The sequence below is a fragment of the Lycium barbarum genome, chromosome 7 (genome assembly GCF_019175385.1).
Source record: "Lycium barbarum isolate Lr01 chromosome 7, ASM1917538v2, whole genome shotgun sequence".
NCBI lineage: Eukaryota > Viridiplantae > Streptophyta > Magnoliopsida > Solanales > Solanaceae > Lycium > Lycium barbarum.
The window spans coordinates 71,116,605-71,260,783 of NC_083343.1; the positions used below are offsets into that span (position 1 = coordinate 71,116,605).

At 40.0% G+C, this 144,179-nt stretch overlaps 1 long non-coding RNA gene and 1 pseudogene across 9 annotated transcripts; one reads left to right on the plus strand and one right to left on the minus strand.

Annotated features, from left to right (window-relative positions):
- Positions 1-70,204: 70,204 nt before the first annotated feature.
- Positions 70,205-92,311, plus strand: LOC132601523 (uncharacterized; annotated as a pseudogene).
- Positions 92,312-92,367: 56 nt separating this feature from the next.
- Positions 92,368-97,714, minus strand: LOC132603472 (uncharacterized). Of its 9 annotated transcripts, none has more exons than XR_009568334.1 (12): positions 97,451-97,714; positions 97,218-97,314; positions 96,747-97,102; positions 96,545-96,673; positions 96,071-96,256; positions 95,292-95,383; positions 95,019-95,094; positions 94,520-94,932; positions 93,917-93,998; positions 93,604-93,722; positions 93,398-93,478; positions 92,368-92,615 (listed from the first exon to the last, which is right to left on the minus strand). It is a non-coding gene; the product is annotated as an uncharacterized LOC132603472 (long non-coding RNA). The 9 variants fall into 9 exon arrangements; XR_009568335.1 differs by having other exon boundaries at positions 94,520-94,711; positions 94,834-94,932; positions 95,292-96,256; XR_009568332.1 differs by having other exon boundaries at positions 95,292-96,256.
- Between the last annotated feature and the right edge of the window lie 46,465 nt (positions 97,715-144,179).

Sequence of the window (144,179 nt, forward strand, 5' to 3'; positions counted from 1 at the left end):
CTCTGTTAGAGTGTTAAACATAGAGACAGGACAGGACCCCGTCGTGCTCAAAATATACATATATACACAAGAATAATCACGGCACCTCCGGAACAATGGAGTGCTCTAAAGTCATCTAATAACTCCTACAATTCTGGATCAAGATCACCTCCCTGTTTACCTGTGGGTATGAACACAACGTCTAAAGGAAACGGACGTCAGTACGAACATTGTACTGAGTGTGAGAGGCATAACTAATAACAATACGTCAATGAGATAAATGAAGCATCAAATAAGGAGCAACTGTAACTGACTGTCAATTGTAAAAGAAATAATGCATGCTGGCTTACTTCATAATTGTCGTCATATCATGTATGCATAAATGTATAAGCTGCCCGTCCATGTAGGTACGGTGTGATAATCATTAACCTACCCGCCCATATAGGTACGGTGTGATAATCAATAGCCTGCGTCCAGGCCTCCCAAGTCCGGGGTACCATCTCATGCCGTCCACTAGTGGCGCTGCCCGTGCCATATAGGCACGATGTAATATCATCAACATGTACTCATCATAATGCATGTATAATAACTCAAAGATAGCAATACTTTATCGAGGTGACATAATGTTACACCTCGGAAAATTTTCCGTTGGTACGCAAGTAAACGAACTAGTGATGTGTGCAAGGAGTGCGAGTGTTTAATGTTTCATGAGCAATGTGCGTATATGGATGAGAATGATTAGAATGAAAAGTCAAGAAATGTGAAAAGTTGAAAGTTGCCAAAACTGCCCAGTGGTCGTAAAGTGCAAAATACGGACCGTAAAAATGAATACGGTCCGTAAACTGGCAGTCGTAAATTGCCATGCAAGGTTTCAACTTTCTGCCCAGTTGAGAAGTGGTAAAATGCGACCTGGTGGATGGACCGTAAAGTGATTTACGGCCCGTAAACCATGGTCGTAAATCACCATGCATGCAACCAAAGTTTCTGGTTCTGCTTAAGGTTAAAGACGACCACGAGGGATGGTCCGTAAACTGGAATACGGACCGTAAACCTCTATGGACGACCACTGTACACCTTAGCACAGATTTTCAATTCATTAAATATGAGGACCAAGACTTGCTTTATTTCATTTCTATATTACACCACTTCTCTCTAGAATCATCTCTCTACATTTATTTCATAAGTTTTCAAGGATTATAAGTCACCAACAACATAAACAAGTGAAGCAAGTGTAAGAAAGCCATTAAATACCATTCAAGTCAAGAAATGCAAATGGAGAAAAACTAGGGTTTTGCTCAAAGTGGAGTATTATTAACCAAAGCTTGTTCCTACAACTTCTAAGGTAAGATTCATGATTTTTACATGATGTTTAAGGTATTGAAGAGTTGAAATACATGGATTGTAGAAAATATGGTCAAGTAGGTCATGAATGATGAATAGTGGCATTTTGAGGAATAGTTTGAATTGAATCATGAATGTTGTTGTGTTGTGATATGAATGCATTATAAATGGTACTAAGATCATGAACTAGACACTTAGACGAATGGACGAAGTTGGATGTTATGACCATGAAAATGGGTGAATTAGAGGCAAATTAAGGAATCTAAATAATGTGGATAACGTGAATGACTAATGGCCATTGTTATGATATCAATGAAGGTATAGACGCTAGCATTGGAAGGAAGCGTGCAAGTGTAGAATAGTCTGACGAAAAGGTATGTAAGGCTAACCCTTCTTTCATAAGGCATGGTTACTTGGCCAAACTCTTAAATCCTCTATATGAGTATGTTGTATTCAAGTGATTGACACTCCGAGCTTATAAGCTGACGATCCTCGATACGTGCTACGATTGTATTATGCACCCCATTTGACGAGTAAGCATAAGATAGGGATGTAGCGGAAATGATGATAATAATAATGATGCTAAAGGTGCCTACGGGCTATTATATTTACATGTGCCTACGAAGGGCTATAATGACACCCCGAGCTTATAATGCCGGGTAGGATATATGTATATGAATATGTATAAAGTATGTATACGATTACGAAACGCGCGCACACATCTGCAGATGGTACGGGTAACCCTGAAGCCTTGGTAGGGCCAGGTAGAAATAACATTGAGCCTTGGTTGGCCAAGTATGTATGAAACACCGAACCTTATGGTCGGGTACGCTACGTATGTATATAAGTGTATGGCTATGTATATAATATGAGTATGAATGTGAAAAGACTATGTATATGAATGCGAATAGGAGCATGTATACGAATACGAGCACTATTATGAAATACGCATGAAAAATGGAAAGTTCCTATGAAAGGCAGGTAAGTGCCATGATGATGATATTATTGTCTTCCCTCCTATGCCACTTCATATATTGTCTATGATGCTTCTATATTGATGTTAATCATGCTTTACATACTCAGTACATTCTTCGTACTGACGTCCTTTTGTTTGTGGACGCTGCGTCATGCCCGCAGGTGCACAGGGAGACAGACTTGATCCATAGCTGCTTATTCAGAGATTACATAGCGGAGCTCCATTTCCTTCGGAGCCATAGCTTTTGGGTACTTATTCTTTTGTGTATATAAATATGGGCATAGCGGTGTCCTGTCCCGCTCATGTGATATGTTATACTATTCCTAGAGGCTCGCAGTCATGTGTATATGGTTAGACATGTCCGGCCTTGTCGGCCTATGTTTTGTGCATCATTTTGTCGGCCACGTTGGCCTATGTACATTAATGTGGCATAGATACCTATGGTGATATAAATGTACTGTTGTCCAATTGGGACTAGTTGACGAATGAATGGAAATGTATGTATAATTATGTGGCTCACCTAGATGTAAGTTTAAGAGTAAGCTATGAGGGTGCTCGGGTGGGCTAGCACCGGGTGTTCGTCGCGGCCCCGAGTCGGGTCGTGACACATAAGGTCGTGAACCCCCGATTCCATTATGGAACATTTATAAGTATTATGCCTCACCTTGAAGGAAATAGTATATAAGTTCAGTGTATACAATAAACAACATCATTAACTTTATAGGAACATCATATCGTGAACTCTAGAATCTTTATACTTAACTCATCATCATTCTTATTGGGCTCGTAATGTATCTCTTATCTCATATGGCTATTCATGAACTTAGACTATTAGTTTTCCGGGATATAGAGGATTCATAGAGAAGAAGGAAAAATCATACCATAGGATTCATGCCATAGAAAGAAAGGACTAGCCTCACATACCTTTCATGTTTAACTAATCTATCGCTTGCTTGTTCTCCTTCGATGCCCACGTTTCTACCTTCAAGAGAAGTCGCATGAACATTAGTTAATTGATTACTTAAACGTGCCTACTAAAGCTAAAGAAAATTGGGCAGCATTTCCTTTGTTTATACAAATTTTTCCATATTCTATATCAACTCCCAAACATTCATAACAACATTCACAATATCGTAAACAACAATCATCATTCGTCTATATTACCCACATTTCGTAATTTCATTCCAATTTCTCCATAATCATGGTCAGAATTCATTATTGCATTCTCTCACATATAATACTTATTCCATGTTCTAAATGTCGTTCACAACATACTTACAATCACAACATACCAATATTCGTAATTCACCCCAAACTACTACTCAACAATGACACTATTCACACATTCATGACCCATTTTCTATAGCTTTCTACAATTCAAGTGTCTTAGCCTTCCAATACCTTAAACAACATGGAATGATCATAAAAATCACCTTAGATGATGGGAGAATAAGCCTTGAGTGGAACTTCTCTTCTTGCACCAAAACCCTAGCTTACTTCCTTTTGGATTTCTTAGCGTAGATGAACTTTGATAAGTTTCATACACTTGATTTTGTGGGTTTGATGTAGTTTATCATGGTTTTCTCTTGGATTCTGGTAGTTGAAGAGTGGAGAGAATTCTAGAGTGTTCTAGAGAGAAGGGGAGTGAAATGGGAAATGAAATGAAATGAACTTGGGTCCCTTATTAATACACAAAAATCTTACCCGTCAAGGATATACGGACCAACATACGATCCGTATCTTTCATACGGGCCGTATGTTTGGTCCAGTGAACGTTTCCCCTCTTGGCTAAATATACAGCCTAACATATGGTCAATATAATTTATACGGCCAGTATGTTGGGCCGTATAATGCCCAGCTGTTCCGATTTCGTTCTCGTCGACTTGTTTGATCTCCAATCCTTATGGAACCTTCTTAACACTTGTTTAACACTTCAATACCAATCTAAGGGACGTTATTACTCTTATCCAAAGCATCTTTAAATTATCATTGACTCGTTACTCATAATTCTTTCCGATACACAATGTATGCGTTGCCTTCCTTGACAACTTTCTTCTCTCACCTCCAATATCTTTAAAATTTTGATTAAGATCGTCAAACGCTATTTCTTACTTATCAAAAACATCGCATAAGTCGTACTCTTCGTCAGTCTATTCGCTGTGCATGAACGAAAAAATTTTCAAGGTGTAACAACAGTAAACTCATAACTTATGGCCACATTTTTCTTTCCAACTTATTCCTTTATATACTTTACTCGTTCTGCCTTAGTATAGGATATTCGTAGGAGATGCATCTTCCTTTTCTCACCATACGACTACTTCTTAAGCGCGCGTGCTTCGCATATTTCCTTTTTTTTTCTATACCCATACTTATTCCTTTACATTCTTTCCTCCTCAATTTATCTTATTACCTCCCATTTTATAATCAATCCTTTATTCCTTGCATAAGGAACCCTATTCTTAACTCAGTACCATTTTGTCCTTTAGAATATATTACTTCTATACAATCCATTTTTTGCTTCCAAAACTTATTATGTTTGTTCTAATCATCCCCTCTCATCCTTATTATGCTAATCCTTTTCCTAACAATCATTCTATTTCATTATTCATCATTCTGTAGTCTTGATCTTTTACATCAAGCAAAAGACATCACTCGTGATCTCGATTATACAGATCACAAACTGTTACTGCTTTGCCATATCACTTTTCTCTGATTTCTTTTTCAAGTTGACTTTCTTTTTCCTTTTGCTTGCTATTATTCCTGTCATTGCGAAACCTCTATGCTGGACTTTCCCTTAATAAGGTCTTATAAGCTTTCTTATCTACTGCCCCATGGCTCGCTTATTGGTTTCACACTTGCATTCACTTTTTATTCATATAGACATGTCACATCTTTAGTCGTTTCCTCGCTATACTTTACTTACTTTTTATTACAGTTCTTTCTACGTTCTCATTATATCCTGATCATAATTAGCTCTATAGAGTGCCACTTCTTGATCTCATTCGCAAGTTTGCTTATAAAATAGAATGAACCTCGTAAAGTAAGCATACTTAACCTGTTACTCTTTCTGATCAGCCCTATTACACTTACCACATAAGTTGTCTCACCAATGTGTTCACATTCATTATAACCCTTGTATTTCGTACCCCTGTCTCAGTCATGCTGTTACTTTATTTTGCTAATAGACTTGTCCTATTTTACTTGTGCTTATTCATCCAATCAATAATTCAGTATCACACTCTATTGGAGATACCCTTTCTCTTCTATGTCATGTTTTAGCACTACTAGTCTCTTTAATTGACTCTAGTATTTCTCCTTATCATATCAATGTCGATCTTATAATTACCGTTACTATCAATTCAACAACATTTAACTTATCTCTTGTAGTTTTCAACGATACTCCAAACTTAACTCCATCCTGCCATTACTTTTTACATAACATCTTTTCCTGTTAGGACATATTACAAGCTTATATCTTATCTCCTTTAAATTCTAGAAAAATTTCGGCTGAGTTTCCTCTATATTTCTTACTATCCAAAACCTGCACGCAGCAAATACTAGCAATGCCACATAGGCCTAATATATATATTACATATCTCAGCCACACAGGGCTCCCAATTTTAAGTAAAAGTACAAAGATGTTGAAACTTACCTCATATATCACACCTTGAGATGTACCTGATCCTTTAGCGATCTGCCCTGTTATATCTTCCTATTTACTTTCCCTTTCATTCTTCAGCTTTACATTTCAATCATACCTCAATATTCTTACCTTACCCGACATACATCTTTCGTACCGTTGCTTACCTTTGTACTGATTCATTCAATTTGTTTAGTTTACAAACTTATAACTGAACTTATCATCATGAGATACATTTAATCAATTCCTCTGTTGTACGAACACTGACCTCCATGACATACAACCCATTATCATATATATATATATATATATATATATATATATATATATATATATATATATATATATATATATATATATATATATATATATATATATATATATATATATATACATATTCTGATAACATAGCCTCAACGAAGTGACTTACCTCTTTAACTTCCAATATCATCACTCACTTTCTTCTGTCGATATCATTTTTCTACTGAAATCAAGGGTTAGTGTAAGGAAGATCATTTCCTATGGCTTGGCTATATCGCACGATCTTAGATATGAAAGAAGAGTAACCATCCTAAATGCCCTGTAGCCTCCTTTTTATGAATGTGGCGTGCAACACACCATAAACAAGACTCTACTAGACACGACTTTGCAGACAACCCCTAGGACGAACTGCTCTGATACCACTTTTGTCACACCCCAATCCCATCAGGGCATAATGGGCACCCAACTCCTACTTAGAGCTGAGCGAACCCTCTGGCATTCACGTAATGAAACTGGACATATAATTTTTTTTTTTTTGGAATGATAATAAAGTACCTACAGTCAAACTATAGAAATTTGCGAACTATACTCAATTAATCAAAAACCGAGTAAGTCAAACTGACATATTGGCCTACATGGTCGCTTTACTCAACACATGACATCTCAACATACAAACCACAGGACACTGTCTGCAAAGTCTCTAAGAGTAACCACCTAAATCATATGAGCCGGGACAGGGCCCCGACATACCCATACACACATATGATAACCATAATGACTTGGCACTGCTCCAGGAAGAAAATGGAGTTTGCCAATCCCAGCTGATAGACAACCATCCTAGCTGAATACTTTTACCTGCAGAATAATATGGGACTGTGTGGCATGAACACAACGCCCCCAGGAAAAGGGACGTCAGTATGAACAATGTACCGAGTATGTAAGGCATAAGAACATCAAGTACAGATGAATCATGAAAACAAGTCTCAATATTTGAATGCATCTGTGGCTGACATCTGAGAATATCTGCGTAACTCTATATGAATGAAACTGACTCTATGGCGTATGATAGGCGTAGGTTATAATATAACTGATAGTGCTGTGGAACGTACAACCCGATCCATATATAATATAATAGTGCCGAGGAACGTACGGCCCGATCCATATATAATATAATAGTGAAGAGGAACGTACGGCCCGATCCATATTTATTATAATAGTGCTGAGGAACGTACGGCCCGATGCATATATAATATAATATTTATAAATGCATGTAAGACTCGGAAAAAGGGTACTCTGAACTCTTCTGTTGACATAAGAATCTAGTATGATAAGTCTCTGGGAGTTATGGACATAAAAACATAGGAGGCCAAGGATACAAATATCTCTACACTATCTGAGAATAGAGTCTTTGAAACTTGCTTGCTCACTGTGTTCATTCATATGATAAGTATCATGCCAAAATAAAAGAAAGGGATAGCCTTAACTTACATGACAATCTACCTAATCACCCAACGTCCACTCCTTGAGTCCGTATGTCTACAATCACGATGATAATATCACAATTAGACCATTTACACCACTTACTATCTAATTTGTATACGAACGGAACTTAATGAAATTCGGGCAGCATTTCCTCTATAAACGGGACAATCTCGAAAATCCAATTCAATTGAATCATCAACAACATCAACAACATTACCAACCGTTATTATCCATCATAACTCAGCTGATTCCATCCATTTAATCCAACTAAAACAGCCCCCGATCCATAAATCTCAACAAAACAACAAATGAGTTTATAATGCTATTTTCTCCGTATTATGTTAAAACCCTAATTAAACTTATTAACAATGAAAACGGGACCTTAATCTTACCTTAAGTATGCAGCAACCACGTCAACACTCCTCTTTTTGGCTGACTTTTAGTGCAAACTGAATGCAACGCGACGCACAACGCTTTTCTCTTCATGAGCTTCGGGATTCGGGGCTCGAATTTTGATCAAAATGGCTTTCTTAGCCTAGAAGTTCTCTCCCTATCTCTCTAATATTTTTGGAAGCTCCTAGATGAAAATGACCAGCCCTCAAACGAAATTTCCATATATATTAGGGTTAATGGGCATGGGCCGAAATATACTCATGGGCAGAAATATAAATGCTTGGGTCGGGTCTCAACTTGCTGCCCTGCCAGCCCAACTTGCATCATCCATAACTCCTTATCCCGATATCATTTTGATGAGAGGTTTGTTGCGTTGGAAACTAGACTCGGTGAAATTAATTTTAGGCTTTTGAAACACCTTAAACATCCTCATATACTAGGACATATGCCTCCAACAATTTGGGCTAAAAATCTGGTCCAAGATTTTACTGAAGTTATTCCGATTAATTTCGTTTAGATTCGTTTAACTTCTAATCCTCTTCCAACACTCATGTAACCTCTTATACATACATATGCATACTCATATACATCCATAACAATCCATACATGCGTCTTGAAGGGTCTGGAGAATCACAATAACCTTAAACATAATTAGAGAACTCACAAAGCTTCTACGAAACTCCAATCGCAAAAGTATATTCATATCTTTTGTCCATCTTCTATACCATTACTAATAATCTCAAATAATTTAAAAGGGCTCTAACATTACCTCGTATACGTACTCATAACACGATTTCAAATCCTTTAGGTTACCATGTTACCTCGGGATACTTAAGGCAACCATATATATAACGATATTCCTACTAACTCGATTAACTTTCCTGGAACTTTCTTAACTCATTCATTCTTGTCTTAAGTCATGTAGCACGGACTCTTACGGGGTGTAATAGTTCCTTGTCCATCTTGGGCCGTGTTCGGTTCAAATAAATGTCGAACCTCAACGAAACTTATTTTCTTCGATTGGTTTAACTTCAAATCCTTACGATACATCTGTATCATCACTCTAATCACATATAAGCTTGAGGGGTAACCTCGCTTCCATTACTAATGTCATTTAACTCGCATGCTTTCCAACGCATGAAAATATGAGATGTAACACATAACCCATGGGGGACCCGCGAAGTCCACATACCACTAGTCTCGACAACAACCTCGATGATGAGCACTCTCTCAATCCTAGCAAGAGACCTTAGGCATCGAGCACTCATTCGTTCCCGGCAAGAGACCTCGGGCAACACACACTCATTTCACTTCGGTAAATGACCTCGAATCTCGGACTCTCATCTCTATTTTACGCTCTCTGGCAAAGTCCTCGGAGGCTACACTCTCTCACTTATCTTCATCAGTACCATAACCGTGCAATATTAATGTATCATGGAAATGAATACGAATACGATGCAATGTAATATCAACAACCAAATCAATCTCAAACAGTACCACATATGGCACACAAGTGATATAAATAATAAGGCTAAATAATAAGCCACAATAGAATCACAATTCTCATCTCAATGTCAATCAAGTAAAGTACTGTCATATCCCGTATTTTGTACGTTTGGATATTTCAAAGTCGTCGTGGAAAGTTAAGGGCGAGACCATTTTCAAAAATTATTTTAACGTACAAGTTGTTATGAATATTATTTATGACTATTTTTGGTATGGAAATATTGTGAGAGGTTAAGGGAAAAAAGGGAAATTCGCAAAATGGCTCATGGTAATATTATGGAAGCCTAGGGGTAAAATGGTAATTTCACAAATATTCAAGAAAATTCTTGAAACCTCCAAGGTGGCCGTGTGGCATGGGTGCCATGTGCTCACATTTGTGTTAAATGGGGGGCCAATTGCAAATTATAAAGATGTATGGACCCAAAGCTTCCATAAGAAGACACTTAGTCTTCTTTGGTTGAATTTTAAGAAATTTCAAGAAAAGAGAAGAAAACTCTAGAAAAGAAAGAAGGGGACATGTGACCATATTTGAGGGACCTAAGCATAAATATATAGAAGTGGTGGAAGATATATATATGAGAAGTCATCTTTTAATTCAACAAACTTGGAGAAAGAAAGAAAACAAAGAAGAAGAAAAATTTGGAGGGCCATTCGGCCAAGGCTATGGAAAATTATCTCCTTGAATTCTTGATCAAAAAAATATTTTCTTCTAGTATTTCCACTAAATGGAAGGTGCTAAACAACATGGAGTAATTGTTGTAGCAAGCAAACCATTCATCCTTACAATTCTCAACTCAAGTCATGTTGAAGAACTAAGTGAAGAAGGTAAGTTTTAATCCTCTTCTCATGCGTTATAGATGGTTCATGTGTGTTGTAGTGTGTGAGAATGAATGAAAAACATGAAAACATGCATGTTGAAGTTGTGGCCATGTATATGTTATGTTGTCCGAATATAGTGGGGTTGTGTAGGACAAACGAATTGATTTTATTTGGTACTTTGGTTGTTGTGGTTGTGAATATCTTGTACATATTGTAATGTGTAGAAATGAATAAAACTCATGAATATGATGCTTGTTGATGTGTGGCCGAGAATGGGCTGTTTTGGTGTGGAAGGAATGAATTAGTTTTACCTAGTAATTTGGTTATTGTTGTGATGGTTTATGTGATGAAAATGAAGGCATTGGATGATTAAAGTTGGAGACTTGTTTTAGAAGCTTATGTATATTGAATGTAATGTTCTTGCATGCACGAAAGGTAATGTTGTTAGTGTGGTGTTGTTAATATAATGTTGTTAGTGTGTAGTTCATGAATTTGGAAGGAAAGGAAATGTGTTGTTATTGTTTTTATTGGAGTTGGAAGGTGTTGGATGGAGTAGTATGTTGATTGAATCGTTTTGAAAGTTATGTGAATTGAATTGAATGATGAAGTGTTGCTAGAATAATTGTTGGTATTGTTGTTGATAGTTTGGCCGGGTTGAATTCCCAGATTGTTGTTGATTAAAACTTTAGCTGAGTTAGAATCTCGGGGATGGTGTATTTACAGGGGAGGTGCTGCCGAAATTTCGGCAGACCATAAGTGAATGAACTTGAAAGGTTAAGACAAGTATATGTCGACGAATCTAACGATAGTGTCGATTTTCTTAAATGTAGACTAACAAGTTGGACGAATAAGCGTAGCTAGTAAGGCGCGGCACAGGTATGTAAGGCTCGTCCCTTTTCTTCCAAAGGCATGATCCCCAAGTTGTAATGTCTCAAATGTTTTTTTATATATATATCTTCTTTACTTGCAAAAGCTATAAGTCTATGACTCCAAGGTATAAGTTTTTTCCTAATAGTTCATAATTGTTTTTTTTTAAATGTCCATATTTTCCGAAAACCAAGTTTTAAGAGATGGGAAGCTCTTATGACTAAGATGATGAATATGATCTTATAATGACAACGATGAAGTCAAATATGAGAAAATGTCTATGATAGATATGTTGACGATATGTTCCTACCATGAATATGACAACATGAAAATGTTAAACTATTTCTTGATATCTCAACTCTATTATGGATAATGACTACTTTAAAGGTTCCAAGTATATGAAACGATGCCTTATGATACTGTCTTATGTTTTCTCATGATGACACTCTTCATTGATAGTCTCGCCTTATAATACTAGTTCCTTCAAGGTGGGACACGGCGCCCATGACTATTCCATAATATAATCGGAGGTTACCGACCTTACGTCACTCCGATATATGTATATGTACATGGGGGGAGGGAGGGAGATATGGAGGGGAAGGGACATATGTTGCGCTATAGATGCATTGCCACCTGGTCAGCTGGCGTTATATCATCCCGGACGCGAGATATATGGGCGAGCCGACGTATTTCGGCGCTATGTGGGCGAGCCGACGTTGTTCGGCGCTATGATATGATATGATATGACCAGATAAGCATGCATGGCATCCGCCCTCTGGGGCACTCACATATACAGGTTACTTCTGTCACGACCCGGCTAGGGGCCGCGACGGGTACCCGGGGCTAACCACCGAGCACCGCTCGTACTATCATTTACCTAACCCATTTAAAAATCATTCATCTATTTCCGGTTAACTTTAAAAAAGAGGACTTGCTTTTCATTACAAAAATATAACGCGTTAATACAAAAACATATTTCAATATACTTATACACATGCGTACTACCTACATTGTGGAACCACACAACCCACATCGAGCATCTATGAGCCTCTATTGAGTGGCATACAAATATATACACAAAAGGAACAACTAATTAGCACCTCCGGAAGATGGAGTGCTCTTCAGCTCGGCTAGTGACTCCTATCAGTCGGGACCGCTTTCCCATCTACCTGTTGGCATGAACACAGCATCCAAAGAAAAGGATGTCAGTACGAGCATTGTACTGAGTATGTAAGGCATACATCAAGAAATAAAGTAAGAATAAGAAAGTAAAGTAAGTACAAGGAGATAATCGATAACTGCTTGCCTCTTAAGGCGGATCCATGCATGCATACTCATAAAGCATCATATAGTAAATTGTTGCGGAACGCGCAGCCCGATCCATATGTCATCATATGTTAGTGCCGAGGAACGTACGGCCCGATCCATAAATAAAAATCGAGGAGTCAATAGATGGCTCAACATTCTCATAAAAGCATTGATCTCATAACTTAAGACTTTTAGTCATAAAATCGTCATCATCATAATCATCATAAAAACATGCTCATCGCTATTATCGTAAGAGATCACAGAATCATAAACCTCTGGTTTGGAAAATACAGCATTTTGGGAAAAACAACTATGAGCTACTAGGAAAAAGGACTTATGTCTTGGAGTCGTAAATATTCATCCTTTGAAACCGAGGAAAAGTATGAAAACATTTATGAAGCCATAGCATCGGAATCATGCCTTCAGAAACTCAATAACATTATAAGGATCATGAAATTCGTGAGCTTCGAACATTTATGGATTCAATCACATTATGAGCATGACGCAAAGATTTATAACGGAAGGATCATGCCTTTAGAAAGAAGGGGACTAGCCTTAACATACCTTTGACGTTTACTATTCTTATCGCTTGCTCGTACTTCCTTTATTGTGTGTGCATATACCTTCAAGAGAATTCATGTCGTCGTTAGCTAAGAAATTATAAGGACGGACTACTATTTCTAGGGAAAATTGGGCAGCACTACCTTTGTTTATACTGCGTTTCCCATATCCTATTTTAGCTCCCAAACATTCGCGACAATATCCACAATATAGAAATCAGCAATCATCATTTATATACGTTTAGCAAAATCCACCAATTTCCTCCAATTTCTCCACATTTAGTGGTTTTAGCTAATCGTCACTTTTACTCATGCGTCGCACTTATTCCATGATCAAAACTTCATTTATAACGTATTTATAATCATAGCATATCAACTTCCATGATTCCATTCAACCATCACTCCACAGTGACACTATTCACTAAATAATGTTGCACTTCCTATGTCTTAGTCTTCTAATACTTTAAACCACATGCTAAAGTCATAAAACTCACCTTGGATGGTGGTGGAACAAGCTTAGAGTAGAATCCTTCCTTGTGCACCAAAACCCTCCTTTACCTCTTTTGTGATTTCTTGGAGAAGATGACTTTAACTAGGTTTCATTCACTTGTTTCATAAGTTTAGTGTTGATGATCCTAGTTTCTTCCTTTGATTCCCTTGAATTTCTATGGATGAAGTATTGAGAGAGTTCTAGAGCTTTCTCGAGTTGTATAGATGAGTAATGAAATAAAATGAGGCTTCGGTCCCTTTTTAATAATCACATAACTTGATTTTTAATGAACAACCGTCGGGTGAACAGTGGTCGTAAACCACAATTTACGGACCGTATTGTAGTTTACGGTCCGTCCTCCATGATCGTTTTTAATCATCCCAGAAACTGAAAGGTTTGGCTGGAAATATGGCAGTTTACGACCGAGGTTTATGGTCCGTAAACCAGTTTACGGGCTGTCCTCCAAGTCGTATTTAACCATTTCAACATTAACAGAAAGTTGAAGTTGGAAAGCTGGAGGACGATGGTGGTTTACGGTCCATAAATCACTTTACGGGCCGTATAACTTTTCACGACCACTGTGCTGAATAAAATTCCACAACTTTTTCATTTCCAAAAATTCACGAATCATCACCCCTTGCTTAGTAAAACACCCCTCGCCCATATCCTTCGTTGGTCTATTCCTTGTACATGTACGGGGACTTTTCCGAGGTGTAACATTCTTCCCCCCTCGAATGTTCAACACTCGGAAATTCTAGAAAAAAAATTCCAGAGTTTCCCCTGTAACATGGCACTACCAACCTGTCATAACAACCCATAATGACACTGCCTCACAGGGCTATAACACAATACCAACATGTCCATGGTCACACACATCCCAAAAGTCAAAAGTAAGCATACATATCATCATGAACTTTTCCTGGAGATTCGACTAGGTGCGGATACTTGGCTTCCGCATTCACTTTGGCTTCCCTAGTATTTCTTCCCGATTATTGTTTTTGCCACCAAACTCTGATTTAAGCCACCGCCTTATTTCAAAGTCCTCGCACTTACCTATCTAATGTGGCAAAGGGTACTTTCTCATACATCAACTTTCTTGTCATCTGTGCATCATTTTATTGACATGCTCCTAGTGGGAGTTCTAACATATTTGTAAGCTACCTTGCTTGTTGCATACGATCTTGTAGGATCTAATGCATCGGAACCTAACTCCCCCCTTTATTCCGTGATTCTATCGCTCTCTTAGGTTGTCATATCCTCGGGCTTCTATGGTGAGTATGTAACATGTACTTATACTATGCCCCAAGCAATTATTCCATTTGTCTCTCATAGCAATTCCAACTAGACATTTCAGTTTTGTTTACCATATACCCTTCTTCAACTTACCCCGGGCATCATGACTCTCTCACCCTTACTTTACCTCCTACTCCTCTCCTAAGTGTTCACTTGGTCTCATTGGCGACGCGTAAACATCTACGAATTACATACTCTTTTTGCGCAATTCGCATTAGTACCCCTCCATCCGTATACCTGTATCCATGTCTGTCTTCGCATCCATAGTCATATTCATCGGTATGCCGTATCCATGGTCATATTCATCTAAGTGTCAATATCCTTCTCAATGACCTTTTCGCTAACGCCCTTACCTCGAGAACGGGGTAACTTTACAATAAGACCCATGTTAATATCATGAATTATTCTGTGTCTCAGGCCTGCATGCCTTCCTCTTGGGGCTACCGTCACCCACTATATTCACAACATTCTCCGGGGTTATATTTTCATTTGGGCTGAAAGAGTATTCAACCCCGGAAGTCATTAAATCAATAAAAGGGCAGAGAAACGAGAGTTTCCATTCTGCTGGAAGAGTAATAGTAACTAATCAGTACTCCCTAAACTGATTCCAACTCTCCTCCAACCGTGTCACGCAATCAGAGTTTCGCAATTTTATTCCTCGTTTTGCGCCACTTGGGACCTTATGGGACACAACGTCTCACAGATCGGCCTTATACTTCGTTACAAATTCATCTGAGATTTATAATTTAGAGGGACGATGAGGTGGTATAATCTTAGAGAATTGTGGGTCCACCTCTGCCCGTCACTAGTGTTTAGTAATCTTTGCCGACTTACGGCTCTTCTTCTTCCCCCTTCTTCTTGCTTTTGTGTGTCCTTACTCTACCGCTTTTAGTCAATACACTCCCGTAGGGTTCATCATTTCAACCTTCACACTGGTGTCCTCTCTATTTGCTTCCCCCCTTTTAAGGGTTTTACGCGTACCTTTAAATCTCGAATCCACGTACTCCTGGCTACGCTATGCCTTACTTATTCCGTCCCCTATAGTCTATGGCTATAACAATTCATACGTGGAGTCGTGGAGTCTTAGTGTACTCGCGTTACAGTCTTATAACCAAAAAATGCACCTGATATAACACTCCGAGCAAAACGTACATTACTTAACTCATCCAGTAGCTATGTGTCTTTATCTTAATCTACTCCGATTAACAACTTCCTGCCCATAGGGATTCTTACATTAATAGTGGGTCTAGCTATCCATGCCACCCATCTAATGTCACTTGCCCTCTTCTTCGGTGCTCAACATTTGCTTGTAACGCCATCTTCGTTTCCCTAGGGCTTAGGTCTCTCTTACGCCGCTAATGCGCCCCATGCCTCCTTATTCTCTTACTCTTGTTTGCGCTTGGAACCGATTTCATATCCGCATTGTACCACTATTATTATTAGTTATAACTCTACTTCATCGCTTTATCATCGTACAGTAGACCCATAACTCATGATCATCTTTTCCTCTTCAACTCTTTTCCTCATTCACTTCGCTCGTTCTAACTTGGTATGGGATATTTGTAGGAGATATGTTCTCCTTTAACTACCACGCCACTATTCTTTAGGCACTCGTGCTTCGTACATTTCCCCTTTTCTATCTTATCTCCTCCCACTTAATAGTCGATCCTTGACTCTTCGCATGAGGAACCATATTCTTAACTTAGTACCGCTTTGTTCTTTAGGATACACCACCTGTGTCAATCTGTCCCTTGCTGCCTAAAACTAATTCTATCCGTCCTGATCATCCCCCATCTCGCTCCTATCGCGTTGACCTTCCTCCTACTAATTATCCTACTTTCATTATTTATCTTTATCATAGTCTCGGCCTTATACGTCCAACTAAAGATATCATCTATGCCCTTAGGCGTCTTCTCGCTATACTTTACATAACAATTCTTGTTACGGCTCATTGTACCCAGATCATAATCCACCCTATAGAGTGACACTTCTTGATCTCGTTTGAAAACCTGCTCATAACATAGGGTAGCCTCGTGAAGCAGGCATACTAAACCTGTTATCCTTTTTAATCAGTCACATTACATTTACCATATGGCTTATTTGCACACGTATTCGCATTAATCATAAAAGGGTGCCAGTAATAGACCTGGAGTAATATCAGGGGAAGACTCAGGATCCTGTCGTTCAGCTAATGCCTGGGTATGATGCTGGGATCCGCTTGGACTAGGCGTTCTTCGGTCTCTACCACTGCTTACTAGCCCCTGTGGCCCTGACCTTGGAGGGCGTGTCGATGATGAAGAGCCTGTTACCATTCCCGTAGTCCGAACCTCACTTTTACCACGTAGCGATGGACAGTTTCGCTTTAAATGGCCTGGCCTAGCACAGGCATAACAAACATCCGAGCCCCAGCGACACGGTCCCCAATGTAACATGCGACACTGAATACATCGTGGTACTGGTGACCTCTTCTGACCGGAATCACTCTGTACCCGAGAACGAGAAACTCTGAGACTCTGGGATGACCTTGAATAAGCAGGTCCATCAAATCTGGGTCTGGGAAAATGTGGAGGTGCATCTCTAATCTCACGGTAAGACCCAAAGGAATTAACTCCCTTTCTCCAACCCCTGTCATCGTGACTCGCATTCTGCCGCTGAGTCTGAGCGGCTACCAATTGAGTCAGTAAAAGAATGGCCTGTCTCATCTCCTGGCCCGCGGTATCTTGCGAAGGAACGGGGGGTACTGGAGCTAAGATCGAGGCTTCCCTCTGATCCTTAAAAGTGGGCGAGGTATGGGAAAATCGAAGTGGGGCGTTATTCTGGGGTTCGCCCTCCTCCATATCCGTAGACGGCTCTCGATCAAGCCCTTCTTCAACCACCATCTTGCCCTTCTGGGCCGTCGTAGCTTTTCCCTTCATCGGTTTTGCTGAAATGACAACGCACCGTTAGGGGACAGATAGTCTTATAACACAGCTCTATCGCACGATCTATTAAGAAGAAAGATGGTCATGTTTCCTAAATGCCCGGTAGCCTCCTGTTTATAGATGTGGTGCACAACACACCGATAAACAAGACTCTACTAGACACGGTTCGTAGACACTTCCTAGGACGAACTGCTCTGATACAACTTCTGTCACGACTCGGCTAGGGGCCGCGACGGGTACCCGGGGCTAATCACCGAGCACCGCTCGTACTATCATTTACCTAACCCATTTAACAATCATTCATCTATTTCCGGTTAACTTTAAAAAAGCGGATTTGCTTTTCATTACAAAAATATAACGCGTTAATACAAAAACATATTTCAATATACTTATACACATGCGTACTACCTACGTTGTGGAACCACACAACCCACATCGAGCATCTATGAGCCTCTATTGAGTGGCATACAAATATATACACAAAAGGAACAACTAATTAGCACCTCCGGAAGATGGAGTGCTCTTCAGTTCGGCTAGTGACTCCTATCAGTCGGGACCGCTTTCCCGTCTACCTGTGGTCATGAACACAGCATCCAAAGAAAAGGATGTCAGTACGAGCATTGTACTGAGTATGTAAGGCATACATCAAGAAATAAAGTAAGAATAAGAAAGTAAAGTAAGTACAAGGAGATAATCGATAACTGCTTGCCTCTTAAGGCGGATCCATGCATGCATACTCATAAAGCATCATATAGTAAATTGCTGCGGAACGCGCAGCCCGATCCATATGTCATCATATGTTAGTGCCGAGGAACGTATGGCCTGATCCATAAATATAATAAGTTAGTGCCGAGGAACGTACGGCCCGATCCATAACCCATATATCCCGCGTCCGGGCATCCCGCGTCCGGGATGAGAAAATGATATGCCAGCTGACCAGGTGGCTATGCGTCTATAGCGCCTCACCTTTCCCCATTTCCCCTGAAAACATTTTCATATCATATATATACATACATAATATACATAGCATGCTGGAGAGCCCAAGGAAAAGTTATAACTCCATCGGAGTGACGTAAGCTTGATCACCTCCGATTATATATTATGAATTAATCATGGTCATCATGTCTCGCCTTGAAGGAGCAATCATTATAGAGCGAGACTGTCAACGAAGGCTAATAAAAAAAAAAGGAAACAGAAAATAGGGTCATAATCTTGTAAGAAGTCAATCCATATATTTTTGGAAATCTTTAAAGGGAATGTAGTCGTCATCCATGAATAAAAATCGAGGAGTTAATAGATGGCTCAACATTCTCATAAAAGCATTGATCTCATAACTTAAGACTTTTAGTCATAAAATCGTCATGATCATAATCATCATAAAAACATGCTCATCGCTATTATCGTAAGAGATCACAGAATCATAAACCTCTGGTTTGGAAAATACAGCATTTTGGGAAAAACAACTATGAGCTACTAGGAAAAAGGACTTATGTCTTGGAGTCGTAAATATTCATCCTTTGAACCCGAGGAAAAGTATGAAAACATTTATGAAGCCATAGCATCGGAATCATGCCTTCAGAAACTCAATAACATTATAAGGATCATGAAATTCGTGAGCTTCGAACATTTATGGATTCAATCACATTATGAGCATGACGTAAAGATTTATAACGGAAGGATCAAGCCTTTAGAAAGAAGGGGACTAGCCTTAACATACCTTTGATGTTTACTATTCTTATCGCTTGCTCGTACTTCCTTTATTGCGCGTGCATATACCTTCAAGAGAATTCATGTCGTCGTTAGCTAAGAAATTATAAGGACGGACTACTATTTCTAGGGAAAATTGGGCAGCACTACCTTTGTTTATACTGCGTTTCCCATATCCTATTTTAGCTCCCAAACATTCGCGACAATATCCACAATATAGAAATCAGCAATCATCATTTATATACGTTTAGCAAAATCCACCAATTTCCTCCAATTTCTCCACATTTAGTGGTTTTAGCTAATCGTCACTTTTACTCATGCGTCGCACTTATTCCATGATCAAAACGTCATTTATAACGTATTTATAATCATAGCATATCAACTTCCATGATTCCATTCAACCATCACTCCACAGTGACACTATTCACTAAATAATGGTGCACTTCCTATGTCTTAGTCTTCTAATACTTTAAACCACAAGCTAAAGTCATAAAACTCACCTTGGATGGTGGTGGAACAAGCTTAGAGTAGAATCCTCCCTTGTGTTGATGACTTCCAACTAGGTTTCATAAGTTTAGTGTTGATGATCCTAGTTTCTTCCCTTGATTCCCTTGAATTTCTATGGATGAAGTATTGAGAGAGTTCTAGAGCTTTCTTGAGTTGTATAGATGAGTAATGAAATAAAATGAGGCTTTGGTCCCTTTTTAATAATCACATAACTTGATTTTTAATGAACAACCGTCGGGTGAACAGTGGTCGTAAACCACAATTTACGGACCGTATTGTGGTTTACGGTCCGTCCTCCATGATCATTTTTAATCATCCTAGAAACAGAAAGGTTTGGCTGGAAATATGGCAGTTTACGACCGAGGTTTACGGGCCGTCCTCCAAGTCGTATTTAACCATTTCAACATTAACAGAAAGTTGAAGTTGGAAAGCTGGAGGACGATGGTGGTTTACGGTCCGTAAATCACTTTACGGGCCGTATACCACTTCACGACCACTGTGCTGAATAAAATTCCACAACTTTTTCATTTCCAAAAATTCACAAATCATCACCCCTTGCTTAGTAAAACACCCCTCGCCCATATCCTTCGTTGGTCTATTCCTTGTACATGTACGGGGACTTTTCCGAGGCGTAACAACTTCTCTACCTTATGGTATATTCTATATTTCCATACAGTTAATATTCGTATGTTCATCTCTTACTATGTTACTATTCGTGTCTTACATACTCAGTACATTGTTTGTAACGACCCCTCTTCTTCGGGGGCTGCGTTTCATGCCGCGCAGGTACACCCAGATGAGCTGAAGCTAGCATAGAAGATGTTTCAGCGGAGTTGGTAGGCTCCACTTGTCCTGGAGAGCTGCCGAGTCAGAGTATATATGCTATGACGCTTTTTTCGAAGTTAGAGACTTTGTAGACAGAGTCGTGGGTATTGGGAGTCAGTTCTGTAAGCGGCTCCACCGGCCGATGTGTCATATGTATTATGATATAAGTTTCATATAATTACAGATTTTGTTTAAATTAAGCACAATAAAATTTTGAAGATCTTACTACGCTTTCATTTATTATTAATGTAAGAGTCTAAGGAAATTAAGTACGTAATAAGAGTCAGCGGGTTCGCCCGGCTCTGAGTATGGGGTCGGGTGCCCATCACACCCTACTAGAGTCGGGGTGTGACAAAGTGGTATTAGAGCAGGTCGGTCTAAGGGTTGTCTGCAAAGTCGTGTCCAGTAGAGTCCTGTTTATGGGTGTGAAGCCGGCCACGTTTATAAACAGGAGGCTGCAGGGCATCTAGGGATTGTTGACCTTCTTTCTGTCTTAGATCGTGCGATAGAGCCAAGTCATAGGAAATAAGATTCCTTATACTAACCGTCAATTTCCGCAGACGCCTAGTGGTGACGGAAGAAGGCAAGTGACGATATGGCAAGTCACAGAGGTAAGCCTGGATATTTGTTCTGTTACTTGGAACTAGAAGTTCTGATGGCTGGAATATGTCATATAGCCATATGTTTTGCGAAGTATTGTCGATATTTGCTACGTACAGATTTTGAATAGTAGGAGTGGTAGAGGAGGTTCTACTAGAATGAATACGCTTAATAGAAGGAGACGCGGAAAGGGAATGCCGTAAACAGACAATAAATGGGATGTGTTGTCCTAGAGGACCTATGGGTCTGGCGTGGCGATGAAGATGCGATCACTACTATCGGGAATCTAGAAGTCCAGGATAGGAGGTAGTCATACACACAGGCGGAAGGTGAACATTGGAAATCGAGAAGGGCAAAATAGTAATTATGAAAGAAAGGACGTGTTACGAAAATGTTTCGGAATCTGTAAGACTTCGACTTGCTCCATAACATGTAATAAAGGTCATGTAAGGAAGCGGACGCGAAAATATCAGCATTAAGACACCGAATTTCAGTGAAGTTTTTGGGTTAAGCGTGCTCAGGCGGGAGCAATTCTATGATGGGTGACCCCCTGGGAAGTTGGCAGAAATTCTATAGATTGAGACATAAGAGACAAATGAAAAGCTAGGGTAGTCTTAGGAAAACTAGGGTATACGGGATGGTTAGAGACCATAGGAAGACGCGTAGGACGAGGCAAACTAGATCGGTGAAGAGACAGAAGGTGCATCATAGCCCTAGAATTAGGATAGGCTTGAACAGTGGTTGGAGGTATTTTGTGGGCTAATTGATAGTAAATATATATATATATATATATATATATATATATATATATATATATATATATATATAGGAATATGTAGGATATTCCACGTATGATTGGATCGGGGGATATATGAGCCCCAACAACCGAAGCTATGGTATAAAAGGCATCAACCGAGTAAGGGTACCGAAGATCGAGTAACAGCAAGGATAAATGGTGCAAGTGTTGCAAAGTAAGTTGTTATTATTTTACTATAGGTTAAGTTTGGAAATTCTAGTATGACGATCTTAGGAAAAGAAAGAGAGTGAGTAGACGGAAAACGAAGAGGTCAAAGTGTCGGAAGGAGGTGAAAGGTAAGAAACCTCAATAAGTGAAGCTCTCGAGAGGAACTACCGGTAAAGCATGAGACTATTTGGGGAAGACCTCGAGGTAGACATGTGAAAAGAGGTAGAGTATGGTAAAGGAAGACAGTGAGAGGAGTGTATGAATTTTGAGAGCTGATTTCGATAAGTAGGGCTAAAGGAATAGTGACTAGGATAGGGGAAATGTGGAGTGAGAGAAAGAAAGCTTAGGTTTGTGATGATGTTGAGGTGAGAGATCTATGAAGGAATAGATATGTGGCTATGTTAATATAGTTAAAGGTTCGACGAGCAAGCATAGGGAGAGTGAAAATTGTAAGGACTTTGTACTGAGAACAAAAGTAGCAAAACGCTTGAGAGAATTGGACGCACAACTACAACACAAACATGTAGTTAAGGAAGAATTACGAGCAAGTGAGCTAAGCAAGTGAAAGGACGAATAGTAGATGGAAGGGTGTGGAAATGTGGACAAGTGAGGATATAGATGGAAAGCAAAAGGAAAACTTAGGATATGAAGTTTTCGATGTGTTAGGCACAGAGTTGGGAGGAAGATAAGGAATAAGGTATAAACGAAGATTTCATAAAGGACTGTTGGCATATAAGGAGCCTCTTAAAGGGGGGGGAGACCATATTATATTAAGCCAAAAAGGGGTCACAACATTTTCAAGTACCTGAAAGGGAAACCTATGACATGGAATGAAGACTTGTGTAAGGACCAGGAGTTCGATTATGAGGAAAATGGGATAAAAGATAAGAAATGGGCATGGAGAAAAGGACAACTATAGAAGGGACCCTCCTGGAGTATTATGACACCCCATAAGATCAATTGAACATTCGAGGACAAATGGTCTAAAGGGGGGGGGGGGATGTTATATCCCGTATTTTGTACGTTTGGATATTTCAAAGTCGTCGTGGAAAGTTAAGGGCGAGACCATTTTCAAAAATTATTTTAACGTACAAGTTGTTATGAATATTATTTATGACTATTATTGGTATGGAAATATTGTGAGAGGTTAAGGGCAAAAAGCGAAATTCGCAAAATGGTTCATGGTAATATTATGGAAGCCTAGGGGTAAAATGGTAATTTCACAAATATTCAAGAAAATTCTTGAAACCTCCAAGGTGGCCGTGTGGCATGGGTGCCATGTGCTCACATTTGTGTTAAATGGGGGGCCAATTGCAAATTATAAAGATGTATGGACCCAAAGCTTCCATAAGAAGACACTTAGTCTTCTTTGGTTGAATTTTAAGAAATTTCAAGAAAAGAGAAGAAAACTCTAGAAAAGAAAGAAGGGGACATGTGACCATATTTGAGGGACCTAAGCATAAATATATAGAAGTGGTGGAAGATATATATATGAGAAGTCATCTTTTAATTCAACAAACTTAGAAAAGAAAGAAAACAAAGAAGAAGAAAAATTTGGAGGGCCATTCGGCCAAGGCTATGGAAAATTAGCTCCTTGAATTCTTGATCAAAAAAATATTTTCTTCTAGTATTTCCACTAAATGGAAGGTGCTAAACAACATGGAGTAATTGTTGTAGCAAGCAAACCATTCATCCTTACAATTCTCAACTCAAGTCATGTTGAAGAACTAAGTGAAGAAGGTAAGTTTTAATCCTCTTCTCATGTGTTATAGATGGTTCATGTGTGTTGTAGTGTGTGAGAATGAATGAAAAACATGAAAACATGCATGTTGAAGTTGTGACCATGTATGTGTTATGGTGGCCGAATATAGTGGGGTTGTGTAGGACAAATGAATTGATTTTATTTGGTACTTTGGTTGTTGTGGTTGTGAATATCTTGTACATATTGTAATGTGTAGAAATGAATAAAACTCATGAATATGATGCTTGTTGATGTGTGGCCGAGAATGGGCTGTTTCGGTGTGGAAGGAATGAATTAGTTTTACCTAGTAATTTGGTTATTGTTGTGATGGTTTATGTGATGAAAATGAAGGCATTGGAAGGTGTTGGATGGAGTAGTATGTTGATTGAATCGTTTTGAAAGTTATGTGCATTGAATTGAATTGAATGATGAAGTGTTGCTAGAATAATTATTGGTATTGTTGTTGATAGTTTGGCCGGGTTGAATTCCCGGATTGTTGTGGATTAAAATTTTAGCCGAGTTAGAATCTCGGGGATGGTGTATTTACAGGGGAGGTGCTGCCAAAATTTCGGCAGACCATAAGTGAATGAACTTGAAAGGTTAAGACAAGTATATGTCGACGAATCTAACGATAGTGTCGATTTTCTGAAATGTAGACTAACAAGTTGGATGAATAAGCGTAGCTAGTAAGGCGCGACACAGGTATGTAAGGCTCGTCCCTTTTCTTCCAAAGGCATGATCCCCAAGTTGTAATGTCTCAAATGTTTTTTTATTTATATCTTCTTTACTTGCAAAAGCTATAAGTCTATGACTCAAAGGTATAAGTCTTTTCCTAATAGTTCATAATTGTTTTTTTTAAATGTCCATATTTTCGAAAACCAAGTTTTAAGAGATAGGAAGCTCTTATGACTAAGATGATGAATATGATCTTATAATGACAACGATGAAGTCAATTATGAGAAAATGTCTATGATAGATATGTTGACGATATGTTCCTACCATGAATATGACAATATGAAAATGTTAAACTATTTCTTGATATCTCAACTCTATTATGGATAATGACTACTTCAAAGGTTCCAAGTATATGAAACGATGCCTTATGATACTGTCTTATGTTTTCTCATGATGACACTCTTCATTGATAGTCTCGCCTTATAATACTAGTTCCTTCAAGGTGGGACACGGCGCCCATGGCTATTCCATAATATAATTGGAGGTTACCGACCTTACGTCACTCCGATGGATACATGATTTTCTTTGGGCTCTCATGCATGCTATATATGTATATGTATATGTACATGGGGGGAGGGAGGGAGATATGGAGGGGAAGGGACATATGTTGCGCTATAGACGCATTGCCACCTGGTCAGCTGGCGTTATATCATCCCGGACGCGGGATATATGGGCGAGCCGACGTATTTCGGCGCTATGTGGGCGAGCCAACGTTGTTCGGCACTATGATATGATATGATATGATATGATATGATATGATATGATATGACCAGATAAGCATGCATGGCATCCGCCCTCTGGGGCACTCACATGTACAGGTTACTTCTCTACCTTATGGTATATTCTATATTTCCATACAGTTAATATTCGTATGTTCATCTCTTACTATGTTACTATTCATGCCTTACATACTCAGTACATTGTTCGTACTGACCCCTCTTCTTCGGGGGCTGCGTTTCATGCCGCGCAGGTACACCCAGATGAGCTGAAGCTAGCATAGAAGATGTTCCAGCGGAGTTGGTAGGCTCCACTTGTCCTGGAGTGCTGCCGAGTCAGAGTATATATGCTATGACGCTTTGTTCGAAGTTAGAGACTTTGCAGACAGAGTCGTGGGTATTGGGAGTCAGTTCTGTAAGCGGCTCCATCGCCCGATGTGTCATATGTATTATGATATAAGTTTCATATAATTAGAGATTTTTTTTAAATTAAGCACAATAAAATTTTAAAGATCTTACTACGCTTTCATTTATTATTAATGTAAGAGTCTAAGGAAATTAAGTACGTAATGAGAGTCAGCGGGTTCGCCCGGCTCCGAGTATGGGGTCGGGTGCCCATCACACCCTAGTAGAGTCGGGGTGTGACAAGTACCACAATTTCATAGCCATGATGTATCACTAATCACCAATATCTGATGTCTCAACGTGGCAACGAGACAATAATTAAATAGAACAAGATAAGTCAACAACGTAACAGGGTGGCTAGCCCCCCAATCACACAACAAGGCCCAACCTAAGATAATATCCAACTTGACATCATATCCGCAGGTTTACATGCATTCTCCGACAATATCATCTAAACATACGCTTCGCTAATCGAAGTCTCACCTTAACGTAAACCGTAACCTACCTGGAGAGCTGAGCAGCAAAGTCTCCAATAGTCAAACCTTAGTATTTCCCTTTCGTTGAGCCTCAAGATAATGGAAGTCTAATCATATTCGAATCGAGAAATTAATATCAAGAAGAAACATCATTCAAACCTACTACTATTCAAGACCCAAATCCCAATCTATAGAATGGAGTTTATGAACTAAAAGATGAAATTAGGAACCTATAGGTCTCAACATGAAATTAATACTCTAGGTGGTCAAATCCCATCAATTAGATGCCACAAGAACCCATAAATTACTCAAATTCGGATTCTAGGTGAATCCTCCAATTTTGGGTATAAACCCTAACTTTAAATCTCATAAATTCAACACATACAATGGAAGATATAAGATTATTAACAATGATTTCATCCAATCTTATGGTTACATTAGCCAACTTCGTTATCAATTTGTACTTGAGAATTCTAGAACCCATTTAAAGAATTATCATTAAACTCATCTTCCCTCTTTAATTCATCAACAAGTAATGGGTGATTCAAGTCTACTAATCATTATCTCAACAACTTTCATGCTTAAAGAAGCTAAACCCACAATGATTCTCACTTTGGAAGACTAAAATCCATTCAGAGAAGAAACCATTAAAACCCCATTTTATCCTTCAAGTTCTAAAGATTTCCTACCATGGATTCTTACTTAGGGAAGGTAAATGAAAAAGATTAAGATTAGGGAACCTACACTTATGAGAAATCTGCCCAAACCCTCCTCAAATCGCCTCCAAGATACTAAGCAAATGTAATTTAGGAATGGGAGGAAAAAGGCTTTTCATAAGGCATTTAAATAAAAATTTGGTCTGTCGGCCGCTTCCGCGGTCAGGCCACCGCTTCCACTGATAGGACACCGCTTTAGCGGTCAGGCCACCATTTTTTCTCACAACTTCCGCACCTCAGCTTCCACACCAAAGCGGTCACCAGACAACAGAAAATTCTGGAGTCTTCCAAACTTGAAATTGACCCCCAGAACCATCGCGAAACCTCCCGGACAAGATCCAAATATGCAGATATACATAAAAATATGCTACTAACAGACTCGTGGCCATGTAATTCCCATAAGATGTCTCGTTGACTGAGTCAACGCCCGATACCTCAAAGCTAACTTTCCAACCAATGTCCCAAAACGCACCCGAGTGCATTGGGAATCAAATCGAATATACACACAAGTTCTAAATGACCATCCAGACCTCTCGAAATTGATGAATTTCTTAAAATAGTCCGTTTACCAAAAGGTCAATTTTGAGTCAACTATTTTTCACTTTAAGCCAAATTTCCAACAAAATCACCCAAATCATATCCAAGGACCTTGAAAAGCGTGTTGATAGTCCCCTCAAGTCAAATGTGAGCTAAACAAACTCGAGAAAGGGTCAAACACAATGAAAAAGCAATAGCGACCAAACGTGTCGTTACAGTTGAACTTATTAAACGTTTTGACCGAGGCAGTAGTGTTACCAGCCGCTTTAGCTGGCCAGGGTGTGAGATTAGGTGATTCAGCTCTAGATACAGTCCGTGCTCTAGGGGCACAGCATGCCACAGTTGTGGCCCCACGTTTAGATAAGGCTCCAGGACCTGAGGTATTTCCTAGACTAGTGGCCGGGCCGGTGAGGAAGATGATTTGTTTTGGAGGTTTACTAAGACGAAGCCTTTAGTTTTATATGGCACTGAGTCTGAGGAAGCTTATGAGTTTATTATTGATTGTCATGAGAGGCTCCATTACTGGGGGGTAGCTGATAAGCATGGGATTGAGTTTGTGACCTTTCAGCTCTTGTGTGATGCCAAGTTATGCTGGAGGGCTTATGATTGAATGTACACCAGCTGGGTTGCCTTCGCTGACTTGGAATCAGTTCTATTCGATATTCTTAGAGAATTACATTCTGCGTACTTTGAGGGATAGGAGACGTGATGAGCTCAGTAACATTGAGCAGGGTAATTCTTCAGTAGCTGCTTATGAGGCCTTATTCCATTCCTTGTCCCGTTATGCTCTCCAGCTATTACCTACTGAGGAGGAGAGAGTTAGGCGGTTTGTGAAAGGGATGAACACTGCTATTTAGTTGTCAGCTCTTCAGCTTGTAGCTGCAGTATCTTCTTTCCACGAGGTGGTGGATTATGTCAGGACCGTTGAGGTGTTAGACAGGATGGTTACAACAAGCACGTAGAGAAGAAGGCCCGCAAGGGTGGTAACTTCCGTAGTTCTTTCTCCCGAGGATAGAGTTCCCAGGTTTATTCGGGACGTCTGATTCAGTCAACCATTTAGGTTTCTGCTGAAGGCCCATCAGAGGCTGGTCATTACTCTTCTAGCTAGCCAAGGGGTTCACAACCCCGATTTTCAGACCATAGTGGTTATTCAGCTTCATCGATTTTTGTTCAGCAACCTACGCTAGACCGTGGGTGTTTTGAGTGTGGTGAGCAAGGGCATTTCAAGAGGAACTATCCAGACTTAGATAGGGTGGCCAGGGTACTTAGTATCAGCCTCTCAGGGCGCCAGTTTCATCAACTAGAAAGGGAGGATCGTATGGAAGGGACTTTGCTCATACTGTGTGGTGGCTACACAGCTGGTAGAGGTTGTACCCAACCCAGCAGAGGTGGATCCCAGTCAGGTAGAGGTGGATATCATCCTGGTAGGGGCGGAGCTCAGACAGTATTGGGTGATCGTGAAGGTTCGTAGGCTAGTGGCGGACGGGTTCATTGCTATGCCTTTCCTGGCAGATCAGAGGCTGATGGTTCAGATGCAGTCATTACAGGTAACCTCTCAGTCTGTTATTGGACGGCTTCTTTGTTGTTTGATCTGGGTTCAACATTCTCTTATGTGTCTACATATTTCTCTATGGGTCTTGATATGGTCTGTGATTTGCTTGATGCCCTATTCATTTATCCACTCCAGTTGGAGACTCTGTGGTTGTACATAGTGTATACCGGTCTTGTACAGTCACATTTATAGGGTATAGCACATGGGAGGATTTAGTGATTCTTGACATGGTAGATTTTGATGTTATATTTAGTATGAGTTAGCTAGCTCCTTACCATGCCATTCTGGACTGTCATGCCAAGACAGTCACTTTAGCTATGCCGGGTATGTCTAGACTTGAGTGGAAGGGTACCTCTAGCCCCTACCTAAAGAAGATCATAACTTTCCTTCACGCCAAAGAAGTAGTTAATAGATGGTGCTTGGCTTATTTGGCACATATTCGTGATACTAGTGCTGACGTTCCATCTCTTGAGTCGGTTCCTGTGGTGTGTGAGTTTGCGGAGGTGTTTCCCGCGGACTTTCCTGGTATGCCACCCAACCGTGTTATTGACTTTTGTATTAACTTAGAGCTAGCGACTCGCCTTATTTCTATTCTACCATATCGGATAGCATCAGTAGAGTTAAGGGAGTTAAAAGAGCAGTTTTAGGATCTTTTGAGTAAGGGATATCAAACCAAGCGTCTCCCCTTGGGGCGCTCCTATGATATTTGTGAAGAAGAAGGATGGGACTATGCGTATATGCATTGATTATCGCTAGCTAAATAAAGTCACCATTTAGAACAAGTACCTCATTCCTCGTATTGATGATCTATTTGACCAGCTTCAGGGGGCTTCTGTGTTTTCTAAGATTGACTTCAGATAGAGTTACCATCAGTTGAAGATTTGAGCCAAAGATATTCCTAAGACAACTTTTAGAACTCAATATGGGCACTATGAGTTCCTTATTATGTCATTTGGGCTTACTAATGCCCCAGCTGCTTTAATGGATTTGATGAATGGCATTTTTAAGCCATACTTGGATTCTTTTGTGATAGTGTTCATTGATGACATTCTGATTTACTCGCAGAGTACGGAGGATCATGAGAAACACTTGAGGATTGTCCTTAGGTTGCTGAGAGACAGGAAGTTGTATGCTAAGTTTTCCAAGTGTGAGTTTTGGCTTAAGTCTATATCTTTTCTAGTTCATGCGGTTTTGAAGGAGGGGATTATGGTGGATCCTAAGAAGATTGAGGCTGTGAGAGATTGGGCTAGGCCTACTTCAGTGAAAGAGGTTCGCAGCTTCGTGGGGTTGGCTAGTTACTACCACCGGTTTATGAAGGAGTTTGCTTCTATAGCTTCGCATTTGACTTGTTTGACTCAGAAAGAAGTACCTTGTTAGTGATCCGACGAGTGTGAGAAGAACTTCCAAAAGCTCAAGACTTTATAGACTACAACTCGGATTCTAGCATTGCCCATGGAGGGCAAGGACTTTGTGGTTTATTGTGACACTTCTTGTTTTGGTTTGGGTGTTGTGTTAATGCAGGAAAAGAAAGTTATTTCCTATTTTTCCAGACAACTGAAGATTCATGAAATGAACTACCCTACACATGATTTGGAGTTGGCAGTGGTGGTATTTGCTTTGAAGATTAGGAGGCACTATCTCTGTGGTTTCCAAATTGAGGTATTCACCGATCATCATGGTCTTCAACATGTGTTTACTCAGCTAGATCTTAATTCTAGGCATCAAAAATGGATGGAGTTGCTTAAGGATTACGACATTATAATTTTATATCATCCTGGTAAGGCAAATGTGGTAGCAGATGCCTTGAGCAAGAAGTCAGCTAGTATAGGTAGTTTGGCTCGCTTGATAGCTTCAGAGCATCCGTTAGCCATGGAGGTTCAGATTCTGGCTACCAGTTCTGTGAGGCTTGATATGTCTGATTCAGGTAGGGTGTTGGCTTGTGTTGAGGCGAGATCATCGCTTCTGGACCAAATTAAAGCAAAGCAGTTCGAGGATGTAAGATTGTGCAAGATTCGTGATAAGGTTTTTTGTAGTGAGGCCAAGGAGGCCATGATTGATAGTGAGGGGGTCTTAAGGATCAAGGGACATGTTTGCATTCGTTGTGTTGATGACTTGATTCGGACGATTCAGGAGGAGTCCCACAGTTCCAGATATTCTATTCATCTTGGTGCTATCAAGATGTATCATGATCTGAGGCAGCATTATTGGTGAGCTAGGATGAAGCATGATGTTGTTGAGTTTCTTTCTCAGTGTCTGAATTGTCAGCAGGTTAAGTACGAGCACCAGAGACCCGAGGGTACGCTTATGAGGATGCTCATTCCTGACTGAAAGTGGGAGAGGATTGCCATGGATTTTGTCATTGGTCTTCCGAAGACCTTGGGAAAGTTTGATTCGATTTAGGTCATTGTTGATAGGTTGACTAAGTCTGCTCATTTCATACCATTTTAGATTACCTACACTGCTCAGAAGTTGGCCCAGATTTATATCTGTGAGATTGTTTGGCCGCATAGGGTCCCTATTTCCATCATATCTGATAGAGGCCCGCAGTTTAAGTCCCAGTTTTGGAGGAATTTACAGGCCGAGTTAGGTACCCGATTAGATCTCAGTACAACTTTTCACCCTCAGACAGATGGTTAGTCTGAGAGGACGATTCAGGTTCTCGAGGATATGCTTCGAGCTTGTGTGATTGACTTTGGTGGTCATTAGGACCAGTTCTTACTGTTAGCAGAGTTTGCTTATAGTAATAGTTACCACTCGAGCATTGATATGGCTCCGTTTGAGGCTCTTTATGGGCGGAGATACAAGCCTCCTATTGGATGGTTTGATGCATTTGAGGTAAGGCCATGGGGTACTGACCTTTTGAGGGAGTCATTAGATAAGGTTAAGGTGATTCAGGATAAGCTCTTAGCAGCTCAGGTAGACAGAAGGAGTATGTGGACCGAAAGGTACGAGATCTTGAGTTAATGGTTGGGGAACAGGTCTTGTGGAAGGTCTCACCCATGTAGGGTGTGATGAGGTTTGGGAAGAAGGGCAAGCTCAGTCCTAGGTTCATCAGTCCATTTGAGATTCTTAGCTGTGTGGGAGGTAGCCTATGAGTTGGCTTTGCCTCCAGGTTTGTCGGGGGTTCTCCTGGTGTTTCATGTCTCTATGTTGAAGAAATATCACGGTGACGGTTCTTACCTTGTTCATTGGGATTCAGTCTTGTTGGATGAGAACTTTTCCTATGAGGAGGAGCCTATTGCTATCTTAGATAGAGAGGTTCATAAGTTGAGGTCTAAGGAGATAGCGTCGGTGAAGGTCCAGTGGAAGAATTGTGTCACGAACCAACCCCGTAGGCCATGACTAGTGCCCGAGCTGGACACTCATATACGTACCTGTTAGATATAGTCAGACTGAAACTAAAGACAATATGGAAACTTGCAAAAATATTAAAGGTTCACAACGTTATATATATCAAGATACCCTGTCTCCTGAGGAGTCACAACTAATCAAAACGTAATATGATACGCAAGCTGACAAGGCTGCCACTACAAACCAATATGATACGCAAGCCGACAAGGCTGCCACTACAGACGGGAATATCCTTAGCAAATCATATAGGCACAGCTGAACAAACTTATAAACAACCCACACATATGTCTACCGACCTCTAAGAGTATCAATAGTGAAATGTGACGGGACAGGGCCCCGCCGTACCCCTGGATAAACATAAGTCTACATCAAAAGATCTGTACCAAAATAAGATAGGCTCCGGAACAATGGGGCTCTCCAAACAGCTGAGTAGAAATCCTAGGCTAGGGGATCACCAAATCGAGTATCTGTACCTGCGGGCATGAAACGCAGCCCCCGGAAGAAAGGGGGTCAGTACGGAATATGTACTGAGTATATAAAGCATGTAATACAATAAGGAAAATCACAACTGGATAAATGATTACAGAAGGCAAGTATGATAATCAAAGATACCAACGCATCTGTGCCTTACAATATGAAAATCATGCATGTCTATATCATGTACCATATCCAGCCCATTATGGGTCTCGGTGAAAGTTATCATATACCATCCTCGGTGCCATAATCAGATCATCATCATCATATCATATATATATATATACCGTACCCGGCCCTCTAGTGAGGAACTCGGTGAACAATGCAGTGAAACTGTGCACGAAAACATACCCGGACCGGGACTCGGTGAAAGATATATTGAGGCATGCATGAGCAGAGTAGTAAGAAACCATATGCAAACTAAGTCATATCTGAGACTCGATAGATTAATCAAAATGAACTATCATTTGAAAATCAAGACAATAGTCATATCAAGTATCCTTCGAATGTCACTATGGATTATATCAAAATAGAACTTCGGGAATCATAGACACGTATCAAGACATAATGAAGTAAGGTCTGGGAATCTAGAACATTAGCCATCCTAGTGGCTCTAAGAATAGGAGTTTCTTTATAGTTACATGCTCGTCGTCCATTTGTTTATAAAGATCATGCCAAAAAGAAAGAAGGGTTAGCTTCACATACCTCGCCGCTTACTAACTCATCCCATGTCTCATTTCTTGAACCTGCAAGTCTATATCCCAAAGCGATATGGTCAACTCAATCCGTAGGAATTAGCTTTAAACTCATATTAACTTAACAAAATGATTTAATGAATCCCCTGTATAATTCGTTCTAACCAAAATTCATATCATTTCCAAATCACAAACAAAGACTTCAACAACGTCAACACATAAATTCCATGGAAACAGAATAATAACTCACTTCATAACTCTATAGAATTCGGCCCACGTCTCACTAATCTCATACAGTCTACAAATAATACCAAATATGTCAATAATTAAATAAGGATACTCTTTCAAACCAATCCTTAATTACTTTAGAAATCTAACGATATTCGGGCAGCATCTTCCCTAAAAACATAATAATCCTCGTGATTCCAACTTAGCCAAAATATCAATCACTATACCAACAACAACAATACCAATAATTTCATATCAAACTAAAAGTAAATCCATTCTTAAATTACTTCCAAAACAGCCCAATATACACAATATACCATTATGTCGTATAACTTCTCTTTCTTCATAAATATGTAAAACACCAACCAAAACAATATCAACAATACAATAAAATATGTTCCAGCAATTCTAGCCATAATTAGCTCAAGAACACGTTCAAAACAGTCCACAATTCTACTCAGTTCTTAAAATAAATTCAAACCTTTCCTTTCACACTTGCTTCACCAAATAACTAGCTAGGACTCGTTAAAACTCGAATACATGAAGATGAATTATATTCTTACCTTATGTGCCAAGAACCATTCTTCTTCCACCTTACTACACTTTGAAGAAAGCCTAAACTTAACAACACGACAAAACACAACTGCATAAATGATTATAGCAAAATGATTTAATGAATCCCCTGTATAATTCGTTCTAACCAAAGTTCATATTATTTCCAAATCACAAACAAAGACTTCAACAACGTCATCACATAAATTCCATGGAAACAGAACAATAACTCACTTCATAACTCTAAGGATACTCTTTCAAACCAATCCTTAATTACTTTAGGAATCTAACGATATTCGGGCAGCATTTTCCCTAAAAACATAATAATCCTCGTGATTCCAACTTAGCCAAAATATCAATCACTATACCAACAACAACAATACCAATAATTTCATATCAAACTAAAAGTAAATCCATTCTTAAATTACTTCCAAAACAGCCCAATATACCCAATATACCATTATGCCGTATAACTTCTATTTCTTCATAAATATGTAAAACACCAACCAAAACAACATCAACAATACAATAAAATATGTTCCAGCAATTCTAGCCATAATTAGCTCAAGAACACGTTCAAAACAGTCCACAATTCTACTCAGTTCTTAAAATAGATTCAAACCTTTCCTTTCACACTTGCTTCACCAAATAACTAGCTAGGACTTGTTCAAACTCGAATACATGAAGATGAATTATATTCTTACCTTATGTGCCAAGAACCATTCTTCTTCCACCTTACTACACTTTGAAGAAAGCCCGAATTTAACAACACGACAAAACAAAATGACGAGATCGAAGCGGTGAGCGAAACCCGTAACCCAATTTAGTAACGTTGCTGCTCAACATTTTGCTCTCAAATATATGGGTTATGTTGCTGCCCAAATTTCAAGAAATGGAAATATTAAATATAGTTGTTTTCTCAAGTTGTAAGAACTTAATTAAAGCAAAAATGGAGCTTCACAAGCTGCTGGTATGCGTTTGGACAAGATGAAGTATTTACAAAGTGAATTAAGTGTAGAGTATCCTTTATCTATGAATTATAAAGACATGGCTCCAAATTAGCCACAACTAAATACATACACGTACACACAAATAAGTCATATGGTGGCCTATTATAAGAGTTACATGTGGAAGATTTCATGATGGATGTTATCCACTAATTAGTTATTTAGTCTCCCACTAAAATCCAATATTTAATCCGTACACACATAATTAATTCTTGATCACGATTCACTTAAATAGTAATCATTTTTAATACACTCCATATTCATTGTCATGATCATGTGACATAGCGGTAGTCCATAGCCCCTTTTGGTACACACAAAATATTATTTCCAATCACCTTCATTCCACTTTCGAGTCCTAAATAATTTCGGGACGTCATTCTTTTTACACATTGATCTCTTGATTCCCATACTTGAATATGACCAAATCCTCGAGGCACAGATAAATTTTCTCATATTGGACGGTCAAATTTCCTGGTCCATTAGACGGGATATTATAGCTTGGACCGTATTACGTTCAAATAGATTTCGAACCTCGACGAATCTTGTTTTCTTTGGTTTGTTTAACTTCTAATCCTTACGATACATCTGTACCATCATTTTAACCACCTATAAGCTTGGGGGATAACCTCGTTTCCGTTACTAGCGTCATTTATCGCGCACGCTTTCCAATGCATAAAAATACGGGATGTAACAAATCGTCCAGGTGGGGAAGCCATTTCGGAGACCGAGTTTGATATGCGTAATAAGTATCCCTAACTTTTTACCCAGTTAGGTACCTTTCCTCTTATTTCTTCCGTTGTTCGTTCGAGGATGAACGGTTGTTTAATTGGTATCTGATATAATGTGCCTTTTGACCATTGTACCCTGCCGGTTCAATTTCGAGACGAAGAGTGAGTCTAGTGAATTCCTACACATTTAGAATTCTAAAACGCAGGCATTTAATTGTATTTTGTGCACTTGTTTGATAACTTGTTTTATTTCATTGGGGGGGGGGGGGGGAGGGCTTGACTTAGTAATTTAGACATGCGTTGGAAATTTCAAGGCCATGGGTGAGTTCGTAGCATGTTTTCACTTATGTGTGCATATCTGTTTTGTGTATGTGGGGCCTCGGATTGATGTTGCGATTTTGGGACAACCTTAGTGAAAAATCAGAGGATAAGGGTTCTAATACGACCATCGCAGCGGGCATGGGGCTGCTGCAGCGGAGCCACCACCATGGAAATTGGGATTTAGAGGGGAGTCCGACATAGCGGGTGCTGGACCGCTATAGCGAGACCGCTACAGCACGGTCTCGATCGCTATGGCGAGTAGTGGAAATTAATGAACTTCACCATAGCGGAGGTTCTGGCAACTACAACGGGACCGCTGCAGCAATCGACTGGAGGCAGAAACCCACTTTTATATTGCTAAGTACGAGCCATTAGTCGCATAACTCCAAAACCAGTTTCCAAGATAGAAAAGGGCGATTATTCTAAAGCTTTGGTTGATTCTTCTTTTAGGGTAAGTTCTAACTATCATTTTGTTCACTTCCATTCCTCCTATAAGCTCCATGACTATTTTAAGGTTCTTTAATGGTGGATGAAAGTCTTAGAACACTAGAATCAGTAAACCTTTAAATAAATTGTGGATTGTTGATTTTATTACTTCTCTATCATCTAGAAGTGTAGGTTACCACTTTCTAGGATGGGAATTGCTTAATTATTGTGAGAATTATATATTGACACATAGGGTTCCACCCAAAATGGAGATTTTTTTCCTAAAATCTGATTTGAAAGGTTTAAATTGATTAGGAACCTATAAATTGGAGGATTATGATTGTTGGGACTGAGGGTAGGATTAATTCACCCTTAAATGTTGGTTTCGCCTATTCGAATTGTTATGGGTGGTTTGGGGTATTCTTTACCAATGTTGATTTCTATGTTTCTTAGATGTTCTATTGCTTAGGTAGAGTTATATTGCTAGACTTTGAGTGTTCCGAGGCGTTACAAAAGAGGAAAGCTCTAGCGGAGTAGCTTGCATTGTTCCAGTTCTGCATCTGAGGTAGGTTATGGTTTACTTGAGTTAGACTTTGAATAGTTGATTGTATATGTAATAGACTTGACAGGAGAAAGCATGATTAGGTCTTCGTACACGACGTCTAGTTGGATATTACTTAGGTTGGTATACTTGTTAATTATGTGGGCTTGTCGCCATTACTTTATGTATTGAAACCTGAGGTGTATTTGTTGTGATACTGGAAGGAAGGAGTTGGCATATATACTATTCTTGTTGATTGAGATAACTTATGCATTTAAGTTGTTGAGTTGATTTATCTAAGTCATGTTGTGAGTTGTGGCGTGGTGCCCTGTATTCCTTGACATTGATATTATTGACTGGTCATGTTTAATACTAAGTGTTGAACTGGAAGTACATTGAGATTCATCTTGTGATCAGATACAGAAATATATATATATATATATATATATATATATATATAAGACACATTTGACAGGGGGTGGGGATGTGGCCTAGTTAAAGGCACATTTGACGGGGAGTAAGGATGTGGCCTAGTTATGGGCTCGTGATCCGAGGTTAGTTCCGGCGCGAGTGGTACATGGACACTATAGGTCCCCTGCAAGTCATGACTATTGTGCGAAAAATTCCTTTAGCATGTGTGTACGGTTGAGATACTATCATTGGTTGCATTTCATTGCATTGGGTCTTACCTTATTTTTGTGATTGGCAGATGATTTGTTGTTGATACTATTTGATTGTTGTGTTGTTGTGCCTATCTCCCTATTTTGTTGATTTTATGAACGTATGCCTGATACTAATCTTAGTGGACCTATGATATCAACCGGTACATAGTGTTTGTACTGATAGTACCTTGTTGTACCCTTTTTTAGTGCAGATTGTGTGTCAGAGACTTCGTCCAGACCTCACCTTTAGTCTAAGGCCATTTCCCATTCAGATCAGAGGGTGAGCTCCTATCCATGCCATGCTGCCTGAAGATCTTTCCTTATTGATGTCTGTCACATTTCTAGATACTTATGCTATTTCAGACAGTTATTTATTCTTTATACAGCTTTATGTTTTAGAGTCCTTGTACGAAAGACTTTCGGATCTTTGGGGTTCTCAAAGTTTAGAATTCCGCGCTTTTATTTTATTATGGCATGACTAGAAAGCTTTATGATTATGTTCTTATTATTCATTTATAAATAGGTTGAATGAACGAGAATTTGGTTAAGGGGATGGTTCACCCACCAGGGGGGTTAGTGTGGGTGTCATCACGATGGGTTGGGTCGTGACAACGTAGTTGAAGAAGCCATCGAGTTCAAAATTGAAGAAGAATGTCTTGGGGAAGCACCAGTGGATATCTTGGAAAATTTTGATGGTGATGACCTGGAGGGGTATATTGAGACCGTAAACTCACTTAAAGGGTTGGGCCACTACACTTACCAACCAAAGAAACTTTCTCTTGATCTAGAGTATCGGGCTACTCCTCCGGCCAAACCATCAATTATTAAGCCACCGAAACTCAAGCTCAAGCATGTTCCATCACACTTGAGGTATGAGTTTCTAGGCTCAACAATACTGTTCCCGTAATTTTCTTCTCTTTGTTGGGTGGTGATCAAGTGAAGCAATTGTTGGCCGTTTTGAGAAAGTATCGAAGGGCTCTTAGTTAGACAAAAGTGGATATTCAGGGGATACCTTCCGAAATTTGTGAGAATAAAATCCAACTTGAAGAAGATAGTTCGCCAAGTATGGAACACCAACGAAGATTGGATCGACCAATGCAAGAGGTGATAAAAAAAGCTATCATCAAGTGGTTAGATATCGGGGTTGTCTACCCCATTACGGATAGCCCATAGGTTAGTCTAGTCCAATGTGTTTCGAAGAAGGGTGGTATGACGGAGGTGCCAAATGAGAACAACGAGCTTATCCCAATGAGAACAGTCATCGGGTGGAGAGTATGTATAGATTATCGGAAGCTCAACACCGCAACTTGCAAGGACCATTTCTCTATGCCTTTTATTGATCAAATGCTTGATCGGTGAGCGGGAAGGTCTCATTATTTCTTCTTGGATGGGTATTCCGGCTATAGTCAAATCAATATTTCTCTGGAGGACAAAGAGAAGACAACTATCACTTGTCCTTATGGGACCTTTGCGTTTAGCCGAATGTCTGATGTCTATTTTCTCCGACATGGTTGGGGACTTCTTGGATGATTTTTCAATTATGGGTGATTCTTTTGATGATTGTCTTGACCATCTTGATCAAGGGCTCTGTCACGACCCGACTAAGGGCCATGACGGGTACCCGGAGCCACCCTACCGAGCACCTCCTATCATATATGCCATCAAACTCAACCTGAATACACATTATTCCCAACATGAAACTTATCATAATATGGTCATCTAAATTTACAAAACATAAATATATATATATATACTCATCAGCCCACGAGGCTACCAAAATAATATACAAAATATACACTGGTGTATTCATGAGACATTTATTACCCACGCATACGTATCTACGAGCCTCTACTGGAGTACTGAGACACAAGGACGGGACAGAACCCCGTCATACCCAAATATGAACACAAAAGAATGCATCAACAAACTGCACCTCCGGAGTAGTGGGGTGCTCCTGTGTAAGCTAGTATAACTCCTAAGAATCTAGGCCGCCTCCCTGTCTTCTTGTGGGCATGAACACAACGTGCATAAAAAGAAGAACGTCAGTACGAACAATGTACTGAGTATGTAAGGCATACACAATAACATGATAAAGAGATGCAAGAATATAAGATAAGGGGATAACCTGTAACTGATTGCCTCTTAAGGCAGAATCATGCATGTTATCTTTCATAATAAATAACATCTCATCATGTATGTATGTATATATATATATATATATATATATATATATATATATATATATATATATATATATAAGATGCCTGACCATATAGATACAGTGTGATCATCATTAGCTCGCGTCCGGGCCTCCCACGTCCGGGGTAAACATCTCAAGCCGCCCACGAGTGGTGTTTACCCATGCCGCATAGACATGGTTTAATCATTATCATAGCTGCCCACTACGCCTGTTGTAGTGGTGACTGCCCGGCCATATAGGCATGGTGTAATCATACGTCTACATAACATAATGTATGCATGAGAGCTCAAGAAATGCTATCACCCTATCGGAGTGACGTAAGGTCGGTAACCTCTGATTACATTATAGTATGATCCTCATCGCTATGTCCCACCTTGAAGGAACTAATATCATGAGGTGAGGTATCAAAAAGAATTCACCTCAATGAAATCACAAGGATAAGAATATCAAGCTCATCATAGCATCACTATCATCATGGTTGTCATAAAACATGTCTCATCTCTAGTTCATAAGAAGCTCTTGAGAATCTCTAACTTTTATCTTTTAGGATGTACAAAGATCATGGGAATATAGGAAAGGAATCACAAAATAAGAGTCATGCCTTTGAAAGAGAGGGACTAGCCTTACATACGTTTACGTCTCTCTAACTTTGCTGACTAAATGCTTCCTCCCAAGTTCACGATTCTACATCCAAAAGAATTCGTGCTAAGATTAGACAACCGGAAACATACTTGGAGCTAAGCTAAGGCGACTAAGGGCTAACGAAAATTGGGAAGCACCTTCTTTGTTTCTACCACTTTCCCCATATAATATAACAACTCCCAAACATCAATAATAACATTCAAAATGTCATAATCAATAACTTCATCAAGCTAGACATTATTCAATCCTCAATATTCCCTATCAAAATCATCCATAACCATAGTTATCACCCAACGTCGTACTCATTCGCATATAATGCTTCTTCAACATCCTAAATATCATTAATAACAAGATCATACCCATAACATGTCAAGAACTATCATTCAAGTCAAGTCACTATTCAAGAATACCACTATTTTCATATTTGAACTCCATATTCTACTTTCTTTCTCAATACAAGTTATTCCACCATTCAATACTCTTAATAACATGAAATCAATATAAAAATCACCTTTAATGGTGTAGGAATGAGCTTTAGATGGCAATACTTTACTTGGAGAGAAACCCAACTTCAATTCCAAAGAGATGCTTCGCTCCTAGCAACCCTAAGGAACATCTGAACACTTGATTTCCTTGATTATTGGTGTTTGATCTTTAATTCCGCCTGAATTTATGTTGGTATGGTGTATGGAATGTTCCAGAGCTCTTTAGAGGTGTGGAGAATGGATGAAATGAAAAATGAGGACTTGGGAGTCTCTTTTTATAAAAATTAAAAGCTACCCGATGAGGATTATACGGACCCTTATACGGACCATATAACTTACACAGTCCGTACATCTTATACGGTCTGTATAAGTTACCATATAATACCTCCAGTGAACAACCCCTCTCTGGATAGGTTATACGGTTCCTTATACGGGCTGTATAAGTGGTCGTATAACTCACAAATTCCGAAATTTCTCCCGTTACCAGCTAAGGGGCATTATATCTTCTCCTCGAGACATTACTAAATTAACATTACCTCGGTACTTTGCAAAACCTTTCCAAAATGCGACTTAGGCTTCGCTTTCCTCAATGAACTTTCTTCTCTTGCCTCGAACGTCTTTGGAATACTAATTAGAATCGTTAAGTACCCCTTCTTACTTGTAGGAACATCATATGCATCATACCCTGCGTTAGTCTATTTACCGCACAACGACATGAAATTTTCCGCGGTGTAACAGGCTCAAGCGGTGTGAAGACACCAATCCTGTACTTAACTAGGAAAGATGTCATTTCATGGTGAAGGAAAGGAGTGTCCTTGGTCATAAAATTTTCGAAAAGGGAATTGAGGTCAATAAAGAAAACTTCAAAATTATTGCCAACCTTTCTCTACCTATTTCCATCAAGGGCGTTTAGAGCTTTTGGGGCATGCCGGGTTTTATCGGCTATCCATCAAGGACTTCTCGAAAGTTTCTAATCCTTTGTGCTGGCTTCTTGACAATGATGCTTAATTTGTGTTTGATGAGAAGTACCTAAATGCGTTTGAAGAGTTGAAAGAAAGTCTTACATCGGCTCCCATCATTATTTCTCCCGATTGGTCAATACCTTTTGAGCTCATGTGTGATGCTAGTGGGTTTGTTATTGGTGCGGTGCTTGGTCAAAGGCACAACAAGATCATGCATCCAATTTATTATTCTAGCAAGATGCTCAATAGAGTCCAAATGAACTACACAGTGAGCGAGCAAGAGTTACTTGCGATTGTGCATGCCTTTGAAAAATTCCTTTTATTGGGATCCAAAGTGGTGGTGTACACCGATCTTGCCGTGTTGTGATATTTGATGGCATAGAAGGATGCAAAGCCAAGATTGATTAGATGGATTCTCTTGTTGAAAGAATTTGACTTTGAACTCAAAGATCGAAAGGGTTTGGAGAATCAAGTTCCGGATCGTCTTTCTAGGCTTAAGGAAGCCGAGAGATCGATGGGATATCTTTAAATTGATGATGCCTTTCCAGATAAAATACTCTAGCCTTATCGTGTAAGATAGTGCCGTGGTATACGAATATTGCAAACTTCATTGTTACAGATCTTATTCCCGGTGAGGTGAAATCGTAACAAAAGAAGATGTTTTTGTGAGATTGTCGATAATACTGTTGGGATGAGCCTTACTTGCTCTGAACATGCGCCGACAACATCATTTGGCATTGTGTCCCCGAAGATGCAGTGATGTCTATCTTAAAGGCTTGTCATGACTCTTTGATTGGGGGCAGCAGGGTGGTAATCGAACAGCAACCAAGGTGCTTGAGTGTGACTATTATTGGCCCACCATTTATCATGATACAAATTTGACGGCAAGATCTTGTGACCAATGCCAAAGGCGAGGGTCAATTGCAAAATGGCATGAGATGCCTCTAAACTTTGTGATTGAGGTATAGCTCATTGATGTATCGGGTGTTGATTTCATAGGTCCCTTCATGAGTTCTTCCAGCATAAAGTGTATCTTGGTGGTCATTGACTATGTTTCCAAATGGGTAGAAGCAATGGCTTTTCCTAACAATGAGGCAAAAAGTGTCACGGGTTTCTTGAAGCGGGATTTCAAAGATGGAGATTTCGTCTTATTGTTCAATTTAAGGTTGAAGCTCTTTTCGGGAAAACATAAGTCCAAATGGTCCGGGCCTTTCAAGGTAGTGAGTATCTTACCCTATGGTGCAATTGAATTGGAGTCCGGAGATGGGACTCGAACTTTTAAAGTGAATGGCCAAAGGGTAAAGCATTACTTTGGTGCTATTGATGGAGACCAAGTGGTTGATAGACAATGTCTAAAGGACAGGCTCACGTAGACTCCAAGTGAAATGGTAAAGCCATTGTGCCACGATGTTAAATTAAGTGCTTCTTGGGAGGCAACCCAAGAGGTTTTATTCTCTTTAGTTTTAACGTTTGTTAGTGTTTAGGAATGCAAAAAGTGCAGAAACATTGAACGCAAGACGTTGAATTGGAAGAATGGGGTAACAGAGACAAATGCCATCAGATGAGCATGATATGCGCCGCATTTTCCTGTATACGAGCAAAGAACCAAACACATATCATAACAATAGACTTGGCACTTTCATTCGTAAAAATGGGTAAGAAAATGTTGGGATATGCGACGCATAGTGACTTATGCGTTCATGTCCGCGTCACATTTCAAGGATATTAAAAAAAAAACCCCAGTCGGGTTAAAACCCCACCCGCTTCCAATTTTCCCTCTTTCCCTTAAAACAAAAGGGCACGATTGGTCCCCATTTTAAATCACAACCAAACGTACCCTTTTGACAATCACATAACCGTCAATCAATTTCTCACTCGCATTCTCAACACCGATCGTAATAGGAATTTCTCTATAGTTGTGATTCTCAAGTTTATCTCTTAACATCTATGATTTTAGTCGAACAATAAGTAACAAGCAATCCCTCTGTCTTTCTCTTTGTATCTCCTTATCATTCTTCTTTCCATATTTCTCAAGAACTAGGGTTCATTTTGGGGAAGCTTTTAGTACAAAATTGCTAGAATTGGGTTAAAACCTTATGGTAAATAGTGTGAATTGAGAGTGTGATAGCTTGTGAAAATGGGGTGAACAAAGTCGGGCTTTTAAAGTGTTTGATAAAAGGCCTAAACGAAATTCTTGGCCGAATCTTTGAACATTCTATGATTTATAGATGGGTATGAGATATATTGTTGGTTAGTAGTCTTAAAATTTCTTGGAAATTCTATTATGTTGCCTTTTTTTCATGAATGTTTGATGTACGTGGTCCATGTGGGTATCCCGGATTGATTGGGAGGGCATTTCAATCATCGACTTTGCAAATGAAAGTCTTAGGCTGTTATGCCAGCCAAATGTTTGATAAAATGCTTCATAGGAGTTCATATGATTTAAGTGAAGTCTGAGTAGCCTTAATTTATGTGATTGCTATATGTTTGAGCGGATGGGATAAGGCCTTGATGAACAAAGGGTGTAGTGTATGTTATACCTGCCTCTTGGTCTGTAAAATGTGAAGGTGCAATGCTAGGGTGAAGTCTGAGGAGATTTAGGAATGATTTATTATTGTGATTATGTATATTACCCATTGGGGGCTGAGTGATTTGAGCAACGAGGGTGAAATATGTATGCTTCTGATAATTAAAATATGAAATATGAGTTGTGTTTGCTAGAAAATATAGTGCAAAGTGAAAAAGTTGGTCTGGGCTAGGATATGTGCCGCATATCGCTATACGTGGCAGTGTATCTCAATGCATACCAAAACAGTGAAGTGGGTATGGAAACTGTTGATATGTTGTTGACACCTAATATTTGACCTCTCGTAATTTATTTTAAGTGCTCGGAGTCCTTGGACAATAAATAAAATCAGTTGCGCACCCTAAAGGGTCTAGATAATTGTTCATGAAACTATTTGGGGTAACGTTTCACCCCTTTTAAGTTAATAAAGAAATCTCCATGATAGTTTAAATTTTGTGGAAGTTAATTAGGGTTCTTATGACATTCAGGGAATATTTTTTTATTCGAATTAATCAAAGGCAAAACCATTTTGAATAATTATTTACTTAATTGATTTAATCAAGGAAAATTATAGAACCCCATTTGTTCAAACGAAAAAAGGTTGGAAACCAAGAAAGGCTTAAAAATTACAATTTTTCTATGTTTTAAAGTTTCCATCAGACAAAGAATTAAGCTTAGCCGAAAGGCTTCAGTTTTTTTTAGTTATAAAGTTTTTGTCTTTTATTTGTTTGTGGTATTGGTGGTTTGAGTTTGGCATAGGAAGTATAGAAGCATCCAAATCCATCGCTTGCCCCGGTTGCACTTGCAAAAGGTAAAATCCTTTTTAGATTTATGCCTATTTTATGCTTATTTAATGTGTTTATGTGTGGGGCTTAGAATATAGTTTAAGCTGACATGCTAGTTTTGATTTAGATTTTGTCACGACCCAACCGGAGGGTCATGACGGGTACCCGGTGCTAACCGACCCGGGCACCTCTTATCGTACATTCACATTTACATCTGGGTGAGCCACATAGCCATATCGTACTTTCAATCCATCATTCATACTAATGTCATTGGGCAACAATACATTTATATCATCATCAACAACTACGCCCATATCAATGTACATAAGCCGACAAGGCTATCAAAATGATATACAAAAGATAACCCGAAAAGGCTAAAGACATCTAACCATATATACATGTGTACGAGCCTCTAAGAAGAGTATGTCACATCATATAGGCGGGACAAGGCCCCGCCATGCCCATAAGTATGTACACAAATGAATAGATACCCAAAACCTGTGGCTCCGAATGAAATGGAGCTCCGCTACGTAGTCCCTGAGTAATAAAGCTATGGATCAAGCCTGTCTCCCTGGCCACCTGCGGGCATGACGCAGCATCCACAAACAAATGGACGCCAGTACGAAGAATGTACTGAGTATGTAAAGCATAATCAACATCATTATAGTAGCACAAGAGACCACATAAGAAATATCATAAGATGGGGGGTAGTAGAACCATCGTCATAAACACTTACTTTTCTTTCACAGGGACCTTCCATTTCTAATGCGTGTTTGTGTACATACACGTGTACATATCCATACATCCATATCCATATCCGTATTCGTATCCGTATTTATATACATTTTCATATCCATAATCGTATTTACATTCGTATTCATAGCATACCTGACCATGAAGGTTCGGTGTTTCACATACCCGGCCATGGCAAGGCTCGGTGATTATACATACCTAGCCCTACCAAGCCTCAGGGTTATTTGTACCCAACTGCGGTGTTGTGCGCGTAATACTTGTCATACCCGGCCACATAAGCTCGGTGTTACATGATAGTCATACATAGACACATATACATAAGAGCTCATAAGCGTCTTCGTCATCATTACTATCATTGTCTCATTACATCTATCCTTAGAGGATCACCCATCATATAAGGAATTTAGTAGCATCGTAAGTATAACGAGAATCATGAGCTTTAGTAGCTTTAAAGGTAGAATCATTTGGAGGTCAATATAGACTCATGAAAGAATAGTTATATAGCCAAGGAACCATTCCTTATTGACAGAAGGGTTAGCCTTACATACCTTTTTGTTTAGCTATTCTATCGCTTGAACGTTCTCCTTCAATGCTCACGTTTCTACCTTCATTAGAGTTTATACTAACATTAGATAATCGATAGCTTAGCATACCTAACTAAAGCTAGAGATAATTGGACAGCATCTCCTTTGCTTATACAACCTCCTCCATATCATATATAAACTCCCAAACATCTATAATAATATTCACAACATCATAAGCAATAGTCTTTATTCACCTACATTATCCATATTTCCTAATTCACTTCAAATCATTCATATCCATGGTCATAGCACACTATTATATTCACTCATATACAATGTCTATCCCATGTTCTTAATGTCATTTATAACATAATTATTATCACAACATCTCAAGAATCATGACTCATTCCAAGCTACTACTCAAAAATGATACTATTCTCACATTCATGACCCATTTTCTATCTCCTTCAACAATCCGAGTCTTTCGACCCCTCAATACTTTAAATAACATGGAAAGACCATAAAACTTACCGTAGATAGTGTAGGAATGGACTTTGGGTGGAAACACTTCACTTGAGGAAAAACCCTAGCTTAAATCCATAAAGTTTTCTTGACTCTAGCAACCCCTAAGAGCTTCCTTATGCTTGATTCCCTAAGATTAATGTATGAGCCTTGGATTTCCTTTGGATTCTTGTATGAGAAATGTTTGGAATGATCTAGAGACTTGGAGAGAAGTGGAGAAGTGTTAAAATGAAAATAATGAAGTTGGATCACATTTATGCACTTGAGAATAACTTAGCCCGTAGGGTGTTATACGGACACTTATACGGTCCGTATAAGATTGTACGGTCCGTATAATTGACTGTGGTTCACCATCAGGGAAATCACCTTCCTGCTGGGAGTTATACGGACCGTATAAAGTTATATGGACTGTATAAGTGGTCGTATAAGAGATAAGTGATAAGCGTACCATTCAGACTGATGGACAAGCTGAGTGGTAGAATAAAAACTGAATGGTACGCTCAGCTTGTCTATCAGTCTGTGGGTGAAATGCCGTTCTAAGGCTCACATGAGTCCCCAAACCCTCTTAGAAGGATTTTCAAGAATTAGCTGTAAACTGAGTTCCTCTATCAGAGGTAATAGATACTGGAACACCGTGAAGTCGCACTATTTCTTTAACATAAAGCTTTGCACAATCTTCTGCCACATATGTAATTCTGATAGGTAAGAAATGAGCAGACTTCGTGAGTCTATCCACAATCACCCATATATAATCATACTTACGTCGAGAATGGGGTAAGCCTGTAATGAAGTCCATGTTAATTACTTCCCATTTCCACGTTGGAATTTCTATAGCTTGCAATAATCCGCCCGGCTTTTGGTGCTCGATTTTTACTTGATGGACAGGCTTGCAAATTCCGCTATATCCTTGTTACACCCTGAAAAATTCCGCGCTACAAGATCGTAGACGGCGTGGTACGAGCTCGGAAAAGAGTAAAGTCATAAAAGGACTAGGGATGAAGATTAGGTGATCTAAGTCTATGAATATATACATATATGAGATTTGGAGACCATATGGTGTGAATTGGTTCATATGTTACTTGATGAAAAGCCCTCGTTACTGTAGGCTAAGTGGGGCCCACACGCCGGGACTTTTATAAAGGACATATGAAACATTATATGAGTAGTACATGTGAAGTTGAGAAAGTCTTAAGAAGGACCCTTAAGCCAAATATGGGCATAAGCCCTCCAAAAGGACGATTTAAGGAAACATTTTTGGATGATCTAACTTGGAGGGGACAAAACGACATTATATGTTTGAAGCTTGGAAAAACACGAAGAATGAAAGTTGTAGATAATTGAAAGAGCTTTCCAACCATAGGTCGTGGGCCCTCGCACGATATCCGGATCAAAAGTTATGACCTTTTTACTAAACGAAGGCGCAGGCAGAAAAACTAAGCCAGCGCGATCGTGCTGAAGGAATTTTAAGTCGATCCTGGCAGAACCTGGACCGTTATATAAAGGGGTTTCCCCCTCATTTTTTCACACCAAAAACCCCTCAAATTTTCCAGAAATTTCCCCAACATTCCAAAGCTCAACTTTTTAGCCCGAAACCAGGTATAATTCCCAAATTTTGCTCCAGACGGCGTATAGTTGCAACTACAAAATTGTGTATTATCGCGTTGTGGCTTAAGCTCAAGGTGGGGTAGTGAAGATATAGCATTCTTATCGAAAGAAAGGTATGAATCTCTTGCTATTAACGTTAATCTTGATTTATTTACGGAGAAGGAGTTGTAAAATTGTTATAAAATGGTTCTGTGATGGAAATATGGGACAAACACCCTATGGGATGTTTATGAAGTATTTTGGAGTTCGAAATATTAGGGTTAATGTTGGTATTGCTGTGATTGTTGTTGGTTGTTGAATTGAGAATTCGGGCTAGGCATATAAACAGGGGAGATGCTGCTCGATTTTCGGCAGAATATAGAATTATTTGATTTGAAACTTGGAATAAGTGTGCGATAAAGAGGCTAACGTTAGTGTAAATCCTTTTAAATGTAGACTTGCGAAATCGGACACATAAGCGTAGCCAATAGGAGGTTGAACAGGTATGTTAAGGCTCGTCCCTTTCTTTCAAAGGCATGATTCCTATGTTACATTTTCATAAATGCTTCCATAACTTGTTTGTTTTTAAAAGTTAGAAGTCTATGATTCCAAGGCATGATTCCTTCCCCCTATAACCCATAAATGTTTTCCAAAATGTCTGTATTCTTCCAAAACAAAGGTTTATGACTCCGTAAGCTTTTATGACAACAACGATTGATATGTTTTACAATGACAACGATGATGTCAAAGATGAGAATATTCTCCTATGATGATTATGATGATGATGATTCCGTGTTTAAAAGTTCCAAGTTTACGATTTCAATGACGATATAAGAATGTTGAGTTACTTCTTGATTTCTCAATTTTATTCATGGAAGATGATTATTTTTAAAGATTCCAAAGTATATGAATTGACGCCTTATGAGATTTATGATCTTATTCTATGTTTTCTCTTAATGTTATTCTTCATTGATAGTCTCACCTTATAATAATTGTTCTTTCAAGGTGAGAAAAAGCAATGATGATTATTCCATAATATAATCGGAGGTTACCGACCTTACGTCACTCTGATAGATACATGACTTTCGTTGCACTCTCATGCATGCTGCTTATATGATATATGTATATGGTATATGTATATGTATATGGGGAATATGGGGAAAAGGTTGTGGCACAATAGACGCATGACTACCTGATCAGTTGGTGTAACTTATCATCCCAGACGCGGGATGCCCGGACGCGGGACATATGTGGTTAAATGGATCGGGCCGACGTTCCTCGGTATATTTTATGTATACATGAACAAGAAATGTTTTTCAAAGAACTCTAACCATGCATGGCATCCTTCCTAAGAGGCACTTATATGTACAGGTTACTCTTTTATCTTACGATATGCTCTATATTTCTGCTATGTTATTATTCATGCTTTACATCCCTTACTATGTTATTGCTCATGCCTTACATACTCGGTACATTACTCGTACTGACGTCCTTTCTTGTGGACGCTGCGTTCATGCCCGCAGGATCAGATAGCAAGCCAGACGATCCACCGCAGTAGGACCTCCCCTCAGCAGCAGTCAGTACGCTCCATTGATCAGGAGCTGCAGCCCTTTTGCTATGTTATTCTGTTATGTACATATATGGGTATGGCAGGGCCTTGTCCTGTCCTTTCCATAGTCTTTATTCTATAGAGGTCTATAGACAGTGATATGTAGCCATGATGTTATGCAGCCTCGTCGGTGCTCATTTTGTTGTACAATATATATGTAGCGGCCAAAGCGGCCTGCGTTGTTACTCTCAGTACTTATGCCTATGTGTATGCATTGGCCGTGAGTTCTCGATGTAGTGTCTCTTGTGTTGGTTGTTCAGGAGACGGTATAGCTCAGTTACAGATTGGGTGTGGGCCCAGGATAGTCAGTGAAGAGTAAATGTCAACATGGGAGTGCTCGGCCAGCAGTGGTCTGGTACTTGTCATGGCTCATCGGTTTGCGTCGTGACAATCCTTCTTCTTGCCATTCCACCAATATATAGATTTAAGATCATGATACATTTTCGTTGCTCCAGGGTGAACAGAATAACGAGAACAACGGACTTCTCTCAATATTTGGTGGCATAATCCTGCCACATCAGGAACACATAATCTGCCTCGGCATCAGAGAACTCCATCTCCTGAGATCTCAAATGATGACTTCTTCTTATGAGGGAGCGTATCTCTGTAATGAATTAGCATGGGATCTTCATATTGCTGCTCCTTCACTTTCACTACTAACGACGAGACTGCTGAATTCTGAACGGTAGCTCCCTTGCTACCTGAGTCCACCACTCGAACTCCTAGGCTAGCTAACTGCTGGAGCTCACGAGCCATTTCTCTTTTCTCTGGACGAACATCACACAAACTTCCCACAGATCTATGGCTAAGAGCATCAGCCACAACATTTGCCTTTCCGGGGTGATACAGGATATCAACATCATAGTCTTTTAGCAATTCCAACCACCGTCGTTGCCGTAAGTTCAACTCTTTTTGCTTGAAGATATAGTGAAGGCTCTTATAATCGGTGTAAATATCCACGTGGACACCATATAAATAATTTCTCCACATCTTTAATGCATGAATCACTGCAGCCAATTCAAGGTCATGGGTTGGATAATTTTTCTCATGTTTCCGTAATTTCCTTGAAGCATACGCAATCACCTTACCATGTTGCATCAACACACAACCTAGCCCAACGCCCGAAGCGTCGCAATAAACAACATAACCTTCCAATCCCTCTGGAAGTGTTAGGACTGGGGTAGAAGTTAATCTATCCTTTAGCTCTTGGAAACTACGTTCACAAGCATCGGTCCATTGAAACTTTGCTAATTTTTAGGTCAGCATTGTGAGTGGTGCAGAAATAGAAGAAAAGCCTCCACCAAATCTCCTGTAATAACCTGCTAAACCCAGAAAACTACGAACCTCCATAGGAGTTGTGGGCCTTGGCAAAGTCTTCACGGCCTCAATCTTTTGGCTATCTACCCGAATACCATCGGATGAAACAAGGTGTCCCAAAAATGTCACTGAGTCCAACCAAAACTCACACTTAGAAAATTTGGCACATAACTCTCGAGTTTGAAGAACTCTAAGGACAGTACGCAAATGATCCGCATGTTCTGCCTCGGATCTAGAATACACCAAGATATCGTCGATGAATACAATCATAAATAAATCTAGGAAGGGCCTAAACACATCGTTCATCAAATCCATAAATACTGCTAGTGCATTAGTTAGCCCGAATGACATCACCCAAAACTCAAAATGGCCATATCTTGTTCTGAAGGCTGTCTTAGGGATATCTTTCTCCCTAATTCTCACTTGATGATACCCGGATCTCAAATCTATCTTTGAAAACTACTTGGCACCTTGTAATTGGTCAAACAAGTCATCAGTCCTCGGAAGAGGATATTTATTCTTAATCGTCACCTTATTTAGTTGCCGATAGTCAATGCACATTCGCAAGGAGCCATCTTTCTTTTGGACAAACAACACGGGTGTTCCCCACGAGGAAGAACTAGGCCTAATAAAGCCTTTCTCAAGCAAGATCTTCAATTGCTCCTTCAATTCTTTCAACTTTGCGGGAGCCATTCTATAAGGTGGAATAGATATAGGCTTGGTGTCTGGCAACACATCAATAGCAAAATCAATCTCTGTTTCCGGAGGAAGGCCTGGAAGTTCATCTGGAAATACATCCGGAAATTCATTCACCACGGGGACTGACTGAAGAGTCGGCAGTTCAGTTTCCACATCTTGAACCCGAACTAGATGATAAATGCAACCATTGTTGATCATTTTCCTTGCCATTAGATAGGAAATAAACCTACCTTTTGGTGATGCAGTATTTCCTTTCCATTCTAATACTGGTTCTCCCGGAAACTGGAAGCGAACCATTTTCATTCTACAATCAACATTTGCATAGCAAGAAGCCAACCAATCCATACCCATGATAACATCAAAGTCCACCATTTTTAACTCATGCAAGTCAACTGTAGTACGATGGTCACAAATCACAACTATGCAATGTCTACATACTCGACTAGCTATTACTGATTCGCCCACGGGTGTAGATACCTGGAAAGGTTTGATCGATTCCGGTTTGACTCCAAACCGACCCGCAATATATGGAGTAACATATGAAAATGTGGAGCCCGAGTCTATCAAAGCATATACATCATGAGAAAATATCGATAATATACTTGTGAAAACATCAGGAGAAGACTCAAGATCTTGGCGTCCAGCCAAAGCATAAATACGGTGCTGAGGACCGCTAGAACTGGGGACTCTCCCTCTACCTCTACCATGGCCGACTGGCGCATGTGAACCTGGCCCCATAGGGCGTATAAATGATGAAGATCCGGCTACCGACCCGAAAGGCTGGGTCCTAACTCTACCACCAACTGAGGGGCAATCACGCATAATATGGCCTGGCCGACCACTGCATATCAAACCTATGAGCCTAATCGGCACTGGCCCCAATGTAACTTCCCACACTGGGAGCATCGTGGCACGGGTGGCCTCGCCCGACCCGAATCACCTCTTAACTATGATCCGAAAAAACTCTGACTCGGCCGAGAATGAGTAGATCTATCAAACCTCTGGCCTGAAAACCGTGGAGGCGGACTAGTCATAGAATGTCCTGAATACCTAGACAACTGTTGTCTATGCCCGCCTCTAAACTCACTCATCAGACCCAAAGATCTAGCCCTCTTGTTATACCCTCTATCATGCTCACGCTCACTTCTTTGTTGTTGTTAGCTTTCCTCTAAATTTTGGGCATGGGCTTGAATGCGTGAAATATCCATGTTGTCCTGAAGGGACTCAGTTAAGAACCTATCCATCAAATGTGGCCCTAGGCCTCTCACAAATCGGTGCACTCAGTCACCCATAGCCGCTACCATGGCTGAAGCTTACCTAGCCAAAGAATTGAAGCGGAGACTATACTCTGAAGCACTCATACTTCCTTGCCTCACATTCAAGAACTTATTGGCTCTAGCTCGCCGAACCTTTGGAGGCAGGTAATATCGGAGGAAGGCATCTACAAATTCTTGCCATACTGGGGGAGGCGCATTGGCTCCCCGTGAAGCCATCCAAACCGTGTACCAATGAACCGCAACATCCCTCAATCTATAAGATGCTAACTCTACCGATTCGATGTCCAAAGAATGTATTAACCGAAGTGTCCTCAACATCACGTCAATAAAATTTTGAGAGTCCTCATCCGGCTTTGACCCGAAGAATTCCGGAGGGTTCAAGCTAATAAAATCACGGGCCCTTGCACTAATAGCCCTATCACCTTGCACTGTACCTTGTCGCTGAGTCTGGGCAACAACCAATTGAGTAAGCAAATGAATGGCCTCTTTTACATCATGGCCTGAAGCATCCGGTAGAGGAGCTGGAGGTGTTGGAGCTGGGGCTGAGGCTCCCTCATGCTCCTAAGAAATAGGCACTGAGTGGGAGGACTGAGATTGAGCCGCATTCTAGGACTCATTTTCCTCTACAACCGTTGGCAATGCTCTTTCAGCGTGCTTTCCTACCACTATCTTGCCCTTTTGGGCTGCCGTAGCATTTTTATTCACAGGCATCTCTGAAATACACAATAAACAGTTAAGGAAAAGAGAAATCCTTATATTATGGCTCTATCGTACGATCTTATGAAGAAAGAAGGTCATTTATTCATAAAATGCCCGCAGCCTCCTGTTTATAAGCATTGCCCGCAACACACCCATAAACAAGACTCTGTTGAACATGGCTGGTAGACATTCCCTAGGACAGAACTGCTCTGATACCACTTCTATCACGACCCGACCGAAGGGCCATGACGGGTACCCGGTGCTAACCCACCCGGGCACCTCTTATCGTACATTCACATTTACATCTGGGTGAGCCACATAGCCATATCGTACTTTCTATCCATCATTCATACTAATGTCATTGAGCAACAATACATTTATATCATCATCAACAACTACGCCCATATCAATGTACATAAGCCGACAAGGCTATCAAAATGATATAAAAAATATAAGCCGACAAGGCTAAAGATATCTAACCATATATACATGTCTACGAGCCTCTAAGGAGAGTATATCACATCATATAGGCGGGACAGGACCCCGCCATGCCCATAAGTATGTACACAAAAGAATAGATACCAAAAAGTTGTGGCTCCGAATGAAATGGAGCTCCGCTACGTAGTCCCTGAGTAATAAAGCTATGGATCAAGCCTGTCTCCCTGGCCACCTGCGAATATGACGCAGCGTCCACAAACAAAAGTACGTCAGTACAAAAAATATACTTAGTATGTAAAGCATAATCAACATCATTATAGTAGCAAAAGAGACCACATAAGAAATAGCATACGATGAGGTGTAGTAGAACTATCGTCATAAACACTTACTTGTGTTTCATAGGGACCTTCCATTTCTAATGCGTGTTTGTGTACATACACGTGTACATATCCATACATCCGTATCCGTCTCGGTATTCGTATCTGTATTTATATACATTTTCATATCCATAATCGTATTTACATTCGTATTCATAGCATACCCAACCATGAAGGTTAGCTGTTTCACATACTCGGCCATGGCAAGGCTCGGTGATTATACATACCTGGCCCTACCAAGGCTCAGGGTTATCCGTACCTAACTGCAGGGGTGTGCGCGCAATACATGTCATACCCGGCCACATAGGCTCGGTGTTACATAATAGTCATACATAGACACATATACATAAGAGCTCATAAGCGTCTTCATCATCATTACTATCGTCGTCTCATTACATCTATCCTTAGAGGATCACCCATCATATAAGGAATTTAGTAGCATCGTAAGTATAACGAGAATCATGAGCTTTAGTAGCTTTAAAGGTAGAATCATTTGGAGGTCAATATAGACTCATGAAAGAATAGATATATAGCCAAGGAACCATGCTTTATTGAAAGAAGGGTTAGCCTTACATACCTGTTTGTTTAGCTATTCTATCGCTTGAACGTTCTCCTTCAATGCTCACGTTTCTACCTTCATTAGAGTTTATACTAACATTAGATAATCAATAGCTTAGCATACTTGACTAAAGCTAGAGAAAATTGGGCAGCATCTCCTTTGCTTATACAACTTCCTCAATATCATATATCAACTCCCAAACATCAATAATAATATTCACAACATCATAAGCAGTAGTCTTTATTCACCTACATTATCCATATTTCCCAATTCACTTCAAATCATCCATACCCATGGTCATAGCACACTATTACATTCACTCATGTACAATGTCTATCCCATGTTCTTAATGTCATTTATAACATAATTATTATCACAACATATCAAGAATCATGACTCACTCCAAGCTACTACCTAAAAATGATACTATTCTCACATTCATGACCCATTTTCTATCTCCTTCTACAATCCGAGTCTTTTGATCCCTTAATACTTTAAACAACATGGAAAGACCATAAAACTTACCTTAGATGGTGTAGGAATGGACTTTGGGTGGAAACACTTCACTTGAGGAAAAAACCTAGCTTCAATCCATAAAATTTTCTTGACTCTAGAAAACCCTAAGAGCTTTCTTATGCTTGATTCCCTTAGATTATTGATATGAGCCTTGGATCTCCTTTGGATTCTAGTATGAGAAATGTATGGAATGTTCTAGAGACTTGGAGAGAAGTGGAGAAGTGTTAAAATGAAAATAATGAAGTTGGATCACATTTATACACTTGAGAATAACGTAGCTTCTCGGTTGTTATACAGACACTTATACGGTTCGTATAACATTGTACGGTCCGTATAAGTGGCCGTAGTTCACCATCAGGGAAATCACCTTCCTGCTGGGGGTTATACGGACCATATAAAGTTATACGGACCATATAAGTGGTTGTATAACTCCACTTTCTTGAAAAGGTTTCCGTCGTTTCGTTCGATCTCCAATCCTTATGGAACCTTCTTAACACTTGTTCAACACCTCATTAACAATCTAAGGGATGCTATAACTCTTCTCCCAGACATCATTAACCCATCATTAACTTGTTACTCGTAAATCCTTCCCAATACATAACGTATACCTTGCCTTTCTTGGAAAGATTTCTTCTTTAACCTCGAATGTCTTTGAAATCTCAATTAGGGTCATCAAATGCTATTTCTTACTTATTGAAATACCGTATACCTCGTGCCCTTCTTTAGTCTATTCATTGTGCATCAACGGAAAATTTTCCGAGGTGTAACAGATTTCCATTTAGAATTTCTGTCTATAACATGTTTGTTTCATGTGATGAATAGTACTATATGTGGTTTGGAATAAAGTCTGAGCTGCTATGCTTGTTTGATTTGGCATTTCCATTTAGATTTTCTGTCTAGGACATGCTTGTTTAATTGGGATTAAGAGTAATAAGTGTGGTTTAGACTGAAGTTTAAGCTGATGATGTTTGTTGGATTTGGATTTCCATTTAATTTTATATCTTATCATGCTTGTTTAAATATAACTAAGTGCTTTATGTGGGTCTAGAGTGTAGTTTAAGTTAATATGATTGTCTGATGTGTGTTATAAGTCTTGTGCTTTGAATTGGAGTCAAAAGGGTTTGTCAAGTGTCATGATGGGTTTAGTCCTATGTGTTCCATGTAGTAGGCTTGGTCCAGGGGTTGGTTTGAAGTAAAGGGCCTTTTGAGTAATTTATTTGGATTACATTCTTGGTTGTGTCTATTTAGAAGTGTGTTTGGTTTGCAGGTTAGTTCAAAAAGGGGTCAAAAGGCCTATTAAAGGGAGGTGTCTGATCTGGTGCTAAAAACTTTATTTGATAATGTTTTTTGTTCAGAAATTGAAGGTCTGACATGAATTGGACCCAGTCTAATCTTTGTTTGTCCAGTTTAACCATGTGTTTGTTGCGAAATTGAAGTTTTGTTATGAAAGGATCCAGTCTAATCATGTGTTTGTTTAGAAGTTGAAGGCTTGATGTGCTTTGGACCTAGTCTGATCATGTTTGTCGTATTTGATAATGTGTTTTGGTTTTAAAGATTGAAGGTATACTATGTGCTTTTTGTGGGATTCTATTTGTTCTACTTGGTGATAGTTTGGCCTTAAGGGTGTTGGTGGCTATAGGTGGGTTAAGTGCCTTGGTTGGTTGATCTCTGTTTGCTTCATTTAAGTAATATCTATTTGGTTGAAAACTTGGCACTTTAGATCACATTAATACATGTTGAGACAAAAGTTTCTAGATAACGATTCTAGGGGTGGAAGGGATTTAAACTTGATCAAAAGTTATTCATTTGGCTTACACTTGTCTGATTGTTTTGCTTGGGGTAAATATGGGAACTTGCTGAACCTACATTGAAGTAGAACCTGTGGAATATGTAAGTGCTTGTGTTGAGTCCAAAAGGTCTTTAATGTTGCTATAATGAACTGAGTTTAAAGCAGTCATAAGATGGTCTATGTTTGGTTAAAATGGACAATCATTTAGTTAAATAGGTCTGCCAAGGAGATAATTGTCATGTTTTTCCTTAACCTAATAATGAGATGTATCCACTTTGAAAAATGGCATTAAAAGAAGGGGCACAAGGATTGGTATTTTTTACAAGGAATATGTGTATATGTGTGAGTCTGTTTTGGTCCATCATGTGTAGAAATGTCCATGAATATGTTGTGTGAAGAAAAACCTTATTTTTGAGGACAGATCACCTAGTTATGATAACTGTAAAGATAAGGAACAAAAGAAGGAAGGCTAATGGGAGCCTTGACATAAGTTTGTTATTTTGTCTTTGTGTGGCGATCCTTGATGCTTCGTATTCCATTCTTGATGTTGTGAGCTATGTTCTTTAAGGAGTAATAATAACGCAAAGAAAAGGGTGTGGATAATGTCTCAGAATTTTGCTAAGGCTAGAACATTGGTGATTGAAGTATGTTGTTGTTTCTCTCTGTGTGATTTGATCCTGATGGAATAGCGAATGTGTGTTTCTTTTAAAATGCAATATGGTTAAGAGCAAAGATCCTTTCAGGATTATAATTTTGGCTTGGAGTGGCTTAGGAACACTAGCTTGTTATTGTTGCTACATGTTTGTGGTAGGTCTACTCCTAGTGTATCATGTTTTGAAACTTGGCAACAAAATTCTTTTAGGAGTTAAGTATAGTCTCATGAGTTAACTGTGGCAGTCATGTGATAGGGTTAAGATGGTCTAAACCTTCCCCTGGTCCTTAGTGGTGTCACTGGGGTATGAAGAGGAGTTCATAAGGGAAAGGAAAGGGGTCTTGGGAGAGTAGAAGGTGATCCTGGGCATGAACTCGAGGTGATGACCAGTGGAACCCTGGATCCCTTTTGCTGCAAAGAGATTCAGGAAAAGGAAATGGGGAGGTGATGACCCCATCCTTATCCTGCTTCTCTTACCTGACCCTGAGACTTCATCCTTCTCCTTTAGAACTTCCCTTCATTGTCCTGGGACACACAATGATCTCGGACGGATTAGACAAACTTAACCATACCTGGGAAAAGGATATGCCTATAGTTAAATGAACTATTGTCACTATTTTTAAAAGTACCAGTGTTGTATGATTTTCACCATTTCTCTTGAAAGCTTTCTATTTATCTGAGAAGTTTGCTTGTTTTAAGTTTTATTGTTTAAACCAGTTGTGTTCAAGAGAGGATGGAGCTGATTAGTGTATTCCATTTATATGAGTCCACAACATGAGAAACTAAGTGTAAACTAGTTACTTTCGATTTGCTTTTGTTATTGGCCATATGTCTTTTCTCCCTATTTGCTTAGCTTGTTTATCCATGACTGGTGTCTGAGACAGTGCCACTTTGGTTTATTGATTGAAAATTCCTCACTATGTGATGATTGAATCCCTTTGTTTACCAAAACTATGATCATGCCATAAATCTATTTCCTGCTTTCTTGTCCTTTCCTTTTGTTCCTTGAGAAAAGCTTCTGATTTAGTTCAAGTATATTGAAAGGTCATTTCTAAGAGTGAAAACTATTTTAAGACTTTCTGACTAAATGCCACAAAACTTTCCCATTGAGAATCTCTTTTCTTTACCAAAGGTTTTCAAAGCTCAGTTATTTTTCAACAAGTAATCTTGGCTAGTTAACATGTCTATTACATGCTGGGTAATAAAAGAGCGGTAAGGTTTAAAAGCTGCCAGTTTTAAATATGTGCTCCAAAGTCCTAAATATTGTCAAACTTTCTTTTACTTGGAACAAGTAACACCGCCATGAGCCTTGATTGTTTGTAAGACTTTCCCTAGGCCCCCTTTGGTGTGAATGTTGTGCTTATCTTGTTATTAGTTTCACCATGTGTACCCTTGGTGTTAGTTGGGAGTGGACTTATGCCATAACTGGAATCTGTGAAGAATGTAGACCTATCTGGGATGAGGTTGGGAAGCTAAGGGAGTTTGAATGGCATGTATTGATTGAATTTGATCATGCCACCACTTGAATTAACTTAACCTGTCCTGTTTTCTCTAGGAAATGGCTTTGACCTTAGTGAAATGGATAGGTCTGTTTGTTCTGATTATGTGCATTTAGAATCCTTTTATACTAGGTCCTAGAATAGGTAACCTTGAAAGATACAACCTCCATATGATCATAGAGAAGGCAGGAAATGATCCAAGCTACATGACTTAAGAAAGACCTTTTAAAGGGGCCGCAGGGAAAGGAGAAGAAGAAAGCCAGGCCCAGTCTGGTTCACAACAGCCTCCTTCAAATAAGAGGCCCCATGGCACTTCTGTGGTCTGTGGGGCTGAGGTTCATTGCCATGAATTCTGGAAACCACCTAGATCCTACCCCCTAGGCTTAGTGAGGCTCCCCTCTCCAGCTTAATGTTAGCATTGATCTAGTAAGTCTGATTTAAGCTTTGACCAAAGTATATAATTATTGTGCCCATGAGTTCAGTCTAAAGAGACAAAGATGGGAGGTTAGGTAGAGGTGCAGATTTTGCCTGCTTATTTTCCCTTATCTAGTTTTATTTACCTGTCCTTGAGAGTGCATCAGTTGTCCCCCTTTCCCTGCCATGGCCATATCATTGTTTGGTTCTGTATACTCTTCCTATTGGCAGAAGCCAAGATGTTCTAGTTCATCTTATGGTAGTGTGATTGGTATTGATTTGTCCCTTTGTATGTCACGGCTTGTGTGCCCTTGTCCTGATCATGTGTGATTTTGACTTATCTTCCCAAATCCTTCAATCTTTGGTATCATAGTTGTGTTATCTTTCTCTATGACCATGTTGTTTTGAACCTATCCCATTTATAAGCCTCTAGGCTGCAGTTGTGTCACCTTATGACTGTGAGCTGGGTTTTGTATTTCTTTGACTCATTTAGCCTATTTTGGGGCCTTTCTCATAAGTGTGTGTATGGTCATATTTTGCTACTGCAAGTCCATGAGTTTATTTGTTTTATGGAAGTACATTGGGGGTGAATCTGAGCAGATGTGCAGTGTCTTATCCTGGGTTCTGGTTTATCCGGGGTTCTGGTTATGTTTGTATGGCTGAATTGGTATGGGACAAGAAAATTTGGGGTGAGGTCTAGTCTTAGCCTTCCCCGGTGACGCCTGGGGTTCGTAAAAACCCTTGGAACTTGTACGGCATCGGGAATACAGGGGCAACGACTTACCCTTCATTCTCAATACCAAAGACCAGCCAATAGACCTGGTGGTGTTCACATATAAGCCTTGGCACAGCTGCCTAGCTTGGCCTGTAGAATCTGTTGTGATATTCTTGTATTTGTTTGATGTATATGGCCTTTCTTTTAGTATAATTGTGATGGTTGATCCTGCCTTGATATACATGTTTTGACGTATATTCCTTTTTTTATTAGTATAATAGTGATAAATTCAAAAATTATAACTACCCGGTTTTCCTTTTTCTTTCCCCTCGCACCACATGGCCATTAGGGTCAAGTCAGCCTGCCTATTGGGGTTCAGGCCCAATAAGGAAAATTCCTTCCTCGGATATATTGAGTCCGCAAAGACGAAGTGAAAGCTTAGTGCACAGAAGGCCTAGCCAAGGGTGAAAAGGGTGGGCTAGGGGCTTGGTACGCCCCTAGTCTTTACATTATTTGCTTGTTGTTATCTTTTTTTTTGTTTCTATGTATTTGCAAAACTTGTACAAACTCATGTTGTAGTCTTATCTTTATTGTGCGAACTAGTAATCTGAGGACCAACGGTGCTCATGCCGTCTAAATAGACTTTAAGTCCCCAAACGATTTCTTTCAAAAACCCAGATTTAGCGTAACGATTTTGATAACTAAAAATTGGATTAATTAAACTACTTGACATGGTTTTAAACCTTTCAAACATGAAAATGAAAAGTGCATTTCAAAAAATGCTTTGAGTGTTGCAAATGTTTAAACGAGCTGTTCTCCCAAAAAATCAAAATGAAGTTTTGTCTTCTAGAACTAAGGGATAAAAATAGGCAAGTATTTTATGACTAACTTGGAACAATTTGATGCTAAACCCAACTTATTTTTGAGAAGAAATGGACAAGGCCAAGAATGGCAAAAAAACAAGAGGATTGTTTCGGGCCAAAGCCCATTTACAAGAAAACAAAAAGGGGAGTATTTGAACACTCCTAAAGCCCCTTTAACAAATTCATTTGGGTCCAAAATAAGTAGATCTCTTTCAAAATCAAATGTTGACTATAAAAGTCCAAATGCGCAAACCAATTTCATAAATTGTTTTAAACAAAGCATATCCTAAAAAATAAACACTTTCGTACACATACGAGTTCTCGGATAAGTTGTTCCAAACGTGCTATATGGATCAAACCAAATAAAGTATTAGTTAAGCATGAATTAAAAACGGGATATTTCAAAATACATAATAAGTTCATAGTCCTGAAAAGAACATGTAGAAAGATGACAACTTTATACTTACTTTCAAACAAAATACATCATCTCTTACATTCAAAAAAGGGGAGATTATTTTACCCGGATATTATGAATCTGAACCTATGTACCTTATATATAAAAGGAACATCTTCCAAAATCCCTTTTCAAAATGATATGCAAATTTGTGAGAATAAACACTAAATAGACAGTTCATGCAAATACTCATACTTTGGAATTCGAAGGTCAACCGTATAGTATGAATCCTTAATACTGGGGTGCCTAACACCTTCCCTAGGGGATCATCAGAACCCTTAACTAGAACTCTAGATTACGAAGGAATTTTCACGGTATTTGAATAAACCCTTCACCCCTGGTTTTCCTAATTTCCTAAAAATTAGGTGGCAACTCTTTTCAAAAATAATTCTGAAAGAGCACCAACGAGTTTGTAGTAGTATTTTATGCCTTAACATTGTGTAAAAAGCGAACCGTTACAGATGGCGACTCCGTTGGGGACTTAAAGGTTCTAACCATAACGATTCCAAAATAATATGAGTCATATTTGTCTTAACTGTCTATGTGTTTACTTTCTCGCAATCATTAACTGTCATTGCATGCATATCATAACTACGCCACTCCTGGCATTTATTTTACACTTTTTTTCAAAGGCGACTTCACGGAGCACGCGGTCGTTCCTTCACTATAAAACCAAAAATTTCTTTTGGAACCGTTATAACGCGGGTTGGTACGTGGTCGTCCAATAGCCCTAACGGTTCAGCCTCTGTTGTCTGCTCGGGTTCCCGGTCTTTCATGAAAAACCACTCTAGTAAAACTAATATAGAGCTAAACCAAATCCCTACTGAACTAGAGCCTTTATACTTAGACAGGCCTTGGGTATCTCAGACCTACCTAAGGCTCATTAAGAGAGAGTAACCTGTGTTCAGACGGTCTATGACCTGAAAAAACACTGCATCTCATTTATGTGCTATGTGCAAACATTTTCATGTCTATGTGATGAACCATTGATCCTACGGGGACGGGGGAATCTTAACCGTGTTCTGTTTTGTAGATGGAACGAAGAATCCGTTTTGACATCGTCACTGAGGCTCCTGAGTTGCTAAGGGCTTGGTATGAATGGTTGGGTAATACTCACCAAAGAACGATCTATTGCACTTTGGGACACTAGCCTTCTATTATGACAATGAAGGGTCGCCCGGAGTTGATAGAGGTATTGGCGAAGAATTGGGATGACAAAGAAATGTTATTCCGTTTCGGTGATAATGAAATGACTCCTACCCAAGAAGATATTAGAGATGCCATAGATAGCAATGTAACCTATCTAAGGAGGCGACACAAGCCGGATCATAATCTGTTATTTCCGCAAAGGCCCACCGTCGGCCAAATCATGAAGTTTCTTACTTTAACTGAAGCACCTTGGGCGCAAAGGCCCACTGTAGCCTTCAGAGATCTATATCGAAGATTCGAGGATGTCACCAGGTACACTCTATATCAAAGAGAATTCAGGAGCCGAGAAGAGTGGGAGACCACTAGACCTTTAGCCTTCGCCATAACCTTGTTAGGCACTATGGTGTTTCCACAGGACGAGTCATTGGCAATAGACACTCGAGTGATCTACCTGGCGCATGCGATCTTCCACGACATAACCAAAGATCAAGAAACAAGGTATTTCGACCTGGCACCCATCATATTAACCAAAATCTTCCGGGCTCTGGAAAAATGTCAAAATTGTTTCCGATACTTCCAGGGATGCAATATGTCGCTACAATGGTGGATTATCAAACACTTTAACATGGCCAAAGAGGTTTAGGGTTGGAGTCGACAAAATCGGATATATCGCCTGGTGAATTATAGTCCATGTCTTAGGTTCATGTCCAAAAATGCTTGGGTTGAGTTCTTCACCGACTTGACTGAATATTGGATCCATTGGATGTTTCCTGACTTTATATCCGAAAAAGTGATGGTCCGAGGCAAGAATTACCTATTTGTGCCTCTGGCTATGGTTCGAAGGATCCGTCCTCACTATCCATCCAGGGTTTTAAGACAATTCGGTAGGTGGCCAGTGATACCTTAGGTAGGAAACTCTGAGCAGTTCATCATCGAGCACACCGAACATAAAATCAAGCACGCTAGGGTGATCCTCAGGGAATAGAATGGTCGTGTAAGCTGAGGCCCAGATACTCTAGTTCCAAACAGGGTCAAAGCGGGGTGTGACCCGGGGTATCGCGCATGGCTAAAAAGACACTAGGCTCTCACATCTAACCAGAGCCCGCACCTCCCTAGGAGGCCCAAGAAGAGGAACATATGAAAGAATGCTTGGAAGGTACAGGCGGGCATTGGCTAGGATCTTGGAATAAACAGGCCCCGTGATTGTCAGAATGGATCTATCCAGACCACCCTTCTAAGGGTCAAGAAGTCTAGGACGACCCAAGCCTCGACATCAGCCACCAAAGGACCTCCTTGATTACTGATTTTCTTTTCTTTTTTATATAAGCGTTAAGTCGGCTTTGTCATCACTTTTGTAATCCCTTTGAGAAAGATATTACTATTATTAATTATGATGACCTTTTCAGGGCAATGGTTCACCTTCACAAATGGCACCTACATGTTTCAAACGACAAGGAAACCCTTGACTTAAGAAGCCTTAGGGACGCAAGTAGTATAAATACTATTAAATTACGTGCTTATTTGCTACATGTTTCGCATGCTTACCTGCTATATGTATGATCGCATATTAAGCTTGAGTACAATTGGTCTGATAATCTAAGGTACGTACCCAAAAGCAAAACCATGAGGCTTAAAACTTACCTGAGCTTATCTCCACTAAAGGTTGACTTACAATAATGAACCAAGGAGGGCAGGAAGCGCGTACTCTAGGGGAGACAGCTGAGATGCTGCGAGGCAAGGTGCTGCAAATGGAAAAACACCTCCAAGAAATAGGAAGGAAGATAAAGGAGGTAGACGGATTACTGGATATGGTTGAGAACCCATCGGAATACAAACCCCAAGAACAATACTATGAAAATATCCCTGAGCGGTGAGGGAATTGATGCTAAACTACATACCGCTAGAGTGAAGGCCGGAAACACCCAGAGAAGGAACCCCAGAGGGAACCAACGAAGAATAAGGAGCCGATTCAGATCCATGGGTGTTCGCATCGAACCCGCCAGGGGGAACAGAGCCCCAAGAAAAGGATCCTAAGCTCTTTGAGGAAGAAGAGATGGAGGAAGAAGAAGAACAGGCAGAAGAGAAAGAAGAAGAGCCAGAAGAAGAGGAGGAAGAGCCTCAGAACATGAAAAAAACAGAGCCTGTCGACATAAGGGTTGAAGGAGGGGAGAACCCAGTTGATATGTTCCCCAAATTTCAAGAAATCGATGCAAATAACGAATCTGGTTATTATGCCTCCACTGAGGAGGGAATGGATTTCTACACACCTTCACCCATGCTAATGCCTGCCGCCTCTACTGTGGCTTCGGAGAACTTTGGAAGGGCAAACCTTCCCACGCCAGCTCCATGGAGCATAGCTATAAGAGCCCGAGCTTCCCCATTCAGAGTAGCTCAGTTGCCCGTCACTTGCAAGGAAGTGTTCAAGAAGATGATGGCCGCTGGTATGGATTGCGCCACTAAGGCTAGACTACCGGTCACCGACTCGGTATACGCTCACAAAAGATGCCAATTTCACCTCAATCAGGCGGGCCGCACCTTGAATGAATGTTTGGCATTGAGAAGGAGGATTGTATTTTAATTAACGACAAGGTCATCGAAATTTAATGGGGGTCGCATACCTTGCTGGTCCACGACCTCATCAACCCAGGAGCGGGAGTTACCCCCGAGAACCAAGTGTGACAGTACGATTTCACAGTTTTTGAGGAGTCACATGCTCACCTTTTCTCGACTTTGGCTTCACTAAACAAAGTCAGGCCTGTGGAACCTGTTTACGATCCCGCACCGTTAGGGCCAAACATAAACAAGTTCTGCCTGTACCATACTGGAGCCAGAGGGCATGATATTGAAAGATGCCATGCTTTCAAAGTTGAGCTCAAAAATATGATCAGGACTAGGCAGATCTTAGTCCTACTCCCACCATGGTTCTAAGGGAAAGAAAGATTCGACATGAGAAAGCAAGCTCGTAAGGACAGCGGCTTGCAAGAGCTATACTTTTGGTTAGATATTAGGTGTTCTCTCTTTTGCACAAATATTACCCCCACCCTCATAAAAATTAAAGGAACCGCTCCGACCTGATGTCCCAATGGAGGGATACGCGGGAAGCCCTAGTCGAGCCTGGTCTGGGATGTCTATAGCTAGGATTAGCCAAAGGATATTTAGGAAGAAATGTATATCCTTCTTTTGTAATCGAACTACGTAGGGCCTGATTTCCCACGGCGGGATATGTAGGCAGTCTACGTAAGACTCGGTCCCTTCGTGGTTAAAATTATAATTCCCCCGTTTGCTTAAATTTTATGACAAATCAAAAAAGTTCGCCGTGGTAAGTCAACCACGAGACCACCAAACCAAGATCCACCCGAACATAAAAACTCGTAATATCCAAGACATTAGAACATCGGATCGAGAGTACTCAAGCTGCAATATACGACTTTGTGTGCTACTTGCGCTTTAAACACCTATATGTGATTTTTTGCCTTCATATTTGTTGTCCAGAAACTAACTTTTTTTTACCGTTGAGTTATTCTTATCTTATAGAAAGGGGCCAATTATTGTGAAATCGAAAGCTGGCATACTTCACGAGATCCAAGACCGCGTTAGCATTCCTCCCCGACAAAGGAAAAGAAAAAATAACCGGTACCCTCGAAGAGACAAGAAATGAACTTTCTCTCCTCAACGGAGACACCCAGGACTCGCAAGAGGCAGCATCCCAGGATGTAATTGAAACGTTGTTAACTACCGTCGCCACTCTCTAAGAAAAGGTGGCCAGAAGGGAGGTGGCCGATGCCGAAAAGAATAACTCCAATAAAATTCGAAATGTTCAATGGGACAGGAAATGCCAAGGCGCACCTCCGTTCATATTGCGAACAGTTAGTCGGAGTAAAGAGGAATGAACCCTTAATCATACGACTGTTCAGTCGTAGCCTGACCGATGAGGCGGCCGAATGGTTCGCCACACAAGACATGCACCAATGGCTCTGCTGGGAAGACGTGGCGGAATCCTTCATGGAAAGATTTTGTTTCAATATCAAGACTGTACCAGATCGTTACTACCTCGAGAAGGTCAAGCAAAAGTCGACGGAAAACTATAGAGAATTCGCCAGCAGATGGAGGGCTGAAGCAGCTTGTTTGCAGCCGCCGATATGCGAGGGAGAGTCAGCCTCCGTATTCATCAAGTCACAGGAGCCAAATTTTTATGATAGGATGTTGTCCATGGCCGGGAGGCCATTCTCCGAGTTGGTAAAAATGGGAGAGGCCATAGAAGATGGTCTCAAATTTGGAAAGATCATCAGTATCTTCAACAAAGCGTCTGGGCAGGCCGCTGCGGGAATCTTCCGCAAAAAGGAAGAGGACGTGGCAAGCATATCCCACATTCATAACCCAAACCTAAAGGGAACACCATCTTCTCACCAAACTCTGCCCCCCTTAAGTTACTTTGCCCCTCCGTACAGCCCAGCACCCGTGTACTACACACAACCAGCCTTCACCGCTGCTGTACTGGTATACACAGCTCCGCCCAGTGTCCGTGTATCTGCTCCTGCTTATCAACCACCACCGCAATGAACATACCAACCACCACCCCAGCAAAACTACTACCCACCACAAAACAACCCTCCACAAGTCTATTAACCCCAGAATTACCAAAATCAGCCACCACCCCCAACATATAATATGCCACGTCCAGCATTCGAGGAAAGACCCTTAAGAGATTTCATTGTGCTCCTCGAATCGAGGGCTCGACTACTGGAGAGGCTACTGACCACGGGGTTAATTCAAAAAGCCCCACCAAAGTTGGCATAGCCCGGAAGCAGGTTCTACAGGCCCGATCGGACTTGTGCTTACTATTCAGGAGGGAACGGGCACAGCACGGAGGATTGCATAAACCTGAATCACAAAATCCAGGATCTGATTGATAAAAGAGAAATCATTTTGGAACCTGCCACTCCTAACGTGAACACGAACCCGCTGTCGAATAATGGAAATAATGAGGTCCATATGATAGAGAGAGACGAAGACTGGGAAGCTTGCAGAACATTGTCTCCCAAAATCATCATGCCCCTTGAATAGACGGTTGCTTCCCTCTCACTCCAGGAACGTCCCAAATTCAGGGTTTTGATCCCCAGTCCGACAGTTCCCAAGGCTATACCTATGTTCAGGACCTTGGTCCTAGCGCCTATGATAGCCCAGGTAGCACAACAGATTGTGCTTGACCCCAAAAGGTTAATCACTGTGCAGACGGCTATGACCCAAGGCATCACTCGTTCAGGAAGATGATATACCCCTAAAGAATTGGCCCAAATCGCCACAAGGAAGGAAAATACTCAAAAAAAGGCGATAACTGAAAGAGAGGTCGAAGATTTCTAGCAGCGCATGCAGCCAAACGATTATTCCATTGTTGAGTATTTAAAGAAGATGTCGGCGCAAACCTCGGTACTATCATTGTTAGCTAGGTCACAGTCGCATAGGCATGCCCTCATGAATGTATTTGACCATCCATACGTACATGCGGGTACTAGTAGTGCAGATTTAGTTGGGCTAGTGGCCCATATCATTGGAGAACACAAAATGTGCTTCTCCAAGGAAGAGTTTCCCGTCGAATGGACGTCCCACAACAGAGCCCTCCATATCACCCTAGAATGCCATGACAATGCCGTAGGGAGAGTACTAGTAGCTAATGGGTCAGGCCTCAACTTCTGCCCCGCAAACCATATTAATGCAGCTTGGCAATGACGTAGGCAAGATTGCCAGAGGGGGATGAACATTAGGGGATTCGAGGGATCTTTAAGTGATTCCTAATGAGAGGTCGATCTACAAATCCAGGTCGGACCTGCCTCCTTCACAGTGGAGTTCCAGGTCATGGCAATCACTGCCAATTACAACATGCTCCTGGAAAGACCCTGGATCCACTCCGCCGATGCGGTACCATCACGTCTGCACCAGGCCATAAAATTTGAATGGCAAGGACATGAAATTGTGGTGGCAGCTGAGAAGGATATTCAAAAGTATCCTTACAACATCGTTCATGTAATCGAAGGGATTCCTCATTTATCAAACTTTCATATAGTGGAATTCGTTGAGGCCACACATGCGGAGGAAAAGGTCGACAAACCTATGTCGGCAGTCTATAGAATGATTGCCTCGACCATGCTGAGGAATGGTTTTGAAACAGGAAAGGGTCTAGGAAGGGACCTCAAAGGCATAACAGAACCTGTACCAATCCCGAAAGAAAACTACCACTTCGGTCTAGGGTATACTCCTAACGAAGACGAGCTTACAAGGGCATTCAAGAGAGAGCTCAGAACAAGGAATCTACCTCGCCAAATTCTGGGTCTGTACCAGTCATTCCCCAGAATGATGCTGATGCTGAATGAAGAAGAAGCTGATGGGAGTCTCGAGTCGCTGTTCCAAGAAGAGGGATGCTACACAGTCGTTAAAGTAAGTCAGGAGACACCCAACATACATAGTCTGAGGCCAAGAGAGCACCTGAACAATTGGACATCCACCCCCCTTTTGTCTCATCGATAGAGAGATGGATTTTCCTTAAAAACACCTTTTGCTAAAAGCGGCGACATTGGCTGAGGCTCGAATGATCGCCTTTTCTAAATGACTTCATGATGTTTAAAAACGAAAATAGTTCAATGTTGTTCCGAACCACGACCACAGTTGTAATCAATTACTTTTGAATTAATGAAAAGCCTCGATCTACATAAAACTACTACCTTTACCGGATAATAATAACAAAAGTTTTCTTACTAATCGCGTAATAACAATCGATGAATAAGCCTAATTGTACTTTGCCTCACTTTTTCAGTAATAATCATAATAAAACAACCAAAAATGTCATGACGTGTCGTGAAATGAATGAGGAAAACAACCAACAGGAATACGAGGAGTACGATGAATCGACAATGATGCCAGAAGGGCTGGTAGAGGAGTTAGAGGAATTGGAAGAGAAAAAGAAGCCCAACATGGACAAAACCGAGGTGATCAGCCTCAGCAGCGAATAAGATATCAAAGAAACAAGTATCAGTGCTCACTTAGGGGCCACACAGAAAGAAGAGCTCGTAGCTCTGTTAAAGGAATGTGTGGATGTCTTCGCTTGGTCATACGCAGATATGCCATGATTAAGCACTAAAATAGTGTCCCACGTATTACCTATCAAGAAGGTTTTTGCCCCAGTCAAACAAAAGTCGCGAACATTCAAGCCAGATATGAGTATCAGGATAAAGGACGAAGTAGAGAAACAAATCGAGTCGGGAGTAGTGGAAGTAACATCCTACCCCACTTGGGTAGCCAACATAGTACCAGTACCCAAAAAGGACGGAAAGACTCGAATCTGCGTAAACTACCGAGATCTCAACCGAGCCAGTCCGAAGGATAACTTCTCTCTTCTAAACATCCACATCCTGATAGATAACTGCGCTAAGCACGAGCTGCAGTCATTCATGAACAGTTTTGCGTGGTACCACCAAATACTCAGGAGCGAAGAAGACACTCAAAAGAAAGCCTTTATCACCCCTTAGGAGTCTACCATTAACGGGTAATGCCGTTCGGCCTCAAAAATGCAGGCGCCACGTACATGCGATCCATGACTACCCTATTTCATGATATGATGCATCGAGAGATCGAAGTCTATGTGGACGATGTCATTATAAAATCAAAAGATAGCTCATCACACACCATGCACTTGCGCAAGTTTTTTGACAGGCTTCGCAAATTCAATCTGAGGCTGAACCCTGCTAAGTGCGCATTCAGAGTGCCTACCGGAAAGTTGTTAGGATTCATAGTCAGCCGCAAGGGCATCGAACTGGATCCTACAAAAATCAAAGCGATTCAAGAATTGCCTCCACCCATGACCAAGAAGGAGGTCATGAGTTTCTTGGGAAGGTTAAATCATATTGGGTGGTTCATAGCCCAGTGAACTGTGATCATGGAGCTAATCCTTAAATTGCTCAAGAAAGACGCTCCCAAGAGGCAGTCGACCAAATCAAAAGATATATCTCTAATCCTCCCGTTCTGGTGTAGCCCAGGCAACGGAGTCCTCTCTTACTATACCTATCAGTATCAGAGAATGCTTTCGGTTGTATGCTGGCCCAACATGATGGAGAAGGCAAAAAGGAACATGCCATTTACTATTTAAGCAAGAAGTTTACATCTTGCGAGGAGCAGTACACACTCGTAGAGAAGACCTGTTGCGCTCTGACTTGGATTGCTCAAAAGCTAAGGCACTACCTATTAGTGTTCACCACCTACCTCATATCTCGAATGGATCCATTGAGATATATTTTTTAGCAACCGATGCCCGTGGGAAAATTGGCTAAGTGGAAGATACTACTAAGTGAATTCCACATCATATACGTAGCGCAAAAATCGATCAAAGGATAAGCCCTGGCAAACTTGCTGGCATAAAACCCCGTCGATAACGAGCTTGAGCCTTTACGGACTTTCTTCCCAGAAGAGGAGGTACTAGCTATGGAAGAAGAGTTGACGGAACCATACTCAAGTTGGAGACTGTAATTTGATGGGGCAGTCAATTACAAAGGATGAGGCATCGGGGCGGTGTTGATATCAGAGGCAAGACAACACTACCCGATGGCCGCAAAGCTCAACTTTAGGTGTACCAACAACATGGCAGGATACGAGGCATGTCTCCTCAGCCTCAGAATGGCATTGGACATGAACATAGGAGAGTTATTGGTAATCGGGGACTCCAATTTACTAATAAATCAAGTAAAAGGAAGTTGGGCGACCAAAAACGATAAGATACTCCCGTATGTAAATCTAGTGCAGAGGCTGTGCGGGAGATTCAAGAATATCAATTTCAGGAATACCTCGAGAGCCCAAAATGAGTTCGCAGACCCATTGGCTGACAGCCTCTATGTCACAACCCGACTAGGGGCCATGACGGGTACTCGGGTCTAACCACCGAGAACAATTCATTCTATTACTCATCCTGCGTTCATTCATTAATCTTATGCTCTTAATCATAAGGAAACCATTTTCAGTTGAGACATATCTACCTTTATATACATAAGCCCTTCGGCCATCTAAATGACATACATACAATAAGGATATTGTGAGGCCATACTACCCACACATATGTATCTACGAGCCTCTACTAGAGTACTAGACAAATGGACGGGATAGGACCCCATCGTGCCCAAAATATATACATAAAATAATAAGCAATGGCACCTCCGGAACCATGGAGTGCTCTCAAAGTCTGCTGATGGCTCCTATAAATCTGGATCACCTCCCTGTCTACCTATGTGCATGAACACAGCGTCCAAAGAAAAGGACGTCAGTACGAATATTGTACTGAGTATGTAAGGCATAAACAATAACACTACATCAATAAAACAGGGGGGATATCAAATGAAGAACAATCTGTAGCTAACTGTCAGTTCTGATAGAAATAATGCATGCTGACTTACTTCATAAACATCATCATCATATCATGTATGCATATATATATATATATATATATATATATATATATGTGTGTGTGTAAGCTGCCCGACCATATAGGTACGATGTGATCATCATTAGCCCGCGTCCAGGCCTCCCACGTCTGGGGTAACCATCTCATGCCGCCCACTAGTGGTGTCTGCCCATGCCATCTAGACATGGTGTATACGCTGCCCACCTTAGCAGTGTCTGCCGGGCCATATAGGCGCGGTGTAATATCATCATCATGTACTTATCATAATGCATGCATAGAAACTCAAAGACAACTATGCTTTATCGGGGTGACATAAGGTCGTGAACCCCCGATTCCGTATGGAGCATTCATAAGCATTCTGCCACCTTGAAGGAATTGGCACATAAGGTGAGTGTATACAATAAACAATATCAATGGATCATAGTTAGAAGAATTAGTTTTAGGATATTTAGACTTAACTCATCATCATCACTATCATACTCTTGACATATCTCGTTTCTGTATTTCATGTTAACCTCCTTATAATCATAGGCTCATAATTGCCGAAATGTAAGAAAGTCATGGGAAAATAGGAGAATTCATGCCATGGGAGTCATGCCTTAGAAGGAAGGGACTAGCCTTACATACCTTTTCGTTTAGCTATTCTATCACTTGATCGTTCTCCTTCAATACTCACATTTCTACCTTCAAGAGAGTTCGTATTAACATTAGCTAATCGATCGCATGAACATGCTCAACTAACGCTAGAGAAAATTAGGCAGCATTTCCTTTGTTTATAAAAATTTCCTCATATCATATATCAACTCCCAAACGTTTATAATAACATTCACAACATCATAAGCAACAATCTTCATACACCTACATTATCCACATTTCCCAAATTTCACTTCAATTCATCCATAACCATGGTCATAGTACACTATTACATTTACTCACAATATAATGTTTATTCCATATTCTTCATATCATTCATAACATAATCATAATCACAACATATCATGAATCATGACTCATTCTAAACTACTACTCAAAATCTCATTATGCTCATCTTGTAACCCATTTTCTATCTCCTTTCATGATCCAAGTCTTTCAACCCCTCAATACCCTAAACAATATGGAATGATCAGAAAACTTACCTTAGATAATGTGGGAATGATCTTTGAGTGGAAATACTTCACTTGAGCTAAAACCCTAGTTCACTTCTAATGGGATTTCTTGCCTTGGATGAATCCTGATGAGTTTCTTACACTTGATTTTCTTGGTTTGATGAAGTTGATCAAAAATTTCTCTTGAGTTCTTGTGGAAGAAGTGTGGAGAGATTTCTAGAGAGTTCTTGAAGTGTGAAGTGAAAAATGAAATGAATTAAATGAAGTTGGGGTCCCTTATATTAATCTTAAAATCTGTCCCGACTCGGTTTCACGGACCAACAGACAGTCCGTATCTTTTATATGGACCGTATGTCTGGCCGTATATTTGGTCCAGTGAAAGTCCCCATTCTAAGAAGAACATACGACCTAACATACGGCCAGTATGTTTTATACGGTCTGTATGTTGGACCGTATATTGCCCGGCTTTCTGAAATTAGTTCTCGTCGACTCGTTCAATCTCCAATCCTTATGGAACCTTCTTAACACTTGTTTAACACATCATTAACAATCTAAGGAACGTTATAACTCTTCTCCAAGACATTATTAAGCCATCATTAACTTGTTACTCGTAAATCTCTTCCGATACATAACATATACCTTGCCTTTCTTGGAAAACTTTCTTCTCTTTCCTCGAATGTCTTTGAAATCTCAATTAGGATCATCAAATGTTATTTCTTGCTTATTCAAACATCATATAATTCATGCCCTTCGTTAGTCTATTCACTGTGCATCAACAGAAGATTTTTCGAGGTGTAACACTCTGTGATCCAGCACCTCGAAAGTGCTCACATGACCCTCCAAAGATCACATTAAGAGAAGAACAGGCTCACTGTGCCCACGTCGAGGCCGAGCCGGATGGCCAACCATGGTACGCCGACATCAAGACATACTTAGGGAAGGGAGAATACCCCCTAGACATCAAGACCTGAACTCAGGTGCGTACACGCTGAAGAGGCTACAAAATTGTTGAAAGAGGTGCACGCAGGGGCATGCGGTCCTCATATGAATGGATTCATCCTCGCAAAGAAAATCCTAAGGAAAGGATATTACTGGATGACCATGGAGTATGATTCGTGCAAATTCGTACAAAAGTGCCATCAATACCAGATACATGGAGATTTAATCAATGTTCCTCCCACCGAATTATATGCGATAAGCTCACCATGGATGGGGGATGGACATCATAGGACCCATCGAGCCTCCATCCTCCAATGGACATCGTTTCATCTTGGTCTCCATCGACTACTTTTACTAATAGGTGAAAGCCACTTCGCACAAGTCAGTGACCAAGAAGGTCATGGCTGACTTTGTCAAAAACAATCTGATATGTCATTTCGGTGTACCAGAATCCATCATCACAGACAATGGTGCCAATTAGAATAGTCATTTGATGAAGGACATTTGCAAAATATTCAAGGTAACCCGCAGGAACTCTACCGCCTATTGGCCACAGATGAATGGAGCCGTGGAGGCTGCCAATAAAAACATCAAGAGAATCCTGAGGAAAATGATTGACAACTACAGGAATTGTCACGAACAGCTGCCTTATGCCTTGTTAGGGTACCGAACGACGACCCGCACTTCCCTCGGGGCAACTCCATATCTCCTTATCTATGGTACGAAAGCGGTCCTACCCGCAGAAGTGGAAATCCCCTCACTCAGGATCATCCAAGAGCCAGGGCTAAAAGATGCAAAGTGGTCAGAAACCATTACTAACAATTAACTATGATAGATGAGAATAGAATGGTGGTCGTATGCGATGGACAACTGTACAGAAAAAGAATGTCTCGAGCTTTCAACAAATGAGTCAGGGCCCGACATTTCCAAATTAGACAACTCGTGCTCAAGCGAGTCTTTCCCCACCAATAAGAATATAAAGGAAAATTCGTGCCAAACTGGAAAGGGTCGTACATGGTCAGGAAAGTACTCTCGGTCGGAGTCGTAGTCCTAGTCGAGATGGATGGGCAATAGTGGCCTAAAGCCATCAATGCAGACGCGCTCAAGAGATACTACATTTAGGAATCCATTTGCTTGTAATTGCTTTATAATTTACTTGTAATCGTACTTCCATAATAGGATGAGAAATGTGTATCTTTCTTTGTAAATGAACTACGCAACGAACTTGATTTCCCCATGGTGGGATACGTAGGCAATCCGTATCGGACCCGGTCACATTATTAGTAACACCAAAACCTTTATCTTGAACTACGTTCGACCTGAATTCCTACTGCCATAGGATACATAGGCGCTTTCGAGCTCAGTCATCATAAATGAAAAACCCAGAAGTCGTTAGGAAAACCTCAGTGACAATAGAGCAGGAGGAATCGACGAGATAAAACTACGAGGACCGATACAAGAACCGGTTAGTGTCAACCTACATTGGGGAAAACTTTTGAGAGGGTCTCAAAAATTCCTATCAGGAACAATCAATAGGGAGATAGAAAATTAAAGCCCTACACTGCACGTAATGAGAAGTAGCAGGGGACACTCAAGGCAAACCCAAAACTGAGATAGATTTGTTGAGAAAGGTCTAGAAAATCTTCTATTAGTTCAGAAATCAGCAATCATACCTCCCGGGGGATCCGGAAGACCTCGCTCAAAGTCACATGTCATGACAAAAGATTTTTCCAAGAAATATATATAGAACAATGTGATTTACGAAATTTTTACTTTAGATTTTCAAAATACACCCATTAGTATAAGTACGCTCTAAAATCATCTCTCAAAATACCGAGCCTAAGAGGGTTCAGAAGAGCATCAAAAGGAGCCGCAAGACAGAAGGAGAACGACACTAATTGGTCCTTTAGGAAACTCACAATTTGTTCTGTGGATGCAGGATTCTAAAAGGACAGCAGGTGCGCCACTAACCGGGCTGCCCACGGCTCGGCTCAGCAAGGAAAGACCAAAAGGGTCACAAGAGAAATGAGCAGAAAAGACTCATCCGACCAAAAATTATATATATATATATTCCGACCAAAAGGGTCAACAAAACAAATGAATGGCCAAGGCATGTCCGACCATGGAGATCATGAAAGAATTAATGGCAAAAGACATATCCGACCACGAGAGTCCTACAACAAATAAGCACAAAGATATATCAGGCCAAAAGGTTCACGGTGAATGAGCACAAAGACATATCAGGCCAAAAGGGTCACGGTGAATGAGCATAAAGACATATCAGGCCAAAAGGGTCACGATAAATGAGCACAAAGACATATCAGGCCAAAAGGGTCACGATGAATGAGCACAAAGACATAGCTAGCTGGAAGGGTCATGACAAAGATAAAGGGGCATATTCGACCACGAGGGTCACGACCTATACTACGGATGAAATAAAAATCATTTAGCCACAAGGGCCATATCTGTTATCTTTAATTCCCTTCGATTCTTCCATTCTTTAAATTCCTTTCAATTCATTTATACATGTTGCCGAGAGGGCCATTGCACGTTTACTTTCCTGCTGTCGAGAGGGCCATTGCACGTTTACTTTCCTGCTGCCGAGAGGGCCATTGCACATTTCCTTTCCTGCTACCAACAGGGTCATTCATGTTAGAGGGTCATTCACATTTACTTTTTTCCTACCGAGAGGGCTATTGCACATTTACTTTCCCGCTACCAAGAGGGCTATTCATGTTTACTTTCTTGCTGCCGAGAGGGCCATTGTACGTTTACTTTCCCGCTGCTAAGAGGGTCATTCATGTTTACTTTCCTGCTGCTAAGAGGGTCATTCATGTTTACTTTCCTGCTGCTGAGAGGGCCATTCATGTTTACTTTCCTGCTGCTGAGAGGGCCATTGCACGTTTACTTTCCTGCTACTAAGAAGGCCATTCATGTTTACTTTCCTGCTGCCGAAGGTATTCCCGCAAAAATGGGATTCTCTTCTCTAGAAAGTCGAACTACATATGGGCTGATGCCTACAGACCAGGGATATATAGGTAGACTCAAAACCCAAGAGTCGGCTGCACTCTATCCACCATCCAGAGAAACCTCGGTCACAACACCGGGAGTCTCAGGACTTTCCTGCTACATCACTTAAAGTCTTTAATCGAGTCGAAATACAGGTGGCCTGAATTCTCGTACATGCCGAGATATGTAGAAAACTCGAAATCCAGGTTCCGGCCACACATCTGTGAATTGCTTGAAATTGAAGGGCAAGATGAGTCGGGTCTATCAAAAATTAGGGTTTGTCAAATTTCGTTGCTCAGGGATGGTCTGCCATCCCAGAAAATCAAAGGGGTAGTTGTTGACACCTAATTTTTTACCTCCCGTAATTTATTTTAAGTGCTCGGAGTCTTTGGACAATAAATAAAATCAGTTGTGCACCCTAAAGGGTCTAGGTAATTTTTCATGAAATTATTTGGGGTAATGTTTCACCCCTTTTAAATTAATAAAGAAATCTCCAGGATATTTTAAATTTTCTGGAAGTTAATTAGGTTCTTATGACATTCAGGGAATATTGTTTTATTGGAATTAATCAAAGGAAAAATCATTTTTAATAATTATTTACTTAATTGATTTAATCAAGGAAAATTAGATTAATGAGTAATTTATTCTATTTTATTGTCCAAGGCACTTTGAGTAATTAAAAGAATTGATCATTTTACCCCTCAAACCTTGATTTTACGTGTTTGCGTAGTTTTTTAATTAGTAAATTATCTGTTTAATTAATTTAGAACCAGTATCTGCAAAATGATTTTAATAAGTCATGTTTTAAATTATTTAAGTGCTAATAGGATAATAACTAGTTTTTATTTTTAATATTTATCCCCAACCATCCATACATATATGTGTAAACATGGTGTATATATACATGTATACTTGTACAAGGGCCTAATTGTTTTAAAATAAAAAAGACCAGGCCCAGTCCATAAAGGGACCAGACCCGGTCCAATAACTAGTAAAGGGAGGGGGTAAGATTACTCCTTCCCTTCGTTTCATTTTTCAGACCCTAAGGGTTGTTTTGCAACAGAGAAGAGGGGGAGGCGGCTAGGAGTAAAACCCTAGCGCTGCCCCACAACCACTATTCAACCACCCCGCCTATTTTTTGGTCGTGTCCCATTGCATAAGTGGGTGTATCGCATGAGGGAGAGGACGAAGCATTAATAGCTTCGTCCTTCTCTCCAGAAAATCTGGCCAAAGTGCCCCTAAAGGTACAAACCCCTCTTTTCTTTATATTTTCTATCATTGTGTCTGTATTTGAACTAATTTAAGCCATTGATTTTGGGTTTTACCTCAAATCTGGATCGTGTGTTGGATTCTTGATTGAAAACTTGTATAAATGTACAAGTCCCACATTGGTTGTTTGAATTTGAAGAGGTATTCTGGGGTTTTTATAAATAGAACCCTATTTGTTCAAAGGAAAAAAGGTTGGAAATCGAGAAAGGCTTAAAAATTACAATTTTTCTAAGTTTTAAAATTTCCATCAGTCAAAGTTTTAAGCTTAGCTGAAAGGCTTCAGTTTTTTTTTAGTTCTAAAGTTTCTGTCTTTTATTTGTTTGTGGTATTGGTGGTTTGAGTTTGGCATTCGAAGCATAGAAGCATCCAAATCCATCGCTTGCCTCGGTTGCACTCGCAAAAGGTAAAAACTTTTTACTTTATTGCTTCCTTTTTAGATTTCTGCCTATATTATGCTTATTTAATGTGAGATTTTGTGGATATAGTTTAAGCTGACATGCTTGTTTTGATTTAGATTTCCTTTTAGAATTTCTGTCTATACAATGTTTGTTTAATGTGATAAGAGTACTATGTTTGGTTTGGAATAAAGTCTGAGCTGATATGCTTGTTTGATTTGGCATTTCCATTTAGATTTTCTATCTATACCATGCTTGTTTAATTGTGATTAAGAGTATTAAGTGTGGTTTAGACTACAGTTTAAGCTGAGGATGTTTGTTTGATTTGGATTTTCATTTAGATTTTTGTCTTGTCATGCTTGTTTAAATATAACTAAGTGCTTTATGTGGGGTCTATAATGTAGTTTAAGTTATTATGTTTGTCTGATGTGTGTTATAAGTCTTGTGCTTTGAATTGGAGTCAAAGGGGTTTGTCAACTGTCACGATGGGTTTAGTCCTATGTGTTCCATGTAATAGGCTTGGTTCAAGGGTTGGTTTGAAGTTACAGGGCCTTTTGAGTAATTTATTTGGATTGCATTCTTGGTTGTGTTCATTTAGAAGTGTGTTTGGTTTGAAGATTAGTTCAATAAAGGGTCAAAAGGCCTATTAAAGGGAGGTTTCTGATCTGGTGCTGAACAATTTATTTGATAATGTGTTTTTGTTTTTGGAAATTGAAGGTATGATATGAATTGGACCTAGTCTGATCATTGTTTGTCCAGTTTAACCATGTGTTTGTTGGGAAGTTGAAGTTTTGTTATGAAGGGACCAGTCTGATCATTGTTTGTCCTACTTAATCATGTGTTTGTTTGGAAGTTCAAGGTTTGATGTTCTTTGGACCTAGTCTGATCATGTTTGTCCTATTAGATAATGTGTTTTGGTTTTAAAGATTGAAGGTATATTGTGTGCTTTTTATGGGATTCTATTTGTTCTACTTGGTGATATGTTTGGTCTTAAGGGCGTTGTGGCTATAGGTGGGTTAAGTGCCTTGGTTGGTTGATCTCTGTTTGCTTCATTTAAGTAATATCTGTTTGGTTGAAAACTTGGAAATTTAGATCACATTAATACATGTTGAGACAGAAGTTTCTAGATAATGATTCTGGGAGAGGAAGGGATTTAAACTTAATCAAAAGATATTCATTTGGCTTACACTTGTCTGATTGTTTGGCTTGGGGTAAATATGGGAACTTGCTTAACCTACCTCTGAGTAGAACCTGTGGAATATGTAAGTGCTCGTGTGGAGTCCAAGAGGTCTTTAATGTTGCTATAATGAACTGCGTTTAAAGCAGTCTTAAGATGATCTATGTTTGGTTAAAATGGGCAATCATTTAGTTAAATAGGCCTGCCAAGGAAATAATTGTCATGTTTTGCCTTAACCTAATAATGAGATGTATCCACTCTGAAAAATGGCATTAAAAGAAGGGGCTCAAGGGTTGGTAGTTTTGACAAGGACTATGTGTATATGTGTGAGTCTGTTTTGGTCCATCATGTGTAGAAATGCCCATGAATATGTTGTGTAAAGAAAAACCTTATTTTTTAGGACTAATCACCTAGTTATGATAACTGTAAAGATAAGGAACAAAAGAAGGAAGGTTAATAGGAACCTTGACATAAGTTTGCTTATTTTGTCTTAGTATGGCTGTCCTGGATGCTTCGTATTCCCTTCTTGATGTTGTGTACTAAGTCCTTTAAGGATTAATGATAAGGCTAAGAAGAGGTTGAGAATAATGTCTCAAAATTTGGCTAAGGCTAAAACAATAGTGATTGAAGTTTGTTGTTGTTTCTCTCTGTGTGACTTGATCTTGATGGAAAATGAAATGTGTGTTTCTTTTAAAATGTAATATGGTTAAGAGTAAAAATCCTTTCATGATTATAATTTTGGCTTGAAGTGGCTCCGGAACACTAGTTTGTTATTGCTGCTACATGTTTGTGGTAGGTCTGTTCCTAGTGTATCATGTTTTGAAACTTGGCAACAAAAGTCTTTTAAGGGTGAAGTATTGTCCCATGAGTTAACTGTGGTAGTCATGTGATAGGGTTAAGATGGTCTAGTCCTTCTCCTAGTCCTTAGTGGTGTCACTGGGGTATGAGGAGGAGTTCATAAGGGAAAGGAAAGAGCTCTTGGGATAGTAGAAGGTGAGCCTAGGCATGAACTAGAGGTGATGACCAGTGGAACCCAGGATCCCTTTTGTTGAAAGGAGATTCAGGAAAAGGAGATGGGAGGTGAATTCACCCTTATCCTGCTTCCCTTTCCTGACCCTGAGACTCCATCCTTCTCTTTTAGAACTTCCTTTCGTGGTCCGGGGACACACAAGGATCTCAGATGGATTAGACAAACTTAACCATATCTGGGAAAAGGATATGCCTAGCTTTAAATGAACTATTGTCACTATTTTTAAAAGTACTAGTGTTTTATGATTTTCACCATGTCTCCCGAAAGCTTTCTATTTATCTGAGAAGTTTGCTTGTTTTAAGTTTTATTGTTTAAACCAGTTGTGTTCAAGAGAGGATGGAGCTGATTAGTGTATTCCATTTATATGAGTCCACAACATGAGAAACTAAGTGTAAACTAGTTACTTTCGATTTGCTTTTGTTATTGGCCATATGTCTTTTCTCCCTATTTGCTTAGCTTGTTTATCCATGACTGGTGTCTGAGATAGTGCCACTTTGGTTTATTGATTGAAACTTGCTCACTATGTGATGATTGAATCCCTTTGTTTACCAAAATTATGATCATGCCATAAATATATTTCTTGCTTTCTTATCCTTTCCTTTTGTTCCTTGAGAAAAGCTTCTGATTTAGTTCAAGCATATTGAAAGGTCATTTCTAAGAGTCAAAACTGTTTTAAGACTTTCTGACTAAATGCCCATATAACTTTCCCATTGAGAATCTCTTTTCTTTAACAAAGGTTTTCAAAGCTCATTTATTTGTTAACAAGTAATCCTGGCTAGTTAACATGTCAATTAGATGCTGGGTAATAAAAGAGAGGTAAGGTTTAAAAGCTGCCAATTTTAAATATGTGCTCTAAAGTCCTAAATGTTGTCAAACTTTCTTTTACTTGGAACAAGTAACATTGCCATGAGCCTTGATTGTTTGTAAGACTTTCCCTAGGCCCGTTTTGGCTAGAATGTTGTGCTTATCTTGCTATTAGTTTGGTCATGTGTACCTTTGGTGTTAGTTGGGAGGGGACCTATGCAATAACTTGAATATGTGAAGAATGTAGACATAAATGGAATGACTTTGGCAAGCCAAGGGAGTTTGAATGGCCTGTATTGATTGAATTTGATCCTGCCACCACTTGAATTAGCTTAACCTTCCCTGTTTTCTCTAGGAAATGGCTTTGACCTTAGCGAAATGGATGGGTTTGTTTGTTCTGAATATGTGCATTTAGAATCCTTTTATACTAGGTCCTAGAATAGGTAACCTTGAAAGATACAACCTCGATATGATCATAAAGAAGGCTGGAAATGATCCAAGCCACATGACTTAAGAATGACCTTTTAAAGAGGTCGCAGGGAAAGGAGAAGAAGAAAGTTAGGCCCAGCCTGGTTCACAATAGTCTCCTTCAAATAAGAGGCCCCATGGCAATTTGTAACGACCCTTCTGGTCGTTGTGGAAATTTAGGACTCTATTGAGCATTCCGATGGCCGCGGGTGGATTCGTAAGGTGTCCTTTTGTATGTATGCATGTTTCGTTTTGTGTGTTAAGGCCTTGGGTGAAATGTGGGGTGATGAGGGGAAAAACTAGAAAGAGAACGACCACACTGCCCAAAATGGACCGCTATAGCGGTGGGTTTACCGCTACGGCGGTACAACTGTAGCGGTGCCTCGACCGCTTCCAGCGGCCAACATTTATTTGGTGGCCGCTGTGGCGGAAGGTTTACCGCTATGGCGGTACCGCTATAGCGGTGAACCGACAGCCATAGCGGTCAGTCGATAAAGTGGGGGACCGCTATAGCGGTCACTTGACTGCTATAGCGGGACCGCTGCAGTGGCGTAGCGACCGCCGCTGCGGTCGACGGGAGGCAGTAGCTGGGTTTTAAATGCATTAGTTTTATTTTCTCATTCATAACACCCCAACACACTTCCCAACAAACACTTAGAGAGAATTTCCAAGCTAGGGCAAGACAATCTTTTGAGGTAAGTTCCATTGCGGATTCTATCATTCCTTTCCCCTCCATGATTATAATTGTCCTCATGGGTCTTTAATGGTGAAATTGAATTAGAAAACCTTAAAATATTAATGGAACTTCTAAACTTGTTGGGTTATGATTATTATCGCTTAGTTATCATATAAATGCATTGGTTAGTTGTTCTTGATCATAAATTGAACATTTAGAGACATAAACTAAGTGATTGGAGACCTAGGGTTCTATAAAAATGGTGTCTTTGCCATGGAAAACTGCTTGTAAAGGAATATTGATAGAATGTTGTTATAAATTGATGATTAATGAGTACTAAGGGTCTAAATAGGTTATTTATCACCTAGAAAATCATCCAACCCTTGGAATGGGGTAAGGGAAGGGTTTTCTTGCGTAGGAACTTATGATTGAGTATTATAACTCATTGGGTCCCCTATTTATAGACTTTGAGCGTTCTTAGGCTTTGAGGAAATGAAAGGTTGTAGGGGAGTGACTTGCATTGTTCTAGCTCTGCTTTGAGGTAAGTTATGGTTTACGTAAGTTAGACTTTGTTTAGTTGAATGTATGCTTGAGATTTCATTAGAAGAAAGAATTTCTATTATTCATTACATGATATTGTATGGTTAAGCTCCTATGTTTTTGTGATTGAATGTGGTCTAGGCTTCATCCCATTATTTCTGTGTGATTTAATCTGCAGTGGTTGTATTGTGAGAAGAACTTAATATAGTGTTCTCGAGGGTATTGTGACATGAAATGATGAAGTGAATATGGATATTGAGTAGGTAAGAAACACTGTTCTGTGAGAGGTATGATAGGGCACATATGTGGCCTAGATTATGGGCTCGTGGTCCGAGGTTAGTTCCGAAAATGAGAGGTCTATTGTTATATCCCGCGTTCGAGGTTCGTTTCGGAGCGAAGGTTGTGCTCGGGTCTAAGGAGTGTTCCGGAACAAGTGGTACATGGACACCATGGGTCCCCTGCAGGTCATGATTACTGAGCTATGACATCATATAGCATATGTGTATAGTGAGTGGGGGTATAGTGTACTTTTATCTCCATGGTAGTTAACGTGTTTGTGATTCTTGGCAATCCAGTGATTTGTTATGTTTATCTGTGGTTCACTTGTTGTGATTCATTGATCTTCATGTATGATTGATTGGCTTGATTATTTTATTTATTTCATAAGATTTGCATGATACTAATCTTATTCGGCCTATGATGTTTACCAGTACATAGTGTTTGTACTGATACTATCTTGCTGCATTCTTTGAGTGCAGATTTTGATATAAAGACCGCTACTCGTCCTCGTATCTAGCGTGGAGGTGATTTGCTAACAAATTTTTGGGTGAGCTCCTTCTTATGCCAGGCTGCCCGAGGATCTTCTACTTATGATGTCTTTTCTTTTCTAGACATTATGGATATTCATTAGATAGATTTCAGTTCTTAGACATGTTTTGGCTTAGAGTCCTGTACGATGACTTTCGAATTTTGGGGAAATTGTAATAGTTATACTTCCGCATTTGTTTTTAGTATTTTATGGCATGACTTAACTAGTTTATTTGTTGCGTGAATGAGTATAATCGTTTGACTGGTTTAAACTAAAATTCAGACTTGAATGAATAGAGATCTTGTGTGTTGGTTCGCCCACTAGGATTTAGTTGGGTGCCGGTCATGGCAGGTTGGGTCGTGACAAAGTTGACATCATAGCCTTAGGTTCATCGATCGCATCGTACCAAGACATCTCTAGCAGAGTCTTGTAGATCGGTATGGATATGTCTGTACTTATCTTCGGGAGGCTGCCGGACACTAGGAAAACTCTCTTTTCTTTCTTCTTTCATGCTACTTGATTCCAATTGGCATCTGCTGATTCAAATTGTATCTGACTATCCTTCATTCTCTCGTAGATGGAAAGAACACGCAGGGCAGTACCTAGAGGAAGAGGTGGGGGCAGAGGAGCTAGCAGAGGGGCGGCCCCAGCTGGGGGTTGTGTCCCAGTGGTTGACCCCGTGCCTCCAGTGGTCCCTAATGAGGCAACAAGAGGTGCAGCCGCACCAGCCCAGCCAGTAGCAGTACCAGTCCCACCAGGAGCTGCAGTTGCTCAGGGTGTACCAGACGCGATGGCACAAGTGCTGAATCTGTTGTGTGGATTAGCACAGGCCGGAGCTATACCAGTGGGTCCAGCATGTAAGGGCGCAAGAGTCGCGGCTCCAGATCTAGACAGAGCATAGTCTCTAGGGGTACAGCACGCAGCAGCGGTGGCGCCTCGCTTAGATGAGGTTTCGGGTTTTGAGGCCTTCCCGAGGCCTGTTGCAAGGCCAGTGATGACTGGTGAGGAAAATAATCTATTCTGGAGGTTCACAAAAAGGAAGCCTCCTGTGTTTTATGGTACTGAGTCGGAGGACGTATATGAGTTTATCATCAACTATCATGAGCGGCTCCATAAGAAGGGGGCTGTGGATAAGTACAGGGTAGAGTTTGTAACGCTCCAGTTCTTGGGTGATGCCAAGCTTTGGTGGAGGGCTTATGTGGAATGTAGGCCAGCTGGGTCTCCTCCATTGACATGGGTCCAGTTTTACTCTGTGTTTTTGGACAAGTACGTCCCGCGTACTTTGAGGGACCGAAGGAAAGATGAGCTTGCTACTATTGATCAGGGGAACTCGTCGATTGTTGTGTATGAGTCTCGTTTCCACTCCCTATCCCGATATGCTATTCAGTTGCTGCCCATTGAGGGGGAGAGGATATGGCGGTTCGTGAAGGGGTTGAACACTGGGCTTCAGTTATCAGCTCTTCAGCTTGTAGCCACTGGGGCTTCATTTCAGGAGGTAGTGGAACACGTCTGTACCATTGAGAGTATTAAGCAGGAGAGTTAGGCGAAGCATGTAGAGAAGAAGGCCCGTAAGGGTGGGATGTTCAGCAACTCTTTCTCGAGGTGTCAGAGTTCACAGGTTTATTCGGGGCGTTCGGTTCAGTTCGCGATGCAGGTGTCAGCTGGGGGCCCTTCATGGGCAAATTATCAAAGTTCAGGTCAGTAGGGAGGCTATGCTGCTTCATTATCTTCTGTTTAGCGGCCTACGCTAGACCGTACTTGCTTCGAGTGTGGTGAGATAGGGCATATTAAGAGATATTGCCCCAGACTTAGACAGAGTGGGCAGGGGACTCAGTATCAGGCTCCCCGAGCTCCATATGCACCAGATCGAGGGGGTAAGGATCGCGCACTAGTAGGGCGGGGTGGCCACACCGAGGGTAGGGCTGGTGCCCATCCTAACCGAGGCGATCCTCAGCCAGGAAGAGGCGGATAGCAGCCCGGCAGGGGTGAGGCTCAGAATGGTAATGGTAATCGCGGTGGTACACAGGCGACAAGGGGGCGCGGTCATTTGTACGCCTTTCCAGGTAGACCCGAGGCGGAGGCCTCCGATGCAGTTATCATAGGTACTATCTCCGTTTACGACCGTATGGCTTCCGTTTTGTTTGATCCGGGTTCTGCTTTTTCCGTTGTATCTACCTATTTTGCTGTGGGCCTGGATATGATGTGTGATACTCTTGATACCCCTATTTTTGTGTCTACTCCTATTGGGGATTCTGTGGTAGTGGATAGCGTTTACCCTGTGTGTGCAATTTCTTTTATAGGGTATAGTACCTGGGCGAATTTGATAATTTTAGACATGGTAGATTTCGATGTTATTTTGGGTATGATTTGGTTGTCCTCGCATTATGATCTACTTGACTGCCACTCTAAGACTGTTACACTAGCCATGCCTGAGGCACCTAGACTCGAGTGGAAGGGTAACCTTAGTCCCCTCCCTAAGAAAGTAATATCCTTTGTCCGTGCTAGGAAGCTGGTCGATAAGGGGTGTTTAGCCTACTTGGCACATATCCGTGATACCGGTGTAGATACTCTATCCCTTGATTCGGTTCCAGTGGTTCGCGAGTTTGCGGATGTGTTCCCCGCAGACTTGCTTGGTATGCCACCAAATCGTGATATTGACTTCAGGATTGATTTAGACCCAGGGACTTGTCCTATCTCTATTCCCCCTTACAGGATGGCACCAGCAGAACTCAAGGAAATGAAAGAGCAGTTGCAAGATCTTCTATGTAAGAGGTTTATTCGCCCGAGTGCCTCTCCGTGAGGTGCTCCTGTGCTGTTTGTTAAGAAGAAGGATAGATCTATGCATATGTGTATTGATTACCAATAGCTGAATAAGGTAACTGTCTGAAACAAGTATTCGATCCCCCGTATAGATGATTTGTTTGATCAGTTACAGGGAGCTTCGGTGTTCTAAAAAATTGACCTAAGGTCAGGGTACCATCAGTTGGAGATTCGAGCAGTGGATGTTCCAAAAACTGCTTTTCGGACCAGGTATGGGCACTACGAATTCTTGGTTATGTCTTTTGGGCTTACAAATGCCCTAGCTGCGCTCATGGATTTGATGAACATTGTGTTTAAGCCCTACCTAGACTCATTCATCATAGTGTTTATTGATGATATCCTGGTGTACTCTAGGAGTAAGGAAGAGCATGAGAAATATTTGAGAATTTCTCTTGGAGTGTTGCGAGAGAAGAAACTGTATGCTAAATTCTCCAAGTGTGAATTCTGGTTGGCTTCAGTATCTTTCTTGGGGCATGTGATTTCGAAAGAGGGTATTACAGTGGATCCTCAGAAAATTCAGGCAGTCAAGGAATGGGCTAGACCCACATTAGTGACCGAGATCTGTAGTTTTACGGGTCTGGCGAGCTACAATCATCGGTTTGTGAAAGGGTTTGCTTCTATTGCTTCTCACATGACCCGTTTGACTCAGAAGGAGGTACTGTTTCGGTGGTCCGACGAGTGTGAGGAGAGCTTTCAAAAGCTCAAGACATTGTTGACTATAACACTGATTCTGGCATTGCCCGTTGAGGGCGAGGATTTTGTTGTTTATTGTAATGCTTCACGTTCTGGTTTGGGTGTTGTTTTGATGCAAGAAAAGAAGGTGATTGCTTATGCTTCTCGGCAGTTGAAGGTACATGAGAAAAACTATCCTACTCATGATCTAGAGTTAGCAGCGGTGGTTTTTGCATTGAAAATCTGGAGGCACTACTTGTATGGTGTCCATTGTGAGGTGTACACAGACCATCAAGTTTGCAGCATGTGTTCACTCAGAAAGATCTGAACTCTAGACAACGGAGGTGGATGGAACTGCTGAAGGACTACGACATCACCATTTTGTATCACCTTGGTAAGCCTAATGTGGTGGCTGATGCATTGAGACGGAAGTAGACTAGTATAGGAAATCTGGCTCGTTTAATTTCTTCTAAGCGTCCGTTGGCTAGAGAGGTGCGGACTCTGGCTAACAGTTTTATGAGGCTGGATACTTCTAACACCGGCAAGGTGTTGGCTTGTGTTGAGGCTCCGTCATCATTTTTAAAGAAGATTAAGGCTAAGCAGTTCGAAGATGCTAAGCTATGTAAAATACGAGATACGGTGTTGCATGGTGAGGCCAAGGAGGCCGTGATTGATGAAGAGGGCGTGTTGCGAATCAAAGGGCGAGTGTGTGTGCCATGTGTGGGCGACTTGATTAAGACCATTCTGACAAAGGCTCATAGTTCGAGGTATTCTATCCACCCTGGTGTCACTAAGATGTATCGTGATTTGAGGCAACATTACTGGTGGACTAGGATGAAGCGGGATATTGTGGAGTTCGTCGCGCAGTGCTTAAATTTCTAACAGGTGAAGTATGAGCATCAGAAACGTGGGGGGTACATTGCAGAGAATGCCCATTCTAGAATGGAAGTGGGAAAGAATAGCCATGGATTTTGTAGTGGGCCTTCCGAAGACATTAGGGAAGTTTGATTCCATCTGGGTTATTGTTGATAGGTTGACTAAGTCTACTCACTTTTTTCCGGTGAAGATAACTTATGATGCAGAGAAGTTGGCTATGGTTTAAATTCGGGAGGTACTTAGGATCCACGGGATTCCTATCTCCATCGTGTCCGACAGGGGCAGCACGTTCACATCCAGGTTTTGGGAGTGTTTACATAAGGGGTTGGGTACGAGGTTAGATCTTAGCACCGCCTTCCATCCTCAGACTGACTGGCAGTCGGAGCGGACTATTCAGGTTCCGGAGGATATGCTGCGTGCATGCGTGATAGATTTCGGTGGGCATTGGGATCAGTTCTTGCCCTTAGCCGAATTTGCCTACAATAATAGCTATCACTCGAGTATTGATATGGCTCCGTTTGAGGCGTATAGGAAGAGGTGTAGGTCTCCTATTGGGTGGTTCGATAGGTTTGAGGTGAGGCCTTGGGGAACTAATCTCTTGAGCGAGTCCCTAGAGAAGGTGAAGGTGATCCAAGCCAAGCTGTTGGCAGTGCAGAATAGGCAGAAAGAGTATGCGGACCGCAAGGTCCGAGATCTTGAGTTCGAGGAAGGGGAACAAGGTCTATTGAAGGTCTCACCCATGAAGGGTTTGATGAGGTTTGGGAAAAAGGCCAAGCTTAGCCCGAGGTTCATTGGTCCGTTTGAAATTCTCAAACGTGTGGGGGAGGTGGCGTACAAGTTGGCTTTACCTCCGGGATTATCAGGCGTTCACCTGGTGCTCCATGTGTCGATGTTGAAGAGGTACCACGGTGATGGTTCCTATATCATTCGTTGGGATTCAGAGTTGTTAGATGAAAATCTGTCATATGAGGAAGAGCCCATTGCCATCTTAGACAGGGATGTCCGCAAGTTGAGGTCCAAGGAAATAGCCTCTTTAAAAGTCCAGCGGAAGAATAGACCAGTGGAAGAAGCCACTTGGGAAACAAAGGCGGATATGCGTAATAAATACCCTCAGCTTTTCACCGAATCAGGTAACTCCTCCCTAGATTCTCATTCTTGTCCATTCGGGGACGAACGATGTCTTAATTGGTATCTAGTGTAACGACCCTTCTGGTCGTTGTGGAAATTTAGGACTCCATTGGAAATTCCGAGGTCGCGGGTGGATTCGTAGGGCGTCCTTTTGTATGTATGCATGTTTCGTTTTGTGTGTTAAGGCCTTTAGTGAAATGTGGGGTGATGGGGGGAAAAACTGGATAGAAAACGACCACACTGCCCAAAATGGACCGCTACACACTACAACAAATTTAATTAACAATGACGATTTATTTTGCCACCTAAAAATCAGTTTTCGTCACTAAAAATATTTTTTGATGAAAAGAAATTCGTCAATCATTCGTCCTTAAAGGTGGGTCGCTAATAGTATACAAAGACGACTTAGTGTTTCGTGGCTAAATAACTTTATATTAACTACGAAAAAAAAATTCTTCCCCAAATGCATCGTATTTATGACGAACTTCTTTGTTTGGAAAAGTATCAAAAATTGTAGTTGATAGTGTACTTTCATCACTAAAAGGGTTACTTATGCCGACGAAATTACTTTGACATTAATTATTTAGTTTAATTAACGACAACATCAATTGTCTCCAAAGTTATATGTGTTTCGTAGTCGAACAAACATTATTTCATCACTAAAGATTGCCTTTTATACACAAAAAGTTATTCGTCCCTAAATGTATAAATTAGTGACATCTTTGCTTTTATTCAAAGGTTTACAATTTTGTAGGTAAAACTATCATTTCGTCGCTAAAACTATTGCTTCTACTGACAAAATAAAATTGTCACTACAAATTGCCATAATTAATTACAATTGCAATTGTCATAAATTACGATGTTAATTCGTAGTCAGTAAGATTATTCTAGGAAATAGAATTATATAAGAATATTTCATTGCTAAAAGCCAAACAACATAAAGTATTACATTAGAATACATTTTCTCCGTATATATGCATAACCCATAAAATAACATAAGATGTCTCCAAACTATTCCTATCTTCAAACTCCTGGTTGTGGTTGACTTCATTTCCCGTTGTTGAAGAACCTTATCCTTCTTATATTAAATGCGCAAATAGCAAAGCACCTAAAGATAGAAATTAGGAAATTTTTATAGTAAACCAATTACGTAGGATTTATCAAAACCATCAAATTCGGAGGAAATGGCGGTGCATACAATGGAAATCAAATATTGATAAGAATTTCAACGAGGCTAAGACTTGAAGAACATAGAAATTTCGGTAACCATCAATGGTCAAAATTAGTCGAAGCTACTGCTAAAAAGGCGGCTTAGTGAGTTAATTCAACCAATAATATATTGATACTACCAATTCTAAGCAGGCTAGACCTCAAGAACATCCAATTATTTGAAAATAGAGATAAACATCTCTTACATAAAAAGAAACGCCATTCAGAAAAATTTGAAATATGCCAAAAGAATCTCAACATTCTTTATACTTGAAAAAACACAAACAGAGGATTAGCATACATATAATCCAAAAAACCTCCTCTTTATCAGAATACAGAGACACAAATGCTCAATAGTGAAACAAGTAGGCATCATTATCATAAAGTAATTCCTCAGCTTTAAAGTTAAGACATTTTTCAAACTAATTTATTACATTCAAAATAATACCGAATTTATGACATGGATACCAGAGAGGAATGTTACAAGAACTAACCAGACAATAGATTTTTAATCAGGAAATGTAATATTCATTTTCTAATATACGTAAAAACTGAGCAGTTTCCTGGAGCAATGACTGAACTTCCTAAAGGAACCAACTTTAAAAAAATGCTTTCTCTATCTGAACAATAGTAGTATTTACTATGAAACAACAGAGTAAGCAGAGTAAAGTGGGAAGATACCTTGATTGAAGTTTGAGAAAACAGCTCTTGATTATCATAACCATCATCTGTTGCATCTAATTGTATTCTAGAAGATATCACCTATTGTTGTTGGTAAAAACGATAAATGTCAATATAAATCACACTCTAGACATATGTTCATCAATCCGTTAAGAATGAACTGTAATATGTGAAATTTTTGGAATAAATAGGAATTAAGAGCTTACAGTTTTGGAGTCACCAAGGGCATTGCTAGTAATCGAATACAATCCGAGCTTGTGAGGCTTCCCATTGGCATCTTCACCATCAGCAATCACACCAATGGATTGGCCTTCTCTATTAGGACCTGATCAACCCAACAAAAATAGTTCAGCTCAAACAGAACTCATCAATTTATACTACAAACAAAATACCAGTAATTTGTTAGATTAAGTGACATGCCCTCAGTGCTTAAGACCATGTGCCAAGTTTCACCAGTGATCTTAGTGTTGAGTATACATCTAACAATGTAAGGGTCAATAATTAGCTATCTACACGCACTTTAGATCATCATGGTAATCATTCACATTGAAATTGATCCGCATCCAGTCCTCTAAATTTGATCGTAGCACGATTATATGCCCTGAAATTAATAGAAAAAACTAACAACATCATAAAGTCCGATTTCTCCATTTAAATAGTGCCATTTATATAGTATTTTTGCCCCATAACAGTTTGATTTCTCCATTTAAATGCACCAGAAAATGCAGTGAGATATCATCTTCCATATCCTATGATTTCAATATGACAAAAAACGATATCAGATAATTGCAATGTGAATGAAACTCAAAATAGAGGACTATGTAAAGAGTGCTTTAACACCAATTATACATGTTGTTATGAACTGTATTATAATACCTCAATAGGCTAGGTATTGAAAGGCGGAATCCCAGTGATGAGTTCAAATAAAATAATTTCTACTGACCACTAATCAATATCGCTACCTGTACATATAATCAGGCAGTAAATTCTACTTATGTTCCTTTCGTTCTCACTCCTAACGCCCCTATTTATCTTATGTCATGTTCTTATGTTTAGTCAAGGGTGACATGGGGAGGAAGTAACAGCATGTCACCAAGTGTAGCATAGCAATTTCTTTCTCACCGTGCTCAGTTCCAAGAAGAATTTCCGGAGCCAAATAGTCAGGGTACCAACAGCAGACTGTTGAGATTTGTCTGATAGATCTAGATCTTGTTGACTACCAACATCAGGAAGCACTACATCCTCTGTACCGGGTCCAGATTGATCATTTGTACTGTTCAAAAGTCCAATATTTGGCAAACCAAAATCTGTAAGCTGGTTTAAGCATACCCAAGATTAGAACATATCCATCAAAAAGGAGTAGAAATAGAAACTTGTGCAAATCAAGAATATGTCCCGCGAGTCAGCACTATGCGAAAGGCAAATCCAGAAAATACCTAAAAGGCCAAAAGTCCTTCCAAACACTTCATACAGTTCAACTTCTATTCATTTGATTTTGTCTAAACCTCCTGTTGAACAAACCAATTTCCCCTTCACTGCCCAAAGAAGGATCCATTAATTCCAAGAAACTACATCAAGACAGATTCTTGAGGAAAACATGAAGCAATTACTTGTGATTTACCAAGAATAACAAAAGGCTCATGGCATCTTTCAAATGTTCTCTCTTTCATTAGGCCTTTGCTAATATTGGGATAAGTCTGTAGCAAGGAAAATGGATTTTGAGTAGTGCTTTCAGTTGCCATTAGCTTAACAGGGTCAAAAGACGCAACTTTCGAAGTTGCAAATGTTAAGGCACATGCGACAGTGTTGGGAACGATTACAGTATTTTAGGATGTTTTGCTAAGGTAGTATATTAAAAGCAGCCAACATCAGTGGAGAGAGCATTAGACATTACCTGAGTTGAGGAAATTCCAATCAAATGAGCTTCTTGCTCATTAGTCGTGGCTTCAACAGTGCATTACTTTATTAAGTCATCATGAGTACCTTCTAGATGAGAATAAACACTGGAAAAGTGTGAAGAAGCCTCTAACCAAAAAAAGACATAGAGAGATAAGGATGATAACTACTGCTAAGAATTTCATTCACTTATCCATATCTCCTTAATGGGTTTGAACGAGAAGTCTCATTTTCCAACTAGGTCTTTTCAATATAAATATACATATCACAAGTTCCATCATAAACTACCAAAATACAATAAAGTGCAGATACTGAAAGTAAAATTTGTCATGAGAAATTCAAAGGATTGTCCAGAAACATTCAACTATCGGTTTGACATTTTAGGAAATCATACACTTAACTAGAAAATATAAAGGAGGAATTCAGGAAGACCTAAAGAAAAAATAAAAATTTCTTGAACTTACCTACTACCCTATAATAGGGGATTCTGAAAACTAACAGAACTCAACAACCTGTCCTTTTTCGCGAGAAATGGAACTCAAGTTTTGAATCTTGTACTAATTTGAGATACGAACCATTACACATAAAAGTTCACAACAGAATAATTCTTAAAATTTGCACAAACACTCAAAATTATGTTTACCTTGTTCCTCATTTTCTCAACAAACATGAATTTTTGTTAACAGGATAGCTAAACTTCTTATCAATTTAACTTGATCGTAGTTGCTAACTACCTTTATGAAAATTTAATGAAGACTATGTCTAAGGGAATCTTACCCTACTTTTATTCTTCTAGCTTTTGGTAAATCTTCTCTGAAATTGTCTCCAATATGTCATATTAACCATAATCGTGAAACAAGACATTAATTGAAGTCCCTCGCTCCTTATATTCTTCGCCATAATTTTAATATATTTATTAAACTGCCAGAGCTTCTATCTACCACATAGACAGAAATTGGGGACCTACAACCAAAAATTTGGAAATGTATCAATAAAATTAGACAACATGTTATAGATAAGCCTTAACTAGCATATACAAATTTAAACAGTACAATAACAAAGTAGTTCCATATCAAAATAATTTAGCACTTAATAAATAACACATCTGACTTGAAAGTAACAAAGGTAAAGTGGATGACAATGGGGATTAACAATTCTTAAATATAAAAAGCCTTTTTTTATTATCACACAATAGAAATGAGCTTGTTAAGTGCATAAACACGCCATTTCATGATACCTTATATTACTAACCTTTCCTAGAGTCACAACATAATGTATAGTAACTCTTTGCTCCTCCCTCACGAACGCTTATTTTCTTTTCCTCATTAATTTTCTCATTACAGCATTACTCCCTTTGATCGTGAACCCACACATCAACACCTTAAAAACATATTTAATTTAATTAATAAATGATGTGAAAAATGATAAATTGTGAAACTGAAACAACACTCACTTGAGAATATTAAAAGCCATTAGTATCTTCCATCCGCTGGAACCCTGTTACATCCATCAAATCTCAAATTTTGTTAATCCAAATTAGTTTCTCAATTCAATCCGAATAACGCACTCCTCCAATTCGTACTCATCGTCATCAGTGCATTTGAACTTTATATCTATCTTGCAAACAGAATAAGGAGTAGAAAACAAATTCAACAATTAAAATCTTGGAATAATAAAATAATAACATTATAATGAAGATACCAGTGACTCTAAAATTGACAGAGTTTTGATCACTCTCATATGAGTTCACAACATTGCTACTAAAGCTTTGAGACTATATACCCCTCCTCATCTATCAAGACAGCATACCTAAAAAATAGTAAAAAAGTGGTCCCCCACAAGATAGATATACATAAGATTCAACTAAACTTAATCAAGTAAAGGATGAAATTTGGAATAGAAAGATTAATAAATGGGAACTTACTGAAGGTTCGCTGCTTCGGAGTCAGAGAATGAAGGCTTGAAGTCTGAATAGGCCGTGAGAGTTTCATTGCAACTTTGTTACCTCTTATCAATTTCAACTACTCAAAAATTAAGCTAGTAGGGTTAGATATATCTAATTATTTTGATTTCATTGCCAGAAATTCAGAGATAGAATCACCTAATTAAAACTACAAAAAATACAAAAGAGAGGGAGAAAAATAGATAGAAACTTACCGTTCGTGAAATAGCAGTTGCCTGCTGATTCTGGCACTTCACAAGAAATTAAAAGAATGTAAGGTATACTCACCGGCGATACCGAGAAAGTGAAAGAATTAAACTAAACCCTAAAGAATCAGTTCACTAAAAGAAGTGAGATTGGGAGCGTAGGTCTGAATATAATGTTTTGGCATTAATCGTGGGGAGTGGGATTTGGGGAGCGGGAATCTGATTTGATGGGGAAATAGAATTTGGAGGGAATAGGAATTTGGGAAAAGCAAGGGGGGAGAATTTGGGGGACCACATTTTGATTTCTCATTTTTTTAATTTTGGGAAAATGGTTAATTTACCCCTTTTTAATTTGTAAATATTGTTATTTACATTTACCTTTTGTTATATTTTTCCAAACAAATTTACCCTCGCTATTCACTTTTTGACACATATACCTCAGAGTCGTTTGGTATTCGGGATAAGGTGAAATATTTCAGGATTAAGTCTGGGATTAATTTTATACTATGTTTAGTTGCAGGATTAAGTTTGGAATTACTTTTATACTTCTTCTACAAACATTGCATAAAATTAGTCCCAAACTTAATCCTGGAATATCCCACCTTATCTCATCAAACTTGAGATAATTTTATCTCACCTCCCAAATGGAATAAATTAGTTCCAAGAGTATAATCCTGGGATAATTTAATCCGCGTACCAAACGACAAAGGAAAGGCGGTTGTGGACACTGAAAATTCAAAGAACAAGAAGAATTCAGCAAATGACAAAGGTTGCTGGACTTGTGGTCGGCCTCAATTGGCCAAGAGTTGTCCAAATCGTGAAATGCTGAATGTTATGCTTGCATGAAATGCAAACACAAATGAGGAGGGTGGTGTAGTTGCTGCTTTGGCAAAACCTCTTCGTTTACTCTTGAACAATCATATTTCATTAGTGAACACGGTGGGGGAGTGATCAACTTACCCTCATTCTTCGTTGCTGCACATAGAAATGAAGGTTTACGATAGAGTGTTAGTGGTGATGGTGGATACTGGAGCTACTCACACTTTTATTGATGTCAAACTTGCTGCAAAATTTGGACTTAAGTTGACAAAGAGTCCGTCTTATATGAAGACTGTGAATCAAGTGGCCCAACTAATTGAAGGTATGCGTATGATGTGAAAGTGCTTGCTGGACCTTGGGCTGGAAAACACAGTTTGATGGTAATCCCTTTGGGACATTTCGATATGATACTTGGAATTGATTTCTTGAGGAAGAATTGCTTCGTTCCGATGCCCTACACATTGCAAAATAATTAACAAAACATTATAATTTTTTTTTATTATATTAATGGAAAAAGGCTCAAATATGCCATTGAACTATCCGAAAAGGCTCATTCATGGCACTCGTTAATAGTTGGGCTAAAAAATGCCTCCGACGTTACCATTTTGGATCATATATGCCATTACTCACAAACAGAACTCTACTACTTCATGATTTTTCCATGTGGCATTATCTAAACCCTTCATTTTACGAGTGGCATATATGAGCCATTTCGTAGTTCAGTGACATATTTGAGCCTTTTCCCAATTCTAATATAAAACTCAATCTTTCTAATTTTATGTAACAAACTTATAAGAACAAGTTTGTCCTTTATATTACTAACATTATTATTTTACATGGAAAAATTATGCTCTCTTATTTAATTGGATTATGAATCTAATCTTATTCTACATCCTTCACAATTTTGACGTACGTTATGACTCTTCAAAAATATTTAAAAAACGGATAAAACTTGTTTAAGAAAAAAAAAAGAGACGGGCATAAAAGAGAGTACACTAATGAGGTGTAGATAAGTAAGAAAAGTACATATGAGTTTGACAGATTTGAGCCTTTGATCCCGACCACTATTAACACCGCAAATTTTTTCACATATGTAACTTTCCGTACTTATCTACACCTCTTTAGTGTACTCTTTTTTTAAATCTGTCTCTTTTTTCTCAGATAAATTAATATGTTTTAAAAAAAAATAGAGCCGCAAATTACGTAAAAATTTGTGAAGGATGTATAATAAGATTAAATTCATAATCTAATTAAACAAGAGAGCATAGTTTTTCCATGTAAAATAATAATGTTATTAATATAAGGGGCAAACTTGTCCTTATAAGCTTGTTACGTATAATTAGAAAAAATTGAGGTTTATATAGGAATTGGGAAAAGGCTCAAATATGTCACTGAACTATGAAATGACTCATATATGTCACTCATGAAATAAAGGGCTTAGATAATGCCACGTGTCAAAATCTGGTAGTAGTAGAGTTTTGTTAGTGAGTAATGGCATATATGACCCAAAACGGTAACAGCAGTGGCATTTTTTAGCCCAACTATTAACGAGTGTCATGAATGAGCCTTTTCAGATAGTTCGATGGCATATTTGAGTGTTTTCCACTATATTAAATTAAAATACTACCATTGAACCACATAGCAAAAGATGGATTTGGTTACTTTATATATGTACATACATATGTATTTGTAGTGGTCCAAGCTAGCTGCTTCGAAGGAAGCTAAAAGGAAAATACAATGATATTTTGTGAAAGTACAAGTGTAAGATAAGAAAATAAATATGTAGTCAAATATGTTGTTTTATGTATTGTACAATAGTGTTCGATGACCCTCTAATTTGTCATTTTTCTTGTATTTGCTTGGAGCCACGATTGGATTATAAGTATTCAGTTAGTTCGTTGAATTAAATAGCTAGCCGATATCTACTCCTCTGATCTCACGGAGGTTGTTGTGGAAGTTGTTGGACGTCCATCTTATTCCTTTAAACTTGTCAACAGGAGTTAACACCTACTGAAGCGAAAATGAGTGTGGCTTATACGAGGCTAGAAATGTGGACCCTTATCCCGCATAGCCTTGGGCCTAAAGCCTAGATCTGGTCGGATGCAAGTCGGTATATAGGTAGGACTATATGCCGAATGACTTTCTACATGGGTCGTTTCTGTTTAGGTGTGATGGTTATCTTGGGTTAGGTCCGGATATAATATGTTTACCCTAGCTCTGGACGTGTATAGTTTTTTTTGCCACTACAGTGCCTTATCATAATATATCCTAAATTCTAGGGGGTTAATTTCTTTCATTACTGCTTTCATTTTTTAGTTTATTTCATTTTTCACATTGGTGGTAAATAGTTAATCAAAATTTCATAAAACATTTAGCACCTTTTCAAAGTCTAGGCTTGCAAGTCGACACTATCTCTGTATAATTGTTCTCTGTGATATCAAGATCCTAACTTACAGTAGGTTTTATATTTATATTGGCACTTGCCTTTTCATAAGACATAGTTCGGCATTATCATACCATTCTATGGTTTCGTCTTGTCCTATAGAAAGCGCTTGAAAAATTGTTTGCAAGTTGTCACTTGTAATCATAAACAAGCGTAGCCTAAGATCATTTTATAGTCAGCTACGAAATTCTTTTCGTAGTAAATAGTTAATTATTCAACTACAAAGTTTAAATCATCGCTATTTAAACATTGTATATTTTGTGACAAAATTAGGTTGTCACTAAGTTGCAAGTTCATTAGAGACAATAAAATGATCGTCATTGATTTCTTATATTATTAGTGACAAAAACTAATGTCACAATTGAATATAATTTTTTTTTGTGGCTAAAGCTTACAACATTTAACTACAAACTCTAATTTGTCGCTATTGCAACCACATATTTTTTGTGACAAAAAATTTTCGTGTCCAAAATATAACTAATTTTAAGACAAATAATAGGTTGTCACAAATTGGGTGCATTATTAGTGACAAAAATGTGTCACTGATAACTTAATATTCGTCGCTAATACTACTTAATAAATGGCGCCAAATCATTTTTTGGTGGGAAACTTTAGTGGATGAAACTTTGCTACGAAATTATGTGTTTCGTCACTAAAATTATATGGCTCATGTATTTAAATACGAAAGGTAAATTTTGTCACAAAAAGTGAACAATTAGTGACAAATTTTGTATCGTACTTAATAATTTCGTAGCTAAATAACACATTTGTTGTAGTGACAGCGGTGGATTTACCGCTGTGGCGGTACCTCGGTAGCAGTGCCTCGACCGCTTCCAGCGGCCAACCATTTTATTGGTGGCTGTTATGGCGGAAGGTTTACCGCTATGGCGGTACTGCTATAGCGGTGAAGCGACCGCCATAGCGGTTAGTCGATAAAGTGGGGGACCGCTATAGCGGGACCGCTGCAGCGGCATAGCGACCGCCGCAGCGGTCGATGGGAGGCAGTAGCTGGGTTTTAAATGCCTTAGTTTTATTTTCTCACTCATAACACCCCAACACACTTCCCAACAAACACTTAGAGAGAATTTCCAAGCAAGGGCAAGACAATCTTTTGAAGTAAGTTCCTTTGCTTCCATTCTATCATTCCTTTCCCCTCCATGATTATAACTGTCCTCATGGGTCTTTAATGGTGAAATTGAATTAGAAAACCCTAGAATATAAATGGAACTTCTAAACTTGCTGGGTTATGATTATTATCGCTTAGTTATCATCTAAATGCGCTGGTTAGTTGTTCTTGATCATAAATTGAACATTTAGAGACATAAACTAAGTGATTGGAGACCTAGGGTTCTATAAAAATGGTGTCTTTGCCATGGAAAAACTCTTGTAAGGGAATATTGATAGAATGTTGTTATAAATTGATGTTTAATGAGTACTAAAGGTCTAAATAGGTTTTTTATCACCTAGAAACTCATCCAACCCTTGGAATGGGGTAAGGGGAGGGTTTTCTTGCGTTGGAACTTGTGATTGAGTATTATAACTCATTGGGTCCCCTATTTCTAGACTTTGAGCATTCTAAGTCTTTGAGGAAAGGAAAGGCTGTAGTGGAGTGACTTGCATTGTTCCAGCTCTGCTTTGAGGTTGGTTACGGTTTACTTGAGTTAGACTTTGTTTAGTTGAATGTATGCTTGTGATTTCATTAGAAGAAAGCATGTCTATTATTCATTACATGATATTGTGTAGTTAAGCTCCTATGTGTTTGTGATTGAATGTGGTGTAGGCTTCATGCCATTATTTCTGTGTGATTTAATCTGCTATGGCTGTATTGTGACAAGAAGTTAATATAGTCTTCTCGAGGTTATTGTGACATGCAATGACGAAGTGAATATGGATATTGAGTGGGTAAGAAACACTGTTCTGTGAGAGGTATAATAGGGAACATATGTGGCCTAGATGCTGGGCTCATGGTCCGAGGTTTGTTCCGAAAACGAGAGGTCTATTGTTATATCCCGCATCCGAGGTTCGTTTCGGAGTGGAGGTTGTGCTCGGGTCTGAGGAGTGTTTCGGAATGAGTGGTACATGGACACCATGGGTCCCCTGTAGGTCATGACTACTGAGCTATGACATCAGATAGCATGTGTGTACACTGAGTGGGCGTATAGTGTACTTTTATCTCCGTGGTAGTTAACGTGTTTGTGATTCTTGGCAATCCGGTGATTTGTTATGTTTGTCTGTGGTTGACTTGTTGTGATGCATTGATAATCATGTATGATTAACTAGCTTGTTTATTTTATTGATTTCATAAGATATGCATGATACTAATCTTATTCGGCAAATAATGCTTACCGGTACATAGTGTTTGTACTAATACTACCTTGCTGCATTCTTTGAGTGCAGCTTTTGATATAGAGACCGCTACTCGTCCTCACATCTTGCGTGGAGGAGATTTGCTGACAGATTTTGGGGTGAGCTCCTTCTCATGCAAGGCTGTCCGAGGATCTTCTACTTATGATGTCTTTTCTTTTCTGGACATTATGGATATTCATTAGATAGATTTCACTTCTTAGACGTGTTTTGGCTTAGAGTCCTGCACGATGACTTTCGGATTTTGGGGAAATTGTAATAGTTAGACTTCCGCATTTGTTTTTAGTATTTTATGGCTTGACTTAACTAGTTTATTTGGTACGTGAATGAGTATAATCGTTTGACTAGTTTAAACTAAAATTCAGACGAGAATGAATAGAGATCTTGTGTGTTGGTTCGCCCACTAGGATTTAGTTGGGTGCCGGTCATTGTCACGACCGGACTCGGGGCCGCGACGAGCACCCGGTGCTAGCCCACCCGGGCACCCTCTTAGTTTACTCTTATGCTTACATCTAGGTGAGCCACATAATTATACATGCATTTCCATTCATTCTTCAACTAGTCCCATTTGGACAACAACACATTTATATCATCATAGGCATCTATGCCACATCAATGTACATGGGCCAACGTGGCCGACAAAATGATATACAAAACATAGGCCGACAAGGCCAAACACATCTACCCACACACACACATGTCTACGAGCCTCTAAGAGTATAAATATCACATTAGCGGGACAGGACCCCGCTATGCCCATCATTATATACACAAAAGAATGAGTACCCAAAAGATATGGCTCCGAAGGAAATGGAGCTCTCTATGTAATCTCCAAATAGGCAGCTATGGATCAAGTCTGTCTCCCTGTGCACCTGCGGGCATGACGCAGCGTCCACAAACAAAAAGACGTCAGTACGAAGAATATACTGAGTATGTAAAGCATGAGCAACATCAATAAATAAGAATCATGAACAACATATGAAATAGCATAGGAGGGGGGAGACAATAATATCATCGTCATAGCGCTTACCTGCCTTTCGTAGGACTTTCCATTTTTTCATACGTATTTGTACACCTACGTCATCATCCGTATTCCATAATAGTACTCGTACCATACTTGTGCTCATATTCGTATACATGTCCTTATTCGTATTCTTATACATAGTCTTATCACATTCATATTCATATTATATACATAGTCATTTCATATACATGGCATTTACATAGCATACCCGACCTCATAGGATCGGTGTTTCATACATACTTGGCCAACCAAGGCTCAAGGTTACTCATACCTGGCCCTACCAAGGCTTCAGGGTTATCCGTACCATCTGCAGAGGTGTGCGCACGTTTCGTAATCGTATACATACTTTATACATATTCATATACATATATCCTACCCGGCGTTATAAGCTCGGGGTGTCATTATAGCCCTTCATAGGCACATGTAAGTATAATAGCCCGTAGGCACCTTTAGCATCATTATTATTATCATCGCCATCACTATCATCATCATTTTCACTACATCTATATCTTATGCTTACTCGTCATATGGGGTGCGTAGTACAATCGTAGCACATATCGAGGATCGTGAGCTTATGAGCTCGGAGTGTCAATCGTTTGAATACAACATACTCATATAGAGGATTTAAGAGTTTGACCAAGGAACCATGCCTTATGAAAGAAGGGTTAGCCTTACATACCTTTTCGTCGGACTATTCTACATTTGCACGCTTCCTCCCAATGCTAGCGTCTATACCTTCATTAATATCATAACAATGGACATTAGTCATTCACATTATCCACATTATCTAGCTTCCTTAATTTGCCTCTAATTCACCCATATTCATGGTCATAACATCCAACTTCGTCCATTCGTCTAAAGTGTCTAGTTCATGATCTTAGTACCATTTATAATGCATTCATATCACAACACGACAACATTCATGATTCAATTCAAATTATTCCTCAAAATGTCACTATTCATCATTCATGACCTACTTGACCATATTTTCTACAATCCATGTATTTCAACTCTTCAACACCATAAACATCATGTAAAAATCATGAATCTCACCTTATAAGTTGTAGGAACAAGCCTTGATTAATAATACTCCACCTTGAGCAAAACTCTAGTTTTTCTCCATTTGGATTTCTTGACCTAGATGATCTTTGATGATGTTCTTACTCTTGATTCACCTTGTTTTATGTTGTTGATCCTTAAATATCCTTGAAAACTTGTATAATAAATGTAGAGAGAGGTTTTAGAGAGAAGTGGTGTAATGTTGTAATGAAATAAAATAAGTGTTGGTTCCCTTATTCAATGAATTGCAAAAATCTGTGCTGGGTGAACAACGGTCGTCCATGGAGGTTTACGGACCGTCCCTCATAGTCGTCTTTAACCATTTCCAGAACCAGAAACTTTGGCTGCATGCATGGTAATTTACGACCATGGTTTATGGGTTGTAAATCACTTTACGGTCCGTCCTCCTGGTCGTATTTTACCATTTCTCAACTGGGCAGAAAGTCGAAGTCTTGCATGGTAATTTACGACTGCCAGTTTACGGACCGTATACCAATTTACGGTCCGTATTTTGCACTTTACGACCACTGGGCAGATTTCAAATCTGCAACTTTTCATATCTCTTAGACTTCTCATTTTAATCACCCACGTCCATGCACATGCATTGCTCACCTTATATCTCATCTAAATCTCGCCTAAGGTCATCAAACGTCGTTTCTTGCTCATGGACCTCATGCACTCATACTTATCACTAGTTCGTTCACTTACGTACCAACGGAAAAATTTTCCGAGGTGTAACAGTCATGGTGGGCTGGGCCGTGACACACTTCTGTGGTTTGTGGGGCTGAGGTTCATTGCCAAGAATTCTTAAAACCACCTAGATTTTACCCCCCCCCCCCCAGGGTTAGTGAGACTCCCCTCCCCAGTTTAAAGTTGGCATTGATGTAGTAAGTCTGATTTTAGCTTTGACCAAAGTAAAGAATAATTGTGCTCAGGAGTTTAGACTAAGAGGCAAAGATGGGAGGTTAGGTAGAGGTGCAGATTTTGCTTGCTTATTTTCCCTTATTTGGTGTTATTTACCTATCCTTAAGAGTGCATCAGTTGTCCCCCTTTCCCTGCCATGGCCATATCCTTGTTTGGTTCTGTATACTCTTCTTATTGGCAGAAGCCAAGATGTTCTAGTTCATCTCATGGTGGTGTGTTTGGTATTGATTTTTCCCTTTGTATATCACAGCCTGTGTGCCCTTGTCCTGATTATGTGTGATTTTAACTTTTCTTCCTAGATCCTTCCATCTTTGGTATCATAGTTGTGCTATCTTTCTCTATGACCATGTTGGTTTGACCCTGTCCCATTTATAAGCCTCTAGGCTGTAGTTGTGTCACCTTATGACTGTGGGCTGGGTTAAGTATTTCTTTGATTCATTTAGCCTGTTTTGGGGCCGTTCTCATGAGTGTTTGTATGGTCATATTTTTCTACTACAAGTCCATGAGTTTATTTGTTTTATGGAAGTACATTGTGGGTGAATTTGGACAGCTGTGAAGTGGGTTATCCTGGGTTCTGGTTATATTTGCAAGGCTGAATTGGTATGGGACAGGGCAATTTCGGGTGAGGTCTAGTCTTAGTCTTCCCTGGTGACCAGCCATGCCTGGGGTTCGTGAAACCCCTTGGAACTTGTGTGGCATCGGGAATACGGGGGCAGCAACTTACCCTTCCTCCTCATTACCAAAGACCAGCCAATAGGCCTGGTGGTGTTCACATATAAGCCTTGGCATAACTGCCTAGCTTGGCCTGTAGAATCTGGTGTGATATACTTGTATTTGTTTGATGTATCTGGCCTTTCTTTTAGTATAATTGTGATGGTTGAGCCTGCCTTGATGTACATGTTTGATGTATATTCCTTTTTTTTTTATCTAGTACAATAGTGATGAGTTCAAAAATTATAACTAATCGGTTTTCCTTTTTCTTTCCCCTCTCACCACATGGCCATGTGGGTCGAGTCAGCCTGTCTATTGGGCCTCAGGCCAATAAGGAAAATTCCTTCCTCGGAGATACTGAGTCATCAAAGACGAAGTGAAAGCTTGGCGCGCAGACGGCCCAGCCGTGGGTGTAAATGGCGGGCTAGGGGCTTGGTACGCCCCTAGTCTTTACATTATTTGTTCGTTGTTATCTTGTTTTTAGTTTCTATGTATTTGTAAAACTTGTACAAACTCATGTTATAGTGGAATCTTTATTGTGCGAACTAGTAGTCTTAGGACAAACGGTGCTCATGCCGTCTAGATCGACTCTAAGTCTCGAAACTATTTCTTTCAAAAACCCAGATTTAGCGTCACGATTTTGATAACTAAAATATTGGATTAATTAAATTACTTGACTTGGTTTTAAACCTTTCAAACAAGAAAATGAAAAGAGTATTTCAAAAAAGGCTCTGAGTATTGCAAATGTTTTAAACGGACTATCTTCCCAAAAAATCAAAACCAAGTTTTGTCTTCTAGAGCTAAGGGATAAAAATAGGCAAGTATTTTATGACTAGCTTGGAACAATTTGAGGCAAAACCCCGCTGATTGTTTACAAGAAATGGACAAGGCCAAGAATGGTAAAAACACAAGATGATTTTTTCGGGCCAAAGCCCATTTACAAGAAAACAAAAAGGGGAGTATTTGAACACTCCAAAAGCCCCTTTAACAAATTCATTTGGGTCCAAAATAAGTAGATCTCTTTCAAAATCAAATGTTGACTATAAAAGTTCAAGAGCACAAAACCAATTTCATAAATTGTTTTAAACAAAGCATTTCCTTAAAAAATAAACACTTTCGTATATATACGAGTTCTCAGATAAGTTGTTCCAAACCTGCTATACGGATCGAAACGAATAAAGTATGAGTTAAGCAAGAATAAAAAATGGGATATTTAAAAAACATAATAAGTTCATATTCCTCGAAACAACATGTACAAAGATGAAAACTTTATACTTATTTTTTCAAACAAAATACATCATCTCTTACATTCAAAAGACGGGAGATCTTTCATGCCCCGAACTTGGGCCTGGACGTAACACGGCACCCGGTGCCTGACTGCCTGTGACCGAGCGAACAACCTGGCTGGCTGAATCAACATGTGATACCAAAACATAACTAATCTATAAAATAAAACTAACACATGCTGATTAACTAAAAGTCTGACTGAAATATCATAATGCGGAAATACATAGACAATCTAAACATATTTGAAAGAAGCCAACATGGCTACACCAAAACAACTGGACGACTGAGTATAACTGTCTACAAGGCTAACATAGCAAATATCTAACTGTCTGAACTATGTCTATGAAGCCTCTAAGAGTACTGAATAATAAAGTTGTCTATAAACTGAATTAACTAGATAGCTGACAACGCCCCGAAGGAATTTGGGGCTCACCAGTAGCGGATACGTGCACTCCTCAATAGCTGAGTCGTCAACCTGTATATCGTTGCCTGCATCGCGAGATGCAGGCCCCCAAGCAATAAAAGGGACATCAACACATTTGAATTGTACTTGTATGTAAAACAACTGAAGCAATAAAATACTGAAACTGAACTAAACAGGACAGCAAGAAGCTGAAATACTCCCTGTTCTGGATGAAGAATCACCTGTAAAACTGTAAATTTAACTGTGGCCTCTGGCCCAAGCAATACGTATGCATAAACTGTGGTCTAGGGCCCAAAAATACAGATACAAGTGTTCAACATTAACAATTTACAAAACTGAGACTGGCTATAGCTGATAGCATGATAACTGTTTCTAATTATGGGACTCATGCAAATAATTGGTTATACACTGACTGAGACTCATGTGATAACAATGCATAAGTCTATAACGATTACGTGCTGAGTTCATGATGTTCAAAGTGACAACAATGAACGAATTCTGTAACTGCAACCCTAGAAGATAACAGTTCTATACCATACCATGAAACTAGGGCTAAACTATATTCTGAGTCAAATTACTGACAAGTATGAAGAATGAGGCGTAGGGAGAATCATGATCATTCCCTAACGTAGATAGTTAGCCTCACATACCTTAACTCCAGCCTTTGAGTGTAATACAATGTTCGTCAACCCTTTCAACTTTAATCTATATCAATACAAGTCAAAGGGATTCTATATTAGTAATAATATTCATGCTTTGGACATCTAAGCATTTTATCAAACACTTAGTGGGCATAAAGTTCCACAATCTCCATTAATGGTGTTTCTTCACCCAATTCCCATTCTACTACATCTAGGTGATTCTACAATCTCAATTAGGTGTAATTAACATTATTCTCCATCACCCATATCATTATAACAATCTCAAGTCAACAATCCAAAACCCTACTATAGTTCGTGTAATTCTCTTTACTAAACCCATTTACTATTCTCCCAAGAACTCATAAATTCACTATTATGAATGATTAGAGTGTAGAAGCATTACCTTTTTGACGTTCAATCCTCTTGAATTCGAGGTCTAGGGTTTCCACGCCGAACAATAATGTTCCACTCACAACTCTATTGATTAGAAGGGTTTACTCATGTTAGAAAGAGATTAGGGACTTGAATTTAACCTAGAATTATGATAAAACTTACCTTGTAGGGTTCTTGAGGCTTGGAACTTGTTCCCTCTGACTTTAGGGTGATTTTTCGTGACTAGGGGTGTTAGGAAAATAAACCCCAAGGTTAAATATAACTTAAAACGCGAAATCCCAACTTTTAACCCAATATTGACCTGTTTCGCGATGGGTCCGCGATACGGGTGCATCGTGCGACATTCTGCAGGTCACTACTCAGATTTGTGCGATTGGCCCACGAAGAGGGGCCATTGCACGCGCGCTCACGCGCCCCGAGAAGCAACGTGTGTCGGTTTTGCGTAATGTTCGGTAAAATGGACATAACTCTTTGTACGGAGCTCTGTTTAGGATCCACAATAAACCGTTGGAAAGCTATTTCAAAGGGCTACAACTTTCATGTTTTAAGTTGCCTCAAATGCTCAACGGAGTTGCACGAAATTTGACTGGAAGGCAGAGGTATCGAAAACTTAGCCAATTCTATAGAATTTGAAGTGCCTTACTATTAGCCATATTGAGACGATCATATCTCCTTGCTCCGATCTTTGATTGGCCTGGTCCTTATATCGTTAGAAAGGTATTTTTACATACTACAACTTTCATTAAGGGTACTTTCTCAAATTCCCAACTAATCAAGGATTTATGGCTGCCCGAAGTAGGCCTATCAACCATTTTCGCAAAACGTTCAAACCTTCAGTTTTTCCACTAAAGATCTATTGACATGAGTCTAACCTTAGTTCAAAGATACGGGGTGTTACATTATCTCCCCCTTGGGATCATTCGTCCTCGAATGATGGATTCTGATAAAGAGTGACTGCCGAGACATGAGCACATGAAAACTGAACTGAAAAGGGTCTGAACTGAATTATCTGTTGAACTGAACAACTAATAAGCTAACTGTCTAACAGGCTGAATACTGATAATGTAGAAACTGTAGAAGGAAAAATTTGAGAGGGGAAGGCACAGTACGTTCACCGATTTCTCCTGATTCTTCAAAGAGATAGGGATAGCTGGACTTCATGTCTTCTTCGGTTTCCCATGTAGCCTCTTCAACTTTCTGACTTCGCCACAAAACCTTTACTGAGGCTACCTCCTCAGTCCTCAACTTGCGAACATGGCGATCAAGGATTTTCACTGGGACTTCTTCATAAGTCAAATTATCATTGACTGTTATGCTATCAGTCGGGACAACCAATGACGGGTCTCTCACACACTCTCTCAACATGGACACATGAAACACTAGTTGCACAATAATCAAGTCATGTGGAAACTCAAGCTCATAAGCCAATTGACCAACCTTTTGTTGGATTCTTTATGGTCCATTATGGCGGGACTATGCTTCCCCTTCTTACCAAATCTCATGCTACCCTTCATAGGTGAGAGCTTAAGAAATACCCAATCATTAAATTCAAACTCTAAATCTCTTTGTCTCACATTTGTGTAAGACTTCTGGCAATTCTGAGCCGTTTTCAAACGCTCCTAAATCAGCTTGTTTTTTTTTCATAGCCTGATAGACCAAATATGGTCCTAACAAGTCTGCTTCCCCAACTTTAAACTATCCAATCAGTGATCTGCACCTTCGCTCAAAAAGGGTTTCAAACGGTGTCATCCCAATACTAGCATGGTAATTATTTTTCTAAGTAAACTCAATAAGAGGAAGGTGGTCCTCCCAATTACCATTGAAATCAAGGACACATGGTTACTGAACTGAATGAATACATGATTACTGAATTGCTGAGATACTGAACTGAATGTCTACTGAACTAACTGAATACTAAGCTGACTGAATACTGGATTAACTGAATACGGAACTAGCACACTAACTGAATATTGGGTTGACTGAATACTGGATAACAGAATATAAAACTAGCACACTAACTGAATACTGGACTGGCATGAATACATGAGTACTGGACTGATATCTGAGTACTAAGCTGACATGAATATTATAACATGAGATCTGAATAGCATATCCGTCTGATCATCGGTCTGTGGTTGAAAAGTTGTGCTGAGGTTAACCCTCGTACCCAATCCTTTCTAAAATGATCTCTAGAAGTTTGCTGTAAACTGGGCACCACAATCTGAAATGATGGATGATGGGTCCCATGAAGTCGAAAAAATTCTCGAATAACAACTTGGCATAGTCTGGTGCTGAATCTGTCATCTTAACGGGCAAGAAGTGTGTCGACTTCATAAGTCTGTCCATAATCAACCAAATCGGAACGTGCCTCCTAATTGAATGAGGTAACCTATTATAAAGTCCATATTTATCATCTCCCATTCTTAAAACATGAATATTTATATTCTGAGACAAGTCGCAGGGCCTCTAGTATTCAGCTTTCACTTGCAAAAATTTGGGCCACTTAGCCACAAACCCTTGCCACATTTTGGAATTATAATCCTCTGACATAATCCGCTCTCTGAGCCCATCTACATCTGGAATGTATAATTTGCCTCGATATCTCATGGTACCGCCATCTCCCCCTTGTTCAGAAGCTGACGCTTTATGTTCGTGAATCCCCTTTTTCATCTGCAACAAGTAGGAATCACCAAGGAATCACCAAACTGCTTCTCTCTAATTTCGATGACTAAGGAGGAATAAGACATGTTCTGGGCAACAACTCCACCTACTTCGGAGTCCAAAAGTCGAATTCCTAGCTTGGATAAGCGGTGAACTTCTTTCACTATAGTTCTCTTATCTACCTAAATCATGAGTTGTATTTCCCATACTTGATTTCCTTTTTTTTTTTTTTTGAGATACTTCCTGAAATACTCATAGTACTGTTGTGCGCTAAGTCTATGACTAGCACCCTAAAGATTAGAGTCTCATAGAATGGCACTACCCTTGGGACACATAACTGGGCATGATCTTATAGCTTTTCTGTGATCGCCTAATCAATAATAATTGAACTTGACACGATTCGTTCGATGATTATTCTACTCATTTCGGGTTTCCTCTAAGTTAAGGCATATTCCTTATGGAGACTATCTCATTATGCCAACCTAACTGAACTAAGGTTCTTCATATCTCATACTAACCCTTGGGGTTTTCATTTATCTCACTGGACTTACTGGCGATTTATGCATCTCCCCCTTAGACCAAGGCTAACATCTTATACTTACAAATTCTTCCCTTTTGATGGGATCCAATTAACATTCCTTATCTTCTGTAATTCCTTTGTACTCTACAACACTGACGACTTTTTTTTTGACTCACATCTGAGCAATTTCTCATGGGGAAAAACTAAATTTACTTACATGAACGGGTTGCTACTGTATTCATAACTGGCATACTCCATCTTAACGACTTAACTCTGCTCACACTGTAAATCTTAGGACAACTCTTAAAGGCTATTCTTCTGTAGTTTGCTCTTTTACGACTTAGCTGATTTCTTCTCCCACTAATCACTCTACTCTGAACTTAACTTAAGCCCTTGGTTTCTTACACACATTCGGATGTATCCGAACTGTCACCCACTTAAGGTGTTTATCTAAATAAGGAAATCAAATCATACTTCTAATAGTTCTGCTGAAATTGCTAATGCATTGTATCTACTCAAAACATACTTACTATTTTTCTGTTAATCACCTTCTAGCTTCATATTTTCTTATTTTGCTCTGAATAACCTAAGTTATTTCTAACTCTCCCTCATCATGTGACGCTAATCTATGGTTGTATACTATCTTTTCTGAACTATGGATCACACTTAACAAACTTTCATCTATCTTATATGAAAGATTGGAACAACTAAACCCAAACTTTCTATACACTTCAAAATCGTATCAGACTATACACATCTGGGATAAACACTTACTCACATAACTTAAGCGAGAACTGTCACATCTTCTTATCTCATAATAATAATTACTTCTTATAGTAACTTATAACCATCGTACTCCCTAACTCTGATCTTAACATAAACAAACTAAAATCATTCCCGAAAATTTAATATCGTCTGCTCATGGTTATTATTTCATACATACCACTTTTCTTAACAGGCATAGTTCGTACGAAAATTTCATTTGTGGTGATAACTGGGGATGCCTCTTTATGCTGACCACCTGCTTAAGCTTCCAAGCAGTCTTCACTGAGAACTGAAATACCAGGCTTAGCTGTATTACAACCTGACTGGGCTTGAGAATTAAGAGGAGCCACTGAAACACACATTAAGGCCCAAATGATACACCTCTTTGTGTCCCTATAACACTTGTTGCACATAAGATTTGAAAACTTCTGTGGCTCACACTGGTATGTCACTGTGAGGCTGGTGCTCTTAAAATCTGTTTCTAGCTGAACTGACCTTTTTTTATCATATCTCGACCTCAAGACTAGGGCACTAGCTGCAGATGGAGTGGGTCCTGATGACCTCCGGTGGAAAACTGTCTGCTACCACCTCCTTGAAATCCTCCATGATTTACGTTTCCTGTAGACTTAGCTCCTTTTCTAATTTCTTTGATATCCTCTACCTGTTGTATCCCATTCTCCTTTCTCAAGAACATCATTATCATTCAACTTCCCATTCATTATACAATACCCTTTCTCGGGAAACTTACACTTTATTCACCTTTCAATAACACCTCAAGTCTCATTTGTTACCAACAAGTACTTCACAATTGAACCCCTATGTATAATCAACTTCAGTTGGGCCATGAATTACCTATTCGTCACCTGCGCATTCGAAACGTACGTAATTCGATAAGAAGAGAAGTTACTTATTGCTCTAAGCTTCATGGCACGATCTAGAGTAGAAAGAAATTAGACAAATCCTGAATGTCTTGGTGGTCAACTGTTTATATGTGTGGGGCCCTCACACATATAAAATATACCCCACTGGACACGGCTTCATAGACTCCCTAAGACACTTGAACCTTGGGCTCTGATACCAAGCTTTGTCACACCCCGAACCTGGGCCTGGACGTAACACGGCACCCGATGCCTGACTGCCTGTGACCGAGCAAACCAACTGGCTGGTTGAATCAACATGTGATACCAAAACATAACTAATCTATAAAATAAAACTAACATGTTATATCCCGCATTTTTGTGCAATCGGAAAATTCAAGACAATCGCGGGAAGACAACAAGCAAGGCCTTATTTTTTTGTTTTGTTTGGCATATGAGTTGGTTATGAAAAGTTTAGGAGTGGAAATGATAAGAAAGGCTAGGGTCAAAAAGGTAAATTCGCAATATGACTCGTGGAATTATGGAGGGAGACGAAGGGCAAATTTGGAAATTGGAAAAAAATTAAAATTTGTCATGCAGTACAAAAACAAATGGGCTTGATTTTTTTTTGGGCCAAGGTTGGCTATCCATCCTTCTTGATGGGCCAAGCCCATGTTGGATTAAAAATCCACGGGAATAAAAGAAGACCAAGTCTTCTAATTTTTCCCACAATCCTCTAGAACCTCCAAGAACATAAGAAAACAAAGAAGAGAGAAGAGAAACCTAAGGGCCATTTTCGGCCACCACAAAACCTTGGAAGATTTTCATAAAAAATTATTCCTTCCTATCCAAGCAACTAATTAAAGGGTCCTTAGCAAGGTGGAGTGTTCATTAGAGCAAGAAAAACACAAGTTCATGCAAGTTGAGATTTCTAGCTAAGTGAAGAATTGAAGAAAAAGGTAAGGTTTAATTCTTTTTTTATATGTTATGGGAGATTTTGTGTGTTGTAGCATGTAAAAGTTGATGAAATTCATGGAAGAGAAAAACTATATTGTGGCCGTGTGCCTATGGGTGTGTGTAGGAAAGATGGTTTAACTATTTTATCTAATAATTGGTTGTTGTTGTTGTGGATGTTATGTTGATAATGAAAAATTGGATGTGCTTCGTGAAGTTGTAGTAATTGGAGACTTGTTTTAGAAATTATGTGAATTGTATATAATGTCTTTGCATGTAGGGAAGACAATGATGTTAGTATGGTGTTGTTTGAATATAAATTATAAGGTTGTTATAGCTTTTATTGGGATTGGAAAGTCTTGAAGGAAGTAGAATGTTAATGGAAGTGTTAGAATGTATTTTGGATTGAATATGGAAATTGTTAGTATGGTTGTTGACATTATGTTGATAGTTTGGCCGGGTGGAATTCCCGGATTGTTGTTGATTAAAAATTTGCTAGGTTGAGTTTTGGTGATGGTGTATTTACAGGGGAAGTGCTGCCAAAATTTCGGTAGCCAAGTATTACTTTAAGAATCCAATTCTAAATGCTCTAATCAAGTTTGGTAAATGTGACCAATTTGCAGATTTTGGCGGATTTCCAACTTGAGTTTGGAATTGCATAAAGAGCGGAAAGAGGTATGTAAGGATTCACCCTTCTTTCTATGGCATGTCTTAGATGTAATAAGTCGGATACGAGCCGCGGGGACAACTCCGTTCTCCGGAATCCGCACCCAAAGTTTTCCACGTTTCGTTCAATGGAATTGAACTAAAAATTGTGCAAAATGTTAGAAAGACTTCCTAAATATCTAGAACTCGCATAGAGAGGTCCCGACTACCATAAAACCCTCCCAGGAGACGTCATGAAATGTAACGAACGTGAATTTGATATGCCTCCTCATTTGACCCGAGGTGGGCCCATGGATCCCGGATTTTATCTATTGTTCCGGTTGACCTATTTTGAAGTAGAACCTAAAGGAAACCTTTGATCCTTATACCGCTTATCTAATGACAAGTAATGTAGCTATTCTAATGAGAATAATCCTAGATGATAATGACAATAACGATGTAAAAAGAGAATATGTCTATGACGAGAACGACGAGAACGATTGCATGTCTAAAAGCCTTAAGTGAAGGATTCAATATGAATACAAGAATAATGGACTAGTTCTTGAGTCCAACTCTATTCCTTTGGCATGACTCTATTTTCCAAAGACTCTAAGGTGCACGAAGTAATGTTTTATGAGTTTTACGATCTTGTCCCATGTTTTCTCTTAGTGCTATTCTTCATTGATAGTCTCGCCTCATAATACTAGTTCCTTCAAGGTGAGACATGACGCTCATGATTATTTCATAATGTAATCGGAGGCTACCGACCTTATGTCACTCCGACGTGGACATGGTTTTCTTGGAATCTCGAGCGTGTTGTATGCATGTTATAAGTATATGTATATGATAAAAGAACCAGAGCGCTATAGACGCTGATGTATGTACATGACACACGTATATGTATATGATGAAAGAGCCAGAGCGCTATAGACGCTGATATATGTACATGATGCATGCATATGTATACGGGGAAGATGGAGATAAGGGCAGCGCGTTATATACGCATATCCACCTGATCAGTTGGCATTATTTGACAAGATATCGTCCCGGACGCGGGATGTGTATATTTATGGTTAAATGGATCGGTTGCCGACGCCTCGGCAATATGACATGTTCTATTTTTATATATATATGAACAAGAAAAGATTTTCAAAGGAAAGCTAAGCATACATGACATCTGCCCAAGGGCACTTATATGTACAGGTTATGTTTCTACCTCAGGACATGTGCTATAACTCTTTTTTGTCATTATCCCTGTTTCATATTTTCCATATATTACTATTCATGCCTTACATACTCGGTACATTATTCGTACTGACGTCCCTTTTTGTGGACGCTGCGTTTCATGCCGTGCAGGTCAGCAGGTAGACGGACCAGATTCCTAGGAGTTCTATCAGCAGTGTTGGCAACGCTCCAGTTGTCCCGGAGCCTCAGTTCCTTGGTACTATTTTTGTGTAGATATATTTGGGTACGACAGTACTCGGCCCTTTCTACGTATATGTGTACTATGTTTAGAGGCTCGTAGACAGATATGTACAGTTAGATATGTTGTATTTTGGCATCTTAGCGTCGCTGTATAACGTGATGGCAAAGTTTACTAGTCTATGCTTATGACGATGCTACTAACGATAATGTTCAGTGACGAAAAAAAATATATGGCACAGTCACTACGGCCCGCTGAGAAGTAAAGGTAAAATGATAGATAAGGGGTGCTCGGTACAAGTATCGGGTACTCGTCACGGCCCCTAGTTGGGTCGTGACAGAAGTGGTATCAGAGCAGTTCGGTCCTAGGGGATTGTCTACGAGCCGTGTCCAGTAGAGTCCTATTTATGGGTGTGTAGCGCGCCACACTTATAAACAGGAGGCTGCAGGGCATTTAGGAAATATGACCTTCTTTGTACTCAAGATCGTGCGATAGAGCTATGCTACCAGGTTTCCATATTCTTTTCCTAATCCTGTGTTATGGTTTCAGTAATGCCGCCGAAGAAGAAAGCTAGGGCGGCCCAGAAGGGCGAGACGGTGGCTGGAAGAAGAGTTGAACGGGAGCTAGAAGAAGGAGAATCTCATAATGAAGCTCCCCCTCAAACGTTTCCTGCTCCCCCTGCACCGGCAGAGCAGGAAAGAGTTCCAGCTCCAGCCCCCGCACCTCCAGTTCCACCGCTAGCAGCTCCGGGCCAGCAGATGGCCGAGGCCATCCAGTTGTTGACCCAACTAGTTGCCGCACAGGCTCAGCGGCAAGATGCAGACCCGGGAGACCGAGCGGTAAGTGCAAGGGCCCGCGACTTTATCACCCTGAAGCCACCTGAGTTTTATGGATCAAAACCAGAGGAGGACCCACAGAGTTTTATAGACGAGATGCTGAGGACTCTGGGGATCATACATGCTTCGGATACGGAGTCCGTAGAGTTGGCTTCATACAGGCTGCGGTATGTGGTAGTTCTGTGGTATAATAGCTGGATATCTTCGAGGGGAGCAAATGCACCCCCTCTGGTTTGGCAGGAGTTTACTGAAGCATTTCTACGGCATTTCCTACCACCAGAGGTTCGACGAGCTCGAGCCGATATATTCTTGAACCTTAGACAGGGAAATATGAGTGTTCGAGAATACATCCTTCGTTTCAACTCACTAGCCAGGTATGCCCCAGCCCTGATAGCTGATAGGGGAGATCATGTGCACCGATTCGTGAGTGGGCTAGGGCCACATTTAGTTAAGGAGTGCCTGACGGCTTCACTCTAGGATGGGATGACTATTACCCGCATCCAGGCCCACGCCCAAAATCTGGAAGAGCTGTACCAGTCACAGAGAGAGGAGCGTTATCCAGGTAGGGGTTCCAGAAAAAGGGGCAGATTTTCCAGGGCTAGAAGCGAGTATAGAGGGGGGCAGGCACAGGAGCAATTTAGGTATTCAGACCAATCGACGGCTAGTGCACCTCCTCGATTTGCGGATAGGGGATTTGACCGTTCTACTCACTCGAGACCAGATCAGGGTACTAGAGCTTCAGGAGCCCAGTATAGAGCTGATTCTAGCAGGATGATGCCACCCCCGCCACGGTGTGCTCGATGTGGTAGGCCACACTCTGGAGAGTGTCGCACAGGTACAGGTGCTTGTTATACTTGTGGGCGGGTTAGCCAATTGATGCGTGATTGCCCACTGAGGTATGAGGGAGACCAAGCCCAGCCCGCCGGGTCCGCGGTTGGTTCATCGTCGACCGTACGTCCTCCTGGACAGACTTCCCAAGCTCCAGTGGGCCGCGGCCGAGGTAGAGGAGGGGCACCCAGTTCAGCCGGTCCTCCGCACCGTATATACGCATTGGCAGGACGGCAGGATCCTGAACCTTCCCCAGATGCGGCTACAGGTACACTATCGGCATTTTCCTATTATATGTATGCGTTAAATTGATCCAGGTTCTACTCTATCGTATGCTACTCTTTGTGTTACTGGACATATTGGAAATTTGCAAACTCAAGTCGAAAGTAACCGTACACAAAGGAAAAAGGTGAATACTGAGGATTGCGAAGGCTAAAATAGTATATAAAAGGAAAAGATACGTTACGAGAGCGGTTCGAAAATTGTCAAGATTCCAACTCGCCCCATATTAAGTGATATAGGCAGTGCGGAGGAGTGGAGGCCAATGGACTAGCATTAAGGCACTAAAACGCACTGAAGTTTTGAGGTTAAGCGTGCTAGGGTGAGAGCAATCTCAGGATGGGTGACCCCCTGGGAAATATGCTGAAAATTTCATAAATGCGGGAACAAGAGACGAATGCGAAATTAGGTAGCCTAATGTAAATTAGAGTATGTGGAGTGGTTAGAAAACCTATAGAAGTCATGTAAGTTGAGACGGGCTAGAGTAACAGAAGGGGAGAAAGCATGACAGAAAAGGTATTCAAGACTGGAGAAAGTTTGATTAGCTTTTGGGAGTGTTTGTAAGTAAGATAGTGGTGGAAATGCATATATGCACATGACATATTATCTGTGACTGTAGAACCCTAACAAGCAGTGTCGCGATACATAGAATGTGCTAGCTGAATGAAATTCAAGGGACGTAATGAAAGGTATGAGTATGGATGTCACAGGGTAAGACCAACACCGAACTCGCACTGGTGGAGACGGAGAAGCCCTAATGCGGTGATATACGGGAGCATATTAGCGAGGGAATAGACGCGACAAACTCCGCAAAGGGGAAATTATAATTGTAAAAGGTCGCGGAAGGCGACGACTACTTAAAAGGCATAGACGTGTGTAGACCCTCCTAATAAAGGAGGGGAGAGCATGTTAGACCAAAAATGGACTGTGACAATTCAAGATCCCATAAAAGGGGGCTTATTAACGCAGGGCCAGAGTGCGGATGCTAACTCAATTGACCTACGACATAAAAGCAACCTAAGTTCCTAAAATGGACATGTTAAGCGACGTGTGAGATATCTACGAAGGAGACCTCCCCGAAGTATCATAAGACCTCCTAAGGTCAGTTGAACATTCGAGGACGAATGTTCTAAAGGGGGGGAGGATGTTATATCCCGCATTTTTGTGCAATCGGAAAATTCAAGACAATCGCGGGAAGACAACAAGCAAGGCCTTATTTTTTTTTTGTTTGGCATATGAGTTGCTTATGAAAAGTTTAGGAGTGGAAATGATAAGAAAGGATAGGGGAGAAAAGGTAAATTCGCAATATGACTCGTGGAATTATGGAGGGAGACGAAGGGCAAATTTGGAAATTGGAAAAAAATTAAAATTTGTCATGGAGTACAAAAAAAAATGGGCTTGATTTTTTTTTAGGCCAAGGTTGGCTATCCATCCTTCTTGATGGGCCAAGCCCATGTTGGATTAAAAATCCATGGGAATAAAAGAAGACCAAGTCTTCTAATTTTTCCCACAATCCTCTAGAACCTCCAAGAACATAAGAAAACAAAGAAGAGAGAAGAGAAACCTAAGGGCCATTTTCGGCCACCACAAAACCTTGGAAGATTTTCATCAAAAATTATTCCTTCCTAGCCAAGCAACTAATTAAAGGGTCCTTAGCAAGGTGGAGTGTTCATTAGAGCAAGAAAAACACAAGTTCATGCAAGTTGAGATTTCTAGCTAAGTGAAGAATTGAAGAAAAAGGTAAGGTTTAATTCTTTTTTTATATGTTATGGGAGATTTTGTGTGTTGTAGCATGTAAAAGTGGATGAAATTCATGGAAGAGAAAAACTATATTGTGGTCGTGTGCCTATGGGCGTGTGTAGGAAAGATGGTTTAACTATTTTATCTAATAATTGGTTGTTGTTGTTGTGGATGTTATGTTGATAATGAAAAATTGGATGAGCTTAGTGAAGTTGTAGTAATTGGAGACTGTTTTAGAAATTATGTGAATTGTATATAATGTCTTTGCATGTAGGGAAGACAATGATGTTAGTATGGTGTTGTTTGAATATAAATTATAAGGTTGTTATAGCTTTTATTGGGATGGAAAGTCTTGAAGGAAGTAGAATGTTAATGGAAGTGTTAGAATGTATTTTGGATTGAATATGGAAATTGTTAGTATGGTTGTTGACATTATGTTGATAGTTTGGCCGGGTTGAATTCCCGGATTGTTGTTGATTAAAAATTTGCTAGGTTGAGTTTTGGTGATGGTGTATTTACAGGGGAAGTGCTGCCGAAATTTCGGTAGCCAAGTATTACTTTAAGAATCCAATTCTAAATGCTCTAATCAAGTTTGGTAAATGTGACCAATTTGTAGATTTTGGCGGATTTGCGACTTGAGTTTGGAATAGCATAAAGAGCGGAAAGAGGTATGTAAGGCTTCACCCTTCTTTCTATGGCATGTCTTAGATGTAATAAGTCGGATACGAGCCGCGGGGACAACTCCGTTCTCCGGAATCCGCACCCAAAGTTTTCCACGTTTCGTTCAATGGAATTGAACTAAAAATTGTGCAAAATGTTAGAAAGACTTCCTAAATATCTAGAGCTCGCATAGAGAGGTCCCGACTACCCTATAACCCTCCCAGGAGACATCATGAAATGTAACAAACGTGAATTTGATATGCCTCCTCATTTGACCCGAGGTGGGCCCATGGATCCCGGATTTTATCTATTGTTCCGGTTGACCTATTTTGAAGTAGAACCTAAAGGAAACCTTTGATCCTTATACCGCTTATCTAATGACAAGTAATGTAGCTATTCTAATGAGAATAATCCTACGACGATAATGACAATAACGATGTAAGAAAGAGAATATGTCTATGACGAGAACGATTGCATGTCTAAAAGCCTTAAGTGAAGGATTCAGTATGAATACAAGAATAATGGACTTGTTCTTGAGTCCAACTCTATTCCTTTGGCATGACTCTATTTTCCAAAGACTCTAAGGTGCACGAAGTAATGTTTTATGAGTTTTACAATCTTGTCCCATGTTTTCTCTTAATGCTATTCTTCATTGATAGTCTCGCCTCATAATACTAGTTCCTTCAAGGTGAGACATGACGATCATGATTATTTCATAATGTAATCGGAGGCTACCGACCTTACGTCACTCCGACGTGGACATGGTTTTCTTGGAATCTCGAGCATGTTGTATGCATGTTATAAGTATATGTATATGATAAAAGAACCAGAGCGCTATAGACGCTGATGTATGTACATGACACACGTATATGTATATGATGAAAGAGCCAGAGCGCTATAGACGCTGATATATGTACATGATGCATGCATATGTATACGGGGAAGATGGAGATAAGGGCAGCGCGTTATATACGCATATCCACCTGATCAGTTGGCATTATTTGACATGATATCGTCCCGGACGCGGGATGTGTATATTTATGGTTAAATGGATCGGCTGCCGACGCCTCGACAATATGACATGTTCTATTTTTATATATATATGAACAAGAAAAGATTTTCAAAGGAAAGCTAAGCATACATGACATCTGCCCAAGGGCACTTATATGTACAGGTTATGTTTCTACCTCAGGACATGTGCTATAACTCTGTTATGTCATTATCCCTGTTTCATATTTTCCATATATTACTATTCATGCCTTACATACTCGGTACATTATTCGTACTGACGTCCCTTCTTGTGGACGCTGCGTTTCATGCCGCGCAGGTCAGCAGGTAGACGGACCAGATTCCTAGGAGTTCTATCAGCAGTGTTGGCAGCGCTCCAGTTGTCCCGGAGCCTCAGTTCCTTGGTACTATTTTTGTGTAGATATATTTGGGCACGACAGTACTCGACCCTTTCTACGTATATGTGTACTATGTTTAGAGGCTCGTAGACAGATATGTACAGTTAGATATGTTGTATTTTGGCATCTTAGCGTCGCTGTATAACGTGATGGCAAAGTTTACTAGTCTATGCTTATGAAGATGCTACTAACGATAATGTTCAGTGACGAAAATAAATATATGGCACAGTCACTACGGCCCGCTGAGAAGTAAAGGTAAAATGATAGATAAGGGGTGCTCGGTACAAGTATCGGGTACTCGTCACGGCCCCTAGTTGGGTCGTGACATAACACATGCTGATTAACTAAAAGTCTGACTGAAATATCATAATGCGAAAATACTTAGACAATCTGAACATATTTGAAAGAAGCCAACATGGCTACACCAAAACAACTGGACGACTGAGTATAACAGTCTACAAGGCTAACATAACAAATATCCAACTGTCTGAACTGTGTCTATGAAGCCTCTAAGAGTACAGAATAATAAAGCTGTCTATAAACTGAATTAACTAGATAGTTGACAACGCCCCGAAGGAATTTGGGGCTCACCAGTAGCTGATACGTGCACTCCTAAATAGCTGAGTCGTCAACCTGTATATTGTTTCCTGCATCGCGAGGTGCAGGCCCCCAAGCAATAAAAGGGACATCAACACATTTGAATTGTACTTGTATGTAAAGCAATTGAAGCAATAAAATATTGGAACTGAAACTGAAACTGAACTAAACAGGACAGCAAGAAGCTGAAGTACTCCTTGTTCTGGATGAAGAATCACCTGTAAAACTGTAAATATAACTGTGGCCTAGGGCCCAAATAATGTGCACAAAAACTGTGGCCTCTGGCCCAAGCAATACGTATGCATAAACTGTGGTCTAGGGCCCAAAAATACAGATATAGGTGTTCAACATTAACAATTTACAAAACTGAGACTGGCTATAGCTGATAGCCTGATAACTGTTTCCAATTATGGGACTCATGCAAATAACTGGTTATACATTGACTGAGACTCATGTGATAATAATGCATAAGTCTATAAAGATTATGTGTTGAGTTCATGATGTTCAAAGTGACAACCATGAACGAATTTTGTAACTGCAACCCTAGAAGATAACAGTTCTATACCATACCATGAAACTAGGGCTAAACTATATTCTGAGTCAAATTACTGACAAGTATGAAGAATGAGGCGTAGGGAGAATCATGATCATTCCCTAACGTAGATAGTTAGCCTCACATACCTTAACTCCAGCCTTTGAGCGTAATACAATGTTCGTCAACCCTTTCAACTTTGATCTATATCAATACAAGTTAAAGGGATTCTATATTAGTAATAATATTCATGCTTTGGTCAGCTAAGCATTTTATCAAACACTTAGTGGGCATAAAGTTCCACAATCTCCATTAATGGTGTTTCTTCACCCAATTCCCATTCTACTACTTCTAGGTGATTCTACAATCTCAATTAGGTGTAATTAACATCATTCTCCATCACCCATATCATTATAACAATCTCAAGTCAACAATCCAAAACCATACTATAGTTCGTATAATTCTCTTTACTAAACCCATTTACTATTCTCCCAAGAACTCATCAATTCACTATTATGAATTATTAGAGTGTAGAAGCATTACCTTTTTATGTCCAATCCTCTTGAATTCGAGGTCTAGGGTTTCCACGCCCAACAATAATGTTCCACTCACAACTCTATTGATTAGAAGGGTTTACTCAAGTTAGAAAGAGATTAGGGACTTGAATTCAACCTAGAATTATGATAAAACTTACCTTGTAGGGTTTTTGAGGCTTGTAACTTGTTCCCTCTTACTTTATGGTGATTTTTCGTGACTAGGGGTGTTAGGAAAATAAACCCCAAGGTTAAATATAACTTAAAACGCGAAATCCCAACTTTTAACCCGAAATCGACCTGTTTCGCGATAGGTCCGCGATGCGGGTGCACCGCGCGACATTTTGCAGGTCACTACTCAGAGTTACGCGATTGGACCACGAAGCGGGGCCAGCGCAGGCGCTCTCACGCACCCCGAGAAGCAACGTGTGTCAGTTATGCGCAGTGTTCGGTAAAACAGACATAACTTCTTGTACAGAGCTCTGTTTGGGCTCCACAATATACCGTTGGAAAGCTATTTCAAAGGGATACAACTTTGATGTATTAAGTTTCCTCAAATTCTCAACGGATTGTCACGAAATTTTATTGGAAGGCAGACGTATCGAAAACTTAGCCGATTCTATAGAATTTTAAGTGCCTTACTATTAGCCATATTGAGACGATCATATCTCCTTGCTCCTATCTCTGATTGGCCTGGTCCTTATATCGTTAGAAAGATATTTCTACATACTACAACTTTAATTAAGGGTACTTTCTCAAATTCCCAACTATTCAAGGATTTATGGCTGTCCGAAGTAGGCCTATCAACCATTTTCGCAAAACGTTCAAACCTTCAGTTTTTCCACTAAAGATCTATTGACATGAGTCTAACCTTAGTTCTAAGATACGGGGTGTTACAAGATTATTTTACCCGGATATTATGAATCCGAACCTATGTACCTTATATATAAAAGGAACATCTTCCAAAATCCCTTTTCAAACTGATATGCAAATGAGAAGACTTTTGCGAGAATAAACACTAAATACACATGTCACGACCCGACTAGGGCCGCGACGAGCACCCAGCGCTACCCCACCTGGGCACCCCTTTAACATACTTTCACATAACGTCTAGGTGAGCCATAAATCAAATCATGCATTCTAGTCATCAATCATACTAGTCCCATTTGGGCGATAACATTTCCTATATAACATCATAGGCATCTATGCCACATCAAATGTACATGGGCCGACAAAATAATATACAAAACACGGGCCAACAAGGCCAAACATATCTAACCATATACACGTGACTACGAGCCTCTAAGAAAAGTATAACATATCACATGAGAGGGACAGGACCCCGCTATGCCAATAATTATATACACAAAAGAATAAGTACCCAAAAGCTATGGCTCCGAAGGAAATGGAGCTCTGCTATGTAATCTCTGAATAAGCAGCTATGGACCAAGTCTGTCTCCCGGTGCACCTGCGGGCATGACGCAGCGTCCACAAACAAAAGGACGTCAGTACGAAGAATGTAAAGCATGATCAACATTGATATAGAAGCATAATGAACAACATGTGAAGTAGCATAGGAGGGGAGACAATAATACCATCATCATGGCACTTACTTGCTTTCCATAGAGACATTCCGTTTCTATTGTGTATCTACATACATACATCCATATCCGTACTTAAATACCCTCATTATCATTTACATCTCATATACATAACGTATTCGTACTCTTAATGATGTCATATACATAGCATATACACATATATACAGATATACATAGCATGCCCGACCATGAAGGTTCGGTGTTTCATACATACTTGGCCAACCAAGGCTCAAGGTTATATCTACCTGGCCCTACCAAGGCATCAGGGTTATCCGTACTATCTGCAGATGTGCACGCGCGTTACGTAATCATATACATACATATACATATATTCTACCCGGCGTTATAAGCTCGGGGTTTCATTATAGCCCTTCATAGGCACACATAAGTATAATAGCCCATAGGCACCTTTAGCATCATTATTATTATCATCATCATTATTATCGTCATCATTACTATCATCATCATTATTATCGTTACGTCTGCATTATAGGCTTACTCGTCGTGTGAGGAACGTAGTACACATCAAGGATCGCAGGCTCAGTAGCTTAGAGAATAGAATCATATGGAGCACATCATGAGCTCATAGAAGGATAAATGATTGACCAAAGAACCATGCCTTATGAAAGAAGGGTTAGCCTTACATACCTTTTCGTTGAACTATTCTACACTTGCACGTACTCCTCTGATACTCACATTTCTACCTTCATTAAGGTCATACTATCGTTAGAATTGACAACTAGCATACATGGCTAAAAGTAGGGAAAATCGGACAGCATCTCCTTTATTTATACAACATTTCTCCATATCGTAATTCAGCTCCCAAACGTCAACAATACATTTACAATATCATAACAATAGCCTTTAGTCATCTACATTATCCATATTCTCAATTCACTTCCAATTTTCCATATTCAAGACCATAACACACGATTTCGTCCATTCACATACAATGCCTATTTCATGATCATAACATCATTTATAACCCATTCATGTCACAACAAAACAACAATCATGATTCAATTCAAACTATTTCTCAAAACGTCACTATTCATCTTTCATGACCCATTTTGCTATACTTTTCTAAAATCCAAGCATTTCAACTTCCAAATACCTTAAACAACATATAAATACCATAAATCTTACCTTAGATGTTGTAGGAACAAGCCAGAGTCGGAACAATCCACTTGAGCAAAAACCCTAGTTTTTCTCCATTTGGATTTCTTGACTTGGATGATCTTTAATGGATTTTTCTTACACTTGATTCACTTGATTAATGTTGTTGATGACTAATGATCCTTGAAAACTTGTATAATAAATGTAGAGAGATGTTTTAGAGAGAAGGGGTGTGATGTAGAAGTGAAATGAAATAAGTCTTGGTCCCCTTATTTAATGACTTAAAAATATGAATTGAAGTGCACAGTGGTCGTAAACTTAGTTTACGGCCCGTATTCCAGTTTACGGACCGTCCTTCGTGGTCGTGTTTAACCATAACAGAATCAGAAACTCAGGCTGCAACATGGTGATTTACGACCATGGTTTACGGGCCGTAAATCACTTTACGGTCTGTATTCCAGGTCGTATTTAACCATTGATCATCTGGCAGAAAGTTGAAGTCTCAAATGCCAAAATACGACAGGCCAGTTTACGGACCGTATACCATTTTACGGTCCGTATTTCACTTTACAACCGACTGGCCAGATTGCAAACCTACAACTTTTCACATTTCTTGACTCTTCATTCTAATCATCCACATCCATTTGCCTACCTTGCTCATCACACACCTTGCCTTATCTTAGCCAACTTTTTCGTCTTGCATCGGATGCCTTTGAAATCTCGCCTAAGGTTGTCGAACGTCATTTCTTACTAATGGAGCGTCATACACTCGTACTCATCACTAGTTCATTCACTTTTGTACCAACGGAATATTTTACGAGGTGTAACATTCTCCCCCCCTTAGGAACATTCATCCTCGAATGTTAAAGTCTTCGGGAGTTCTATGAAAATTTCGCCAGAGTTTCCCCTATAATATGGCACTACCAACCCGTCACAGCATCCCATAATGACAAAGCCTCACAGGGCAACAACACAATAGCAACAAAATTTGGCCACACACGACCCAAAAGAATAAAAACAAAACATACATACCTTATGATCTTGACGTCTCATCTTGGATCTCTTCCAAGGGCTGAAATAATTGTGGGTATTTGGATCGCATACTTTCTTCCGCTTCCCACGTCATTTCCACTCGTTTACTACTTCTCCATAGAACCTTAACTGAGGCCACCTCTTTGTTTCTAAGCCTCCGTACTTGCCTGTCTAGTATGGCAATGGGTATCTCTTCATAAGTCAATTTCTCTATCACTTGCACATCATTCACTGGGACGATCCTAGTAGGATCTCCAATACATTTCCGGAGCATCGAGACGTGGAAAACTGGATGGACTGACTCCAAATCGGGAGGTAGATCTAACTCATAGGCCACCTTGCCTATCTTGCGCACAATTTCATAAGGCCCAATGTACCGGGGACTAAGCTTCCCCCTTTTGCCAAATCTCATCACGCCCTTCATCGGCGACACTTTCAAGAATACCCAATCTTTCACCTGGAACTCCAAATCTCTTCGACGATTATCCGCATAGGACTTTTGACGACTCTGAGCTGCTAATAACCGATCTCGTATGAGCTTGACTTTCTCTATGGCTTGCAGAACCAAGTCTGACCCTATCAACTGAGCCTCCCCTGTTTCAAACCACCCAATTGGGGATCTACACTTTCGCCCATATAAAGCCTCATACGGTGCCATTTGAATGCTAGAATGATAACTATTATTGTAAGCAAATTCAATGAGTGGCAAATGATCATCCCCATTACCTCCAAAGTCCATCATACATGCCCGTAACATATCTTCAAGAGTCTGAATAGTACGTTCAGCTTGTCCATCGGTCTGTGGATGAAATGCCGTGCTAAGGCTAACTTGGGTCCCTAACCCCTCTTGGAAAGATTCCCAAAATTTAGCGGTAAACTGAGTCCCTCTATCGGAGATAATAGATACTGGAACACCATGAAGTCGCACTATCTCTTTAACATAAAGCCTTGCGTAATCTTCCGCCACATACGTTGTTCTGACTGGTAAGAAATGAGCCGACTTTGTGAGTCTATCTACGATCACCCATATAGAATCATATTTACGTCGAGAACGAGGTAAGCCTGTAATGAAATCCATGTTAATTACTTCCCACTTCCAAGTTGGAATTTCTATAGCTTGTAATAATCCGCCCGGCTTTTGGTGCTCGATTTTCACTTGTTGGCAATTAGGACATTGAGCTACAAATTTCGCTACATCTTTCTTCATCCCATTCCACCAATATATAGACTTAATGTCACGACCCGACTAGGGAGCCGCGACTAGCACCCGGTGCTACCCCACCCGGGCACCCCTTAACACACATTCACATAATATCTAGGCGATTCATAAATCAAGTCATGCATTCTAGTCATCAAACATATTAGTCCCGTTGGGCGACAATCATCTTGGATAACATCATAGGCATCTATGCCATATCAAATGTACAAGGCCGACGAGGCCAACAAAATGATATACAAAACATAGGCCGACAAGGCCAAACATATCTACCCACATACACATGTCTACGAGCCTCTAAGAAGAGTATACATATCGCATGAGCGGGACAGGACCCCGCTATGCCCATGACTATATACACAGAAGAATAAGTACCCAAAAGATATGGCTCCGAATGAAATGGAGCTCTGCTATGTAATCTCTGAGAAAGCTGCTATGGATCAAGTCTGTCTCCCTGTGCACCTGCGGGCATGACGCAGCGTCCACAACAAAAGGACGTTAGTACGAAGAATGTACTGAGTATGTAAAGCATGATCAATATCGATATAGAAGCACAATATACAACATACGAAGTAGCATAGGAGGGGAGACAATAATATCACTTTCCATAGAGACTTTCCATTCCTATTGCGTATCCGCATACATACATCCATATCCGTACTTAATTGCCCTCATAATCATTTACATCTCTTATACATAGCATATTCACATATATACATAGATACATAGATACATAGCGTGCCCGACCATAAAGGTTCGGTGTTTCATACATACTTGGCCAACCAAGGCTCAAGATTATATCTACCTGGCCCTACCAAGGCATCAGGGTTATCCGTACCATCTGCAGACGTGCGCGCGCGTTATTTAATCATATACATACTTTATACATATTCATATACATATATTCTTACCCGGCATCATAAGCTCGGGATCTCATTATAGCCCTTCATAGGCACATATACACCTAATAGCTCATAAGCGTCTTTAACATCATTTTTACTCTTATAATCATACTATCATCATCGTTATCGTGACATCTATATTCTAGGCTTACTCGTCATATGAGGAAATTAGTACAATCGTAGTACATCTCAAGCATCGTGAGCTTACTAGCTCGGAAGATCAATCATTGAAGAAATCATAGACTCATAGAGGATTTAGACGTTTGGCCAAAGAACCATGCCTTATGAAAGAAAGGTTAGCCTTACATACCTTTTCGTCGAACTATTCTACACTTGCATGTACTCCTTCGGTGCTCATGTTTCTACCTTCATTAAGGTCATACTATCATTAGAATCGATAACTAACACACATGGCCAAAGCTAGAGAAAATCAGACAGAATCTCCTTTATTTATACAACATTTGTCCATATCGTAATTTAACTCCCAAACGTCAACAATACATTCATAATATCATATCAATGGCCATTAATCATCCACATTATCCACATTATCAAGGTTTCTCAATTTACTTTCATTTATCCATGTTCATGGTCACAACACCCAACTTCGTCCATTCATACACAATGTCTATTTCGTGGTCTTAACGTCATTTATAACACATTCATGTCACAACACAACAACAATCATGATTCAATTCAAACTATTTCTCAAAAACGTCACTATTCATCATTCATAACCTATTTTGCTATACTCTTCTAATGACCACGCATTTTAACTCTCAAATACCTTAAACAACGTATGAATATCATGAATCTTACCTTAGATGTTGTAGGAACAAGCTTTAGTTGATAATACTCCACTTTGAGCAAAACTCTAGTTTTCCTCCATTTGGATTTCTTGACTTGAATGGTCTTTAATGGGTTTCCTTACCCTTGATTCACCTGATTTATGTTGTTGATGGCTTAAAATCCTTGAAAACTTGTGTAATAATTGTAAAGAGATGTTTTAGAGAGAAGAGATGAAATGTGGAAATGATTTTATGAACTTGGTCCCTATTAAATAACCCATTCACTAATCTGTCGGGTCCATTATACGGTTCGTATAATCGTTATACAATCCGTATAATTGGCCATAAAATGTGCCTTTCCTTCACCCTTCACTGTGACCATTTGACGGTTCATTATACGGGCTGTAAAAATTTATACGGTCCGTATAATTGACCGTAAAATTGCACCAGTGAGCAATCTTCGCTTTGATGGTTTTACGGTCCATTATACGGTCCGTAAAACATTATGCGGTCCGTATAATGTGCAGTAAAACTCACCAGTCCACTGAACTTGTTCTCGTCACTTCGTTGATCTCCAATCCTTATGGAGCCTTCTTAACACTGGTTTAACACTTCATTAGCAATCTAAGGGACGTTATAACTCTTTTCCAAAATGCCCTTAAGTCATCATTAACCCGATACTCGTATTTCACTAGTTCATTCACTTGCGTACCGACGGAAGATTTTCCGAGGTGTAACATTCTTCCCCCCTTAAGAACATTCATCCTCGAATGTTAAGCACTCGGGGATTCTACGGAAATTTCGCCAGAGTTTCCCCTATAATATGGCACTACCAACCTGTCACAACAACCCACAATATCGATGCCTCACAGGGCCACAACAAAATAGCATTTAAAATTTGGCCACACACGACCCAAAAGCATAAAAAGGAAATCATACATACCTTCTGATTTTGACGTCTCATTTTGGCCCTCGTCCAAAGGCTGAAATAAATGTGGTATTTGGATCGCATATTTTCTTCCGCTTCCCATGTCATTTCCTCTCGATTGTTATTTCTCCACAAAACCTTAACTGAGGCCACTTCTTTGTTTCTAAGCCTCCGTACTTGCCTATCTAATATGGCAATGGGTATTTCATCATAAGTTAACTTTTCTGTCACTTGAACATCATTTACCGGGACGATCCTCGTAGGATCTCCAACACATTTCCGAAGCATCGAGACATGGAAAACTCGATGGACTGACTCCAAATCTGGAGGTAGATCTAACTCATAGGCCATCTTTCCTATTTTGCGCACAATCTCATAAGGCCCTATATACCGGGGACTAAGCTTCCCCTTTCTGCCAAATCTCATAACGCCCTTCATTGGCGACACTTTCAAGAATACCCAATCTTTAATTTGGAACTATAAGTCCCTTCGACGATTGTTATTATGGGTATGGACTGGTTAGCTTCCTGCTATGCTAATGTTGACTGCCAGAAAAAGGTAGTTCGTTTTCAGTTTCCAGGGGAACCAGTTATAGAGTGGTCAGGGAGTACAACATTGCCGAGGGGTAAGTTTATTTCATACCTCAAGGCTAAGAAGATGATTCAGAAAGGCTATATCTATCATTTGGTCCGTGTGCACGATACTAAAGCCGAGACACCTACTCTCCAGTCAGTTCCGGTTGTCAATGAATTTCCAGATGTATTCCCAGATGAGCTTCCAGGTCTTCCCCCTGAACGGGGGATAGAATTCACGATAGATTTGTTGCCAGATACTCAGCCCATTTCCATTCCTCCTTACAGAATGGCACCGGCAGAACTGAAAGAATTGAAGGAGCAACTGATATTGGAAAAAGGCTTCATCGGACCCAGTACATCGCCCTGGGGAGCGCCGGTATTATTTGTAAGAAATAAAGACGGGTCGCTGCGGATGTGTATTGACTACAAACAACTACATAAGGTGACTATAAAGAATATATATCCCCTCCCCCGGATTGATGATTTATTTGATCAGTTGCAGGGTGCTAAATATTTTTTGAAGATAGAGTTGCGCTCGGGCTATCATCAGGTACGGGTACGAGAAGCATACATCCCAAAGACTGCTTTCAGGACCCGATACGGGCATTATGAATTCAGAGTGATGTCTTTTGGGCTAACTAATGCTCCAGCGATATTTATGGATTTGATGAATCGGGTGTTCCGGCCGTACCTTGATATCTTCGTGATTGTACTTATTGATGATATTTTGGTTTATTCACGATTAGCAGAGGAACATTCAGATCACCTGAGAACAGTACTTGGCACACTTCGGCAATAGAAATTGTATGCTAAATTCTCCAAGTGTGAATTCTGGTTAACCTCCATGGCATTCTTGGGGCATATCGTTGGAGCAGATGGTATTCGGGTCGATACACAGAAGATTAAGGCTGTACATAATTGGCCTAGGCCTACTACACCGACAGAGGTTCGCAGTTTTCTGGGGTTAGCCGGATATTACACGAGATTTGTGGAGAATTTTTGCTTCTATTGCGGCACCATTAACAAAGTTAACTCAGAAGGCAGCAAAATTTCAGTGGACCGAAGCCTGTGAACGCAGCTTCCAGATGTTGAAGGAAAAGTTAATTACAGCTCCAGTCTTAGCTCTTCCAGAGGGGTCAGACGGGTACGTCGTTTATTGTGATGCCTCCGGTATTGGGATAGGTTGTGTGTTAATGCAGCACGGTCGAGTCATAGCGTATGCATCCCGGCAGCTCAGACCGCATGAGAGAAATTATCCCACTTATAATCTGGAATTAGCCGCGGTGATTCATGCTTTGAAGATATGGCGGAAGTACTTATATGGGGTACACGTTGATATTTATACGGACCACAAGAGCCTCCAGTATATTTTTAAGCAAAAGGAGCTGAATTTGCGGCAGAGAAGATGGCTTGAATTATTGAAAGATTATGACGTCGATATTTTGTATCATCCTGGGAAAGCCAATGTGGTAGCTGATGCACTTAGCCGCAAGTCCATGGGCAGTTTGACTGATGTGCAGCCAGATAAGAAAGAGTTGGTTCGTGAGATTCATCAGTTAGCCAGCCTTGGAGTTCGCTTGGCCGATTCTGGAAATGTTAGGGTTTCTGTCCGAGAAATTGGTGAATCATCAATTATGGAGGAGGTAACAACGTCAGTTCGAGGATCCTATTCTGGTACAGTACAGGAATGTGGCCCTTAATAAGGAAAAGACTCAGTTCGAGATTTCGCCTGACGGGGTATTATTATATGGAGGCAGGTTATGTGTACCTGCTGTTGCAGGGCTGCGGCGGCAAATTATGGGCGAAGCACATAATGCTCGGTATTCTGTTCATCCTGGATCCACTAAGATTTACCATGATCTCAGATGTTTATATTGGTGGGACGGTATGAAAAGGGACATTGCAGAGTTCGTTGGCCAGTGCCCAAATTGTCAGCAAGTTAAGATCGAGCATCAAAAGCCCAGCGGATTACTACAGGAAATGGAAATTCCAGCTTGGAAATGGGAAATGATTAATATGGATTTCATTATAGGTTTACCATGCACTCCACGCAGGTATGATTCTATCTGGGTTATTATTGATAGATTGACGAAATCAGCCCATTTTCTTCCGGTTAGGACTACTTATTCGGCTGAGGATTATGCCAGATTGTATATTAAAGAGATAGTAAGACTTCACGGAGTTCCTGTATCTAATATAACCGACAGAGGTGCCCAGTTTACGGCTAACTTCTGGAGGTCGTTCCAGGAAGGATTAGGGGACTCAGGTGAGTCTTAGCACAGCATTTCATCCTCAGTCTGACGGACAGGCCGAGCGCACTATTTAGACGCTGGAAGATATGTTGCGGGCCTGTGTTATTGATTTCAGAGGTAGCTGGGATGATCATTTGCCGCTTATTGAATTTGCTTATAATAATAGCTATCATTCCAGCATCTAGATGGCACCGTACAAAGCCCTATATGGCAGAAAATGTAGATCTCCGATTGATTGATTCGACGTGGGCGAAACTAAATTAATTGGGCCAGATGTGTTTCAGCAAGCAGTTGATAAGGTTAAACTTATTCGGGAGCGGTTATTGGCTGCCCAGAGTCGACAGAAATCATATGCAGATAAACGACGTCGACCGTTAGAGTTCCAGATTGGCGACTGGGTATTTCTGAAGGTGTCACCTATGAAGGGTGTAATGAGGTTCGGCAAAAAGGGTAAGCTTTGTCCGCGGTATATCGGGTCGTATCAGATTATCCGGAAGATAGGCGAGGTCGCCTACGAGCTAGACTTACCATTCGATTTGGAGGCAGTACATCCGGTATTTCATGTGTCGATGCTTCGTAAATGTATTGGTGATCCTTCCAGAGTATTCCCCATAGAAGATATACAGGTAACGGAGGAATTGTCTTATGAAGAGCAACCTGTAGCTATTCTGGATCGTCAGGTGAGGAGGCTGCATACCAAGGACATACCCTCGGTTAAGGTCTTATGGCGAAACAATAATAGGGAAGAAATGACCTGGGAAGCAGAGGACGAAATGAAGAAGAAGTATCCTCACTTGTTTCCTGTGCCATCAGGAAATTTAAAATTCTGTAATTGATTACATTAATTAGTAAATACTTTATGTGTGCCGCCCATATAGAGAACCTCCCCTAAAACATTTGTAAGATCTATATGGCTAATTTAACATTCGAGGACGAATGTTCTAAAGGGGGGGAGGATGTTATATCCCGTATTTTTGCACATTCGGAAAAACTTGAAACAATTTTGACTTGTAAGAGATAAGGCAATACTTTAACTCTAGCCAATATGTATATGTTGTTCACGAAAATATTGATGCAGAAATATAGAGGGAGGCCAAGGGCAAAATTGGAATTTTGGAAATTAGTTCCGTGAATTACAAAATAAGATCCATAATTAATTGGGCTCAAAAGAATAAGAGAAATTGAGGCCCAAGAGTATAGGGGTGGCCGGCCATATGGCCAAGGCCTAAGTCAATGGAAAATTATTCCATGTGACAAATTAAATAAAAAGGATCCTTATCATTAAGAAGTTTCAAGAAAGAAATTGAGAAGGAGAAAACAAAAGAAGAAGAGCAAAACTACAAGGCCATTCGGCCATGTCCATGAAAACCTAGCTACTTAAAATCTTGTTCCTAAAATTATTTTCTTGTGGTATTTCCACTAATTCAAGGATCCTCTACAACGTGGTGTAGTTATTTCGGAAGATAAGTCGCTCGTTTCGTAGATTTAGCACCTTGGTCAAATGAAGAAACTAGGAAGAAAAGGTAAGATTTAATTCCTTTTTATATGTTATGAAGGTTTTGTTTATGTTGTGGAATGTAGAAAAGGGTAGAATTCATGGAAATATGGAAGTTTGCATGATGAATATATATATATATATATATATATATATATATATATATGTGTGTGTGTGTGTGTGTGTGTGTGTGTGTGTGTGTGTGTGTGTGTGTGGCCGTGTGCATGTGTTATTGTGTAGGCAAAGATGAGCTAATTTTATGTAGTATTCTAGCTGTGGTTGTTGAGAACTCTATATTGGAAATGAAAGTTTAATGGCTTTGGTTAAAGATTGGAAATGTTGGAAGGTGGCCGAATGTATATGTGTGTGTGGTGTGACATATGAACTAAGTTCTATGCAATGATTTAGTTGTTGTTGATATGCATTCTAAGATGCAAATGAGAGTATGATGATTCTAATGAAGTTGTAATCTTGTTTTGAGAGTGTTGTAAAAGCTAATGTGACTTGTATGTAGTCTTTTGCATTGATGGGAGGTAGTGTGATTAGTATGTGAAAGTTATGTAAATCATGAAATTGGAAGGTGAAAATGTGTTGTGAATGTTTATGTCGAAGATTGAAAGTCTTGGGCGAATTATGGCTTTGGTGGAACTTTTGTATATTTTATAGAATAATGTAAAATTCTTTCGAATTTTATTCGAATGGTTTTGAATTAGTAAATGAATATGAAAATATTAATATTAGTTTGAAAGTGTGAAGTTGGAATAGAAGCTGTTGCACTATGTAGAAAGGAAGACTATTCATGTCAGAATGTGTTTTGTAGTGGTTGTTGATGTTGTTAGTATTGTTGTGGGTGTTGTTGTTGATATTTTGGCCGAGTTAATTCTCGGGGATGTTGAATTTATAGGGGAAATTCTGCCGAAATTTCTGTAAACAAATATGGATTTAAGATTTAATTTCTAAAAGCTTATAATTTATATTTGGTAATTGTGACCAATTGTAGATTTTGGAGTAAACGGGATTTGAGTTTGAGCGAGCGTAAGAAGCAAATAAGGTATGTAAAGCCCTACCTTTCCTTCTTTTGGCATGTCCTGGATGTACTAGGTTGTAATTTGAGCCTCGGAGAAGATTCTGTTCATGGAAATCCGAGTTTAATTTTGATACTATTTCATTCAATGTAATTGAATTAGAATCTTTGTATTTTGTTAGAAAGAAATATTCAAACATCCGTAACTTTCACAAACGTAACCGAATTGCCCTGAAACTTTCATGAATGACTCCATCGAGCCTAATGTTTGTAATTCACGCACACCACCTCGACTTGACCCGAGGTGGGCCCACTAGTCCCGAGACTTCCTTCGTTTGTCTTATTTGATCTATTTCTGTATAATATCAAAAAGGGACTTTTGCCTATGATTTTAGCTACCAAAGAATAATGTTTTAATTGCTCCATTATATTCTGATATACACTTTGAATTGCAAATACGATTTCTGAAGTACTTTTGTGAGGCAGACCTCGTATCATTCAGTTGTTCAAATTAGTCCACCTAACTTGTCGTCGTGTTATTATATTGAGTCTTCATAAATGTTTTATACGTATATTGCATTTAGTTCCTCACTACTCCGCTCGTGCATGTCACTATGAGATCGTTCGCCGGATCCCGGGCCGATTTTATGATCGTGCGCACTATATTATATTCGACAGTATGATGTGTTACGGTTCCCGAGACCTCGCCATAGGGCCGGGTACCGTTTGTATACGGCATTATGATGTGATATGGCATATGTTATGTTTGATGATATGATATGTATGACGATACGATATGTTCGGGGATTGTACGGAGATTTGAAACTTTCTGGAGTATGATGTGTTGTGGCGCCAGCGTTGGAGTGGCGACCACGTTCCTGAGCCTCATGCATAATTTTTATTTGCATTATGTACATATGTTTTCAGCACAGGTTTTTGATATACTGATTTGGTATTTCTCTGTATACCTTTCACTTCAGTTGTGGTTTGGATTTTTGTACTCCATGCTTTACATACTCACTACATATTTCGTACTGACCCCCTTTCTTCGGGGGCTGCGTTTCATGCCCGCAGGTACAGACGTTCGATCTGGTGACCCACCAGCGTAGGCTACACATTCTCCTACTACGGAGTGCTCCCTTTGATCCGGAGCCCATATTTTGGTATATATCTTTCGTTATGTACATGCTCCTGTATATTTGACTATTTGGGGTACGGCGGGGCCCTGTCCCGTCATATGTTTCCGTTATGATTCGTAGAGGCCAGTAGACATATATATGGGTCATGGGTCATGTGTGTTCGTTTTTGTTCATGATCTGCGTCTTAATGCGGTCCCGTCTGTTATAACGGCAAAAACGGCCCATATGTTTGTATATGTGCATATATCTGGCGATGTGTATTCCACCGCCCCTTTTTGGTTCTGATATGATATTTTTGTACGCGCGACCGCTTAAGATAATAATTGTTTTCAGTTCTGTTTAAATAATAAATATTAAATTTGAGTTAATCTATAATATGACGATTTGGTATGTAAGTCTGTTTGGGTGTCCAAATAGGGCACCAGTCGCGGCCCACGGGGCTGGGTCGTGACAACGATTATCCGCATAGGACTTTTGGCGACTTTAAGCCGCTAGCAACCGATCTTGTATGAGCTTGACTTTCTCTATGGCTTGCTAGACCAAGTCTGGCCCGACCAATTTAGTCTCGCCTACCTCGAACCACCCAATTGGGGATCTACATTTTCGCCCATATAATGTCACACCCTTAATCTCGCTAGGGTGTGATGGGCACCCGACCCTTACTTAGGGCCGAGCGAACCCACTGACTCTTACTACACACATAATCACTTTGGACACTTAAGTCAAATAAAAAAATGAAATCCATAATAAGGGCTTGCAGAATCATTCTTTTCATCGTTCTCAAGGCATGTAAATCTGTAATCATATGGAATTTATAACATAACGCAAAATGACACATCAGCTGATGAAGCCGCTTTCAAGACTGACATTCTATACCCACAACTCCGTTTGCAAAGTCTCTAACATTAATCAGAAATCATAACATATATATACTCAGACTCGGCAACACTCCGGAAGGAAGTGGAGCTCGCCAATCCCGCTGGAACACCTTCTAGCAAAGTCTTCTACTTATCTGGGTGTACCTGCATGGCATGAAACGCAGCCCCCGAAGAAAGGGGGTCAGTACGGAATATGTACTGAGTATGTAAAGCATGGAACACAGCAAACAGAACCATAAACGGAATCAAAGTACAGAAAGTAAGTGCGCTATTTAGAATACCAAAATGCTTACTTTTAAAACACAACTCATGCATGTCAAAATCATATACCAGATATGCATATAACAGATCCCGACCCTCTGGTGAGGGACGCGGTGGACAGAATCATCATATGTCATCCTGGCCTCCACCCCCATATCATCATATCATCATATACATATATACATATAACAGATCCCGACTCTCTAGTGAGGGACGCGGTGAACAATGCAGAGGAAGGCGCACGATAACAGATCCTGGCCCGGGACGCAGTGAAGGATACATTGAGGCATGCACGAGCAGAGTAGTGAGAAACTATATGCACATAAATCAATTTTGAAGACTCAATGAATAAGTACACAAATGACACTTGAAGGATCACAACATGTTTCGAAGCAATCCGAGTTAGTATAAGAAAGTTATGGACATTTTAGTACAGAAACCTCTACGAACATTCCGAAGCAATCCGAGACCGTCCACGAAAGTTAGGGACATTAATACTTACAGGACTCTTTTAAAATCATATCAAAAAGTGAATAGGAATCATAGAAAAACTCGGAATCAAAGAATAGAATAACCCCAAGGTGCACATCATACCTTATTTGGCTCTAGGACATGCCAAAAGAAAGAAAGGGTAAGCCTTACATACCTGTTCCACCTCTTATTGGCTATGCTTATGTGTCCGAGCTCGTAAGTCTACATTTAAGATGATTCACACCAATGTTAGCCTTTTCATCATACAATTGTACCATTCTTCAAATTATACTATTTTATATTCTGCCGAAAATCGAGCAGCACCTCCCCTGTTTATATGCCTAGCCCGAATTCCCAATTCAACAACCAACACAACAATAACAATACTAACATCCATAACATCATTTCCCATATCAAATTATTCCATAGAACAGCCCATATGGTGTTCGTCTCATATTTTCACCAACAGAATTTATTTTACAACAATTTAACAGCTCCTTCTCCGTAAATAATTAAGATTAACACAAATAGAAAGAGATTCATACCTTTCCCTTGATAATAATGCTATATCTTCACTCCTCCACCTTGACCTTAAGCCACAACGTGTTAATACACAGTTTTGTAGTTGCAACTATACGCCGTCTGGACCGGAATTTGGGAATTATACCTGGTTTAGGCAAAATTTTGGTTTAGGGAGTTGGGGGGAACTCTCTAGAATTTTGGACAGGTTTTTGAGTGTTTTATGAAGAAATATGGGGGCTTGGCCCCTTTTTATAAGGTTCTGGGTTCTGCCCAGAACCGACATAAAATCCTTCTGCTCGTTCGCGCCCCCTTTGGGCGCGTTCGCGTAGAGTTAAACTTTCTGACTGGACCTTCGTTCAGTAAAACGGTCATAACTCTTGATCTCGATATCGTGTGAGGGCCCACGACCTATGGTTGGAAAGCACTTTCAATTATATACAACTTTTATTTCTAGGAGTTTTCCCAAATTCCAAACATATAATGCCATGTTTGCCCCTCGAAGTCAGATCATCCGAAAATGTTTCCTTAAATAGCCCTTTTGGAGGGCTTATGCCCATTTTTGGCTTAAGGGTCTCATCATATGTCCTTTATGAAGCTCCGGTATGTGGGCCCCACTTAGCTTGCCGCAGCAAGGGCTTTTCGTCAAATAACATATGAACTAATTTACACCATATGGTCTTCAAATGTCGTATATTTGTTATTATTACCTTCTTATAACACCATCTTCTTTCTTCCGAAATTGATTTTCAATTTTTTGTGCAGCGCGTTCGCGCCACGTGGGGGCGCGTTCGCGATGTATTGGCCCTTTGGCCTTTTGCGCATTCGCGCCACTCCCTGGCGCGTTCGCGCAGACCACTTTCCTGGCTTGCCCATCCAGCTTGTAGTGTCCATATCTCCTTATCCCGATGTCCGATTGAGCAGCCACTTATTCCGTTGGAAACTAGACTTCCCGAACTTCACTTTAAGCTTTTGTTTTACCTCAAAACTCTCAATATACTAGAACATATCATTTCCTCCATTTAGACCAAAATTTTCATATCAGACCTTGCCTAACTTTCTTTCAAAGCCTAAGAAGCTTAACCTCCTTAATGCTGGCATAACTTTACTCTTCCTTTGGCCCATACTAAGCCGTCTACAGTTTTGGTAACGCGAAATTTTTCCGGGGTGTAACATATAAAGCCTCATACGGTGCCATTTGAATGCTAGAAGGATAACTATTATTGTAAGCAAATTCAATGAGTGGCAAATGATCATCCCAACTACCTCTAAAATCTATCATACATGCCCGTAACATATCTTCAAGAGTCTGAATAGTATGTTCGGCTTGCCCATCGGTCTGTGGGTGAAATACCGTGCTAAGGCTCACTTTGGTCCCTAGGCCCTCTTGGAAGGACGTCCAAAAATTAGCTATAAACTGAGTTCCTCTGTCTGAGATAATCGATACTAGAACACCATGGAGTCTCACTATCTCTTTAAGGTAAAGCTTTGCATAATTTTCTGCCACGTACGTCGTTCTGACTGGTAAGAAATGGGCTGATTTAGTAAGTCTATCCACAATCACCCATATGGAATCATACTTACGTCGAGTACGGGGTAAGCCTGTAATGAAATCCATATTAATCACTTCCCACTTCCAAGTTGGGATTTCTATAGCTTTTAGCAATCCGCCCGGCCTTTGGTGTTCGATTTTCACTTGTTGGCAATTAGGACATTGAGCCACAAATTCCGCGACACCTCTCTTCATCCCATTCCACCAATATACAGACTTGAGGTCATGAAACATTTTCGTCGCTCCGGGGTGGACAGAATAACGGGAACAATGAGCTTCTCTCAATATTTGGTGGCGTAGCCCCGCCACATCGGGAACACATAATCTGCCTCGACATCCAAGGACTTCGTCTCCCGAAACATCAAATGATGACTCCTCTTTCTGAAGGAGTGTATCTCTGTACTGCATTAGCATGGGATCCTCATATTGTCGCTCTTTCATCTCTGCTACTAGCGACGAGACTGCAGAATTCTGAATAGTAGCTCCGCTGCTACCTGAGTCCACTACTCGGACTCCTAGGCTAGCTAACTGTTGGAGCTCACGGGCCATTTCTCTCTTCTCTAGTCGTACGCCACTTAGACTTCCCATCGATCTACGGCTAAGAGCATCAGCCACAACATTTGCCTTTCCGGGGTGATATAAGATATCAACATCATAGTCTTTTAGCAACTCTAGCCATCGTCGTTGCCGCAAATTCAAGTCTTTCTGCTTGAAGATATACTGGAGACTCTTATGATCGGTATAAATATCCACATGGACACCATATAAATAATGTCTCCATATCTTTAATGCATGAACCACTGCAGCGAATTCTAAATCATGGGTCGGATAATTCTACTCATGTTTCCGTAGTTGCCTTGAAGCATATGCAACCACTTTACCGCGCTGCATTAATACACAGCTTAGCCCAACACCTGAGGCATCACAATAAACAACATATCCTTCCAATCCCTCTGGAAGTGTCAAGACTGGTGCAGAAGTCAACCTATCTTTCAACTCTTGGAAACTACGTTCGCAAGCATCTGTCCATTGAAACTTGGCTGATTTCTGGGTCAGCTTTGTGAGTGGTGCAGAAATAGAAGAAAACCCCTCAACGAATCTCCTGTAATAACCTGCTAAGCCCAGAAAGCTACGAACCTCCGTAGGAGTTGTGGGCCTTGGCCAAGTCTTCACGGCCTCAATCTTTTGGCTATCTATCCGAATACCATCGGCTGCAACAATATGGCCCAGAAATGATACTGAGTTCAACCATAACTCACATTTAGAAAATTTCACAAACAACTCTCGAGTTCGAAGAACTCCGAGGACGATACGCAAATGATCTGCATGCTCGGCCTCAGATCTAGAATACTCCAAGATATCATCGATGAATACAATCACGAATAGATCCAGAAAAGGCCTGAATACATTGTTCATCAAATCCATAAATACTGTCGGCGCATTAGTTATCCCAAACGACATTACTCGGAACTCAAAATGGCCATATCTTGTTCTGAAAGTTGTCTTAGGGATATCTTTCTCCCTAACTCTCACTTGGTGATACCCGGACCTCAAATCGATCTTTGAAAACCATTTGGTACCTTGCAATTGATCAAATAAGCCATCGATCCTCGGAAGAGGATATTTGTTCTTAATCATTACTTTATTCAATTGCCGATAATTAA